General features: G+C 39.4%; 10 protein-coding genes across 14 annotated transcripts in view; 3 read left to right on the forward strand and 7 right to left on the reverse strand.

The window, feature by feature from the left end:
* Positions 1-3,288: 3,288 nt before the first annotated feature.
* Positions 3,289-5,493, reverse strand: LOC144655924 (uncharacterized). Its single transcript, XM_078516111.1, has one exon. It carries the CDS (start codon positions 5,362-5,364, stop codon positions 3,751-3,753), a length of 1,614 nt encoding a protein of 537 aa, XP_078372237.1. The 5' UTR covers positions 5,365-5,493; the 3' UTR covers positions 3,289-3,750.
* Positions 5,494-5,684: 191 nt separating this feature from the next.
* Positions 5,685-20,978, reverse strand: LOC144655925 (putative caffeoyl-CoA O-methyltransferase 2). Its single transcript, XM_078516112.1, has 6 exons — positions 20,707-20,978; positions 18,960-19,065; positions 17,185-17,309; positions 16,231-16,285; positions 6,507-6,640; positions 5,685-6,276 (listed from the first exon to the last, which is right to left on the reverse strand). The coding sequence occupies exons 1-6, from the start codon at positions 20,914-20,916 to the stop codon at positions 6,118-6,120; spliced, it is 789 nt and encodes a 262-aa protein (XP_078372238.1). The 5' UTR covers positions 20,917-20,978; the 3' UTR covers positions 5,685-6,117.
* Positions 8,531-12,748, forward strand: LOC144655926 (uncharacterized). The gene is made up of 3 exons (XM_078516113.1): positions 8,531-9,193; positions 10,806-11,150; positions 12,272-12,748. The coding sequence occupies exons 1-3, from the start codon at positions 8,864-8,866 to the stop codon at positions 12,746-12,748; spliced, it is 1,152 nt and encodes a 383-aa protein (XP_078372239.1). The 5' UTR covers positions 8,531-8,863.
* An 866-nt stretch (positions 20,979-21,844) lies between the features above and the next one.
* On the reverse strand, positions 21,845-32,117 carry LOC144657381 (putative caffeoyl-CoA O-methyltransferase 2). The gene is made up of 6 exons (XM_078517731.1): positions 31,832-32,117; positions 27,894-27,999; positions 26,107-26,231; positions 24,538-24,592; positions 23,013-23,146; positions 21,845-22,035 (listed from the first exon to the last, which is right to left on the reverse strand). The coding sequence occupies exons 1-6, from the start codon at positions 32,042-32,044 to the stop codon at positions 21,877-21,879; spliced, it is 792 nt and encodes a 263-aa protein (XP_078373857.1). The 5' UTR covers positions 32,045-32,117; the 3' UTR covers positions 21,845-21,876.
* A 3,628-nt stretch (positions 32,118-35,745) lies between these two features.
* On the reverse strand, positions 35,746-43,966 carry LOC144657383 (putative caffeoyl-CoA O-methyltransferase 2). Its single transcript, XM_078517733.1, has 6 exons — positions 43,697-43,966; positions 40,479-40,584; positions 40,002-40,126; positions 39,547-39,601; positions 37,186-37,319; positions 35,746-36,053 (listed from the first exon to the last, which is right to left on the reverse strand). The coding sequence occupies exons 1-6, from the start codon at positions 43,901-43,903 to the stop codon at positions 35,895-35,897; spliced, it is 786 nt and encodes a 261-aa protein (XP_078373859.1). The 5' UTR covers positions 43,904-43,966; the 3' UTR covers positions 35,746-35,894.
* A 3,363-nt stretch (positions 43,967-47,329) lies between these two features.
* LOC144657360 (proteasomal ATPase-associated factor 1-like) lies at positions 47,330-57,449 on the reverse strand. The gene is made up of 12 exons (XM_078517707.1): positions 56,967-57,449; positions 56,338-56,378; positions 55,333-55,448; positions 54,527-54,616; positions 53,542-53,640; positions 52,769-52,919; positions 52,381-52,425; positions 51,046-51,195; positions 50,423-50,514; positions 49,491-49,606; positions 48,718-48,803; positions 47,330-47,720 (listed from the first exon to the last, which is right to left on the reverse strand). Exons 1-12 carry the CDS (start codon positions 57,035-57,037, stop codon positions 47,524-47,526), a joined length of 1,254 nt encoding a protein of 417 aa, XP_078373833.1. The 5' UTR covers positions 57,038-57,449; the 3' UTR covers positions 47,330-47,523.
* Positions 57,450-59,851: 2,402 nt separating this feature from the next.
* On the forward strand, positions 59,852-84,796 carry LOC144657319 (rho guanine nucleotide exchange factor TIAM1-like). Of its 2 annotated transcripts, XM_078517656.1 has the most exons (31): positions 62,099-62,866; positions 63,388-63,461; positions 63,905-64,004; positions 64,374-64,451; positions 64,641-64,698; positions 65,808-65,875; positions 66,115-66,201; positions 70,015-70,458; positions 70,565-70,954; positions 72,572-72,802; positions 73,413-73,786; positions 74,431-74,702; positions 75,018-75,058; positions 75,339-75,423; positions 75,653-75,733; positions 76,091-76,183; positions 76,295-76,409; positions 76,798-76,850; positions 77,310-77,416; positions 78,056-78,202; positions 78,682-78,750; positions 78,825-78,950; positions 79,158-79,266; positions 79,839-79,933; positions 80,378-80,459; positions 80,597-80,709; positions 81,113-81,266; positions 81,680-81,744; positions 81,832-81,925; positions 82,591-82,681; positions 83,184-84,796. In XM_078517656.1, exons 1-31 carry the CDS (start codon positions 62,795-62,797, stop codon positions 83,578-83,580), a joined length of 4,365 nt encoding a protein of 1,454 aa, XP_078373782.1. In that variant the 5' UTR covers positions 62,099-62,794; the 3' UTR covers positions 83,581-84,796. The 2 variants fall into 2 exon arrangements, with proteins under 2 accessions (XP_078373783.1, XP_078373782.1); XM_078517657.1 differs by lacking the exons at positions 62,099-62,866; positions 63,388-63,461 and adding an exon at positions 59,852-60,078.
* Positions 84,797-87,811: 3,015 nt separating this feature from the next.
* LOC144657294 (calcipressin-1-like) lies at positions 87,812-93,878 on the reverse strand. The gene is made up of 3 exons (XM_078517625.1): positions 93,595-93,878; positions 89,995-90,174; positions 87,812-88,596 (listed from the first exon to the last, which is right to left on the reverse strand). The coding sequence occupies exons 1-3, from the start codon at positions 93,727-93,729 to the stop codon at positions 88,261-88,263; spliced, it is 651 nt and encodes a 216-aa protein (XP_078373751.1). The 5' UTR covers positions 93,730-93,878; the 3' UTR covers positions 87,812-88,260.
* A 3,428-nt stretch (positions 93,879-97,306) lies between these two features.
* LOC144657318 (uncharacterized) lies at positions 97,307-122,265 on the reverse strand. Its single transcript, XM_078517655.1, has 17 exons — positions 121,833-122,265; positions 118,506-118,715; positions 115,911-117,418; positions 115,224-115,461; positions 114,344-114,643; positions 113,257-113,562; positions 112,273-112,596; positions 110,866-111,107; positions 110,145-110,289; positions 108,784-109,086; positions 107,947-108,348; positions 106,892-107,058; positions 106,205-106,353; positions 105,101-105,228; positions 103,956-104,344; positions 99,035-99,229; positions 97,307-98,010 (listed from the first exon to the last, which is right to left on the reverse strand). Exons 1-17 carry the CDS (start codon positions 121,951-121,953, stop codon positions 97,369-97,371), a joined length of 5,769 nt encoding a protein of 1,922 aa, XP_078373781.1. The 5' UTR covers positions 121,954-122,265; the 3' UTR covers positions 97,307-97,368.
* Positions 122,266-122,521: 256 nt separating this feature from the next.
* LOC144657323 (DNA helicase B-like) overlaps positions 122,522-142,286 on the forward strand; it is a 42,144-nt gene continuing 22,379 nt past the window's right edge. The window contains exons 1-4 of one of the 4 annotated variants that reach the window (XR_013571503.1): positions 122,522-123,177; positions 132,080-132,624; positions 133,245-134,591; positions 135,146-136,163. Coding sequence is in view for 1 of the 4 variants with exons in the window: in XM_078517660.1 (XP_078373786.1) it covers positions 122,613-123,177; positions 132,080-132,624; positions 133,245-134,591; positions 135,146-136,045 (3,357 nt within the window). In the remaining 3 variants the exon portion in view is untranslated. Of the gene's footprint in view, positions 123,178-132,079; positions 132,625-133,244; positions 134,592-135,145; positions 137,643-142,286 lie in introns of those variants that run through there. The other 3 variants (XR_013571504.1, XR_013571505.1, XM_078517660.1) reach the window with 3 other exon arrangements.

Below are 142,286 nucleotides of genomic sequence, written 5' to 3' on the forward strand. Positions count from 1 at the left end.
TGTTCGTCTATGACTATGACTACATGAAGGTGGCAGAAGATAATTATTCGCGTAAACGAGGCTTGGTGGTGAATTTTAAGCATATGACGTAATCATGCATAAGGCCTAATGATGAAGTTGTTGGTTTAAACCGGGCTTCTCCAGGTGATATGAAAAGCTTCCTTGATTTTAATTTGGAGTTTGGCGGTGGCGGAGTCCAAGATGGTGAACTACTTCCGCAAAACATAAGTTGTTACATTCTTCTGAGGCCTGTAGATGTTTGTAAACATGAGAGCTCATATCGGAAAAAACAGATGTTTAGCTTTCGCGCGTGGAAAAATGACAAGTATTTTGACCAATATAGCTAACGTTACAGTTAGTAAACAACAATTTGTAAACAACCCCGCGAACGGAGCTCCCTTGGGATAGAGTTTGAGTATGACTTCAGTTTTTTTTATTGCAAGACACAAAAAACCAAGAAGTTACATTACATTGCATTACATTACACTACTTACACAAAAGCGCTATTTACAATACAACATGTTACATTACTCTCACTACGATACTCTACTTACAATATAGTATTTAAACTAATTACACCTATGCTTATAATAATTACACTTTTCAGTTTACACTACATTACTTAAGTTGCTTGAGTATTACTTAAATCTTAGTAAATAATAAAGATGGTAAATTTTAAGCTCGGTAATAAATAATGAAGATGAAGTATTCAACATGACACGAGCATGAGACAAAGAAAAAATCTGAGTCCCCGACGGGAATCGAACCCATGGCCTCCCAGATACCGGTTGGGCGCTCTAACCAACTGAGCTACGAGAGACTCGTAAAATGGTCCAGCTCTGTCCAGCTCACAACGAGTCTCTCGTAGCTCAGTTGGTTAGAGCGCCCAACCGCTATCTGGGAGGCCATGGGTTCGATTCCCGTCGGGGACTCAGATTTTTTCTTTGTCCCATGCTCGTGTCATGTTGAATACTTCATCTTCATAACTTAAATCTTTTTAAGTTGCATGCCAAAATTGTACTGAGCGGTTAGGCTATTTATGTTGTCTCTTCACATAACTTTTCAGTGCGCGGAGCGCCTCTAGTTCATGCAGTTAGGTTTAGGTTTTGTGGCAACAACAATGGTGGCATACGCTTTAAGACTTTTCCGGCAACCTTCGGTGACATAACGACTGAGTCAGTGGTCACTATTTCCTAAGGTAACATTGTTTTCAGTTTTCTTCAAATGTAACTGTTTGGCACAATGGCTTCAACGGGTGACGTAACACGAAACATCGATGATTTACTCAGTGCCACACAGCACCTATTTTTTTGCGCCAAGTCAGTGTTTGCGACAGCGGAGCTCCATTCCCAAGAAAATTTGGTAAAAACCATCGTGCTGTTTCTGACATATGCATCAGTGTACGCCCGCCCGTACGCCCGTACAGACTCTGGGAGAGGGGGAGGGGCCGAGTCTCAAGCTATATATGTTGCGCGGTGTCCACTGAGTTAAATGAAACGCGAGCGAAACAGAAATTTCTTCCGAAATATTCTTCGCAGTCTCCTCTTAAAGTGGTCTGTATTCCGTGAAATTGTGACAACAAAAAGGTTTACCAGGAGCAATGGGTAATGGGCTCCTGGTATTGAATATTACTTACCTTTTTTGCTTTGTTAAAAAAATCCTGACTCGAAAATCCTAACTCGAAAATCCAACTCGAAATCCTAACTCGAAATCCAACTCGAAATCCTAACTCGGGAGTTAGTCTGTCTCATTGAGCCGAGCAGATGACTTTTGCTGTAATTTCCTTTAATGTTTTGGGGTCCCAGAAATTGACGATATAGTTGATATTTCTCATGCGTTTAGAAATGTTTTTTGGATGTTCCAACTCCATGCATGCACGAATGCCTTTTTTGCTTTGTTATCCAAAAAATATACTTAGTAATTTTAGACTTTAATTTCCTGCAAAGCGTTTAGTTAAAACAGGCTCAACAAAATGAAAATCAGCAACAGAAGCTGACTGAAAGAGTGAATTTTACATAGGGTTCTGCTTCAAGTAAACTCTAACTTGCACTTTCATTGTGCTACTGAAATTTTAAGCTAAGAAAACAATTTTAAACTGTGTTAAGTAATGTAAGTAGACTTAAGTTTTCGCCAGCCCGCCCTTTATTCCTCGCGAAGCGAGGCCGAAGGCCAAGCGTAGCGGGGTGTATAATTTTGTCCCTCAAAGGGCTCAGGCGGGATGAAATCTCGTGTGGAGTTTACGGTCATATATATTTATTTATTTGTGAGCTTGGTGTGTGGCGGAAATGACGTCACACGGCCGCCGCGCGCTGGTGGCCTAATGGTAAGGCGTCGAACTTGAAATCAGATCTTCGGGACTGAGGGCGCGGGTTCGAATCCTGCTAGGGTTTTTTTTTTCCTTATTTTTTTTTGTGGGTTCGAATCCTGAGCCTTTCATTTTTATCGTTTTTCTTTTCGGATTAAAATAACACTGACTTCCACATAATACTCCCTCAACGCCTATTCAGGCTATAAACCTTTCATCGCCATCAGGGGCGCGCGGGCGGAGGGTTCGAATCCTCCTGCCGTTCGTTCTTCTTTTTTTTTAATGCCCTCAAATAAATGTCCAAAATGCGACTATCCAATAATTTGTCGATGATTTTGAAAATAGCCTGCGCTTCCCAACGCTTTATACCTCTTTACGAACCTGAAAGAGCCGCCATCTTCAAAGCGGAGTAGACCCTGGGAACGAGGGTGTCGCGGCCATGCCCGTTACTAATTTTTAACAAATATATCTTCCTGCCTACTGTGGAAAATTGAATATGTACAATGTTCAACTTCAAATAATCCACTCCTTATTTATAACACCAACACCCCCCCCCCCCCCCGCCTCCCCAACCCAGAGCTTCGCGAGGCCCTGCGAGTCACGTATTACTAGTAACTGAAGTTGTCTCTCTATTTATCTCATTTGTGCAAGCAGCAAAATGCCCAAATTTCACGGAAGATATTAACGGATTAACACTAAAAACATTAAAAACACCCAATTGAGTACTAAAACCAAATTTAGTCTTTGGCTCAAAGCATGGAAGAGTTATGGTTCATTGGCAATGAGTGTCCGACAGTACGCTCAAGTCGTAACTTGCACATGCGCCAAACCGTGAAACTTTCCCTTGAAAACATCACGTTTCAGATCCAACACTCGTCAACTTACCAGTAGAGTCCAATACAAAATATTTTACCTTTATTGTAAACTGAGAAAATAGACACGTAAACGAAGCTTACAAGAATTACAGAATAAAGTGGTGCTCACGTTTTAGTTTTTCTAGATCTCTACTTCCACTCCAGGAAAACTTAATCTAAATAAAATTTATATTTTTTTTACTACTAACAACAGTTAAGCGTAATAGACATGTAACTCACAGAACTCGCAAATTCTCGTTGTACAATGCTGTCCTTCTCGTTGAGCAATTTTATAAGTCCAGTATGATGCATCATAAAAATTCGCAAAGTATAAAACCTACACTTATGTAGGGAAGAAAAAATCCATCAGCCAAATGGAGCTTTTTGCAACTAAAAACAAAAACGCTTTGTACAAGTAAAATCAAAACGCTTCAAAATAAGAGGGAAAAAATAAAAACATGCGTCAAACAGAAACGTTGAAAAACTTATTTAATAAATGATGGAAGCAACAATGGGAACAAAGCTTTGCTAAAACGTGCATCAGTTCTTCAGTTTCTATTCTATTCCTAAGTTAATCGCATCTCAAAATGTTTAACTAAATGGCATTTGGCAGTACACTTTAGTTTTGTCGGTAAAACTTGCTTCTATAGCTATCAGAAGACTTGTGCTCGTCCAAAGAGCGATGGCCACTGAGTTTATTATCGCTACCACGATATGTCTCTTCCATCTTTTACGCCATACAGCTATTACAGGGATATTTAGGTATCTGGTTTCAATAGCGAACGAAACGCTTGTGAAAAACCACTCTATAGCCAGTGGAACTGATGTGGTGATTGCAAAAGACTGAAGCAACTCTAAGGGAGAACTGCCGCTCGTGTAAAAATACTGATACAAGTACAAGAAGCCGTTCACAGAGACGATAGCACTTGCTTCATACACCACACTCATAATGGCAATATCTGCAGCGAGTCGCTCGCGACGAGGAGTACGAAAACCTCCCCAGGGTACTAGCCTTCTCTCCCAGACCTGATTGTAAATGTGATCAATGAAAGCTATGGTACTGCGTTCTACGACTTCTGCAATGCCATGGATTACACCAATCACTGCAACCGATTCCAAACTGCTTTGATCCACTTGTAAAAGCCTTATCAACACTGCTGACCCACAGTACAGCGGAACCAACAATACGAATGAAGTTCCCGGATGGCTTATCTTCCACAACCGCTGGACACATAAACGCGAGATCCCTTTGAGCAACACTACAATAAGAGGCGCGAACACTGCGATTAACATTTTGCCAGCTTCGTCTTGCTCATTGTAAGCTGGGTAGATGAAACGAGCTACCAAAAGCGCTACGACAAATGTCAACATGCAAGGGATTATAAAAAATAAAAACAACTTGAATAGTTTCTTTCTGGGACCATCAACTAAATGCTTGGAAATGTTGTAAGCCTGTAAACAGACACACGATAGATACAAAACATTTGCGGGAATTCTTTGAGTAAGCGTCAACTTGGAGTGAGAGATTCCGAGCGCTTGAACGGCAATTCGGTAGCCTGTATCAAAACAGAAGAACGGTAGACACAACAGGAAAAGTCTAAGCCTTTGTCCCCATATTTGAAACGGCCGAAAAAAGAACAAAACGTTGAGGAAAAACCAGCAGTAAAGCATAAAGGCAAATGGAATTTCTGAAATGGTAATCATCCATTGAAGCTTGTTTGGGATAGTTTTCTTGGGCTGAACTTCACAATTAAGTTGTGTTTCATAGCTAAGGTAGTAGAAGAAAATAGAAACTATCCCAATAACGGCGGCACTGAAAACAGACATTAGGAATCCAAACAGCAATGAATTCCAAGCGGTGCGGCGAATGGACGGTCTGAGGCGCTTCCAAGCCATTGCTCTATCTTCTGGTATTTCCTGTGTCTGTTCGGACTCCTCTGTCGAGCAAGCGTTTATGAACCTGGCGTCAATATTGCTAGACGCGAGATAATCTGCTGTTGTGGCTTCTTTGTTGCTGTATTCTTGGTAAATGACTTCATCGACAGGTTGACAGTACCACTCTGTCCCTTTATCATCTAAAGGATTGTAGCCAAACAGGTCCGAAGATTGATCGGCTTCGTCAAAGTTGTAGTGTTCTGCGACACTGCGGGTGAGGTTGAAAATGACTTTTCCACAGACTTCTGTGAAAGCGGTGCTGCCAGCCATACCCAAGTAGTCAAAGTGGTTGTTTTTGAAAGACGGTTTGTAATAATTCAAGGTTGTGTCTTCTCAGTATATCTTTGTCGCGCTAGCGTGACTGAGCTTGAGTAAACTGAAAGAAAGTGGCTGATGCTGTCTCTCTATAAGCGAGGTACTAGCAATGGAAACGAAACTGTGTGAGAATGTGTCAGCTATAATCTGATTCCGCAGGGGAAAAAAACCTAAAACTTAAAACTCTCAGTTAAAGATTTAGATATTACCAAACTTCGTCAGAATGTCCATTACTTACTAAGTTTGTTTTAAAAGATTTTTGATACCCAAGTGAACAATTGACACGGAAATACTATAAAACCACCAGCAAGCTGCTGATGATATCAAGAATTTTTATGTCTTTATTCAGAATTCCACTCTTTATATATTAATGTCAGAAATGCTAATGAAACGTAATAATTTACTATAAGCTTTATATAGTGCCCATGTGTTTAAATTTCGCAGACTCAATTCTTTCCCCCACTAAAAACGTAATCGACTCCTTGCGTCAAATACTTAATTGCAGCTTAAATCCCCCTACCACCTAAAAACGGGTGGGATGGGGATATAAGAGTCGAGAACATATTATGTCCCGGAAAATCGACTGAGCCCACGGTTCTCGTTACCCAAGGCAAATTGCTAAGCAACATGACGTATCCTCATTGTGGAGTGTCAACCGTCGGAGTACTCACGCTGGATTTTGATTGGATAATTTAAAAAGAAAACCCTTTAAAGCTTCATTGCTATAGTAACCCCATCAGCGAATGGAACCAGACACATCACAACACGAGGGTCTTCGTGAACTTTCACGTTCAAGTCGTGAGGTGCTTTTAAGTCTCTATCTGCAGCTCTTTCTCCGGGATCGCAAACTCTGCCATTACACAAAACCTTTGAAAAAAGAAACATAAAAAGTGTTGAACATCGTAAACATCAACGAAACATAATATTGAGTAATTCACTTTGATTTTGAAGTCACGATTTCGGTTCTCATTCATGCCTGTTTTATTTAGGCACTTCTTTGCAACTCCCGTTTAAGTTGTAACCCTAACCTAGGAAATATTGCCTTACTGTACCCACTATAGCACCAAATTTCATCACATATTTTCGTCATTGCTTACATTATCAACCACAATCAGGCCGCCTTTACGTAGAAGGTGCAGTGATTTCTCGTAGTACTGGTCCTTAGAAGTCCTATCTGCATCAATAAAAACCAGGTCAAAGCTTCCAGCTTCACCTGCAGCTATCAGCTCATCTGAAACAAGCCAAAAAATTACTCTAGAATATCATTATAACAAGTGCTGCACAACGTCTGACAAGCACTGCAAGAGACACTGCAGAGACTCAACGAGTAAAGAAATAAGTAAACTTTGTCTAACGAGGGCAGGGGCGTACCTAGACATTTTTTAGTAGTGCGCACAAAGTCAGTGAGAGATGAAGTTTCATCCCAAGGGCCTTATGCAGATTTTTTCGAGTAAATGATTGTTTTCTTTCCTTTGCACACCCGTTTTATCAGTTAACTCCACAGCCAACTTCAGCGTTCTTAGGAACTAACAAATGCTGAAAGTGTTTCCTGACATGGTATAGCATCTCGTGAAAATAATCCACAAGCAGCTGTATGAAATTGTGAATATCGTTAGACGATACTCGAACAGATGTTTTTCAAAGCAAGCGATATGAAGCTTTTGTTTCTCATAATTCTGATCAATAATAATACAGACTTTCATCCACTTACCCAGGGCCCCCTTATTCCTTTTCCAAAGGAAAGAGGACACTGGATCCAAGCTTTTCAAAATTTTGTGACGCAGCGTGGTCGATGCATTGTGTTTATAAATGAGGGTGCATGTCAACTTCTCTAAATTTCTCTGCCTACTTTTCGTTTGCTGAAAGTGTTGTAAAGCAGAATACTGATAAAAAAAAATAAAAATTAAACAAGACTGTTAAGTGTCAGTGTATCTTGCACTGCTGTGTTAATGGAGGACACCTTAAAATCATACATTTCCAACAGAACGCAGACAGGTTAAGAATACCAACTACCTTATTCTCGCGAGTGCTTAATTTCGCGAAAAATCAAGAGCGATATTTCGCGATTTCGAGAGGAAAGTACAATTGGAGTGTATCGAATTTCGCGAATTTTATCTATTCTTCAATATGAAGCTTTGACCTCGAAACTGTAAAAAACAGCAAACAAAACAATATACACATAACAAAACATAAGATATTCAACAGTCTAAATACCTGATAGGTTCATCTACGACTGCAAGAGCGAGATTTTAAAGAACTTGGCGGCAGAGAACAGTTCGAATAGTGCGACTGATAGAGTAGGAAATAACTAATTGTCAAAATTAAACAAGAAACTCCTGAACATGAAGCTCAGACATGTTGGAATAACTATGATGAAAAACATCCATTTTCATTTTTTTTTTTTTATATTATCAGTACGATATTAAATTTCGCGATTTTAAACTTCGCGTGCCCTATATTTCGCGAGTATTAAATTTAAAATCGCGAAATTAAGTGAGAATAAGGTAGTGGGAGGCTGAAAAAGAACTTGAAATGTTGGCTTTTTACATTGCGTGATCGAGGAGTTGTACTCGGGACAAACGAGACTTAATGTAGTTAGTAGCAGGGTGGAGGGTTTGAACCATGCAGGGAACTCCAGATTATCCAGCACCTCGTCTCCAACATAAAAGGAGAAAATTATACCTTTTATCACCCAGTTAACGCCGCAATTGTTTTGAGTTCCTCCTTAGTTGCATTAAAGGTCTTTAAAAAAAAATCTATGGAAACATGAGCAAAATGTTCTTTGTTTGTTTGTTTGGTTGTTTCCCTTTTAGAATATTTTCTCACAGGATTTGTCATGGGATACAACTCATATTAACAAACATGAGCTTAAGCCAATGGATCTCATAATCTATATATTGTTACCATGGGTTCTACACCTGCTTTATCAGGGTTTCCAGTCATTGTCATCTAACTGAGAAAATAATAAGGCTCAATGCACAATCTTTTCTTTAGTGTATAATCGAATCGATAACTTAATGTTAACTAACGAAGAACTATTACTTCTATGGACGGATCTGAATGACAAAACCACAGCTTCATCACAAACAAATATGTCTCCCGGGCGTTCCAGTTAGAAGTTACAGATAAATGAGATTAACTTTGAAACTGCCACAGTTTTTCAAAAACCTTTATGAATTCCGCCACCTGGACCAGCCACCTGGCAAGGAATTCATGCTAGCTTACATTTAGAACACTTTCCATACATGGGTAATAAAATAGCAAGGCGCATTCAAAAGTACTTAAAAACCTCCTTAATGATTGTAATTTAGGTTATTTTCTGAAATTCAGTGGGATACAAACATGCAATCTGGATTGACCTATCAGGAGCAGAAAAAAACATGCTGTTAAGTCATCTGCTCGGTGGAAGGAGTCATAAATGCTGATTGCTTAGCGTGGTGCAACAGCAACAAACATGTTTGCTTTAAAGTTTCTTTTATTCTTTGTTACATTTCTGCAAGTAAAGGGAGACTGTCTCACAGAAAGCTGTGAAAAGATTTCCCTTGACGTACACCGAGATGCCGTGCAAGACTCAGAGTTTGTTGGCCATGTTTTTCACAATTATGTCACGTTAAACCCAGTTCAGTGCTACACCTGGTGTATACAGGACTGTCGATGTTTGTCGTTCAACTACAAGGAAAAGAACGAAGAAAAATACTGCGAGTTGAATGAAGGAAATCATTTTACCAACGAATCCTCTCTCAAGCATTCACCGGGATCACGTTATTACATCCTACGGAGGGAGGTAAAAAGTTAATTCTGTTCATTCTAATCTGTTAGTTCTGTTTTGTGTCCTAAAACGTCCATTTAGTTTTTCACCTGTCAGCAACCAAGGTAAATTTCGAAACCAGAACATCAATCGATGTGGCAGTAACTATTGAATTGCGCAGTATTATATGTTACTTGGTGCAAAAAACAAATTTGAGACCCGAGTGAATTTTCAAAATGGTTTTCAATATTTTGTTGCTTTGGTAAGGATCTACCAGCGTTTCTTAAGGTGGGCATCCTAGGGGTTTCAATTATTTGAAAATTAGAATAGGCCTTATCCACAATAGCCACCATTTTAGTTTTCATATTATAATACAAATTAGCCTTTATATAGCTAAGTACCTCCATGCGGCCTAAAGTTTCAGTTTTTGTGCCAAAATCACGTTCGAGAGTCATATAATAGACAACTTTAATGGAATTGTACTCTTTCTTGTTAACAACACAAGCGGTTTTTACAAAAGCGCCAAAACAAGCGATATTCAACTGATATTTGTTTTGCAAGTGTAGCCGTCACTGCAATGCCATAAAGGCCTGGCAAAACGAGGAAACATGTTTCCATTAATGTTTCTTTGATTTCCCATGTTTCCATGCCACGCGGAAACACGGAATGTTTCTGCCGTGTAGCAGAAGCAAATTTTGCTTTTTGGAAACAAAAATTGACACTGGAAACAATGCTTCCCGTGTGGCACAACTGGGAAACATTGGGGAAACATGCACACGCTGCGAGTGTTTCTGGAAACATGTTTACCCATTCGTCAGGCCTTAAGCATACAAAACATGCGAAAAAATTATCATGATGCAAAGAATTTGGTTGATTCCGTCAGAAATCACGTGGTTAAGTTGCATTACAATAGGAGAACCAGTCCTGGAGGCTAACCGTCGTGAATAACGCCTATCCATGGTTCGCAAGTGACGTCATCGCCACCATGTTGGTGGTCATTGACAAAAGATTTCTAATTAGCTTCTTTTGTTTGTTCCACCAACATGGACGCTACACCATTGACATTAGGATCTCATCGGACTAGATTAGTTAAGATTAGAAACACAACAGCTGTTGCTTGAAATTTCCTAAAAAGTTGCTCGAAATTTCTTAAAAGGTTGTTCCAAAAAATCCAAAACGTTGCTTTTTATGAAGAAAATTTCTCCAAATATATGCTAATTTGCCTTTGAAAGTAAGATTTCTGGCCATTTTCAATTAAGACGAAGGTTTGTTGAATTACAAGGCTTTCTTTAACTGAGAACAATCTTGAAGATACCGTTGACGTCATGTTTGCTGTTGAATGAGCCTAAAGTTCTACGAAACTTCCTCGGACATCGTCGGCAAACTTCGTTAATTTTTGGAAAAGTTCGAAAAATGCTCGGAAACGTTCAAATGGTCTTCTAACAGCACTCTGACAATCTTCAGAAATATCCGCTCTTCTTCTCGAAAGATTTTACCGTTTAACACCAACTTGTCGGACGCGTAATGAATGTTTTTACTTTTAACTAAATATTCTAAATAATAATTTGACTTCCTCACAAAATGTACCAAGACTTTCTTGAATCTATTCTAAAAACTCTAAAAGATTTTGCTTTTGTGTTCCAACTAGATTCACAGAAGCAAGGCGCCATGTGCTAGTGAAGTCACGTGCACCAATGGCTGCTGTGAGAACAATCCTTGTCTCAATGGAGGAACCTGCAATGAAATCTGTGAGCCCGCGAGCGTTCGGTACAACTGCTCATGTCCGGTACCGTTTGTTGGAAAACACTGCGAGATTCAGCTGAGAAGAAGTTGTCAGGACTACAAAGCAGCTGGGGTAGACAAGTCTGGATTGTATGCAGTTATCGATGACAGCAATCGAATCTTTAAAGTATTCTGTGATTTCGATTCAGAGCCCGGCTTCGCGTGGAATTTGATTCAATCATTCAGCCTTGCAAACAAGGACTTGATGAAGGTAAAAATAGCTGGTAATGACGATATTAGAGAAATGTTTAAATGAGTGAGACAGTTATCCCTTACGTAATAGCGAGGCGTTTATGATGTACATTAATCCTAGGCAGTAACTTGACTTAGTATATACCACACAAGTGAATAGTGTTTTTCGCGCGAGCTGATTGGTTAATTCGAAGGTGATTAGCAAAGTACTATTCACCTCCGAGCAGCTAAAGAGAAACAAACTGCCTTCGCGCGTCGCTTTGTTTACTGAAAGTGATGTTTTAGTCCGCTATTTATTTAACTTGTGTGGTATATACTAAAACAATTATTCACCTCAGTGTCGGTAAATATCCGCCACTATTCACCTCCACTTCGGTGAATAATTGTTAATTAGTAACTTGAATATTTTCGTCCAAGATGTGTTAGTGCTGTCAGTACTTTATTCTTAGCCTGTAACTTGTTTACTTTCGAAAACAGATCGAACCCATAAGTTAAGTGGATAAGTAAGGAGAGGGTGAAGGAGAGAGGGATGTCAGAACTCAAGCAGGGGAGCAGCGAACCTACTGAGAATTGAGAAATTGACTTTTGCCAACATCCAATGTAGAAATAAATGGCCATTCTAGTTTTACCGATGCCAACCAAACTCTAATACAAAAGCACAGCTGACCCATTTTCCTTGTGCGATTTTACGAATTTTAACAAAAACTAAGAAAGAGTATCATAGTTATGAGCGTGGCTATTTCTGATTATCCGTTACTCAAATGCAATCCTTCTTGGCTTGTTGGCACAGAAATCTCTGATGACTCTCTCTTTGTCGATAACATTTCTCTGTAAGCGCGTAGGACTTAGGGATATATAGCTGCTCTGTTAGCATGGATTGCATGTAGGTTTTGAATTTTCCCGTAGTGCTGAATGAAATCTCTGGTGTTGTAGTGGATACTGGCATGGTTTATAGGAAAATCTTTGTTTGCTCTCTTTTGAGTACAACCTTTGGGCATTTTTCTTACATGTGTTGTGAAAGACATGAATTTATTGTTCAAAATAACATCGTTGGTAAGTTGGGGATTCCCTATTGAGTTAATAACCAACGAACAATGTTGGCTTTTTAGCTTACGATTTCTATTTCTTATGCCGGTCCAGGGTGTTGTCTTTTCCGACTACGATGATTCAAGTGCGGTCAGCGGTGAGATGCCAAACTGGCAGGCGTACTTGATCCTTCCATCATACCTTGCATGGCTTGGGAACCAGTCCACCCACTGGCGAGCCACTTGCCGCTACGACACAGACGGTGTTGTGTACCGAGACTACATGCGAACTTCGCTTGCAGATTTCGACATAATGAACATCCAAGAACCGATCACAGGTGTATGCTCTGAATTCGAGTTTATAAACATCCGTGGTTATGAATGCGTCTCATGCACTGCACCACTATGGAATCGGAAAGGCATAGCATCCTTGCATACCGACAGTAGCAAAAACGTTTGTGAATTCAATGGAAACCAAGGCGATGTAGTTGACAACGAGGACAACTTTGGAGGTTATAGCACCATTAATCCTGCATTTCGTTGTTCTTCCAACCCCGATTCTACAACTCAGTTTTGGATCGGAGGACAGTAGCAACCCCGGGGCGGGGGGTACTCCCTATAATGGCCTATACGGGGAGGCTCCGCCCGAAAGGGGTACCTTTTTCATTTTTTAGGTATATAAAAGAGTAGGGATTCACAAGTTTAGGAATATGAAAGGGTAGGGATATCGGTCATTTAGGTTTTTTAAAGAACCTTTCAATAAAATATTTTGAACATACGCACATTATGGCTGTATCATTTTAATTTAGTTAACGCTACATAACTTCCTGTTTTTGGTAAATGCCATGTCTTTTAGGTATATGAAAGGGGTACCTTTTCTGTCAAAATCAGGGTAAATAAAAGGGTAAGGGGTTGGACCTCGGGGCGGAGCCTACCCGTACAAAACGTTTTTGAGTAGCCCCCCGGGAGTAGCATGGAGTTCCCGCCAATGGATAATGTTTTTCAGTGCATTTTGTCCGCGCTTTGTCCGCTATCTAACAAAACTCTGTAATTGACAGCTCTCATAAGCTGCTGCGACCACCCTTGGGAATCTTCAACTGGCACTTTCCTTTGTTATTAAGCACTCCTTAATGACCACTCAAAGATTCTGATTCGTATTACTCAACACTCTAATAAAAGCATACACTACTTGATGGCCGTTACCGTATACCGCCTAATAGTACGGGTTATTTGCTTAGATCTCAAATTAAAAGTTATACATGTATTGAAAAAGACTAAAAAGGATAAAAGGTATTTAAGTTCTAAAATCAAAACGTTTTCGACGCTAGGTCATGATTTACGGCTGCACTGTTGGTGCTACCCTCAGACTCAGGTAGAAATTTTCATGTTAAAAGTTCTGCTAAGCGACCAGCCTTCATTGTTCCAGCGTGTGGTTGCTATAGTTACGACCACTTTTTCAAATTCCCGAGGTGGCCGCTTGCGAACGCTTCGACGGCAAAAACCTGCAAGTTGATCGCAGATTATCCCAGCCCTTCTATCTAATCCCCGACTGGACTGTATCGAGAATTTTGGGCCAAAATAATGGAAATTAACGCTCCACTTAATAAACGGCGCGGAAATTAACGTTAACAAAAATTAACGCGACTTAAATTAACACGAATTTTTGAAATTCGCGTTAATTTCATGAAGCGTTAATTTCCTATAATAAGGTACTTACTTACTGACTGACTGACTGACTTTAACGTTAACAATTCGCGTTAATTTCATGAAGCGTTAATTTCCTATAATAAGGTACTTACTTACTGACTGACTGACTGACTGACTGACTGACTGACTGACTGACTTTTACGAGCTTTTAGGGGAGTTTTTTATAGAACCCTCTAAAAAGCCATTTTTCGCATGCCGGAGAATGCCAAAGAAAGTAAACGTCCGTTTATTTCTTCACTTTCATAGGCATCTTAGGTAAATATTTTCCGTAAGGTAATAATTATAACATGCACTACACTGTAATACCAGGAGCTCACGATGCTCTCAATTGTGTAAATACTGTCTCTCTGTAACACTCAATTTGTGTTCTTGGGCTACAGCTACTGGCGGCATTCTTGGTTCTATGCAACTTTCTGCTGTCATTTTCTCTACGCGCCCATTAAGATCGTCCCAAACCATCGGGTCAGAAAAACATTCAGAGAAAACATAAAACGTGTAGAAAAATTATACGACTTCACCCTTTACATAGTTCTATAATGTAAAAAAAAAAAAAAAATCTGGTAATTTCTGGTACGCAGTTGCGTACTTCACGTATAAAGGCAGGTACGCCCTTGGAGGGTAGCACTTAACAGTCATACAACTCACAAATTCATGGTCTCAGATTCTGGTTCGAATTGAAATTTGAGCCTCTCTATGGGTATTTCCGAAGAAATCGAAGACGCGAAGATCACCACGGAAAAAACGAAGATCTTAAGATTGAAGCGAAGATCTGAAATTGACTATATGTCGAAAGTCATAAACACTACAGAAAATGCGAGGATCACCACGGAATTTTAGCATTTGACCACATTTCACTGCGATTTTGACAACAGTGGTTTACAGTCACTGTCGCGAAAACCACATGATTACAAGGCTCAAACGTTCAAACCGTTTCAATCCATAAAACAAAGCTTTGCAAATCTTTGATTTTGCAAAAAAATTGCGAAGAAAACGAAAACCGTGGGTACCTATAGAGAGGCTCAAATTTAGAACTGTTGGTTTTTATGGAGGAAGAAAAACCGGAGAACCCTTAAAGAAAAAACCTCGTAGCCAAGACGAGAACCAACAACAAACTCAACCCACATATGATGTGGGCTTCGCATTGAGAGTGAGCGTAATCCATACTGAGCCATCAGAGTGAGCTTTTCTTTCCATCCCCTGCACCCCTAATCAAAGTATAGAGTTGAACTGCATTTCGCTTTTGGTAAATTTATATCCATTTAGTTTTCTTTACAGTGGGTATCCAACCCAGGGGGGTACTCCAGCTTGTAAATGACGGGGATGATCGAATGGAGGCAAAACTCAGGACCCAAAAAGATCCCTTAGTCTTCCGACATTACCCAAAAATAACCCTGGACCAAAAATAACCCCCCAAAAAATCCCTTGTCAAATTACTTCTAAATTGCCAGGAGGGGCAATAATATAACACAAAGAAAATCATAAAAAATTGAGCGCTCGTGTTTGTTTATTCATCATGCCATAAATACGCCAAGGGACTTTAGTTCGTTTTTAATACCCTTAAAAAATCCCCAATTTAAATCAAGTCACCCAAAAAAAATACTTGCCAAATTTTCCAACCCCAAAAAATCACAGAATCGAAAATTTCAAACCCAAAAAATCCTTCGATCATCCCCGTCACTTACAAGCTGGAGTACCCCCCCCCCCCTAGGGTATCCAAACAATACCAGATGTCCTAGCATAGTCAGTTACTAAACTGACAAGCTGGCATATTTAACCTAATGGTTATTTCAAGTTGCCAGTCCCTTCTTTGTTTTCAAACCTGTATTGCTTTTTGTAAGAAGAAGGGTAAATAAAGAGGTGTTGTTGTTCGTGGATGGGTGGTCTCCTAGGTATGTGCCTTGTTGTGGGCTTCACAATATGGACCCTTTGCAGCTAACGGTCACATGGTAGAAAATAACACCTTGCTGAAGGACATGCTATGCTAATGGGATAAAGTTAAGCATGATTTGTTGAAGTTTTTTTGTTTTAGATGTCCCAGTCTGTTGCTTGCCCTCCAGCAAAGTGTTAGTTTGTACCATGTGACAGTTAGCTACAAAGGACCCATTTTTTTCTTTGTAAATTCTCTTAGTATCTTCAAGTTCTTTCTTTCGTACCATTTCTTTATGATTCAAACCTCTTCTATTGTGCAAAGCACAGCAAAATAGATAATCATGAAATCAATAAAAAAATCTTATGAACTACTGAAAAGGTTTCACAGTCACAAGATTACATGTTTCATTCGGCGAGCAAAGTGGCATGAGGAATTCTTAGACTTCATAATGAAATAGGCCTCATTAGTGTTTCCTATGTAATATATAATGTTCTCACCTAAAGTTGTGATGGCAGATTGCATCCTTAAATCTATCTTTGATTCAACACCTGCCTGTCCAAAAAATGCAACTAACTTCAAATTCACAATGAATGATATGAAAGATTGTGGTGCTTGAGCACCAACACATGTACAGTATGACCCCAGGGGGGGGGGGGGGGTACTCCGGCTTGTTAATGACGGGGATGATCGAAGGATTTTTTGGGGTTTGAAATTTTCGATTCCGGGATTTTTTGGGGTTGGAAAATTTGGCAAGTATATTTTTTTGGGTATCTTGATTTAGATAAAGGGGATTTTTTTGGGTATTAAAAACGAACTCAAGTGCCTTGGTGCGGCCTTGGCATATTTATGGTATGATGAATAAACAAAACGAGCGTTCTTTGTGTTATTTTATTGCACCTCCTGGCAATTTAGGGGTAATTGACAAGGGATTTTTTTGGGGGTTATTTTTGGTTCAGGGATTTTTTTGGGTAATGTTGGAAGACTTAGGGATTTTTTGGGGTCCTGAATTTTGCCTCCATTCGATCATCCCCGTCATTTACAGCCGGAGTACCCCCCCCCCCCCCCCCGGGGAGTATGACAGGGTTTTTTTCTTCATTTGCAACCCTAAACAAGTGTTCCATCCTGAACAGTTTAAGTGAAACCAAAATCTGCAATTTACATGCCTAAGCAAGTTGGCAAGGACTACCATCCCTTCCATATGTGAGTTCCCCCTCTCCCCTTCCCAGTTATTCCATGTTCCATGTGTGATCAAGTGACCTATGAGTGGGGGGAGGTACAGAATAGGGAGGAAGGAGAAATGGCCAAAAAATTAGGGAGGAGGGAGAATGAGACCTAAACACCTGAATCTGAGATACTAATTTAAGATCTTGCAAAGATGGCCATTACCTCCCAATATGCTGACTCAAAGGTGTTTTGGAGGCAGGATTCTTCTAACAAAACACTTCACTTACTTCTTTAAAATAATGCTGGCTCTGCACCTCATTCATAAACTTGTCTGTTATGTCACATGCCACAACTTTGCCATCTGGGGGCAGTGATATGGCCATACTCAGAGTGTTATAGCCAGTATAAACACCTGAAATGAAACATGGTGGCACTAAATGAAAGCAATATTAATAAACAGAAAGAAATTATCACAAGTTATCTAGCAAATTGAGCATTTGCAAGGAAAGCCTAACCTAAATTACTTCACATGCAAAGAGCACAACAAATGTTGTAAGAATGTTATTATGATTGTGTGGCCCATTTATGACCTCTGGATTGAGCATTTGAGACAGCTGAGCCCTGGCTGGGCTTGTTGCGTTGTGTTCTCTGATGGCACTTCCAAAGTATCTGTGAATTTAATGCTGGGGCTGGGGTTGGAGGAAAAACCTGTGATGGACGAACATTCCAACCAGGGGGAGTAAAAATACACCTTCTCACTTCATGCTACCAAGACTGGGATTAGCTCCAGTGGGTTAGATTACAAGCCACTGTTCGGGTCAAGCCTAAAGCTTTAGTGTACAGGACACTTTAACCCCCAGGGGGTACTCTGGATTGTAAATGACAGGGATGATCGAATGGAGGCAAAACTCAGGACCCCAAAAAATCCCTAAGTCTTCTGACATTACCCAAAAAATTCCTGGACCAAAAATAACCCCCCATAAAAATTCGTTGTCAAATTACCCCAAAATTGCCAGGAGGGGCAATGACATAACACAAAGAACGTTCTTTTTGTTTATTCATCATATCATAAAAACACCAAGGCTGCGCCACGGCACTTTAGTTCGTTTTTAATACCCCCCAAAAATCCCCTATCTAAATCAAGTCACCCAAAAAAATACTTGCCAAATTTTCCAACCCAAAAAAATCCCAGAATCGAAAATTTCAAACCCAAAAAAATACTTTGATCATCCCCGTCATTAACAAGCCGGAGTACCCACCCTGGGCTTTAACCAAATGCAGACTTAACCTTACTTACCACTGACATTTAACAAAAATAACAGTACTTTGCAGTTAGCATACACTTACAAGTCTCAGTGAGTTTACAATTGAAATTAAAAATATAATAAAAAGATGAAAAATGAAAAAATGCACTTTAGGATCGACCTAATAAAAATTGATAAAAAATAAAAATAAAAAAACATGGTGAACTTATTAAAAATATTTCGACTTAAATATATATGTCTTTAAAAGACTGTTGTAAACACGGAGACTAAAGGCACCTTCCATACAGCTGATGGAAGTGTATTCCAAAGTCTTGGCGCATTGATCAATGGAAAAGGGCCAATTACCGTATGTAGAGGTGGGCAATTTTGATAATTTAAGCAAACTTTGCGAGGCCAAGTGTAAACAGCTAGTGTGATGGCATGTATTGATCAAGAAGGTAAAAAAAAGGTAGAGTCTGTCTCCCTGAGCCATGAGGCCCATACAGCCGGAGCTTATCCCGTTTCCGTAGCATTAAGCGACTAGGAGTATTGCTACTCCCCCCTGGATGGGATGCTAGTCCATTGCAGGGTTACCCTCCAACAGTAAATTCGCCAGTACCCATTTATACACCTGGGTGGAGAGAGGCACTGTGAGAGGAAAGTGTCTTGCTCAAGAACACAATGCAGCGCCCTGGCCAGGCCTGGAACCCGGGCCGTTTGACTCGGAGTCGAGTGCGCTAACCATTAGGCCACCGCGCCTCCCTTGATTAAGAAGACTGATCTAAAATAATAAGAATTATTATCACTACCATTCTTACCTATTTCTATAACCTTTTTGGCTTTGATCAACTGTAGCAACAGTCTCATCAGTTGAGCTTCGTCAGCACTACAAAGCATTTCATTGTCTGGATGGTTCATAGTTGCCTAAGGTCAGTATAATAAAATAGTGGCCATTAGAAACTAGCCTATTTGTTAACGATAATTATTATATATAATTATAATATAGCACATTCATGTGTATGTTCAAATGCGGTGTACACATACTGTCAATTACTACACAACACCGCAAGCTTTGTGCCCTACTCATTGTGAATAGTGTGTGATGAATTATTTTGTTCTCTCGCAAGCCAAGCCCTATAGAAAAAGCCGCCATTTTCTTAATGTGGGTGTGCTAATCATGCGTGAAATTGTGCCTAGTATGGGATTCGCAATGGTTTCAAAGTTGTCGGAATACTTGTCCCGCTAGGCGCTTGTCACAGCTTATAAGACAGATGCAATTAAAATTATGCTGGTCTTAACCAATCATATTTCAGAAATTTCTTAGCCTGAAGAATCAGAAACACAATTGTCACCAAAACAATCTTATGTTAATTGAGGTTGTGTTAATTGACGTTTTTGATCCCGCATCCCGCCATCAATTTCAAACACCCTACAACCCTTACCCGCCCACAGAAATAGGAACGCATCACCATCCCACCCAAGATAATGTCATCCCGTATCCCGCTGCAAAAATTTCTTGTATCCCGCATCCGTTCTTGATTTTTAAGTTCCACCCTGCATCCCGCCAAACGTAATTTCCCGGCCAGTTTGGACCCTCTGGATTCTGTTTGGCAATTGAGACAAGCAAAAAACAAAATCGTACAGATAGGGCCCGGACGCACTGGACTGACAAAATTTGTTTGGCTCTACCAAAAATCTCGACAAATTTTGTCTCTACCAAATTTTGAATTTGGCAATCGTGGACGCACTTGAAAACACCAAATTATTTGTTAACCACAAAGTGTCAATCATGTTAAAACCGTACACCTTCCATAACTTTCCGTTCGCTAAAAAGAGTCTTACTTTCCGGCCGATAGGAGCCGTATTTTTTCGCTTTTAGTACAATTCAATAGTCTTGACTCGCCGCGCTTTCATTTTGATCAGCAGCGGTACTTGCACTCGGGCGGTTTGAAAATTGTGCCAAACCAGGAGTACTTGCATACCGGAGGTGTGGTGGAAAGAAGATTTGCGAGCCATATGTGTATTATAGTTGTTGTATGAAGTCGATGGTCATTATAATCTTTGCCATCCTCCATGTCGAACTGTCGAGAAAAAATAAAATATTTTGGCAGAAATCTGCTTTGAAAAGCGAGATCAAAAATACTTGTTTGACGTTTTCCTATAGATTAAGACGTGTTAATTGAAAAATCTGTCAGATTTGACGCTTGACAAAAATTTGTCCTGCTCGAAGGCAGGACGACGGCGCCTTTGAAGTTTGGTAAGGCTTGACAAAATTTGGTAGATCTGAAAATCACCGGGCGCACTTGTCTCACGGAACTGGTGACAGATTTTTTCGCAAAATAAACAAAAATTTGCCCAGTGCGTCCGGGCCCATATTTACCCTTACTATTGCTGGCTTGCAACCACGTGACAAAGCGGCCATGTTGGGGGTCAAAACAATAAAATAAATTTTCGCAAAATTTGCATGATAAAGAAGTTAAATTCCCAGCGGAGGGAAACGCTTTGTTCTTGTCCCTTAGCATGGCCACCGTGACGTCAGTTGCAAGCCAGTAATTTATTTCTTACCTGTCTAAGGTTTGTGAGCGGTAAAGGCTCGCGGATTCCATATTCCATGACATACTTGGTGACAGGGCTGTGTTCAGAGTTGACTTTAAAAGGCGCATTAAACGAGCTCCTACGTTTAAAAACCCGACTTATAACAAATCCTGCTGCTGCGGATGATAGCGCAATTCCCACTGCCCCGAAAAATAACTTGTTTTCGACCAAAAAAGCCATATTTGTAATATTGCTCGATTCTCGTCTCGTGACCCCTGACTTCCGCGGCGGGGACTAAGCCGAGCAATCCTGTGAAGCGCCGTAGACCACAGGTACCCCAAGCTCTTTTAAAGCAGGTGACTGAGGGCGCGTTCGTTCTGGAATAAGAATATATTCCGGCTATTCTGCTCCCCAAAGCCAAGTATTCCGGAATATTAAGAGCAGCCAAACAAACGCTAACTTGCATTAATCCAATTATTCTTATTCCGGATTGATCCCAAATGATCGCGCCCTACAAAATATCAAAGAGCGATGCCGATCTCATGTTATTATTTTACTTTTTTTATTTTACCAGCACTTTAACCAACTCGTAAGCCCGTGTTCAGCACCTGCATTGCACATTTGCAGTGTTGGCAAACAGTGGCGATAATTAAACACGCTTTCCCTTTGTAGCCCGTGCGGAAAAAAGCTAGTCTCGGCTCAGGGATTAGGTAGCGCAAGTGAAAAGCCTTCTCGCTGGGTAAAGATATGGTTACGATCTTTGACTCCGGCCCCTAACATAAATATTTTTTTGCTCAACCAGGCCCTTCCCTACTTAACGACCACTCTTCTCCGCCTCAAGTGATCTGCGTTCGATCCTGACCGAAGGTCTTAATTTGTGTTACGCTCTTGGGCAAGGCACTCAACTTGTAGATAGGGGTACTTTAAAGGTACCATTTCCAGGTACCATTAAGCACGAGTACATAAATAGGTACTGGCAAATTGTTGAGGTAGCTGTGACGGACTGGGATTCTATTCTGGCAAGTCACGTTGCATGGTTAGCAGACAAACTCTAATAATAATAACTTTATTAATGATAGCAGTGAGGAGACCCCACTGCTAATAGGAGACACCTAACTAAGATTAACTCTATCGTAGCCCGCAATACTCATTTAATTTCCAACAAAGACTGGATACAAAACATAACTTTATTGAAATAATTTAGAGCTTCATTGCTATCGTAACACCATCTGCAAATGGAATCAGAGACATCACAACACGAGGGTCTTCATGAACTTTTACGTTCAAGTTGTGAAGTGCTCTTGTGCGTTCATCTGAAACTCTTTTTTCAGAGTCGCAAACCCTCCGACCCCACAAAACCTGCAAATAGAGAGAAATAAAGATTGGTAAATACCATGGATTCAATTGAAGTGATAAATTTTTACGCGTGTTGTGTGGCTTTACACTTCAGAAGTGTGTCGGTGATGTGTCGGTTTACGCGTTGGTAGCGCGTCGGTCAGTGATGTGTCGATCGAGGCGTCGGAAGTGTGTCGGTGATGTGTCGTTTGATGCGTCGGTAGTGTGTCGGTGATGTGTCGGTCGAGGCGTCGAAAGTGTGACGGTGATGTGTCGGTTGATGCGTCGGTAGTGTGTCGGTGTTGTGTCGGTCGAGGCGTCGAAAGTGTGTCGGTGACGTGTCAGTTGATGCGTCGGTGATGTGTCGGTCGAGACGTCGGTGATGTGTTGGTGACGTGTCAGTTGATGCGTCGGTAGTGTGTCGGTGATGTGTCGGTCGAGACGTCGGTAGTGTGTCGGTCGAGGCGTCGGTAGTGTGTCGGTTGATGCGTCGGTAGTGTGTCGGTAAAGTGTCGGTGGAGGCGTCGGTACTGTGTTGGTGAAGTGTCGGTTGATGCGTCGGCAGTGAGTCGGTGATGTGTCGGTTTACACGACGGTAGTGTGTCGGTGATGTGTCGGTTTACGCGTCGGTAGTGAGTCGGTGATGTGTCGGTTTACGCGTCAGTAGTGTGTCGGTTGATGTTTCGGTAGTGTGTGTTTGATGTGTCGGTGGACGTGTGTTTGTGATGTGTCAAGTTCGTCGGTGAAGTGTCCGCGGAGGCATGAGTGTGTAAGTACAAGTCCCAAAACAAACACAATGGACAATCACTACAAATACAACAACCTCTTGATCTAATCAGAACTAAAAAAAATAGACATAGCTGGTGCCAGGCGCGGGAAAACGAGCGTGAAAACACCGTGATTAAGTTTGGTTTTTGCATTTGAATGGTTGGGTAATCCAAAGCAATTCAGGATTACCTTCTTACTAGTGGCAATAACCAGCAGTTTATTTCATCACTTACATTGTCAATAACAATAAGCCCGCCTTTACGAAGGAGCGGTAACGATTTCTCGTAGAACTGGTCATATAAAAGCTTATCAGCATCAATAAAAACCAGGTCAAAACTCTCAGCTTCTCCTGCAGCCAACAGTTCATCTGAAATACAAACACAGCATTTTACAACACCTAGACACTGACTGAGTTTTAAATTTTATTGAGATTTTAATGATTTTCCGTATATTCTCGTTTTTAGGATGCTAGTCCATCGCAGGTAGCTCTCGGCATTTGTCAGGTTGCTCTGATGTTTCGCTGGTACTCAGGTATACACCTGGCCTCAGTTGTTCAAAGAGTGGATAACGCTACCCACCGGATAAATTGCTATCCAGTGGATAACTGTGATACAAAACCTACTTCGCTATCCACCGGATAGTGATTTATCCAGTGGATAGCTTATCCACCCTTTGAACAACTGGGGCCAGATAAATCACTATCCAGTGGATAGTCCAGTATGTTTTGTTTACACTTATCCACTGGATAGCGATTTATCCGGCTGATAGCATTAGAGCGGTTTTCACTTGAGTGTCGAAAGTAAATTGCGTTTGCTTTGGTTTTGCATTACTACGCTCAGTGATTGGTTTAAAAACCTCGCGCCACTTTCTCAGCCAATCAGAACTAAAACCAAAACCAATCGTGACTCGCTCGCGCACGTTTTCCCGCGCTTCGTGCCAGCTACATGTATTTGCTTTGAGTTTTGATTGGTTCACTGGATTGTCAGTGTCCTTTGTGATTGGCCAGAGTAATTACTTTGGTTTTGGTTTTACGACACTCATTTGAAAACTCGGCTCTATCCACCTTTTGAACAACTAGGCCCTGGGCGGCGTTGGGTAGCACTTTTTGTTCTAGAAACTGTGCTTCTTTTAACCGTAAAATTTGAACAGACTATAGCACTAAGTTTATTCACGAAAAGTAATTATACAGTGAAATGCCAATTTCTCGAACCTCTAAGGGGAAGGAATATTTGCTTGATAACGCGGGGTTATAATCATTAAAATTGCAGTGCTTGGCTGAACGAAGCAAACTAAAGAGAAACGACTTCTGGCTCGAGTTATCGTATCAGTCTTATAACAGGACCGTAGCCAGGCTTTCTGTATAGACGAGGCAAAATCTGCGATCGTCGAAAAAGCGAGAAAGTAGAGGAGTGTGGAGAATGCACCCCAGAAATTTTTGAAATCTAAAGCTTTGAAACGCTATTTACAGCATTTTCATAACGTATTTCTTTCGAAAAAAATCAATCTCGTTCAAATGGGGATTATTTTCCTAACTCAAAGCATTTTTTGTTTTTAATTTTTTGTTAAAATCTAGACGAGGCAAGAGCCTCGTCTTGCCTCTTGCTGGTTACGGCCCTTTTCACAAGTAATCGCTTGCGACTTATTCTGTGACCTGTAAATCTCAACACCGAAAGCTACCAGAGCAATGATGCGAGGCAACAGTTCATCAGGTAGTGTTACACTAAGAGTTATTAACTATTCACTTTGAATAGCTCTTACCTAAAGTGGTGATAGCAGATTGCAGCTTTAAATCGACCTTTGACTCAACACCTGCCTGAATAATAAAAACGAAACTAACTTTATAAAAACTTGTAATTCAGATGATTGCGATTAAGTAAGTAACGTAGAACTTTGCTCTTCAGTTTTGTGATCGGCCAATTTACAATACAATATGTTCCCTTAATGCAAGAGACTTTACTTCCTGTGTGTCAAGTCGGGTCCGGATAATCTGCGAGTCAGCGAGCCATGCGAGCCATTTCGGTTAGCCTAAATAGCACTTCGGATAGCCTAAACAGCACTCTGGTTAGCCTACAGTTAGCTTAGGTAGCTTTCGGTTAGCCTTTTATTGGGATTAGGGAATTATGGCTCGCATGGCTCGCGAGTCATGCGAGCCATTCAGGTTAGCCTAAATAGCACATTGGTTACCCTACATAGCACTCCGGTTAGCCTACATAGCACTCTGGTTAGCCTAAATAGCACTCTGGTTAGCCTACAGTTAGTTTAGGTAGCTTTCGGTTAGCCTTTTATTGGGATTTGGGATTTCTGGCTCGCATGGCTCGCATGCCTCGCTGGCTCGCATATCATCCTATCTCTGTCAAGTCTCACATGCAAGAGAAAAAAAACATCTACGGTACCCAGGGGCCCCAGAACGTCTACACCTCATATGTATCACGTGACTTAAAGGAGCTGTGTCACGGATTTTAGCCAAATTTATGCATAGGAATGGCCACCAAAATCAGTGAAATATAAACAATAACACAGCAAAAAACCAAAGAAGGTATGGATGGTACTTGACCTAAGTTTAGGTATAGGGGTGCCGCTGGAGGTTTGAAACCCTGACCCTGTTTAGGACAATAAAAACTTAAAATGTCTACCCTGTGTAGGACAACACCCCCTATTCTAAGACCCTATTTAGGACAAAGGACAACATCAACAATCATTTACGCTTTATTGTGATTGCGTCCCATACGCGATGTTTGAAGCATTGAAATGCAAAAACACCTATCCCACCGAATAAAATAATGTTGATTGAAGCGAAAGCAAAAACAATGTAAATACATGGACGACAGTCTTGCAGCCATACCCTGTCTAGGACAGTTTCAGGCCCTGTTTAGGACAGAGGAGCTTAATATTACATACCCTGTTCAGTTCCGGAGGAGTCAAAAACCATACCCTATCCAGCGGCACGTCCCCGTATAGGCCATATAGGGGAGTGCCCCCCCCCTGGGGGATGGCCAAAAGTTTCAAGATTGAAACGGATGGCAATATAGGTGTTTTGAAATACCGTTAGGCTGAACAGTTTTCAAACTTAATCTCGTTTGCTTGTAACATACATTATAACGCCCGGGAGACACAATTGGTTGTAATGAAGCTATGGTTTTGTCAGTTAGATCTATAAAAACATGTATAAAAGTAATTTCTTTGCAAACATTAAGTTTCATAGCGAGTATATGGCAAAACTTAAATATAAACTTAACTCTGCCGTGAAACAGTCCCTTTAATTTTGACTAATGGCTGCAGGGAGCAGCCTACCTTCACATTTGCTCTAGTTTTTTTTCATCAGTTTACCTCTTTGAAGAAACTCAGGCTCTGCACTTCTTGCATAAACTCGTCTGTTGTATCACATGCCACAACCTTGCCATCTGGGGGTAGTGTCATTGCCATACTCAGAGTGTTATAGCCAGTATAAACACCTGCAATGAAACACGTTGAAAATAGCAATTGTCATGATAGTCGTATTCCTTTTTACTCACATAAAACCAAAATGGGGGTTCTGAATGCCCAAAAACAATACGTGCAGCAAATATTTAGCCTGCGTAGAACACAACACGAGAAGCTCAGACCCAGCTAATGCAGGGTATTTCTTCACAAGTACCTCCATGCCTAGCATTCTGGGCATACGATGGCCACGGGAACTGTCAAATTCAGAAGTCAGAGACATCTTCACAACGACAAGTACAAAAAGATGGATCTACCATATTTAAAGTAAAGCACATTCATAACAACACGGAGGTATATCTTTCCTGGACACCAAATGATAAAGGAAATAAGTAAAATACTGCATACGAGCGTAGTGGCCCAACTAGGAATGGAACTATGGAAACCGATTCCGGTTTCCATAGCATGAAGCGACTAGGAGTATTTTTCCTCCTCTTGGATGGAGTGATAGTCTATTGCAAGGAAAAGAAAAGTAGAGAGGTCGAAAATAATAGTTTGGACACGATCCAGTTCATCTATCCAGGACCTATGTAATCGTGGCGTGGGAGAGGCCAGGGTCTGCTTCAGTTGAGAAAGCAATGGAGGTAATAATAACTCCTGCTTGATGATCATGATGATCTTCTCTGTAAGATCAACTAACTAATAAGGTACGTATCCCGCCTACGACAGTCGGTCGTAAGTGAGTTGTAGGTTTGATTCACACGACACAATTCGTGGCGTAGGCCTGTCGTAAGCATGTCCCAAGCATCTCGCATCCGTCAAAATTGTACCGTGTAAATCGGCCAAAACATTTCATAAGTTTAAACCATTTACTAGTAAAAAGAAGTGGTCCATTTTGTCTGTCAATAAATACGTCAACTGGCGAACGTTCAAATGTTTAGCTTAAAGACAACGATCGAGCAAGAAAGACTAGTTTGAATAAAGCATCACAAGTCATCGCAATTAATCTAGGTGAAGGGGATGACGTGCTGCCACTCGCTACTCTAGTAAATGGGAATTCGGCATCTCAGGCCTTTGAAGAGAATGTGTGAGTTGTTTAATTCTTCTCACACCGGGAAGTATGGCCTGTCGGAGACATGCAGGAATAAGCCGAGTCATAAACACTAATGTGCTCTGTTTATTGGTCTTCAGTTGGAGATTCATTGGTTGTTTGGATAGTGGCACGTGACGGGGTGTCTGACAGACGCATTTTTTAGAAGAGGGCTGCACAACACATCACAATGTTTCAATTGTCGAATCGCTTTCATGAAACCAATCCACATGCGTATCAGGTTCGGCTCTAGGGTAACTGGAATGTTATCTGGTGCTGGACTCGTTGTCGTGTTGTCCGTCAAAATCCACGGTTTTTCAATGACATGCGAACTCTGAAATTTAAACCTCACCAAATGGTTTACGCTTTTTGTTGCTGTAAATCATGTTAGCAGAAAATCCTGTTACTTGCAAACCGTTATAGCAATTTTGAAACACATATTATGGATCAAAACTTTGCCCCCATACAAATAATGAAAATAAAAGCAGCAGCAGCAGCAAAAACAGAAAAAAGAGGCGAAAAGAATCTAGAAGAAATCACAAAAACAGAAAAAGACCAGCTGATTTAGCTTCAACTGACAAGAAAACAGCCATGGTGTTTACCTTACCTATTTCTATAACCTTTTTGGCTTTCATCAACTGTAACAACAGTCTCATCAGTTGAACTTCATCAGCACTAGCAAGCATTCCAGTCCCTCGCTGATTCAGCGTTGCCTATTAAAGATTGGTAGCAAAGAGCGGTTTTCAATTCTGTTGTCAAAACCAAAATAATCACTCTAGCCAATCACAAAGAACACAGACAATCCAGTAAACCAATCAAAACTCGAAGCAAATACACGTAGCCGACACGAAGTTGGCCTGCGATCAGGCTCACGTTTCGTTTGGGATGTGTTACACGCGCGATTGGCGAAGAGCGATTCAGCGAGCGAAGCGATACCGACGGGGAGGAGACTGGTGGAGAGGCGCCAATCGCAGGCTAACACGAAGCGCGGGAAAACGTGCGCGAGCGAGTCAAGATTGGTTTTGGTTTTACTTTTGATTGGCTAAGAAAGAGGCGCGAGAGTTTTAAACCAATCACTACCTGTTAGTCATGCAAAATTAATGCATACCGTACGCGAATTACTTCAGACCGCTCAAGGGAAAATCGCTCTAGCAAGCTATCAAACAATAAATACAGTCTCATTGGCCCTGTTACCAAAAAGCCTTACTTTCCCCTCCCCCTCCCCGCGGCACAAGTCCCAAGCAATATCATAACGTGAAAATGATTCGGTTATTACCCAGGAAGAGTACTGCAACAACGAAAGGGGAAAAGGGGGGTTAAGTGACGACTAACTTTTCTTGCTAAAAAGGGGGCTGGCCTAATGAGTCTTATGCGGCCCATGGTGCAATGAGGATAGATAATGATGAATGGGCCTTTTCCCAAGATCCTTGAACATGCCTACAGGGCAAATATTTAGTTGGCCAAACTTAGGAATCACAGTCCCATTTTGTCTTGATTGTATCAGTCAATGGTTGAAATGGTGTACAAGCCCAGCTAGAACAAAGTTGTTCGAGACAGGTATTTAAGTTATTAATTCCGACCTTTTCAAGATAGGGACCTGCAGAAACCGACGGCTCACACACTTCGTTTTAGGTGTTGTAACATGTCACTGAAATTCACCCTATAGCGTAATTAATTAAAACTATAACAAAATTCTCGAACGTGATTAGTTAACAGCAGCCCGATTTGAGCACTAATAGGACAGTGTATGCGTCATGGTTGTAATTGGACAGTGTTATAGCACAGTTTACGCGACATGCCTGTGTATATTGGACAGTACGCGGCATTTTGTTGAGTAAACTGTTATGTTTTTCATCATTTCGCCGATTAAGGCTACGTTTACACGGGACCGGTCCGTAACCGTTCCGATCCGAACCGGACCTGTTTACATGGAACCATTTGGAACCGAACCAGGTGTTTACACGGGACCGTTTTGGAACCGGTCCGGAACGGATCCATAACTGGACCTGTAAAATAGCAGGTCCAGTTTTGGATCCGTCCCGGTCCGGTTCCAGAACGGTCCCGTGTAAACAGAAGGCCTATCCGGTCCGAAAATCGGACCGGATCCGTTCCGGACCGGTCCAGTGTAAACATAGCCTAAGTTTGTTACTTTGTTTCTTGAATTTTGTCATAACAGGACTTCGTGTCGTTCAATTCTGTTTGTAATCATACTCGTGATGAACAAATCGGACTCCGGCTTCGCAGTCGTCAGATTTTGTTTATCACTCGTAGGATTACAGACCGAATAGGACTCCGCTCTTCCTTACCATTATTAAGTGATCGTGCAGGAGTTTGGGATGGGGAGTTTGTTTCCACCCGCTGGATGGATGGTTAAAAGAGAAATACAGTTTCTTCACTTAATACTACTTCTAACATTAATTTACAGTAGCAATATGGATTTTCTTTAACAGGATTAATTTGCAGTATTAAAAATTACTTGAGGTAGGTCACGACACGGCAACCCACACCCGGCTGCCCTTTCTCATGCCTCTCTGAAAAACGTTCCGGGGGCCTGTTTGAGCATTATAGATCCCGTCTCAGGGGTTTCAGGGAGCAAGGGAATATGGCCATGAATAATTGGGAACACAGAAACAAAAGGAAAATAAAGCTGGAACACGGGGCCTGGGGTCACAAAAATCGACAAAATACTTTTAGGGAACAAGGTAACTCAAGGAAATTTTTGGGGGGAACAAGGGAACATGCACACCCCCTGGAATGGGCTCATTATAGCAATAAAACAAACCTTATAATAAATTTAATCTTTTATACTGAGGTTACCTCTATAACCCAGTGCCTTATAGACATTAATTATATTTCAGTATTCACACATGGTTTTAAAATTTAAACCTAAATTTTGAACCTGAATTTCTTTTACTACTGTTTATTTTGGCAAACTCACTGACCCGGTAACTGGATAAAACGTGATATCTTTAGGAGGATAACATGGAAATATGGACTTGTAGGCAATTGTCATGAGCAATACCAGCAATATGATTAAGGTCGCGGGGGATACCTACAGCATGAATAAATTCATGAAGCGAAATTTTGCTTGACCTGCATCTTTAAAAACGCTAATTTCTCAGCTGTTATGGGTGCGATTAAGCTCAAATTTTACAAAGACATATAAAGAAAAGATGAAAGATTGTGAATGTCATCTTTTATTCGGTAGATTGCATTTAACGGCGATGTTATAGCCTCGTTAGTGCTAAATTGAGAAAAACATGATTTTGTGGCAGAGTTTGCGGAACGAGTAGGAGACAGCACACTGTGATCTTGTCAAAAACTAATCAGTCAATACCTCTAGAGTGTCATAACAGAAGCGGATTATTTAATTTAAAGTTTGCCAGCAAGTTATGGCGGTTTAAGTGCGCAAATTTGAATTTAATGTCTTCTACCTCTTTCTGAAAGCGCTCTTTTAAAATTCCGCTTCTGTTGTGACACACTACAGTATTCATAGTTTACCTATCTGCAGTGACAAGTCATGAAGTTCTGTATCCGTGCTGTATTCTCTGCAACAAAATTGTCGGAAAAGTCAAAACTTTGAGATTTCCGAAGGTGTCCCGACCTAAATACGATCATTTTGTCAAGGAGAGATGTAATTATGGTAATTATATTCCACGCTTTTATGGTGAGAACAATGCGTTTTTAAAAAGGACACGATTGTTTATGCCGAATATTTTGTGATTACTCTGAGTTGCAATAATATTCAAATTTGAATGAAAATAAGTTCAAAGACTTCCTACAATCTGTATGAACGTATATCGCTAAGCGTTGTTTTAAATTGTTTAAAATATTAAAGAAACAGGGATTTTTTACAAATCACGCGCACGCACCCATATTTTTATCCAGTCATGAATGTCACGTAAAGTTGTCGATGTCAGTCGTTGTACTTCGTGCATACGCTTTAAATAAATGCATAATGATGAGCATAAGGTGTCCCCCGCGACCTTAAATAGGCCAGTTGACGAGCATAAATTATTCAAACCTTCTCTGTAAGGACTTTGATTCAGTTGGTTTATCCATCTACTTAATCTGTTATCGGTCAAAAGGCAGGGAACAGCTGGCCAGCAAAAGTGGACGTGAGGGAGGTTTTACTTTTATCCATATGTTGTTGACAAACACCAAGTCTCCTCCCGGCTTCCCAGCCGTTGTTTGGGCTTGTCACGCAACGCTCCCTCCCCTACCGTTGCGTGACGACCCAAACGCTCTGATCTGTTGTTTTGGACTTAAAAACGCCTGGCTTTAAAAAACGGACTTGCAATGAGTGCAAGTTTATGGTATTTTTTATAAATCACCGTACTGTATCGTTGGCCATCGGTCGATTATAAGAAAAAACGAAATCCAGACTCAGGATCTATCGAATGTCGTTCTGCCGCCGCATTGCTATTTATGTTCGCTATAGTATATATAAAGGGCGACGGATTATTTGGCGATACAGAAATTTTTTCATGTAGCCCGTTGTAGAAAATTCATCCATACTATAAATTTCAGGGAATAAATTCTTACCTGTCTAAGTTTTGCGAGTGGTAAGGGCTCGCGGATTCCATATTCCGTGACATAATTATTGACGGGGCTGTTGTCAGAGTGAGTTTTTGAGTGTTTAAATAGTTGATCGCTCCTACGTCCAAAGACCCTACCAACAACAAATCCTGCTGCTACAGATGATAGTGCAATCCCTACAGCTCCAAATAATAACTTGTTTTCGCCCAAAAATGACATCGCTCCGACGTTTATTTTCACTACACTCAGCGCCTATGAATTGAAATCAAGTGGCAGATCATGTGACATTCGTATCAAATTTACATTTGTAAAACAGTACTGAAACCTGCATAAAAGAACACGTGTTTTAGGGGCTCACGCTGATATTGTTCTTATATATCGGGTGTATTCTGCAATATCAGCCTGAAAATGTTCTTAAGGTGTTCTTAAAATTGTTTCTAAAAACTAAATACTACATAGACTACCAACAGATGAAAACAATGTGCAAGCACAACATTTTAATTATTTAGTGGATGGAACCAACCTTAATCATGGCAAACTGGTCACTGTACCCTAGTAGGTTATTCTAATTTTTACCGAATGATAATGAGGTTATGTTATTGGCCTCATTTGCTCACTCGAACACTCACTCACTCGATTCAATTAATTTAGCATTAAACGAGAAACGTGCTGACAGAAAGGTCCTTTAAACGCATTCAGCACATGTCAATCAGAAACAATATTCTTCAACCTCGTTCCAGGGTCTCTCTCTTTCAGGGAACTAAATGGAACTTCACAAAACAAATCGAAAGAGGATCACTTACACTTATCCTCTGGTGATAAAAGAGAATAGAATTCGCTCAACGAAGCCTCAGAGCATAGGCTATCAATTACCCATTCACGTAAGAAAACATTTAAAGACGCGTTTTAGTAAACACAACATTCATGTACGTTTTTGTTTCGCGTCACATCATCTTCGTGTCACGTCATCCGTTCTTCATCTTTTTGAGTCGTGCAGAAACGCGCATCTTTCACGCATCTTTCTTTCAAATTTTATTCGCTGCTTAAAATAACGCTATACGTGCTGGCAGAAAAGTAAACATATTCACAAAACAAATTTACTTAATGCTAAAAAGGATCAAAGGTTACACTTAAATATTTTTGTGATAAAATAGAATTTGCGCTACGAAGCCTGAGAGCACGAACCATCAATGACGCAATTCCCATGGAAAAATAAAACATTCACAGGGAAATAAAGTGAGATTGTGTTACATTATTGAACCCTTATTTGAAGAAAAAAACTATCAATGACCCATTCACGCAAGAAAACATTCGAAGGCAAATTAAGTGAGATTGTGACATTACTGATAGCACCAATGAACTACATATAGTTACGCTTAAACTGTTAAAATTATTACGCTCGCCTTGTGACGTGTTTTAGTCAACACAACATCCACGGCACGTTTTTGTTTCGCGTCACGTCACCTCGTGTCACGTCATCCGTTTTTCATCTTTTTGAGTCGAGCAGATACACGAAGTGCTCGGGCGTATCTTTTCTCTCAAGTTTTTTCCGCTGCTCAAAAATAACTATACGTGCTGACAGAAAAGTAAACATATTCACAAAACAAATTTACTTAATGCTTAAAAGGATCAAAGGTAATACACTAACCGGTAATTATTTTGGTTGTGAAAACTGAATAGCGCTACGACCCCTGAGAGCACGAGCCATCAATGACGCAACTCACGTGGAAAAATAAAGCAAAGTGAGATTGCTTTACTTTATTGGACACTTATTTAGAAAAAATGCGGAGGTCGGCACTTCATCCATCGAATTACCATGAGGTTGCTCGAAGAGCCTTTGATTATATACATATATAAAAACAATTTTCATTTTTCAAGCTGAATGTGTACTTATGTATATGGTACGGTTTGTGACCAAATTTCAGCCTGAGTGTTCTTAGTGCACTTGTTCTTTTATGCGGCTTTTTTTCTGTATTGCATGGCGCAATGAAAACTCTAGAGTGGGGAAGGGTGCTCTTTTGCCGAGGTCGGTGTTTACAACTTTGAGTAGAGCAAGCTTGTAAAACTTGATATTAAATAAGCGAACGTTTTAGCTCTTTTGTCTTTTCGTGTAATCCACCTATCAATGTTAAGCCGCTGGGGGGGGGGGGGGGGGGGAGCCGCGCATTTGAACTTAGCTGAGACTTTCTGATCAAATGCCCAACTCCAGGGCATTTGTGGATGTTCAAAAGTCACTAAACTTCAATAAAATGTTGTAAGAAAGTCCATAAAAACGGTCAAAAGTCCCCACTACGGGCAAACAATTGCTGTCAAATCCCCCTGCCTATGCCCGCTTCCATCGTTAGCGGCTTAACATTGATAGGTGCATAATGTAGGTGATTTTCACTGTCACGCCGTGAAAAAAATAAATCCAAAACTATTGAACCAAAAAAATCAATAATACAACAAGCCGTAGACAATTACTAGATAATCTACTTGTCCAAGTCCCACGTCTGTACCGTTCACCGTACTCGAGTTATCCTTAAAAAATTTCCACAAATTTAGAAAGCACAGTATGAAGAAGCCATGTTCACAAGTGACATAGCTCCCACACTATTCAAACTACTTAGCGCAGGGGCGGATCCAGGATTTCAAAAGGGGGGGGGGGGTGGATGGCAGACCATTAGGGCCTAACCCTAACCCTAAGTGGCGGCAGACGGCGAAACGTGGCGTAACAACAACCAGACATGAGCGAGAGCTAATTTTTCTTTCTTTATTTATTTTCTAATTCAAATAAAGTGACATTTCGAATTTTGAAAATACTGAAAAATGGGGGGTGGATATCCACCCTATCCACCCCCCCCCCCCCCTGTAGCGCCCATGAAGTCGAGTCGGGTAGCAGCTTTTGCAAGGTCTTATTTGAATGACTCGCTACCCTTCGAGACAACAATAGAACACTCTACAGGAACATTACCCCTAGCCCCAACGATGTATTTGAACGTGTTATTCCCGAACGGAAGGGAATCGTGTAGCACCTGTGTTTACAACAACAAAGGGTAATTTATAGACGACAATGCGAATGGGTTTTCAAAGCGACGAAAACTTAAAAGCAAAAGTACCTGAAAAGCTGTCCGCCTTTGATTGGTGCTCGTCATAAAGAAAGTGTAAAGCATAGTGTCGCTGCATCTAGCAAAGTTAATCGGCGTTGAAATCACCACAAGTCAGATTGTCCGACACTTGCGCAATTGAAATCTTTTCGCCATTGTTCCTTTGGGATATTCACAAATGACAAGTACATCAACTCTCGCGCGTAGGGGAGCAAAGCTTTCTTTATTCTTGTACGCTAAGTTTTCGTGTTTATTTATTAGAGCATTCCTTATAAAAAATTGATCAGTCTACCTCGCTATTTCACAGACCTCGTTAGCATAAAATGTAGCCTGCGAACAGACTCCCCCTCAGGCCCCGCCCTGAGCGCTTAGCCTGTCAACCACAAAAGGTTAATTGCTAACGAATACCTCAGCGCACTGCGCACTTAACACATTTGCAGTGTTGGCAAACAGTAGTGATAATTAAACACGCTTTCCCTTTCTAGACCTTGTGGAAAAAGGTTGTCTCCGCTAAGAGATTAGGTAGGGCAAAAAAGCCTTCTCGCTGAATAAAGATCAGGGCATTATGGTTAAGATCTTTGACTCCGGCCCCTAACATAAATATTTTTTTGCTCAACCCGGCCCTTCCCTACTTAAATCCTGACCGAAGGTCTTAATTTGTGTTACGCTCTTGAGCAAGACACTTAACTTGTAGATAGAGGTACTTTCACAGTACTAATTCCTTTTTCCTGCCACGAGTATATAAATACGTACTCGCAAATTGTTGAGGTAGCTGCGACGGACTGGGATCTCATTCCGGCAAGTAAAAACGTTGCATGGCTAGCAGACAAACTCTAATAATAATAACTTTATTATTAGCAGTGAGGAGACCCCACTGCTAATAGGAGACACCTAACTAAGATTAAATCTATCGTAACCCACAATACTTCTTTAAGGAATTTCCAACAAGGATTGGATACAAAACATAACTTAATTGTAATAATTTAGAGCTTCATTGCTATGTTAACACCATCTGCAAATGGAATCAGACACATCACAACACGAGGGTCTTCATGAACTTTTACGTTCAAGTTGTGAAGTGCTCTTGTTTCTTCGTCTGAAACTCTTTTTTCAGAGTCGCAAACCCTGCGACCCCACAAAGCCTGCAAATAGAGAGAAATAAAGATTGGTAAATACCATGGATTGAATTGAAGTGATAAATTTTTACGCGTGTTGTGTGGCTTTATGGATCGAAAGTGTGTCGGTTGATGCGTTGAAAGTGTGTCGGTTTACGCTTTAGAATTGTGTCGGTGATGTGTCAGTTTTCGCGTTGGTGGCGTGTCGTTCAGTGATGTGTCGGTCGATGCGTTGGTAGTGTGTCGGTGAAGTGTCGGTCGATGCGTCGGTAGTGTGTCGGTGATGTGTCGGTTGATGCGTCGGTGATGTGTCGGTTGATGCGTCGGAAGTGTGTTAGTGATGTGTTGGTCGTCGATGCGTCAGTAGTGTGTCGGTGAGGTGTCGGTCGAGGCGTCGGAAGTGTGTCGGTGACGTGTCCATTGATGCGTCGGTAGTGTCGGTGATGTGTCGGTCGATGTGTCGGTAGTATGTCGGTGACGTGTCGGTCGAGGCGTCGGAAGTGTGTCGGTGAATGTCTGTCGAGGCGTCGGTAGTGTGTCGGTGATGTGTCGGTTGATGTGTCGGTTGATGCGTCGGTAGTGTGTCGGTGAAGTGTCTGTCGAGGCGTCGGTGATGTGTCGGTTGATACGTTGGTAGTGTGTCGGTGATATGTCGGTTGATACGTCAATAGTGGGTCGGCGATGTGTTGGTTGATACGTCGGTAGTGTGTTACGCGTCGGTAGTGTGTCGGTTTACACATCGGTAGTGTGTCGGTGATGTGTCGGTTGATGCGTCGGTAGTGTGTCGGTGATGTGTCGGTTTACGCGTCAGTAGTGTGTCGGTTGATGTTTCAGTAGTGTGTGTTTTATGTGCTGGTGGATGTGTGTCCGCGAAGGCATGAGTGTGTAAGTACAAGTCCCAAAACAAACACAATGGACAATCACTACAAATACAACAACCTCTTGATCTAATCAGAACTGAAAAAAATAGACATAGCTGGTGCCAGGCGCGGGAAAACGAGCGTGAAAACACCGTGATTAAGTTTGGTTTTTGCATTTGAATGGTTGGGTAGGTACGATTTATCAAACCAAATAGAAGGTGCAGTAAAGCAAAACCCAAAGCAATTCATGATTACTTTCTTATTACTGTGAATAACCAACGGTTTGTTTCATCACTTACATTGTCGATAACAATAAGCCCGCCCTTACGAAGGAGCGGTAACGATTTTTCGTAGAACTGGTCATATAAAGTCTTTTCAGCATCGATAAAAACCAGGTCAAAACTCTCAGCTTCTCCTGCAGCCAACAGTTCATCTGAAATACAAACACAACATTTTTACAACACCTAAACACAGACTTCCTTACAGAGACCACGGAGAGGGAGGGGCTACGGGGGCTATGCCCCCCCCCCCCCCACACTTTTTTCAGTAACAAGGAAAACATTATAATGAATTAAAAAAAAAAAAAACGAAAATTCGATTCTGGACGCCAAGTTAGTGATTTTAATTTCTAAAGGACGAAAGTAACACCAAATACTGTTGCGAAAATAGACTCGCCTTCAACTTAGATACAAAGAAACAAGTAAATGCGGACAATTGTCTAAAAGCTTTCAGTTATAGTTAAAAAAATGTTAGGCTACTACAGGATCATTCCCTTTATTAAAAACTGGCTTTTTAAGGGCGAATGGACTTCTCATGACAAAAGTCCTTTTTCATCATTGGTCAGTTTCGATCCGAACCAAATGGGCTAAGTTTATAAGACAATAGTGTTTGTTTCGAACTCATGCTAAAGGTAATTCATTTTCTAACAATAAAAGTGAAATTGTCTTTTCTGTTTTCATTCGTTCTGGTAACATCTCAGTTGCGGGTACTTCAAAATAGTGAAAAACGTCTTTTTATCACAACGTTTTGCCGTTTTAAGCAATACTTTTACAAAATTTCTGTAAGCGCTTAACGTTTAAATTTTTAATTGAAATGCATTTTCTGTATCTAAGAAAAATTGAAATCCAAATTTTAATGGAGGAGCATGCTTCTTGACCCCCCCCCCCCAGCTGGCTTACGCTTCCGCGCTTGACTTTAAGCCCCCCCCCCCCCCCAAATTCTTCCTGTGTGGTCCCTGCCTTAGCATGTGTCAGGTTGCCCTAATATTTCACTGGTACTTATTTATACTCCTAGGCGGCATCAGGTCAGGTAGCTCTTCTAGTTAGTTCAAAAAACTTCGCTTCTTTTTACCGTAAAATTTGACTTGAACAGACTAAGTTTCTATTTCTCGAACCTCCTAGGGGAACGAATATTGGCTTGATATTAACTCGAGGGTAAAATCAGTAAAATGGCAGTGTTCGAATAAATGAAGCCAATTCAGGGAAAACGACTTCTGGTTCGAGTTATTGTGGGGTTTGAGAAATTAAGGGTTTTATTCACAGAGCTGTAGCCAGGCTTTCTGTATAGACAAGGCAAAATCTGCGATCGTCAAAAGTAGGAGAAACTAGAGGGATGTGGGGAATGCACCTCAAAAAATTTTGAAATCTAAAAACCCTGAAACGCTATCAACAGCATTTTCAAAACGTATTTCTTTTGAAAAAATCAACTTCGTTCAAATGGGGATTATTTTCCTAACTAAAAGCATTTTAGTAAATAATAAAGATGGTAAATTTTAAGCTCGGTAATAAATAATAAAGATAAGATCTTCTACATGACACGAGCATGGGACAAAGAAAAATTCTGAGTCCCCGACGGGAATCGAACCCATGGCCTCCCAGATACCGGTTGGGCGCTCTAACCAACTGAGCTACGAGAGACTCGTTGTGAGCTGGGCCATTTTACTAGGTTGATATGTGACACGCTGACATTGCTGATCCTAGCAGTATGCAGGACGCGTGTCACATATCAACCTAGTAAAATGGCCCAGCTCACAACGAGTCTCTCGTAGCTCAGTTGGTTAGAGCGCCCAACCGGTATCTGGGAGGCCATGGGTTCGATTCCCGTCGGGGACTCAGAATTTTTCTTTGTCCCATGCTCGTGTCATGTAGAACATCTTATCTTTATTATTTATTACCGAGCTTAAAATTTACCATCTTTATTATTTACTACAAAACTTGATGAATTCGACATTGCTGATCCTAGCAGTATGCAGGACGCGTGTCACATATCAACCTAGTAAAATGGCCCAGCTCACAACGAGTCTCTCGTAGCTCAGTTGGTTAGAGCGCCCAACCGGTATCTGGGAGGCCATGGGTTCGATTCCCGTCGGGGACTCAGAATTTTTCTTTGTCCCATGCTCGTGTCATGTAGAACATCTTATCTTTATTATTTAAAAGCATTTTGTTTTTAATTTTGGGTTAAAATCCAGATGAGGCAAGTGTCTCGCCTTGTCTCTTGCTAGTTTTAATACGGCCCTTCTCACATGCAATCGCTTGCGACTTGCTGTAATACTGCGACTGGTAAATCTCAACACCAAAAGCTACCAAAGCAATGATGCGAGGCAACAATTCATCTGGTAGTGTTCACTGAGAGTAAATACCTTCACTTTTATTAGCTCTTACCTAAAGTGGTGATAGCAGATTGCAGCTTTAAATCTATCTTTGACTCAACACCTGCCTGAATAATAAAAACGAAACTAGCCTTAAAAAAAATTGTAAATTCAGATAAAGCATTGTAATAGTGATTGCGATTGGTATGTGTAAGTTACGTAGAACTCTGCTCTTATTGTGTTCGGCCAATTTACAACAAAGTATGTGCCATTAACGCTAAGGAATTTACTTTCTTTGTGAGTCAAGTCTCACGTACAAGAAAAAAAAAAACACCTCCAGTACCCAGGGCACTGCAGAAAGTCTGCATCTCATATGTATCACGTGACTTAATTTTGACCACTCAAATAACGTGGTGGAAGAAGTCTTACCCCGTGTTGGTTTTTACTTGCAAAGAGAGCAAACCGTTCAGCTAATGGCTGCAGGGTGCAGCCTACCTTCACATTTGCTGGAGATGTGGTTCATTTTACCTCTTTGAAAAAGTTCATGCTCTGCACTTCTTGCATGAACTCGTCTGTTATGTCACATGCCACAACCTTGCCATCTGGGGGAAGTGTCATGGCCATACTTAGGGTATTGTAGCCAGTATAAGCACCTGAAACGAAACACGGTGAAAATAGCAATTTTCATGATGGTGACATTCCTTTTTTACTCTCGGAAAATCAGCATGTGGTTTTTATTTTATAGCACCACTGCAGCTGAGGAGGCCAGGCAGGCCAGGAAGACATTAGGAAAAAAAAAAAAAAAAAACCTCTCAGGGCAATCAGGGCTGGACTAGCCAGCTGCCACATGGAGTGAAAATAAAAGCAACACTACAACAACAAAAGAAACAAGAGGGAAAAAGAAGGAGCTAAAAAAAACACCATCACTAGCAACAAAAACAACAGAAATAGACCATATGCTTTGGCAAAACTGACATGTCGTTAAAAGCCATGATGTTATCTTACCTATTTCTATAACCTTTTTGGCTTTGAGCAACTGCAACAACAATCTAATCAGTTGAACTTCATCAGCACTAGCAATCATTTCATAGTCTGGATGATTCAGTGTTGCCTATTAAAGATCAGTAGCATAACATGCTATTAAACAATTAATAGTCTCCATGGCCCAGTTACCAAAATTCTTCCTTCTTCCCCTCCCCGGGTCTCAAGTCCCAAGCAATGTTATACCCTGCAAAATAATTCGGTTATTATCCATGATGGGTGCAACAACTAACGAAGTGGGGAGAAGGGGCTGAAGTGACGATAAACTTTTCTTGCTAAAAAAGGGGCGGGCCTAATGAGTCCTTTGCATCCCATGGCGCAATGAGGACGGATGATGATGAATGGGACTCTTCCAAAGATCCCTGAACATGCCTACAGGTCACATACCAATTTTCTTGATTAAACGCCAGGCCCCGAATAAACGACTGCCCTATGTGCGACACAGGCATGATGGGCAGTAAGCTTGAAGGTAGAGTGGTAAGTTAGCCTTTCAGGTATTTATTCGAGGTGTAATATGCTTTAGGTATGATGGCAATATACAGTCATGTCACAAACAATAATTAAAAACCAATTGTTTAATAAACATTTTGCTCGAGTAAACTGCACCACTTAAATAAACACCGGATCTACAGTGCCTGCTTGTTTGAAATAACGCCGGGGGCGTTTAATTGAGAAAATACGGTATTTTCATGGTCAAACTTAGGAATCATCTATATAGTCCCATTTTGTATATTATATCCGTCAATGGTTGAAATGGTGTACAAGCCTAGCCTGATTTTCAGACATCACTCTGTGCTTGCCTACTTGCCAGAAGGGACGTCTGAACACATCTGGGCCTAATGCCGTCCAGTGACGTCACTACCCGAAAACCGGGTAGTGATTTTGATTGGTTGATTTAAAAATTATTTGCATAATTATGTGAAATTATGACTGAATTTTACCGCGCGAGGATTGTAATTTGAAAACGTTTGGAAAGAGTTCGAAAGAGTTTACCTTCCCAGAAATGAATTTATTAGTCATTTACCTTGAGTTTATTACTTTATTAGTTTACCTACGGATGAAGAAAAGTAATGGAAATTGGTAGGTTTAAGTTGACGGCATTCGTCGCTTCGACATGCAGTGTTTTGCCAAATTTATACGTATTCTTGTTTTGTCAACAAAGCCGCTTGACGCTTATGTCCTGCAGCCTCGATGAACCCATGATTTCTGAACTCAGTGCCCATGGTGAAGTAGGATATTTTTGTATTGAATTCCGTTTCTTGATGCCTTTGTAACCGTCTAAATTGATTCATTTACACAAGTGTGTTGTATTTGTCCGCTGCGTAACATATTATATTTTGATCGCTAGATAAGGCAAATCAGTTCAGATTAAATCAGTTCCGTAAAAGAATATATATAGCCTGCAGTCGATTAAAATCTCATTCATTTGTCTCAAGTTTTCAATAGTTTACTTTTAAAACAATTTTATACCCTGTAATCCTTTATTGAAGCGATTTTTCTTTCACAATTTTATGGTCTCGACAGAAACTTTTCCGCATGAATTAAAACCAAAGTGCAGTGACGTCACTGGACGGGCATTAGGCCCAGATGTGTTTAGACGTCCCTTCTGGCAAGCAGGTGAGCACAGAGGGATGTCTTAAATTCAGGCTAGTACAAGCCTAGCTAGAACAAAAAATCAATGTTATTCTAGACATTAAGGTATTTAAGTTATGCTGGAGTTTGGGATGGGGCGTTAGTCCCCCACTAGAGGGGAGGCTACAAGAGAAATACAGTTTCTTCACTTTATACGACTTATAACTTTAATTTACGGTAACAATATGTGTTTTTTCCAACAGGGTTGCAGTTTTTGTGGGACAAATTACGAGAGGCAGGTCACGTCGACTCGGTCCCGGCTCCCCTTTTTCCCAATGAACCAAATTAAATAACCATGAAAACAAAAATTTCACAAATTTTAAAATTGAATCTATTAATAAGTATAAATTATACTGAGGCTTCCTCCATACTCCAATGCCTTATGGACATTAAATGTTTTATTTCAGTATTCACGCATGGTTTATTTTGGCAGACTAACTGACCCAGTTACTGGATAAAAAATGACATCTACAGGAGCATACAGTCAACTCTCTCAACGGACACCTCTATAAGATGGACACCTCCATAAGACGGACACCTGGTATTGGTCCCGTCCCTGCCGTTTTTCAGTCATTTTACTGTAACTAAACGCCCTATAAGACGGACACCTCTCTAAGACAGACAGTTGGAGCTGGTCCTGTAAGTGTCCGTTTTAGAGAGTTGACTGTAGTATGAAAATACGAGCTTGTAGGTAATTGTCACAAAGAATGCTGACAGTACGATCAGTTAATAGGTCAGTTGACAAGCAGAAATTATCCAAGCGTACTCCGTAAAGGCTTTGATTCAGTTGGATTAGCCATCTGCTAAAAAATATGTTTATCGGTTTATAAAAGGCCCCTTTGTGGTGTATGCAAGGTACAGCTGGCCAGTGGAAGTGGACGTGGGGGAGGTTTAACTTTTATCCAGCTGTTGTTAATGGCCATTAATAAGCACCAAGTCTTCTTCGCAGCTGTTGTTTGAGTTCATCACGCAATGCTCCCTCCACCACCGTTGCGTGACGACCAAAATCAAAGCTGCGAAGGAGACCGTTCAAAGGGAGAAAATTTCGTTTCTGTTTGGACGCTCGCTCTGGTATGTTGTTTTCCCCTATAAAAAGGCTGGCTTGAAAAAAGGCGGAGTTGCATGCGTGTGTATTTCTGGGGTATCAAACAGGGATTTTGAAACGGGAATTTTAATTTACTTCATTACCCGGCAAGCACGTCACGCAGACGCTTTTGTCCTCGCCACGCGTTCGTACACACGCATTTTTATTTCGCATTTGTATGATGATTTAAATCATTTTTTTTCAATAGTTGTTTATGCTGGTGTAATGAGTGCAAGTTTATGGTACTGTTTTTAAATCATCGTACTGTATCGTTGGCCATATATGAGAAAAAAACCGAGATCCGGACCCGAGATCTATCGGAATGTCGTTCTATCGCGACTGCCGTTTATGTTCGCGGTATATATTAAATGGGGAACTGTATTTATTTGGCGATACAGTTATTTTGTCATAGAGCTCGTTGTACCAAATTTAACCATACAATAAATTGACTGCAATAAGCTCTTACCTGTCTTAGTTTTGTGAGTGGTAAGGGCTCGCGGATTCCATATTCTGTGACGTACTTATTGATGAGGCTGTCTTTAAAGGTTTTCCAGTCTAAGTGTTGATCGCTCCTACGTCCAAAGACCCTACCAACAACAAATCCTGCTGCTACAGATGATAGTGCAATCCCTACAGCTCCAAATAATAACTTGTTTTCGCCCAAAAATGACATCGCTCCGACGTTTATTTTCACTACACTCAGCGCCTATGAATTGAAACTTTCTTAGAGATCATGTGACATTCCAACACATTCGTATCAATACATGGCACAATGAAAACTCCAGGGTGGGGGAGGACTTATATCCAGGGGAGAGGGGCTTGTTAGCGGAATAAAAAACTTATCGAAATGAGCTACAGCAGCGTTGATCGAAATACATTTTTCAATAATTGGTTTTGAATTAAGCTTTAAACTCATAATAAATCAACTCAGCGCCTATGGAGTCCTGCTGGGTAGCAGCTTTGGCAACAATCTTTGACAAAAGTAGGGGCAAATTATATTTTAGGATGAAATTGGTCCATATAACAATAAAAAAGGGCGTAAATTGACAATGGGTGTCAACACTTTTGTCAATGATTGAAGGTCTGACATGAATGACTCGCTACCCTTCGAGAGAACAATAGAACACTCTACAGGAACATTACCCCTAGCCCCAACGATGTAGTTAAACGTGTTATTCCCGAACGGAAGGAAATCGTGTAGCTCCTGTACTCACAACAACACAGAGTAATTTATATACGACGATGGGTTTTCAAAGCGACGAAAACTTGGAAAGCAAAAGTAATCAGTGAACGCTTTCGGCAATTCTACTTTTCAATAAAACCTTGATCTAGAAACTGCAAAATTCCACGAAAATTAACTTTTTGAATTGTGATTTACACGCAACACGAAAAAACGACACCTTTTTTGTCGATTTCACTTGTGTTTTAAAAATCCTGAAATAAGTGCCAGTTCTTTCAGATAAAGTGGACTATTTTTAGGATTTCTCTCGGGTATTGCTAAAGTCAATATTCTCAAGTAGTTGTGTTGATTCACTTATCGCGAAAAAGTCAAACCGAAAAATTTCTCGAGTTTTTTCAGCTTTTCGACGTTCTCATCAAAACGAAAAAATGTCGACGTTTTTCCGCTTTATCAATTTCGCCTTTTTGATTGACAGCTGTCAAAAAAGGCTTGAAATGAAAATGCTTAGTAAATAATAAAGATGGTAAATTTCAAGCTCGGTGATAAATAGTGAAGAAATTATTCAACATGACACGAGCGTGGGACAAAGAAAAAATCTGAGTCCCCGACGGGACTCAGATTTTTTTCTTTGTTATCTTTATTATTTACTACACATTAGATGATTTCGACATTGCTGATCCTAGCAGTATGCAGGACGCGTGTCACATATCAACCTAGTGAATGGCCTAAGCTCACAACGAGTCTCTCGTAGCTCAGTTGGTTAGAGCGCCCAACCGGTATCTGGGAGGCCATGGGTTCGATTCCCGTCGGGGACTCAAATCTTTTCTTTGTCCCACGCTCGTGTCATGTTGAATAATTTCTTCACTATGAAAATGCTTGTACGGATTGTGGGGCTTGTGCATTTTTGTGCCACTTCTTCTGTAGCTGTGAAGATGGCGAACTGCGTTAAGATTAAGATGAATGAAAAAGTGATGAGGCTTAGGTCTTCAACTTTCTGGGAAGTCTCTTCGTACTTTTGGAAATTTCTCCTTAAATAAATTGCCGTTCTTCGTATATGTTCTTTTTGCTTTAACTTGACTTCTTATTATGTCAACATTACTTTATCTTTTATACTCCATGGTGCCAAATTTAAATACAGAAAAAAAAAATGGCGGGAAAAAGAGAAAGAGGTGCAAGCGTTTCAATGCACGCCATTCTTTGACAGCTGTCCATCAAGGAGGCTAAATTGAGAAAGCGGGAAAAAGTCGACATTTTCTTGCTTTGATGTGAACAGCGAAAAGCTGAAAAAACTCGAGAAATTTCTCGTTTTGAATTTTTCGCGATAAGGGAATTCTAAAAATAACTTGAGAATATCGACTTAAGCAATATTCGAGAGAAATCCTAAAAACAGTCCACTTTATCTGAAAAAATTGGCACTTACTTCAGGTTTTCTAAACACGAACAAAATCGACAAAAAAGGTGTCGTTTTTTCCGTTTTGTGTGTAGATCACAAATCAAAAGGTTAATTTTCGTGGAGTTTTGCAGTTTCTAGATTAAGGTTTTCTTGAAAAGTAGAATTGCCGAAAGCGTTCACTGATTAAAAGTACCTGACAATTCAAGGCAGTCCCGCGAGAAAAAATTGAGGGGGGGGGGGGGGGGTGGTGGTGGAGCAACGTCTTGGAAGCTTGTGCCCGGTAGCTGAGTGGTAGAGCTAGCAGCCCTAGGGAGCCCAGGGTCAGGGGCTGAATTGCTGGCTTGCTAGGGGAGTGTGCATAGTAGAGTTTTTTTTAATAGTAATAGTAATAATAATAATAATAATAATAATAATAATAATAATAATAATAATAATAATAATAATAATAAACATTTTTATAGAGCCTATCCTGCTCTAGGCGCTTTACAAATACTGTATGTTAAAAAAAAAATAAGGAAAAAAAAAACACTAAAATCACAATATAATAAAATCGATAAAAATTCGTTAAAATTAGCTGAATAAATCTTAAAAATTTAAAATGTGCATTAAAAGTAATAAAAAGTAAAAATCGCTAAGAGTAATAAGTTTTTTGGAAAAGATAAGTTTTGAGTTTTGATTTAAAAGAACTTAAATTGTCACATGAGCGGATAAAAAGAGGTAGACTGTTCCAGAGTTCAGGCGATGAAACAGCAAAAGCTCAAGACCCATACGACTTAAGGTGGAATTTGACAGGGTTAAGGCGTGAAGAGTGTGATGATCGGAGGGTTTGTGTCATTTTCACCAGACTTTGCCAGTCACAGCACTGTCATGGTATTTTAATGGTGATTGTCTTGTGTTTGGCAGCCAGCTTCAGTCCTGTGGCAGCTTGGCTGTCACCGGGGTTTGCTAGGCACACCACCTAGCCCCCTGGTCTAACCAGGGGACCTCAGGGGGAGGGAGGAGGGAGGGTGGTTGTTGGCGAATGTCAAGCTTTTCCGTCAGCCGGCCGGGCACCTTTTGTTGAAACAAGGCAGAAATAAATAAATTACCCTTATATCGACACGGTGAGGATAAGAGCTATAAACTTGTGGGGCCGTGTATTTTTGATCGAGTTGGAACTAGTAAGGAAGTGTTGGTTTTTCGTGGAGGGAGGAAAACCGGAGAACCCGGAGAAACAGCCTCGGAGCAAGGACGAGTACCAACAACAAACTCAACCCACATATGACGCCGTGGGAGGCGAGCGCTGTTACCACTGCGCCATCCCTGCTCCCCTGATTGGTGCTCGTCATAAACAAAGTGTAAAGCATAGTGTCGCTGCATCTAGCAAAGTTAATCGGCGTTCACTCAAAAGTCCACTTAAATTCACCACAAGTCAGATCGTCCGACATTTGCGCAATTGAAATCTTTTGAGATATTAACAAATGACAAGTGCAAAAATCTAGCCTGCCAGCAGGCTTATTTTCGCAGCATCACCACTCGCGCATAAGGGAGCAAAGCTTTGTTCACTTTTGTACGCTAAGTTTTCGAGTTTATTTATGAGAGCATTCCTTATAAAAAAAAACATTGATCGGTCTGCCTCGCTATTTCACAGACCTCGTTAGCATTAAATGCGGCGCTCTAAGCGCTTTGCCCGTTAACCACAAAGGTTGATTGCTGTTGAATTCTTCAGGGAGCTGTGAACTCAACTGGACAGTTCAGACTGTTTGAACACATATTTTCTAATGGTCGCGTCCCGACAAGCAGAGTACACCGTATTAGCAGATCGACAAATGCTATAAACTGGGTCACAGTTGGGCCCAATCAACTCCCAGCTAGTGACTTCGCCTCTTCTTCCTTGACTCAACAGTTCTGCAGTCCAATAGAAACAGGAACCATCTCCTGTAAAATGGAAAGATATTGACGGAATCAATTTATACATTGTAAAGCCGAGAAAATAGCTGGTTTGCATGTAAAGTTAAGATAAATCTTTCCAATAAATCTTTTTGTAGGATACGGTGATAAGAAGTATTGCTACTCTCGAGGGGCTCCAATATGAAAGGGGCGGTGATGCTCGTCAAAAAATTTGAATTGTCTAATCTGGAGGGTCTCAATGGGGTGGTGGTACGGTTTCCATACGGTTAACAAAAGTTAAAAGTTAATTTTCATTGTTTTTAATAGTTAAAAATCAATTTCCTTATTGAAAAACGTATTTTAGGTCTTTGGACTATTTTTGGGACGATGAAGTGAACTAGTTTGGTATTTATAATCACTGAACGATTTCTACGGTTAACACATTTTACGGCTAACGGTTAAAATTTCCATTTTTTACGCCTTACGGCTAAATTTTTGGCCGTTTTACGGCTAACGGTTAACCCCATTGAGACCCTCGATCTGGGCGTGGCTCAAGCTTTTTTGAACCTAAGATACCATTTTTCACTGATCGGTCCAGACCGTATGATGGTATTTTTTATTTCTTCACGTGTAACCCTAAATGAGACCTTGACGCTTTAAAAATATTGCCGGGATTTCTGTACTGAACACCCTAAGTGAGACCAAATCCGTTATTTACACCATTAGGCGAAACGACAAGCATCCCCGTCCCTAACATGCATATGAGATTCTCCTTACAGGTTACTCTTCAGTTCTTGTCAGGTTTGCCAAATAGTCCGCTAGTACCCATGTATACTCCTACGTGGAGAGACACATTTTGAGAGTCAAGTGTCTTGCCCAAGGCCAGGCTAAACGCCCGCAGGACTCTTATGGATCCTGAGTATGCTCCTTCCCTGTTTACTGTTCAGTTACTTCTGCCACCACCTTCTGTGTAAAACTTGAGCTCTAAATACAAAATGCCGGCTCTTTGTCGATCCGGATATGCAACACAGTTTTTTCAACTCACCAGTAGAAGCTAGAAATCCGCGATTGTCAAGGGTTGATAGAGAAAGCACGGGCGAAGCTGAACGACGAAATATACCAGCAGGAAAACTAACAAAAAACAGACACACACCGCTATAAAATGTTCTGTGCTCTCTTATCTACCCAGCTACTTTAACTTACATCACTAATTTTGGACATATATGCGGGGAGGAAAAGCTATACCTTTCTTTAAGAGCTATATCTAAATATAATAAGCCCATGGGCTTGCATTCGAGGGGCGTATTTTCGGAAGTACTTTGGCGTCTGAGATTAGGGCGGGTGTTTTGTTTTTGTTTTCTTATGAGTTATGGAAAGTCTGGGAGACTAAACACAGCTGAGGAAGCACTGGGATTGTGTATTCACAGCTTTTCTCTTTCAGTCAAACATCTGATCTACTCGTAACTGGAGCGTTACCAAAGAACTATAAGAAATAGACGGGCATGAGATTAAAATTAGAATAATTAGTTTAAAAGGGTAAGTAGTAAAGCTGGACGTTTCTTGGTTTTTGTTTTTGTAAAAGTTGTTAACGCTAGCCTATTTTAAAACCGTTCCTTTGCATTGGTTTGTCCCGTAATTACTGCTCACAAAGATAGCCCAGATACCTGAACGCAATCCCCAGAACTTTAGTTTTTATTAGCCTGTTTATTGACGTGGCAGCTGGCTCAGTGAAAAGTAATATCAATGTTTACGTTTTCCTATCCCTTCCCTGTCAATGATTATCAATCGATATCCTTCATAGTCCTTTTAATAACCTACCTTGGCGACCTTACGTCTAAAATCCACAAGCATCCATCTTCCGTTCCACCCACAACTTCATGTTCCGACAAAAATGCACAGCAATTCACAGCTGACGGGCACTTGAACTGAAAAACCTAAATAGCATTGAAGCAGAAAAAAATAGTAGAATAGAAGACCTTTTTGCCTTTTTCATACACTTGTCTATAAATTTTTCCGTAGACAACGGAACGGTTTTGTAGAGAAATGTATGGAAAACTAAATACACGATTCAAGATTTTCCACCCAGGCCACGTCCCTCAGTTTTCATCAGTAAAATAACTTACCTAATATCTTTAGTTCACGATTCATTAATCATAAATAACGCAGAAATTCACTGTAATGAAAGTTATTTAACATCGATATCCCAAAAATTCCTATACCAACTCTGTTTTTGCGAAACGTTTGCCCCATTTTCAAAATGGTGCATTTTAGCGCGAAAAGTCTATCCATTTGAAAAAACTGTTGATTTTTATATTTGATTTCTCCGTTATGCAGAATTTTGCGTCCATCTCCACACCCCTTGTTTTTCGGCTTTCGATTTTAAAAAAAAATGCTTCAAGTTCCCAAACCACCTACCTGAGTTGACCGAACATAAAAAGGTCTAGTTTATGGCTCACGGGACGAATAGGCAAAGTGAAACTGCCATGGTTTGTTTGTAAAATAAACTCGAATGAAATAGTCTTTACATCTCCAAAACATTAAACAGGAAAACAAGATGAAAAGTTTAAATCGACACCATACTGGTCCGCAGGAAATTTGAAGGCCAGCTTATTGGTCAAGTTCTTGAACAAAAATGTTGCTTAGACAATAAATTTGTTAGTACACAGTAAAGCTAAAAAATATACTTCTGGACATATATTAGAGTCTTGAGAGAAATATTTTTCACAAAAGAAAATAAAAACACTGTGTACCTTATTCCTATTATATACATCAACACCATCAAGAAAGCCGTCTTCCTTTGCAAGCAGGAGTAATTTTCCTTTAGTTCCAACTTCACGCTCACCTTGGAATTTGAATACCACAAAATTAATTTAAAATCTTACCTTCTTATAATAACCGCATGGAGCAGAGGAGCCCGATTCGACCTTTGTGAATATTAAATTAAAAATGTTTGATCTATTTCGTAGCGCTTGTCGGGAAACTCTTTCAATAGCCTGTTGCGTAATCACAGTGGGTTTCCGTCCGTTCGTTGCCCGAAGCTTTCCGTGCGAGGCACGAAGTCTCTTTTCATACTGCGTAACGATCTTGTGGCGCCCACGGTCATTAAACCTATGGCTACGCCAAGCGCAACAGGATTCCCGCTGGTTAAACCGTCGCGTAAACAAAAAGATCAGATAACGTATGACAAGCGCTACGAAACAAATCGAACATTTTAATATTTACAAAGGTCGAATTTGGTTTCTCTTCTCCCTGTTTAATAACCACACAATAAGCACTTGCCACAATCTTGAAAGAAGTGGAATTGTCTTTTTAGACGAGAAAAAGAACACTGCTCAATAAGGTCTTTGAATTAATATAGCTAACACCATCTTACTAGTTTGATTGTCTGCTGCTGATATGTTCTCCATTCCTTGAAGCTCTGCCAGTGCACATGAATTTATTGGACAGTCGTTTTTGGACACAACTGCTATACACGTGGCTTCTCCACAATCCCACAAACGAGCAGTTCCATCTCTAGAACATGCTGACATAACAAAACGAGAACATGCTTAATGCTTATCTCCTGGATGTCACCGCTGTCATGTGATGTAGGGTTCAAGTGTTGATAGGTCCAATGGCCCTTATGGTCACATGGTACATGCTGGAGGGCAAGCAATGCAGTCTGGGACATTCAAAACAAAGGAAAGTCAAGCATGACTGGTTGAAGCCGCTTTGTTTTGCATGTTCCAGTGCATTGCTTGCCATCCAGCAAGGTGTTATTTTGTACCAGGGCCCATCAATATCAGTACTTAAAAATGTTAAACTTATGTTAACTTTGAAAAATGTTTCCTTTTCAAGTGACTATGAAATCAACAGTTACTAAAGTGAAAATCAAAAATGTAGTTACCAAAAACAATATGTCTACTGTGCTTTGTATATACAAACCCTGGTGGGGGTACTCCCATAAATTTCGGATAGGGGTGTGCCGCCAAGGTTCTTAAACCCTGACCCTATTTAAGGATAAAGAAAGCGAAAATTGATACCCTTTTTAAGGCCCAAAACCGAAAAATGACACCCTATTCAAGGCGAGGAGAAGCGTTCCATGACGACCCAAATAACGGCTATCTGCGCACGACAAGACACAAATCTTTATAAAATCGCTTTACTAATACCTGAACAGAAAATTCAGTTTTAAGATACCTTTTTTGGTTTAGCTGGGCGTTTATTTTAGCTTATAGAATTTAGGTACCCTATCTAAGGATCATACCGGGAACTCATTGCCAAAAGGAGCAAAAATGATACCCTATTTAAGGACCGAGAACCTCAAAAACCATACCCTATCGGGCGGCACATACCTATATAGGCCACATATGGGATCAAAAACTATACCCTATCGGGCGGCACATACCTATATAGGCCACATATGAGATTACCCCCCCCCCCCCCCCGGGATACAAACACTTTACACATTTGTGCAAAAAAAGATGCATAAGCTGGTTTACATGGCCTAATAAAGACTGAAACCAGCCTCTCCTTTCCCTTAAATTGGCAATGCTTGAGGATGCCAAGACAATAAGGGACTTATTGTAAGCCTGGATGATGCAAACACAAAATGGAGATGGAAGAACCTGAAAGTTGAGTGAGCCATTGGGGAGGGTGTACATTGCTTCATAATAACCTCCTGACCATCAGAACACGTAGGCAAGACACATACACAAAGCATACTTACACAAAACATTCCTTCCTTTATCAACTATTGCTGTATCAACAATTCCTGCAAAATATTAGAACAGTATTTAAGGTAATCAACTGACAGGCAAAAACAGGTCAGTGTAAACTCAAGCAGGTAGCAATTTCTGCAAATTGTTCATGTGCATTCTGGCCTGATGGGCCACTTAGCTCAAATGCATACTTTTTGGACATCTCTATAATGAATCCGGTGGTCCCTCATTTTTTGCATTTCTGACTTGAGTAGCTCATAATCTCAGCGTGGTAAAAAAGTTTTCGAAAAAAAATGATTTTTGCAAGAATGGCCTTAAGTACTACAAAGCAATACTTCCTTCCACTAGTAAACTGGTCTCCATATCATGGGATGCTGATAAATAGGAATGTCTTACCTCCTGTATGGCCTTTTAATGTCACAGGACAGCTTCCATCTTCAGCTGACCAGATTTTTAGTCGCAAATCAGCTCCACCACTAAGGACAACTTTCCCTGATGGGAAAAACTTACAAGTGTTTACATCTGATATGTGACCTTGAAGATCATGCTGTGAAAAACATTGTAAAGACAGCTAGTGAACCTCAAAGACCAGGATGTTACTTGAGTGTCAGTACCAGCTCAGTGTTGAGAGTTCTAACAAATTATATATTATTCCAGTGACTGTTATAGGTAATTCTCAGATTTGCTGTCTCCCACACTACCTTCTAAAGTTTATGATAAAAAAGTGATTAGAAGGCTGTCTCTAGCCTAACAGGTCAATAACTCCACTATATATCTCAAACTATCAGAAAGCACTTTTTCTGCCCTGAATCACACAATGATTTATTAGTCACTTCAGTTTTTTTCTTAATATTTATGAGTAAACTGTAAATTTGGTCCTCTTCAATGATCCTTAATGAACAAGATACTAAAAACAAACAAAACAACCAAAATTTGAAAAATAAAATAAAGATGCAAATCAAGCTGGAAATTTAGGCATAATAATATTGTCATGATAGCCAGCCGAATATGACTACAGAAAGATTATAAAACTTTGGTCTCTTCATGAGGTGTAAAATGCAAAGATCATGTTGTAGAAAGAAAATAATACTGATGATAAATTATGCTTTCATAAGTGTAAGAAAGAGATGTGAAAGCCCATAGAAACACAATTATCTATTTAGTCATACCCTTACAACACCATTACTGGTGTCCCAAACAAGGAGAGTACCATCATCTCCACTAGACACACCCAGTCCCCCTCCAGGTGATACATCTATGCAGCGAATCTGAAAGGAAGATAGATTGCCATCAAAACATTCTAAAGTATGTGATTTTATTAACTTGATGTTACAGCAGCAATGTCAGTTTACTGCTCAAGGAATAAATAAAAACGAATTACCATTATGCAAAGGCAATCACAGAACTGAAAATTTTCAGATTTGCTGCTGTCATGGCTTTTGGTTTTATTTTCATAATTGTGAAAGATGTGAAAGCCTGGATATATATATTACAGAATTCACAATTTATCAAGCTTAGGACAGAACTCATCATTAATTCAAGCTTTCTATCTATTCTTTAACACCGCTGACAACTTGTACTTTATTCATATTTTTATTACCTTATTATAGGAATATAACGAAGTAAAAGAAAAAAAGGAAAAAAAGGGGAAAAAAGCAAAAAAAAAAAAAAAAAAATAAACGCCTTTACAGTGAACCAAACAAACACATCTCTACAGTACAGAGTCTATTTTGAAAACAATGGAACCCTCAATTTCTTAAACCTCCAAGTAACTTAAACCAGAAGTCATTTTCTCTTGGGAATGGATTTGCTTCACATCAACCCTCCAAGTTTATTTTTTTTTCCTTAGTGGCCATTTGGCCACCAACTGCTCTAGTTTAGTCGCCAGTGAAAAATTTTAGTTGCTAAATTAAGCTCACGCTTTCAATCCTTCTTTTTATTTTAGTCCCAAGGTTAGCGACTTCTGTTCCAATGTAGTCCCCAGCTCCAAAATTTAAGTCCCCATGGCGACTAAAATGGTCTTAACTTGGAGGGTTGTACTTGGTCAAACACCCCAATTTTATCCTTTATTTCTCAACTCCTGATTTCTTGAATCATTTCCGTTGGAGGTTTGAAAAACCAGGATTCCAAATGAATGTAGTACCATTAACTTACACTTTTCTTGTGAAGATTTGTGAAAGCAGCTCTTGGTGAAACAAACTTTGTAGAACATCCCTCTGCTGATAATGATAGTGTGAGACCAGTCTGAAAGTGGAAGAAATAACTAAACATTCTTACAGTTAAATTTATCGCAGTTTTCAGTGATATGCAAACTCTGAAATTCAATCTTTTTGCTGCCATCAATCATCTTAAGTTACCGGACCTCTTGTGAAACAACTGGGTCAAAAGGTCACAGTCATCTGTCAGATGTGATTGGTAGATTTCGGTGATTAATTTTGTTTGTTTCTGTAATTAAATGGTTCCTTGGCTGTTGCCATAATTATGATTGACAGCAGTGAAAACTGCAATCGTTAGTTGGATTTTGAATTTCAGAGTTTGCATATCACTGAAAACGTCTGCAATAATACTGAGATGATGCTTAAATAAAAAGGATAAATTATTTGCAAAAAAATTATCACACAAATTTATTGTACAGCCTTGCTGATATAGTCCTATAGAAAACAATGCCGCAAGCTGGTATATATTTGGCTAGATGGGTTGATGTGAGCCATTCTGGAAAAAGCCATCCAGTCAAATTGCACACAAGAACAATTCATTCAGTACAATAACACGCAATTCCAATACATTCACTGAGACATGATTGTATGATAAAATACTAAATAACTAACTGAGTTTGGTTTGGCCAGTTGGGAAAATATTTGTCAGTCTGAGTCATTCTGGAAGGACCTTGTCTAATGAGCAAAAGATTTTCCCATGCACCCCTCCCACTCAGTCAGTGAGGTCATGGTCTGTTTTCTTACCTTGTCAACATTTGTTACTGAGAATCCATCAGATGCTTCAATAGTTAAGGAGTTGGGATCAACATTGTCTTCACTATCACGTGCCTTGACAAGCTCTCCATAGATTGTGGGTTGATCTAAATAATATGTCAATTAATCAGTTTACTTCCAAGCTCAGTTTATACTCTGGTAGTGGCACATATTACATATGCATATCTTAGTTTAAGTTAGTCATGTTTTTTTAATAATTGGAAACAAAGATTAAAAAAATTGATGTTTATCACTCAAAAGGGTTGTGAAAATGAGATTGGCATGGTTGGGGTTAAGGTAACGTTGTGACTTTAATAAGACTAGCAAACTTTTTATGGAATGGTAGACTGGCAGCCAAATACACAGTCCTGGATCGGTCAGCCAAAAGGGAGTGAGTCAGTGAGCTAGAGAGCAAGGGATCCGAGTGAGTTACTAAAAAAGAATGAGTGGGTAAGAGATATAGAGACAGCAAGTAAGTAAGCAAGGCAGCAAGCTAGAGCAAGTGAGTCTAATGGTAAATGGCATCCTTTTAAAGATATATTGACATTCATTCATCACATTTACTTATTATTGTTGCTATTTTGCAAACAACTTGTTACCAGACAGCACTATAACATTAAAAAGTTCACTCTATTTCTTTTATATGTACCCTGAATGATATATGATTTGTAATATGCCCCAGTCTCAAACAAGCCCCCTTCTCTATTGAGCACCCCTCATAATGGTGCAGGGTTGTCACTAACAAGTAGGCGGGGAAAATAAAAGACTAGATTGAGGACAAACTTCTTTCTGGTGTTAAGCTGGCTAGGCTTAATTAGCTTGCTAGTGGTTTTGTTTCCGGGACTAAAACTCATAAAAGATGAAAGAATTCCCCTGTCCCCGGCCCTTAGTGACAGTCCTGGTGACGTAAAATGAAACAAATCTTGGGGGATTGATAGAGCTTACAGCAATAATATTGTAAAATGGAACAGAAAAAACAAATTATTTATTACATACTGATTCGTGAGCAAGAGATCCAAGCTTTTCCACCAGGGTTTCTACACAAAGTAAAAAAAACATATTAGTTAGCTACTTAATAAGTCGTCATGAGTGAGGGGAGGGGGTGGGAACCTGGGAAAAAAGGGAGCAAGAGGGGGGGTGGGGGTGGGGGTGGGGGTATGATTCCCAAGGTGGAGGGAACCTGGAGATAATCAGGGATGTCGCTAAGGGCCGACTGCTGGCTAATTTCACCAGCTGAAAGAGAACTTAAGTCCGGCTGAAATTTTACATGAAAGCAAAGACTTGGGTAAACTTTTAGAGCTGCCAATGCCAGGAAAGCCACCTGGGCTTGTTGATGAGCTGGCTTAGTGTTTTCTTAGCTACATTCCTGGAAACTGAAAAAAAAAAAAAAAAAAAAAAAAAAAAAAAAAAAAAAAAAAAAACATTCACAACATTGCATAATAAGGAAGGCGGGGTTTTCAGACTCCTTTGAACCTCTCCATTAATTAATTAATTAATTAAATGATTAATTAACTAATTAAACAGTCAATTAACTTACTCGAATATATACAGCTGTAAAGTTTTTAAATAGCAAATCTCAGACCACAAACTTTCAGATGCTACCTCACCAAAATATTTCAACATACCTTAAGGCTTCCTTCCAATCCCACTGTATATTCAACTTGGGAATTTCAACGATGTTAATTTCTCCCTCCATCAGGGCCAAAAGCTTTTATACTGAATCAGATAAATCTCAGACAATATTCAAATGGCTCTATTTACAAATCTGCCACGGGTTTAAAATACGAGACCTTCTTGATACATTCAAAATTTAGATAAAAGCATTACTTGGAAGTTAAGTTTGCCGTGAGTATACCATAGCATCTATTTCTGAAGGAATCTCTTCAAGTCAAAGAGTTACCCGCCATTTCGTCCGCCATCTTTATTGTGGCCGTTTGGAGACTAGAAACTAGAGATCCAGTCACTTGCAACATTTCGCGGGGAAAAAGAATAGGTCCTCGTAGCGTACAGACACTCGTTGTAATATTTTGCGTTCGGTATATCTGCTTGAGCTGGGTGGACTATAAATGTTTCTGGCATTGAATACGATGACTTCTTCTTTCCTTCTTCATCTGAAGGAGGGTTGGGGGAGGGGTGGGGGGCGTAACTTCCCCTATGAGACATTCGAAAGGAAATGACTCATTGTAATACAAAATTCATTTTTTCAAATCTGCCCTCAACGAAGTAGTGTAGCACTTTTGGCGCTCGTATTTGACCGTATTTACACCTCCTTTTCCGATTCTTAGCCTGCGTTGCAGCCGAACTAAACCCCAGCATAGTCACGCGGGGCACCGGAACAAGTTTTTGGACGCTGGTTCGCCGACGGACTTAATACGCAGGCTACTGATTCTCAGAGTGGATCCACTCCTCATAATTATCCTTTAAGCCCGGGCCAAACGAGGATGGGAGTTTATGAGTGAGTTTACTCTCCTTAGAGTTTTCATCTCCCATCGACTATTTAGCCTATTAGTTTTTTCGTCGGAACTATTTAGACTATACGTTTATTTTAAGTAATTACCACATCCGCAAGTTGTGAAAGATACACCGTGCTTTGATTTTTCCGGCTTAATGCGAAGGCCAAAGGTCACAAGATCATAGCTTTGACAAATGACCAATTCACCGGATGGACCTGTGACGTTCTGTTATAGCGTGTCCAAGGTACCAAAGCTTTGTAGCGTGTCAAAATACTTTTATTAAAGAAAAACTCTTTTAGAACCAACCGTTTGACATGTTTGTGCCACAGTTTGCCTGTGCACACTGACACACACCGGACATACCGTATTTTCTCGATCAAACGCCGGACCCCGAATAAACGCCGGGTCTCCAATCTGTATTTGAAAATAAACCCCTTAGATAATAATTTAAGGTTAAATATGCTTTAAAAATAATGTCTTTATATATAGCTGTCAAAAATAATGAATAAAATATTTCTTAGAAACATAGGGCTTGAACAAACTCCTGGAATAAAAAAAAACGCTGGTTCTTTCGGGCTAAGTTTGAAATAAACGCCGGGGGCGTTAAATCGAGAAAATACGGTAACCAGGTAAGGTCACGCTAACACACGCTTTATCGTTGTTATATGTTAGTGTGAACACACCATGTCTAAAATCACAGTAGAAGCAGAATAATGGTCTGGAAACTGTGCTTTTTTGTGGCGTTGCGAGAAGTTTCCCGACGCGCAGAATAATGATACTTGTCGATGCGTTGATGTAAGTGTCGGGCACTTTTTTAAGTATTATAAAAATTAACTGATAAATCGACGCATCAATGAGCAACGTCATTCTGCCGTTGGAAAACATCTTGCAATTCAACACATGGGTTGCACAAAAGAACAGAATGGCATGGGATTAAGGTTATTATGATAACTTACGCAAGAGTGGAATTTAGGGGGGCTGCTCACGTTATTAGTTTCAGACGTTTTGCCGAAGTTTTAGTTTCACAACAGATTGCAAACTTCCCGTCGCACTTCTGTTTGAATAAATTCAGCTCTTTGATAATTCATTTGAATAATCGGCTAATGGTAATCCGTAATATTTATTTATTTCTTACTGTATAGAGAAATTTATTCAAACAGGTTAGTCTGGACCAGACAGTTTTTTTTTCAGGATCTTGTCACTGAGGCCACATATTCAAAGCTACGACTACTTTTAATATTTGTTATAAATAAATTAGCCACACAAGAGTGGTCCAGTTATCATTATAATATATCAGGCCAAAAGTTCATTTCCAAGTTGTAGTCAATTTTTCGGAACTATTGTGAACAAATAACCTTTAATGAACTCGTGTGGATTTAATCACGTTTTCCCTCGAGGATTCATTGGAATGTCATGCAAATTAGGCCGACCACCAATCACAGGCTGGAATCCTTTGTAACTACGAACACTTTGTGGAGTAACGAGGTGGCCGCATAAACCCGTACGTGCGTGCGGGTTTTGGGCAAAAGGAACTTATAAATAGACCTAAATACTTCTTTACAAAACGGAAAGGGATCGCTAACCTCAGGTAAATTGTTCACTTAAAGTTCGTTTGTTCGATAGCCGTGATTTGCCAAATTTTTCGGTTGCTAATGCGTGATACACTATTCAGGCAAAATGTACAATAACTTTGGAACTTGACTTTTGAGTGTTTAGCGATCTTATCGAATGTTATGCCTCAAAGAAAACTTAATTGAACAATTTCCAAAATTTAAGTCGTACATGCACAGATCTAGCTTTAGCGGGAAATCAGAAAGCTAATAGTAAAGGTTTGATCGATGTCTTTGGTCGTTTGATCTTGGACGCAGCAAGCTAATGAACTTGTCGAACATTTCATATGATCGATGTGATCGCCGTCAAGCAGAACCTTAGGCACAAAGAAACGATTGAAAGAAACATTCCTCTTGCATATTTAAGAGCTTGTTTCTTTTCTTTCTTTAACAGAGTGGTTGTCCGGCTTCGTTAACCCTGGCAGTGAAGTCTGACAATTTTACTAAGATCGGCCCATACGGCGTCTTTCAAATGAAGTCGGATCGCTATGCTGTTGTGACGGATCTGGTTTGACAAACGAAGACAATATTGGAAACAAAGAAAGCCATCCGTCTGGCCCCCAGCTCGGGGGCCAGATAGGCTTGTTTCCATCAGGTGCAAAAGGATTTGAGTCCCATGAAGTCAAAAAATACATCGACAACTGGAGCAAGGACGGTGGTACCCAAGTCATACGGTAAACATTTTGACAACATGACCTGCATGCTCACCAATATTTGTTTACATTAGCATGATAACTTTTGACTGAATTCGCAGCTTGTTGAAAAAGTCTGCTCAACTTTTTGACAGCTTGGGTGAGTTTATTTATTCGAATAGCTAAATCTCTTCAAGAAATTCGTTGTTTGGTCCAATTTCACGCTAGATATCGACAATATATTTTAGCATTTTAGTAACTGCCGTAGCTACATAATAGCTATATTGAAGTTGCTGAAAACAATATCACTCATCGCTTTCTTGTGCTCTTTTGTTTCAATAATTCCTTTCAGTGTTAGCCTGTTGACATGAGCCCCGTTGTTTTATTTTTGTTTCATACGAAATTAGTCTTTGGCAGCTTTAAGGAAAACATATCATGTCTGATTAAAGTATTGAGCCAGAGCTGTCATCTGTAAACTAAAATAATTTATGTAAATTAGCAGCCTATTTTAGACTATAAACCCAATACATTTATTAGTCTGAAAATAAAAACGTCAATAGTAATATTAATCTTGGTTAGGTCAGAAAGATTGAACGCTTGAATATTGAATAATATTGATTAATTTAAAAATTAAATTTGAAGCAGTTAATTTGAACTAATATTAACCTAAGTTTGAAGTTTAACCATTTTTCTCATTATAATAAATAAATTGTAAATGTTGCAGATGATTGCAAGCAAAATATAAATCAGTTTCGTTATCTTGTCTTCAAAATCCACATAAATTTGGAGAATAACAGAATAGAATAGAATTTTGTTGTTTTTTTCAGTCCATTTATATATACAATAAATGTTTTTTTTAAGTATTATGTACAGTAGAGCAGTTTTCAATTGAGTGTCGTAAAACCAAAACCAAAGTAATTACTCTGGCCAATCACAAAGGACACAGACAATCCAGTGAACCAATCAAAACTCTAAGCAAATACATGTAGCCGGCACGAAGCGCGGGAAAACGTGCGCGAGTTCGTTCGAGTGTTCACGATTGGCATTTTGGAAATTTTAGTTCTCGATCTCCATAACTTAAACAGAAAGGAGTCGTATTTCTCTACGTTTTTTCTCCCCTTCCCGATTGGCTGAGAAAGTGGCGCGAGATTTTTAAGCCAATGCACTAAGCGTTTAGCAGATGCAAATTTTACCAAAGCAAACGCAGATTAACTTTCGACTCTCTTTGTTCAAGTTTTTGAAAACCGCTCTAACATAGAGATGTATTGATATCGGAAGTGAGGTTGTAAGTTGTCACATTTCGAGGGGCCGGATTTGAATTCTGGCGCGCGTGCAGGCTCTCTCTCGGCGTGCCCCCCTCCCCCACACACCCCCCCCCCTTTCAGAATCATGGTGTTCTTGCTTTACACTTGTCTTCTCCCAAATCAGGCAATTGGAGCATAGCCACAGACATTTTCTCTTCACATTACTCTATTCTTTTGCAAATGAACCAGGTTGTGTCAACCATGGTAAAAATAAAACTTTTTGCAAAGTTAAAAAAATTCTCCAGGGCAGTTTCAGAGCTACCTTAAATTTTCGAAAATTTAATAATTAATTTTGGTTAATAATATAGTTGTAGTATTATTAACTTTTATTCTAGAGGGGGGCTGCAGGTTTATCAGTTTCAACTGTAAAGTGTTCACCCTCGTTAAATAAAGTTGTAATTATTATTAATATTTTTACTTCATCTACCTTATTGTTACTTATATTTGCGGGACTTAATTTTCACAATTTTTAAATAATCATGAAATTAAAGACTCGCAAAAAAAATATCTGTAACATTTTTTATTGTATTTTTTGTTTTTATTTAACACATTTTTTGGCCAAATTGGGATTATTAAGCCCCGCGAAATATGCCCCTTCCATTTTCACGAAATTAAAATCCTGTAAAAATAAGTAAGCATAAGGTATCTCCAAGATTATTTTTTAAAGAAATTGATATGTAGTTGTTGGGGTTTATTTATTTTTGCTTTAAAATCTTTCGAACTAGTTTAATTTTTATTTTTCATTGTCTCAAATTCATTATCCTAATCTGAAACAAAAATAAATAACAATCAAACTGGTTGAAAAATTTAAAACCAAAATTTGAACCACAACATATTCAACTGATTTCCCACTGACCTACAGCAGGCTATGGTAACACATGCTGTTTAAATTAATTACACGAAGGGAACTATCCAATCATTTATTTTAGACTACTCTGGTGTTTTTCTTTTAGCCCTATTTATTTTCCTGTATTTAGTTTCTTGTTGAACTTTATCCAAACAATTCCAACAGTGTTTTTGCAGCGTGACTGACCAATAGATTTGATAATAAAAATAATCTTTTAAAAATCCTTTGTTAATGAACAATATAATTGAAAATAATTTTAAATATTTGCTTCACCTGCCTATCTGACAGTGGGTTACTCAATGACACTAGAAGAAGAGACTTAATGTTAATCAAGCTTGGAATTTGATTAACTGACAAAAATGTTATACAATTCTGATTCCACTAAATACGGTTAAGGCAAATGAATGACAGCTAAGGATAAACAGGTTGATCAGTCACTGAAAAACTATGGTATAAATGTGTGTAATATGATTCAATAACAAGGATTTGCAGATGAAAAATATATAGAATCTAGAAACATAAATACTTAAAAGCTTAAGTATGAAAAAACTGCATGAAAAAAGAAGATCCAGTGGGCATGAAAAACCACTGAAAAACTGCTCTTAAGATGTGGCCAAAAAGAATGTGGAAACATCTTTTCCAAACAAGGCAGCAACTGCACCTGACCTCTGGGAAAGAGGTACATGTACAATGTATAAAGTATTCGAAGTTAGAAAATATATTATCACTATTATTATTATTTGCTTTTTAAATATACGTATATATGTACAAGGACATAACAATTACATACGTGAAGTAGAATAAAATAAAATAAATATTATTTATACCTCAGACTACTTTGAATTGAAAATCTGTACCGGCCCTCATGGCACCATCATTAATTTCTAGGTAATTTGCTTCCCTGTCACCCAAATGCCAAAAAACATTTTTTTCTTCATACTCATATTATAATAATTATAATAATAATCAACTTTATTTATAGAGGGTGAACACATACATTGTAACAGTAAAAAACTGAAAAACCAGTGGCCCTCAAGCATTTTAAATTTATAATTAAAATATAATTATAATTTTCAGGTTTAACTTTAAATAAAGAACTATTTACCATTTACCATCATCTTTGAACTATTTAGTTGATTAAAAAGTGGTTGGTAACTTAAGTAATCCAATGAAACAGCTAAACTGCATGTAATTTAACAGAAAATGCATTTAACCAAGGACAGCAAAGAAGAAAATGATAAATTGATGAAAAGTCTGCATTTTTATCACTGGAGGTAGGATATACATGTAAAAACTAAACTAAAGTTTACTGTAAACTGATATATTTTTATCACATTCAAAATTAGACATTTTCAGTCATGTAATAATTCCTTCTTCAACGTTATGTTTTGAATGGAATATTACTGATAAAACTCTCTAAAGCAAGTTATGTTTTGATTTAACTGTATTTAATCAAAATAACCCATCAAAAATGAATTAAATGTTATCGTGTGTTGGTGGGCATGTCTCTCAACTTGAGCAACCCCTTTAAATTTCCAGAACCTATTAATTTCCACCGGGGTCAACCATGGCTTTGAAAGTCTCTAGAATAATTGCAGGGAAACAGATGGCATTTCATTATGTGCCAGCCTGCTCATTTTAAAAATATTTCTCTTCATCACTGGTTATGTCTGTCTCATAACTGTGTGTTACTAAAGTCTAATGTGTTCTTATTCAGCTCGCTTGCAGAGGTCAATACTTTGTCTTCAGATGATGGTCCTTTGAGATGGGTCCCAGTGATAGAAAGTGTCATACCCATTGTCATTCACAAAAAGAAGGTGATTCAATGATCAAATAAAATTAATGTTCACTTGATTTTTGTTCACAAGTTAATGTTGAAACCATAGTGTAATGTACCTGTATGAAGGTTGGAGTAAATCTTTTTAGTCAGGTCGAATAGCAGCCATGAGCTCTAATTTTATTGCAAGGTCTCATGTGAATGGCTTGCTACCCTTCAAAAGACAATATAACAGCCAACAGGAACAATGCTACTAGCTATTGCCCAAAACAATATTAATAGTAACTGTACAGTAGATGACCAGTACCTCACTGTCTGCTTGACACATGAAGTAATATTGTAATGAAAAGTTAAATGATGATCACCATGGAAACTTGTGGGTTAACTTCATGGTTTTGTTATTTTATAGGTAGATACGGAAGATGTGTTTCTGGTGACAGCTTTGATGAACAATGAGACTGTCTTTAGTGCAGAAATAAACTTGAATGGGTAAATGATAATTTTGTGTGATATCTAGTATGTTTTGAAAATTGTGAAGGCGAGAATTATTCCAAGCTGTTGCAATGAAATTATTATTATTATTATTATTATTATAATATTATAATTATTATTATTTATTTATTTATTTGAACTAAGAAAACTGGAAAAAATAATGAATATTTCTTGATTTGATTCAGAAATTCGCCTTAAGAAGACATCTGAGTGTTTTGTACAGTGGAGGAATCGTAAATCAAGTAAGTTTCAGTTAATGTCATAAAAAATGTTGTGGTTATTCATCGTGGTAGAGTACAATAATAAAGTATTATTTCGTTTGTCTCACGACGTAGTCAGGTGTGATGGAGATCGCAACGTTTCGACTGCATACTGCTAGTCTTCATCAGGCGATAAGGTCGACTGGTTGTGCGTTAGCTTATAAAGCACACGGCTGCGCTGTGATTGGTTGGTTTTCAACAGCTCTGATTGGTGCATTTCGATCCTCAGTGTTCTGCATGCTGGTGTACTGTTGCTCCCTCGGCGGTCCGCAGTCGTACAGTTCTCCTGTTGTTGTGTTTTTTGATCGTGGGCATCCATGCTTCGGGAATTTCAATTCCACTGTCCCTGTTGATATTATTAGGGTGAAGTCTTATGTGAATCGCCTCTTTGACCCGGCGTGTGTACCAGTGCGAGTCACGATCAATAAACTTTACCTCATTCGAAAGCGGGTAGTGTCCGGTGTTGTTGGTATGCTCTGCAATGGCGGAAGTCTGGGTGCGTGCGAGTCGGATGTCCCGGTCGTGTTCTTTGATCCTATCTTGCATAGGTCTTCCAGTCTCGCCGATGTAAACTTTGCCACATTCACAGGGAATCCTGTAAACAACGCCATCTTGCTTAGTCAAATCAACAGCGTCTTTCGGCCGTACTAGTTGTGATCGTAGTGTAGTTTCCGACTTGAAAACAGCACGTACGCCTTGTTGTTGTAGGCAGCGGCGAAGTTGCTCGGAAAGACCTTTGACATATGGTAGAACGGCAGTAGATTTAAACTCAGCCACGGGTTCAGCACTGGTGTTCGGTTTTCAGTTGTTTGTACAACTGTACAGTAGCAGTCTGGAAATCATAATTAAAGATATGTACCAATTGAATTTAGTTATTAAATTTAATTAATATAATTGCATCTTTAATCTTTCAACAGTTTAGTAATGGTTTTAATTTAGTATTTATTTACTTACCTAGTTCTCCTGGTTACTTATTTGTTTCTTTTGTTTTTATTCACAATAAAGCAACTCACTATATTCTGTTAAGAGCATAATTTATGTAAACCTTACTTTAAAATTATGCAAACTGTTTCTTTTTTTTTATTACCCAGAGAGTCATGCATGGGGACTTAACTTTGTTTCTGAAGAAGAAGCTAAGAAGTTCTTGGATTTTTGCAGTGTATGTATCAAATACATTCAGGGCTTTCAATAATAAAAATAATTTGAAGTAGGTGCCTAGTTTGAAAGAATTTCTTAAATTGCTTCAATTTAGGGACAAAAATATATATAGCTGACTTCTCTAGCAAAGTACAGCAAAGTAGCCAGTGCTTTTCATCAGCCATCAGTGCGATTAAGTGATTAATTTTGAGCATCACCATTAAAGAACATGTGCCAACTAGTTGTTTTATTATTTAATAGGCTGGACGTTTGCGTTCAGTGTCCACGACTTCTTCTCCATCATCATCATCCAGTCACCCTCAACAAAAATCAAGTGGACAGGCCAAGGTATCTGCATTTTTTCACTCTATCAATAAATTATTTTGGCTAAAAGTTTTGTCTGTATAGCTTTTATTACCATAATTATTTACTAGATTGAATGCTGCAGTGCTTTTATAAATTTTTAGTGTTTCGGTTGTGGCACTTACCGGTATTTGGGGGCGGCCCTTGTTAAAGGGCTTCGCTTTTTAAAAAAACAATTATAACTTTGAAAAAGATAACTACAGAGAGAGGGAGGGCAATGAAATACAGTGTATAGCCACTTCAAACTAAAAAACATTGTTTCCCGGGAGAATAAGTTTCCACGGTTGGTCAATTTAGATTGTGTTTACCATACTTGTTTTTTGTTTCTAGTTTTAGCATTTCAGTCTAGTGATGCTTTATAATTTATTAACCCTTGTAAAAATTTTACCGCGATCGCGCCGCGATTCTCACATCGCGGCGCGATGGGTCAGGAATCGCGCCGCGATTTGGCTTGGATCGCGCCGCGATCGCGCCTAAATCTTTAAATTTAAAAACAATTATCTTGGGGTTTGGCATACCGACAAAACAAACACACAGGCTCTGTATCAAAACAACATCATTTATTTACAAAGCTTACAGAAAAAGACGGCCAGTTTTGCTGCCGAGCACAATTATATTTCGCAAAGCCGGAGAGCGTGATTGAGTCTTTAGTTCACAAGCAAATAAGTGAACAGTACTTCTGTAAAATGTGAACAACACATACATAACGGCAACTAACCTTTTACTCGTGCTCAAGCGAAGGAAGATGCAATGATGTGATCTACCAAACGAGCGAACTATCTCTTGGTCATGTATCTGCGAAGAAGCGCGGCGGCGGCCGAACCGTCGAAGATGCGCTTTTCCCCGAAGCTTTTTTAAATAATACAACATTTAAGTCCCAAGCATCAACAGGTACAACTTCGCATTGAATGGTCCTTACCGTCAAAATGTTTTTCTCTTTCCACTGTTCGAGTTTTGCAGTTCATTACATCTCCGCGCCGGTTTAAATGTGTCTTTCTGAAATGGGCAATACCGCTGGAAATTGTAGCCTGAAGGCTCCATTTATTCCTTTGGGTATAAGTTTCGGCAGCCACCGAAAACGTGTCGCACAACTTCGGTTTTATTCGTTTCTAAAAAGGTGAGATATTTTGGAAGAAGCCGCCCAAGTGACTTCAAAAGACGGAACAATAGCGCAATTAACCTACCTTGAGCGAACGGAGTTGTGAACGTATCCTTTTGTTCTTGACGTGTGATTAAACGTCTGATAACCACTACAGACATTTTGTAGATTGAAGTCTTTCGCACTGTATTTTAGCTTTTATCTTTATATATTAGTAAAGAGCGTGTTGAGAGCTTTAAAAAGAGATCTTGAACGAGTTGTTTTGATCGTTGGAGGCGAAATTAGTTTTGTTTCCCTCGAGCGCGGAGCGGCGGTCTCAATTTACAGAGTTAATTATGCGTAACCCTGCAGGTAGCCACATTCCGACGCGTGTTTTATGCCCAGATCACTTTGTATAAATTTAAACTCTTCCTTTTGTTGCTGAAATTTTATTCTAGCTTTCTAAGTGCACATAAAGCAATATATAAATTGAGGATTCACTTTAATTTAGTCTAACAAAGTAATAAGCTATCGTAAGTGAGTGCTTTGTTTTTGTAACCCGCCATGTTTTATGTGTCAAAGCGTTGTCGTCTGTTCACCGCTCACTGTAGTCACGCAAAAATCATGGTCGGCACGGCCGATCGCTCGACGAAATCCAACCAGATTTGAATCAAAGAAAATATTTTACACAAGGAAGAGTAAAAATTAAAGCCATAGAAAAAAAAAAAGCCACTGAAGGCCGGTTATTGACTTCGAAGTCGCGTTTTCAACACTTTCCTGGCTTTGTTTATTAGCTTACACGTGTCATGGCGTATACAAACCCGGCCGGGACAATAACATCGCTTTTCAATTATTTCCTTGAAAAAAAATATATCTCAGAAACCAAGACAAGTTAACAGTGATTAAAGAGTTCTGTTTTATTTCTAAGTGGTATTCCTTTTTAAACGATTTTTCGCTTTGGTTGCATCGAAGATATTTACGTCCACTCCCGGCACTGGCTTTAAAAAAGTTTGCGGTTTTTAAGTTAATCAATCATTCCACGAGGCATAGAAAATAAAATCAGTGAAGCAGATTCCCAGGAGATTTTATTCAGTCTGTTAACAAAAGAAATACATCTCACCTACATCAAAGACGTTGCGCTTTTCACGATCTTCGGAGGCATGCCGGCTTGTTGGCAAATAGATCGGAATGAATAAGCAATGAGTTAAAACAATAGCTTGAATATATGAATGCTTAATAACCTCAAAATTTGAGGTACACATTTAAACCGGCGCGGAGATGTAATGTTTTTTAAAAATCACAGTTCAGCTGTAAGACAGTCAACAAAGTCCATGACGAAGCGCTGTTGAAATTTTAAACAAGCTGTCGCTCGAATTAACAAAACAAATTCTAGCAGTTTTCACAGAGACGCTTTTCCCTCAAGTTAGGTCGCTTCTAAACTCTTGTTATTAACAGAAGCAGCTAAAAAAGAACACATTTTTCCAGTCCTGATTGTGAAGAGAAAACATACCAACTTTCTCGAAATAAAATTTCTTTTCTGCTTGGGATGGCGTGGCAATTGCGCGTACTATGCACCACGTGACCTAACTCAGCCAATCGTAACGCCCAGTTCACGACACCTTGCGGCAAAAGGCAGGAAAGGACTTCGATGTGTGTGGTCTACGATCGTGGTCTACGGGAAGGTAAATATAAAGCTCTAAAACAAGCTCATTCTGACAGCCTCTTCGGAGCCACAATTAAATTAAATGCCATATAGAGGATTTTTCAATGCGAAAAACGCAATTGCAGCGAATTCCTGATTGTATTTGCATTTGAAGAAAATGGCCGACAGAAATTTGTCATTGGATTGCTTAAGAGGTATTAAGGTTCCTCAAAGATAAGAAAAGAAAGAAACAAAGTGTTTGAAAAGATTAAAAAACGGACTGTTAAGAAATAAAAATTCTTATCTTTTAATTTATCTTTACTCATTATCACGCGCCGCTTTGTCGCGCCAGTTCGTCTAGACTATAAAACGAAATAAAACTTTTCTCGTGGGAATCACGTCCTCACGGCTCACCGTCACGTAATAAAATGTTTTTCGACATTTTAAATCAAACTAGTTTTATTTCTACTTTGATTAGTACTTAAAGTTTATTTCATTAATACAAGTCATGATTTGCGTTACGACCACAGCATGATTTGTGAGAGTTTCAAAGCATATTGACTTTCTCCCGGTGATCGAGAAGTGAGTTCTCGCCGGGAGCACTTCCCGAGATTTATTCCAGCCCCCCAAATCGCGGTGCGATGGTAATCAATCGCGCCGCGATCGCGACTATCACGGCAATCGCGGCGCGTTCACGCTCACTTATAATCGCGTCGTGCATGATCGCGTCGCGATTGAAACAAATCGCGGCGCGATCGCGACATTCGCGGCGCGATCGCAACTATCGCGGCAATCGCGGCGCGTTCGCGTTCATTTACAATCGCGTCACGCATGATCGCGTTGCGATGGCAACAAATCGCGGCGCGATCGCGGTAAAATTTTTACAAGGGAAGGGCTGTATTGTAAGTTGTGAATAAATGCAGGGCTTATTAGAGCCTCTTTAATATTTTTGCTCTTATATGCAGTGCTTAATTGCGGTGGCACTTAAACGTGGGCGGCTCTAATACTCCAGTACCATCAAATTATATTTTAAATGTAAGAATTATATTTATTGTTGTTTTGTTTTTTGTGCAATTAGTTAAGTGCAAGGAAGGACAGCCAAGGAAGTTCTGACCAACCAACCATCCAGATCAATGACATTGAGTTAAGCATCAACAAATCACCCATTAATGGCACTCTCTACAATAGTGTCGGTGATCACTACAATTCCAGTAGCACTCTCGTTGCCAATGAAGCACACAGTCCTATTGGCTCTCGTAGCAGTACTCCCATACCACACAAACAAAACAATGGTGATCCTGACAGTGGATTTGGCATGGAGGATGTTGGCAGTGACACACTTGAATCCCGCAATTTGTCTCATATTTCACCAATTCATGAATCTCATTCTTCACATCTGTCTGTTGCCAGTGACTCAGATTACTCAGTTAGTTCAAGAAGTAACTTATCGGATGCAGATGACACAGCAGAAATAAGCTACTTCAAGAATGTAGCTCGTGATTTGAATTCTAACAGTCCTGTGGTAAGTAACAATAAATATGAAATTATAGTCCAAATGAAATGACATTTGAAAAATCTCAACTAAGTTAATAAGCTAAATAAGTTTTTATTTCATTGTCATTTTGTAGGAGATACATGCTTCATTTCATGATGATGCAGATCTAAACAGTAGCTGTGGAACAGACTTGAAGCCACAATCTGGAATTGCTCAGTCTCGTCAAGGGGGTGCTACTCGCAAAGCGGGGTGGCTAACTGTGAAGCATGTCCTTGTTAGAGTAAAGTCAAACAAAGTTGAACTTGCATCTGACAGGAAATGGCGTAAATGCTGGGTGTCGCTAAAAAGTGGTGCTCTGAATTTTTATTTTTGTAATGAAAAGACTGTAAGTCCTCAGGACTTGGATGAACCAAGCTTTTCACTGGAAATTAATGGCTGTGTTGCTCAGGCTGTACCAGAACATGCAAAGTTAGACCATGTGTTTAGTGTCAGCTCCAGACTTGGGGAAGCCTACTTCTTTCAGGTAATTTAAAGTTCCTTAACCCTATTCAGACCGGGCTTTTTTGGACCTTCTCAGACCGGGGGGGAGGGGCTACGGAAGCCCCCCCTATGTAACTTCCAGAATAATTAAGCAATCACCATGAAACTTATAGGATGTATTGTATGTCCGAAACTCTTTCTTTTGGTATATGTCACGTGGGATGGTGACGTCACATCACGTGACAATTACATCATGATGTCAAAACAGCCGCCATCTTGGATCCGCCATCTTGGATTTCAAAATTTTCCCAAAATGCCAGAAAACTACCCAAAATCACTGCAAAGTACTCAAAATAAATGAAAATGTGCTTTAAATCCGTAAAAATGTAAAAATAATTCCATTTAAGTTGATTTTTATTAACAGAAACACGCAAAATTACAAATTTGGGAAAACATGCCTGTCAAAATTCCGTTGCTATGGTGATGTCAAGTTCATGACACATCGTCCAACCCTACCAAATTGTTGCCAGATAAATGTTAGGAAAACTCAGAAAGTTTGGCAGCGTTTGGTTAAATCTTAAAAAAGTTATAAAAGTTCAAAGTCAGCGCGGGCCTCAAAAGCCCCCCCCCCCCCCCCGGTCTGAATAGGGTTAAGAAAAGAGTAGTTTCTGATGAAAAGTTAAGTCAGATGATTTGTAATGACATCCTGGCATTAAACCCATTATTTTTCCAAATGATAAAATGTTTTCTAATTGCATCTAAACTGTTCAAAAAATTTTCACATCTCTTCATAAATCAGGTCACATTACGTGAACTATTTCATATTGTTAGTAGATGAACTCATCGTGTTCTGTCAAACAAAGGACAAGCCACACAGAGGTTAAACAATCGTATTTAAAAATTATAATTTGATCTAAAATACAAAATAAATTAAGACTAGGTTAACACTAGCTAAAAACATAAATTGGTTAATGCATACAACTAGTAGAAAACTGATAAGACAACGATAAACTATAAACAAGTCACGTTTATGTTGGCTCCCTATCACTATCATGATGGCGTAAATACAGCTGTACTGTTGAACTGAATACGGCTGTTCATTTAACTTACATCTTGTGGTGGGTAAGCAACGTAACCGTAAACTGGTTAGCAGGCTGTCTGTGAACAACTGAAGTAAAACATTAAATTACGCCACTTGAGCGAGTTCATACAGGACTATTAAATTTTAAACTAGTGCGTGCAACATTAACCACAACAGCGTGTGCGTCCAATAAGGCTTGCAACTTTTATCAGCGAAACACATATAGTTACGTTATAATTTTAGCAGGACTGCCCTGCAACTCAAACACCTCAGACACCTGGGATATATCCAACAAAGTTAGAGACACTCATGAAATTTAAATAACTTGAAAAAGCTGTGGAGACACTTGCCTGTGGCTCATGTTCACATAGTAATTTCTTGTTCTCCCAAATATCAACTCATGTTTCTATAACTTGAAAGAAACCAAAAATGTTCCTTGTTTCTAAATTATTAATGGAAATATTGAATGTTGAGTATATGATATCAATGTACCAACCCACCATGCAAGTTTGTAAACGGAGTTGCACTAGCTGTACTGTAAATATTAACATTTATTATTTGATTTCTTTGTTACTTTAGGCATCAAATCAAACTGACCTTGAGAATTGGATAACTGCAATACATTCCATGGCTGCATCAGTGCTGGCAGGTCCTGGACAGAGAGGAAAGCATGAAATGCTGCGTATCCTTACAACAGAAATCAGTAGAGTGGAGGGAAAAATATCTTCAGACTCAAAACTAAAGAAAATGGCAGAATTACAATCTACTGTTGTCACAGATTCCAAGAACAAACAGGCCTTTCTTGATCAGGTAAAGCTCACAATTTTTTCAGTGATTTTATGCTCCAGTAATTAAACTTTACTTTTTGATAGCTATTTGACCCTTGTGGAAACATGCAGACTTTAATTGAATCATGCAGTAGCATTGTTGATACATCAATCCAAGCCTCCAGTTGGCATTCAGAAAACTCAACCAAATTAGACGGAATTGTTACTGATATTGTATTAATCTTCACAGGAAACACTCTACAATAATCATGTACTTTCTCTGTCATAAAACAGTAGATGTGATATTTTGATATTAACCATTTGGTGTTTGTAGATGCCATTGTGTGGTTTGATTTTGTATAATTTTCATTTTCATTTGTGTTTACTTTTTTCGTTTGAAATACAAACCTATAATCTGTATCATTTTTGTACACTATTTCTTGAAACCCTTCCAGCAATCTTGGATGCATAACTTATTGCATTTTTGGAATGATCTTTTCTGTAGTACAGGCCATAAATTTTGCCATCTAATATTTTTATTGGTTACCAAGTTAGTCACTGTTAGTAGATAATTATATTGGATGTTTCATTTAGGCACTGAAAAATATGATGATTGTCTCTGGTGTGTACTTGACAATATATTCTATCTACAGATTTCAAAGTGGGATAAAAACTTGGAGCAGCTCAACATTGACTTGTATCGGCTACACTGCTACACAGCAGCCATTCAAGGCAGTCAGCTGCCGAACCCACAAACACTTCTAGCGTGTGTGTCTAGGAACACTAAACAGATCCTTTCAAGAATGAACATTTTCTCTGTGATGTCATTCCATGCTGTTGTTAGTGCAAGAGATCCCAGCACGGATGCGGAGGTGAAAACAAGAAATAAAGCAAAGAGATCAGCCAGTTCTGTGGGCAAGCTGAAAAGTGCATTGCTTACATCACTTAGAATTAATGATGCAGCAAGTGTCAAGTCTATTAGAGATCGTTACTCAGGAAGAGGTGCAGGAACTCCAAGATTGAAACGGTTAGTGTGGGATGAATGTCAGACAATGGGAATAATAAATTAATAATGAATTACTAAATATTCATTAAATATTAATTATTTAATTAATTATATTATAATTATTTTTAATTAATAATTATTAAATAATAATTATTGGATGAGATTGAACTTGATAGCAAGAATTATCAAGGCCGAGCTGGGTTGCATTCTGCCTAAGCCAGTGACATGTCAAAAGTATGATGTCAGGTGACGTTATTTGACATGCATTAATCTGTTGTCTTCAAAAATGCATCATACCTACCTGCGTAATTACCATTGTCTGTAGAAATGACAGAATGACACAGTGCCATCTGGAATAAGCAGAGGGCTTTTAGCCAATCAAAATTAAGATAGTTTTAGCATTATATAATGAAGTGAGATACATGTGGTAATTACAGATAGTACAAATTAATTAATTTAGGAAATTATTTATTAACTGTCAACACAAGTTCTACATTTTAGTTACCGGTATATCCAATTTTTTTTTTCTTCGAGCTTGAAATTTTGCTGTTTTGAATTTTTTAACATTAAAATGTTTATTCCTCCTCCTTTTAATTTCTTTAACTATTAAATGAATTTAAATTTTGTGTTTGTTTAACTCAGACAAACTGTTGTTTTATTTGCAGGCAGTCCAACTTAGAGGACATTGATGACATTCTAGAAGAGGAGCCAGAGGTTTCCAAAGTGGAGAGGGCTTCTTTATCATCGAGTCACTCAGACTGGAAGAGTCTTGGAAACTTTTTACGTATCAGTTTAGACAATAACCAAAGTACTGTAATACCTTTACACAATCAAATGACTATATTTGAGGTGGTGGAAAGTACTTGTAGCAAACGTCAGTTTGATCCTGCGGCATACTATCTCAAACTTGGAACAGAAGATGGTTCTGGTTCAACAGGTGAGAAATGAAAATTATTAAATTTATGAAAGAACAGGTCCAAGAAATTATTTGAACTTATTCCAAAAGTGTCCAGTAAATAACTCAAGACAGGATTCACATTTCTTTTATACAAGTAACATATGGTTGTACATTTCTTTCATTTGACAATGTATGCATGTTGTAACAAACAATTTATATGTATATGCTGATCATTTATAAGCATGACACATTTGCCCACTTATTGTGTTGCAGCTGTATTCTTAGTTCTACCGAGTTGTTATCTTATTTACTATCTGATGCCCACTGACTGATAACATTGTTGTGTTCTTGTAGAATACGTAACTCCTCCACAGGATTCTTTGCTTGAAAAACATGTAAGTACATGTAATTATTTTAGTTTTTAGCACAGAAAAGGTCAATGCCTTTCAGTCCTTGAAAAATGTTTAATTATTTTTCGATGTAGATAATTTGATTTTTATTAATTAACTTAACAGTTACATATGGTTATACACAGATATGTTATACACATGTAACCTGCAAGCTTCTTTAGGTACTTCCAGTTGTGGCATCAAATAGTTTTAATAACTATTTTTGTTGATTTTTTGTTAACACTGATTTTCCCTAACCACCCTCGTTGTGCATGTTTGTTGACAGAGCTACGACTGTTTGAAGTTGTGTGAAAAATGCATCTTCACTGTTGAACTGGAACGTTCAATGGAGATTGACAGACTTGATTTTGGTAGGTAACAATAACATCTGAATCATTTATTTTCACCATCTAAAAATTTAAGTTCTTAGTAGTGCCCCAAATAATTTTTTGTGTGAGAGCTTTTTTTTTTACTCCCGAAAAGTGTAAGTTTTCTACAGGAAAAATTATACTTGACTACATTTCTTACATGTAAAACATTTCTAGAATTCTTGTAAGTATTCATGTTTATATTGGTTGACGGCATTTGCACATTTTTAAGGTTTATCAGTGGAGAGTAAAGATGAAGGTGAAGGCATTGTGGTTAGTCATGTTGAGGAAGGAAGGCTGGCACATGTTCAAGGTATGCTAATGAGTCACAGAAGGAAATGTAAAAATGACACATACTATTGTGGTTGAGTTTTTGCTGTATTTTGCTTTTGTATTTAGTTTATTATTTGCAAGAGAGGTTTAGAAAAATCATTTGTTTCAGTAATCATTTCAGTTACCAGAGGTTGGTTGTATTCCCACATATTTTACACATGAATAACACAGTTGAGGGCATTGTAGCGATTATGCGATTCACTTTATTTTTTTATCTTAATTACCTATACTATACCTGACCATCAGCAAGTCAATTCACACTAGCCTATTGTGAGTTTATAGATAATATAAACTGTTTTTAGGACTTGAGAAAAAAATTTTAAATTTTCTTCCTCAGGTGTAAGGGCAGGAGATGAAATTCTTGAAGTAAATGAAATTGGTGTTCAAGAAGTAGAAAATGCAGTTGAAGATCTCCGAGAAGCCCTGAAGGGTAAGCTGACATTTGTTTCCTGCTATCCTTTGCATATGTTTTTTAACCAAGAAAGTATGTTTTTTTGGTGATTTTTGTTTCTTTGCTGAGTACAAGTATCATATTATTCAGATCCATCCATTACCTTATTGCTGCGGTCCTGTCGGGATGAGCCACCGGTTGTCAACAAAGTGACTTCAGATGCTATCATTTCCAGCCTTGTGGTGCAGCCTCCACCTAAAATAAGGTAATTTTTGTTAGCTGTATGAAATAAGTGTGGTTTTAAGTTAATTAATGTACAGGATTGTATCAGTTTCTTCAGCACAAGAGTAAACTGATACAATCTTAAAAATACTTTTCCCCAGATACAATTAATGTACATAAGCCTTCACTCTATCATAAGGTGCCCTTCTCCACCCAGGTGTAAATTGGGGATTGATTAATTGTTGGCAAAAACCTAGTTTATATACTGGAGTAGCCTATGATAGTTTGTCACATAACAACCCCTCTAAGAGACTTAAAATACATCCGAGCTAGTCGCTGAAAACTACGTGTGTTTATGAATGTTGATGTCTTTCTTTACTACTCAGTTGGTTAATGATGATACTCAGCTGTTGTATATCTCTTTGTTTTAGTGATACTATTGCTGAGCAAGACCTGAGCGATCTGATAGTTCCTCCTCCACTATGTGAGCTTCTCTTGACTTAGCTTTTACTTAGAACGGCTTCATGTCCAATTTTGTACATGTGTATTTGTGAGTATTTGTATTCGACAATTCAAAAATTCTATCTGCGGCGCTGAACATGGCAACCTTTTTGCTAAATAGTAAACTTGATTTTAAAAGACCATCGTTTAAATCTGGCTTCTCATAAAAGTATTTCTTACATCAAATCCTTTACCGTACCTTCAGCTTGCACTTGAGTCTGCAAATCACGTGTTTCGCCCGCTTTGAAAAGCGGTCACGTGATGCACCAAAAAAAGGCCCGAGAAATTTAGGGTTTGCGTTGTGTGACGAAAAGAGGGCAGATCGGTGACAGTCTAGTTGACCTTTCCTACGACCCTATATGTGCCAGGCGAGACGATCTTAACTTGTTATCTCAGTAGCAATGTCATAATGTTAATATACGGGTTGTAATTCTTTTTATAGTCGAAGAAGAAACAGTAGACAATGCCAGCGTTACAACGAGCCAGATAGATGACCCAAACAGTCCTTCACCTGAATCTCCCACTAAGAGTGTCGACGAACTCCTTCAGGTTATTTGCATTTGCTTTAATTTTTTTGTATTGGAACCGGGGGGGACTCCTATTTGAAATGTCGGGGATGTTCATGTCACGTTAAAAAAAAAAATAGATTAGAACCGTTCACTAAAAGAAGCCAAGAAAATAAAATGTTATAAAAAAACTCTCACAGAAAAAACTTCCTCAAGTCTCAGGTCTCTGTGGTACGCCGTTTCTGAGTTATTTGCCGAAACGTTTCACGCAACTTTATAGAGCTTTGTATTGAGATGCTATGTTGGCGTACAACTTTGGTACACCAACACGAGGTTCACTTCTGCGATGACGGCGCTTTCGCTTCGCTCGTGAGCTAGTTAGTATACATTACATGTGCATATACTAAAACACATTTTCTGAGACGGGTTAAATTGCTGAAAGCCATAAAGAAAAGACCTTTTTTTCAACCAGACAGCTTTGTCGCGGCCACTATCTTCGTGCCACGCTCGAAACGCTGTATTTTCAAAGCGAGAGACAGTACAGGACCGAAAACTTGCAAAAAGATTTCTGTAGGTCATCTTTGACCTTGTGTGGATAAAATTTCAGAGGACATCGTGATTTTGAGTTTATAATTTTACGCATCCAAGAATGGCTCGTTTTTTTCTGTTTGTATCCACACAGAGAGCGGAACAGGTGACGTTGTTCTGTAGGCAGCAGGTTGAATATTCAGATGACGAAGAACCAAGACCGAGCGTTCATCTTAGCCAGGCACAGAAACTACGAAAAGTTATCGTTGAACTGGTCGACACAGAAAAGTCTTACGTGAAGGTAAACACAAACTATGTTGCCGCGGCTTTTAACATCTGGGAAAGCTGAGTTGAATGAGGGTGCTATTCATTCATAAATAAATTTTAAAAGCTCACTTACCGTACAAAGTAGAAAGTAGTTGCTAAGAGAAAAACCGTCGCGAGAAAGAAGCAAGCAACAGTGTTTTCCCGCCAAAACGTGCGGCCAGCCGCGTCCTGCCGTCGCCCGTCAGTCCAGTTTCCCGCCAAAAATTGAAGCATTCCGCGAGCGATGGGTGTAGCCTGTGGGGCAGAGTGTAGACTGTCCACAGCCCTCTATTTTTACGTGTTTTTCGATCGATGAGAGTGACTTCGTCTGCTTTTTTTGCGTTGAAAAATCGAGAGGCTGTGGACAGTCTAGGCAGAGTGGGTGAACGCGTAGCTTTTTTTAGGGATAATTATTTTTGTAACTATTTATGATCCGTACATTCCAACTTATTGTGAAATATTTTTCATTGTTAGGATCTGAGGCTTCTTCTGAAGCGTTACCTTGATCCCATGAAGGATGAAAATTTCATGTCACAATCAGAGGTTTGTAAATGTTGATATCCTTCAAGATCCCCACTCAACTGTTAATTTACATTGCTAGTTTTTCTTTCCTGTAGGTTCAAGCTTTAGTGGCGACTGTTCATGAAATCTTAGACTTTCAAGTGAAGTTCCTCAAAGAAATCGAAAGACCAGTGGAATCTGAGACTGGGTTTGAGGAGTTTAACGCCATTGAACAGTTCCAGGTATTAAGCTGGTATTTTGTATAACCGCAAAAGCAATGAAGATTCAACAAAACAAAAGCATTAGATTATGTTGGTAGAATAACAAGTCTACTATTAACTAACTGGCCTCTTTCAGTGGAAATTAAGTAGAAATATAAATGCAGTAAAGCCTGATGAGCGCTAGTCCCTGTAAACAGCTTTAGAAAAAAATGTTTTCTTTCCTTACAGAACGTTATTTACACCATTGGTGAGACGTTTTTTAACTACACTGAACATTTCAAGCTTTACAGTGCATTTTGTTCCAGTCATTCAAGGGTTGTGGAGCTTCTTCAGTCAGGTATGCTTGAAACTATTTTGAAACTGTATTCTGCATGACAGTTAGTCTTAGCTTTGTTAACATATTAGACACTTTCGGGTCAAACCGGCTTGCATGCCAAAATAATTTTGGTGATCAAATTTGGGTAAGCGTTTTGAGATGTGCTAAAAATCATGCTGGTAGAAACGTTTACCACCTTCCCAGCTGGAAGATTTGTAGTAAGACGCGGTCAGTTTTCTAGGAAATTACGTAAAGAAATGTCCATTAAAGTCGAAAGAAGACTGTGTGTTTCGTAGCACATTTACAGTCCTCGAAGTAACCAGATATCGATAGATATTGATATTGACAGTCGTTTTGGGTAGTATAGCGCCAAAAAAGATGAACTGATTTTCATGTTGTAGATCAACTGCTTTTCTTCCATCTAAAGTCAACAGGCGAAAGTAGTTTATTCGAATTACAGTAAAAACCCGCGTATATACTTTTTTTTTTTTTTTTTTTTTTTTTTTTTTTTTTTTTTTTTAATTTTTTTTGGAAATTTTTTTTTTTTTTGTGAAAAATTTTTTTTTTTTTTCTTTCTTATTTTATTTTTGCAGGAGCAAACACCGCACTGCACGAGTTTCTTCACGCCCGCAATCCCAAGAATCAACATTCAGGAACTTTAGAATCTTATCTTATTAAACCTATACAGGTAATCAATGGCATTTTTCGTACTCATTAATGCTTTGTTCAGTTTTCCTGTCGATCTGTAGATTCACATTTCCGGCGTAATGTTAATCGCAATATTTCGGTTCAAGAAGGCCGAGGTTGAGGCAGGTTTTTGTTGTGTTGGGTTTTGGGCAAGACACTAACTCTCGAAGTGCCTCTCTAGCTCTCTTGGTCTCCAGTCAGGAGATTAAGTGAAAACCAGCGAATTATTAGGGCAACCTGACGAAAATGCTTGACTATATGCTACAACTTTACTCGTCTAAAAGGATTGGCAGTGCTCCTAACCGCTTCTACTACGGAAACGGGAAGTCTTTTGCTTTTACTGTTAATGAAGGCTGCACATGCGCATCCTCCTCCTTTAGGCCCTTCATGTGACGTCATAATGCAAGCGATCAGAACATGGAAATCTTTCTCTTTGTTTTTGCAGCGTATTTTGAGATATCCTTTACTACTGAGAACAATCCTGAAGCTCTTAGACGGCGCTAGTGAAGAACATCATTGTCTTTTAGGTAACACCACCCTTCGTATTATGCTTTAATGTATTATTTACGAGAGAACCTGTTCTCTTTTCTGCACAGTTTGGATGTAAACCACTTAGTTACCCCTTATTATTGCTTCATAAGGTTGATCTCTTTTAAATTTTCAGACGCCGTCGTCGCGATTGAAAAAGTTGCTGAGCACATTAACGAGATGCAGAGAATCACAGAACAGTTCTCGCCAGTTTTCCATCAGTTAGTGGACGAATTTGGTGGATTTGAGGTAAAATGAAAAAAGTTATAAGTGGTTTTATTTAAATGACTGCAGTAAAACCAATCCCTAGTACAAGTTCTCACAACTGACCAATCATGCGATCACAACGCGCCCAAACAATAATGAACCAATCAGAGCTCTCAGTGTAACCTTGCGACCGGTGGGAAACGCGCGCGGGAAAATCAGAAAGGCAGTGACCAGTTCCCTCGGCTATCAGGCGCGCCTCCTAGGAATCAGTGATAGCTGTATTGAAAAAATGTCCATTCACGATTGACTTTAATTTTGTACCTGATGTGTTTGTTCCAATTGGTTAGACCAACGTTGATTTGAATGCAAGTTTTAAATCATGAAAATGTCAGGCCACAGTCAAGTAATAACTAAGACGGTTCATACCACAACTTTTATCTCGCAGCTTGCCGACGTCAGTATAGATCGCCTATTGCATCACGGGAAAGCTCGTTGGCTCAATTGCCCGGATGAAGTAGTCCGAAGCGGAACGCTCAAACGGTACCCAGTCTCTCCCAGAATTGGTAAAAAGATTACTCCAGGAACTATGCACCTCTTTGGTGAGAGTAACAGCAAATAACAAAGCTAGGACCGCAATGCATACTAGAATAAGTTTCTAGACGTTTTGGGTTCTCACTGAACTATGTCAAGATAATTACAGGGACGGCGGAGCCGGGGGGGCGGGGGGCAGCCCCCCCAGAATTCTGAAAAAATAAAGACTTATTAAGAGAATGGTCTTTTAGCCCCCCCACTTCAAGTCACTAGTCAGCCCCCCCCCCCCCCAACTTGGAAAATTGCTCCGCCGTCCCTGAATTACCAATCGAAGACAACCACAAAATTAAAGTTAGGTTAGGATAAGATCTGTTATTTCGTTAGCTTGAAGGCTGGTGGTGTTTTTTAACTAAAAATAAATTGCACTGTTAGAATATTTTGGCTTTGTGTTTTTAATTCTATCTTGTATTCTCTTGTATAGCATTTGAAAAAGCCCTAATTCTTCTTTATGTGGAGCGGAAACACAAAAAGAAAGACAGAGATCGAGTGAGTTGAAGTGAATTTTTCTCGTTTTTGTTGCTTTTTTCTGCTCTGAGCGTGCACTCACAAGCTGCCTTTGTACTTTTTTTCTAGCCTACCTCGGTAAAAACTGTGGACGAAATCAAGTTTAAAACAATTATCCCTGCATCTTCGCTTGTCGTACGAGACCACTGCTGGTTAGTTGACGGTAAGTCTGATTTTTTGTTCTTGCAATGTTTGACTAATGTAGCCTACTCCTGCAATCTTTTTAGCCAGCGGGAACACATACCGGTTCGAAAGAATGCACGATAAGACAAAATGATGAGTATCGAGGAGGCTTCTAGACGTCCACAGCCCTCTATTTTTTCGTGTTTTTCGATCAATGAGCGCGCGGTGAGAATGGCGAGAGAACTGGACGCCGGCTTCGTTTGTTTTTTGCGTTGGAAAATCGAGAGGCTTTGCGTTTGCCCTTTGCGCCCGCTTCGTTTGCTTTTTTGCGTTGGAAAATCGAGAGGCTTTGCGTTTGCCCTTGCGCCCGCTTCGTTTGCTTTTTGCGTTGGAAAATCGAGAGGCTGTGGACAGTCTAGGAGGCTTCTTGGTGGAGTAGTTTTTGCGTGTCTTTAGCAAAACCAATACCTTATTAATAAATCAAAGCCAAGAAAAACACGCTGTCGATCCAGTCGAGAAATAGCTTGTCTCCTCTGGAAGAATTGACTGAGCTGCATTTTTTCGTCGGAGGTTTCTGTTCTCCTAAAACCCGCGAAAGACTCCTGGGGATAGTTGTTCAAACCGGAATGGTGCTGTTATTTTTGTTTTTATTGTTAAGTTCGTTGTTTGTGTTCTAACGCATAGTTCAACTGTTGTTTCTTTCAGCCTCTGAGACGCTTCACTCGTGGGAGCTGGTGAACATTAGTGATACAGCTGAGATAGGCAGACAAGAATGCAACTATTTGATTGCAAACAAGTGAGATTCTGTTTGGTGCCTTGTGAGTAAGGTCAAGTAAAAAATAATAATAATAAACGTTTCTCGTCCTCGCCCGCTTCATTTTTTGGGGCCGCCTCTCTTTTTTATTTGTTATTGAAAAAGTTGGAACGAACAAAAACCAACAGACGTAACTACAACTGAAAATTTTGTAAGACGTGGCTTTTGTCTGCGTTTTAATTCGAACTCAGGCTAAAATTTTAAAGCCTTGGTACGCTAGGGCCGTACTGGATAGGTCAATTATCTTGCAGGATTTATTTTGCAAGTTCGCTTGTGGAGAATTTGACGATGGAGGAAATAACAAATTAAAAACAAAAAAAGCACCCGCCCGCTCGCTTTTCTATAAAAATCCGGACGAGAAACATTTTTTTTTACTTGGCCTAATATAAAGTCATTGTTTTAATGCCACAACTTTATCACGAAGGGGACTAGTATTATAGAGTTAAACGGTGCACTAAAAGCGGTTTCATTTCATTTCTAACAGAACTGCTGAGGAAAAGAGAGAGATGGTAAAGCACATAAAAGAAACAATAAAACGAAGCATCAAAGCTGGCTCTTCCTTAGCAGTGGCATCCGCGGCCAGGTCCTCGAGCTTCCGACGAAACAATGCAGATGACAGGCTCAACTCTTCGGACCCAGGCCCCTTTTTGCGCCCCAACAGTGACCCTGCGTCCATGTACCGACGATCGTTTAGTCACAATCCCGAAGGCACCCGAAATCGGAGAACTTCGCTCGAAAGCGACGCGTCCCACAGTTCCGAGGGGAACGCGGACACTGAATCTATCAGCAGTGGAACGGTACGAGACAGAAAGATCAGTTTGAAGAAAAAGAACAAGGCGGTGTCGCCTTTAGGGATGGAAAATGGGCAGATTAACTTATAAACATGGAGACTTGTGTCTTACGTAAATGGGGTCTTACAGAGTTTTATTTTTCTAAATTTTCATAGAAACATTGTACAGTTGTACTGTAAAAAGAAAAGAATATTGTTGTAAAAAGGTTTTTATCTATTATTTATGTCGGCTTTGTCATTGTTGTCGTCCAGTGGAGTTTTCCCGTTGTTTTCAACGTTCAAACTGCACTAGTAGTTGTTGTTTTCTTATTGCACAGCTTGACTTAGCCCCTTTAATCATCTTGCGCTTGTTTCAGAAGACAGAACTTAAAGGTATACCGCGGTTATAATTATTTTTTATTTCATGTAGAGCCGTTTATTTATTCAGTCTGGGGAACAAGTGCTTTGTTTTGTTTGTTTGTTTGTTTGTTTATATTTTTTTTTACAAACACTCGGGTTCTTACTGTCCAATGAAAAAACTAGTACCAGAATCCGTCAGCATGGTGGCCATAACGGTTTGTGTTTCTAAGGAACGAGGTTCTACTTTCCAGTAGAACCGTGGGCTCGGCAAACTCTCGGGATTGGTCTTGTGTTCCCAAAAGGCACTTATTTTCCCCACTGTTTCAAGCTATTTATAGTTAGTTCGCACACGGTCTGTCCAAGTAAAAGAGATTATTTTTAACGTAGATTCTAAGTAAACCACCACTCTTTACTCCAGACTCAAACCTCAAAGTCAATTTATCTTGTTTTATCTTTGACGTGTTAATACGTTAGGTTTGAAAGTAATTTACAGGGCGCTAAAATTTATCAATAGCTTTATTGAGCAGCACTTTTATCTAATTCCCTTCTGATTTTCATTTTTTTAAATTAAAATTTCGGATCCTTTTTTATCAATTTTCACTTGGACACTGCGGGGAGTTAAAGGGTTCGACTACAGCGAATAGATTTAAGTTCATATTTTGACGAAGCAGTCTTTATAGATAGTTTGAATTTTTTACGAACAATTTTAAAACCTTTAAAAAGCATTCGATTAATTTTTACGTGAATACTGAAGAAAAAAGACAGCATGGCGTTGTACCGTTTAAAGAAATTGCGTTTTTGACGAAACCTTCATTAGTAGACGGAAATTTTTTTCTGAGGTAAACTACTCTAACCTTCATGCATTGTTCAATACCGAATCTTAATAGTTTTGAAAATATTCTTGAATACTGCTGTTATGATCAAGTACAGATTAGATGATAAATTTATACATAGTGTGTATAGGAAAACAAATGCTTTTAAATTAAATTATTTGTTCATTTTGACTGTCTGTCATTCATCTATGAAAAGAGCCCACTCGTCGCTTTCAAGTTTATTTCCGCGGGCTACTCAAAAATGTTTTGTACGGGGAAGCTCCACCCCGAGCTCTAACCCCTTACCCTTTGGACAGAAATTGTACCCCCTTCGTATACCTTTTACTGAAAAAGGTACCCCTTTCATATAACTGAAAGACATGGCATAGACTTGGCAGATATGCCCAGGATTGAGCGCTAATGAGATTCCTGTTTCTCATGACAAGCATCACAAAGTGTCCTCATTAATAAAAGTTCAGCAAAACACACCAAATTCTGTCAAACCCTAAGTAATATGGAAATGTCAAATAACACAGACAAACGTGAAGTATCGAGTGAAGTACTTATTAAAAAATACGTACGTTCAATCCTGGACATAAGTGAGACTTAGAACACGACGTTTCCTTGTCATTTTCATGTAGCGCTTAATAAATTAAAATAATACAGTCGTAAATTGCATCTGTTCGAAAAATTTAATTAAAGGCCCTTTTAAAAACCTCAATGACAAGATTTCCATACCCTTCCGTATATCTAAACTTGTGAAATCCCCACCCTTTAATATACCTGAAGCCTGAAAAAGGTACCCCTTTCGGGCGGAAGGCCAGGGTATAGGGAGTACCCCTCCCCCCCGGGGGTTTATTAAGGGATTGAAGAGATATACCAGGAGCCCAGTTGATAATTGCAAAATTTGACCAATCTGGTCGTGGCTCAATCTTTTATGAGACCTTTTTCCCTGCCTAATCAGTCTAAACCGCCAACACAGTATGATGGTGTTTTTTCATATTGTGGAACCCTAAACAAGGCCTTGATGGCTAAGAATATTGGCATTCTGTTCTGAACACGCCTAGACATTTTGACCGCATGGATGAAGACAAAAACCTCCTTTCTAGGACCCAAGAGTTCTCAAGAAATCTACGCAGAAAAAACAGATTCTGATTGGTTTATTTGCCCTTAAAGGATAACCAAAAAAAATTCAAGGGAGGGAGGCAAAGGACATTTTGTCAACACATGCTTTTCAAGGCCGGCTAAGGCCTGAACAGGTATTTTGGGGTGGTTCTGCGCGACCGGCTACGGCCGGCACAGGCACCAATGGGTTAATTACACCCCTTTAGAAGATGACTAGCCTCCCTGTTCCTTTTACATGAAAGGGCCGGAAGGGCCCACTCCAGGACCCGTAGTAGGGTTTTGCAGATTATGGTAAAATTGCCTCCCAATCCCCCTCAGCCAATCCAGGTTTGAAAGGACGAGAAGCTACAAATTTTTCATGTCTATCACTAGTTGCTACAGTATAATGTTTTACTTAATGTCCATAAATATTGAAACAAATGGCCTGGTTTTCAACGGATATTTTATTTCTGTTTTGTTTTTTGCATTGTAGCTTAATTCCATAATTACACAAATTAATTAACACCAAGGTTAGCAACAAACCTTTCACACCTTTGATCAAGCTTACTATAGTAACTTAACGTAAAAGTTTTGCACTGAAACAAAATAAGTTGTTCCTTGATATAATTTATACACATATACATGATCTCAACAACCCCCTCATGAAAGCGAGATAAGCTAAATTCAAAAGGGAACTAAGGCTGAATTATTTATAAAATCAAGAATAAGCTCCATTATCTAGCCATCATGGGCACTTTGTGGTGCTTTTTTTTGGTCCTGGAGCCCTAAACCCCTATGGCTGCCTGTCTTGTGTTGCATAGCAATTTCTTAAGATGTGCATAAGCTCAAATTCAAAAGCAATAACTGCTTGATAGCTTTCATTTAAACAGTACTGGCGTAATAAAACCACGTGGGATTTTGGGAGAACACTCGAAAAGCTTGTCCTTATAGTTCTATACATTCACAATAGTTCTAAAAGTGAGAACTACTTGAATTTGAATTAAGCTTTGACTTCTGAAGTGGCAGGGATTAAAGGAAACCAAATCCATTTAGAATTTGAATAAAAACAGCAAATGTTGCAATAAATTAAGGAAACAAACTTGAGAGAACAAAAGATTCTAATGCCAGTAAATTAGTGCTCACCAACAAATCAATTAGATAATCTGCACTTACTATATTAAATACTCTTATTTTGGTATCTTCTATTTCCTTCAATATCTGCTAAAAGTATAGGGCCTATTATTTAAACGAAGCCTAAGTTAGACATGGTTTAAGGCTAAATCGAGGTTTAGACGACGACTCCATAAACTATGGCTAACCGGAGTGTAAATTGCATTATTTGAACGCCGATGAGCCGAAATTCATGAAGACCACGTTTAGACGATGTCTAACGAGTGTAGTTATTGTTTTGACATCATGCATGCGTGCTACTCCCAAAGGAACACTATTGTCTTGCTGTTGTTTTCTTTTAATAAAAGGACTGCATACATAATGTAGTATAGAGCTGTGTGAAAATATTTTCAAGAAATTGTACTTGTGTTTTTTAAAGGAAATGAAACAAATGGAATCAAATATCTCTTTAAACCAGCTCGGAGGTTCAGGAAGCGCATACAAAATACAAATCAAGAAACAAGTTGACTGCAACGGGCTAGAATCAGTAAAAATAAACAGTTAAACGACGTTTAAACCTATTCAGGAGCAGGTCTAACTTGCCATTGTTTGTTAGTCAACGGTTAAACTTCATCTAGACGCGGGTTATGATAAACGTTGTTTAAATAATTGGATTCGCAGGCTAAATCCCGATTTAGACAATGACTTTCTTAGCCGCGGTCTAAACTTCGTTTAAATAACCGGCCCATAGAGTTTTCATTGAGTAAACCCAAAATAGCTTTGTCACTCTGAAACAAATGTACCGGTATATACAGGGTTCTCCCCACCATGTGGTTGTCATGTAGGAAGAAAATAAAAACTCCTTGACTTTTCCTAATTGGTCACTAATCAGACTGATCAACTGAAAAGAAACCAATTATTTATCCGTTAAAAAAATTGTATTAAATATTTCTAAAATATTATTCAACAAATTGTCATTAACACATGTTACAGCTAAAAAAGCTGTTATGTGGTAATGCAGCACTTCGCAATATTTCAGATACATCCTGGCAAACAATGTCTATTGCAGTGTATCTGTTATGTACTAATGGCAGATAACAAGGTCTTCTTCACAATAATATTATTTCAGCATTGTTGAATTTGTTGAATAATAACAGGTCTGATAAGGAGAACCCTGCACATAAAATTGTTTGAGAATGGGCATTATTTATAAAGTTATTTCAGAGTTTGATACAACACATAAAATCATTATGCATGTTTCAAGACAAGTAAAACAGTGTGGCCTCTGGCCATCAAAATGCTCTTGACAAGGAAGCTACGGTAATAATTATTTCAACTTCTCACATTGTAAGAAACAGAGCAAATTGAAAATTAAATATTTATGGTATTAAACTAGATGATATGTTCTATGCTTTCCTATCTGGTCTCCTAGTTTGCACTACTTCTCTTGGCAATGCTTTCAAGGGATGAAACTTGCTGCCTTCACCATCCTCCACCTCCTCCTCGCCTTCATCACACAAGTGCACTACAATGCTGGGTGCATCTTCAGCAGAGGTATGTAAATGGTAAGGCTGTGACTTGTCTAAGCTGGCTACTGCAGACAGCAGATCGTAGTTGATAACAGGGTGTGACTCGTGAGTCTGTTCCCAGCCAACGGGAGGAGACGCAGGAGGAGATATCAAGAACTGCTTTGTTAGAGGTGGAGGTTGGAGATTAGAGCTGTTGTTAAGAGAGAAACGTCTCTGCAAAGCAATGCACAGTGTTGATAAGTGGTAAGGAGTATTGTTCTTCCTTAAGACCATTAACACCAAAACATGTTTCCAGAAACATGCCGGAAACATGTTTCTAAATATTGTTTCCTTGTTTTGCCACGCTTCTATGCCGCGCAGAAACACGCAGTTTCTGTTTGTAGCAGAAGTAAACTTTTAACAGGCCAGGTGACTTTTGGTTCCCAGAGTTGTCAAGTGCTAGGTTTGAGAAATCAGGATTCCATTGATAATACTCCTGGGTAAACAGTCAGCAACCCCATAACGCTGTCCCAAAGATGCGCGAGATTTCCCAAAATATATGGCGCAAAAATATATCCCAAATATATGCTTCTGGTATTTGCCCTTTGAAGGTAAGATTTCTGACCATTTTCATGCACATTAACTGCAACAGATAATTATATCTAAATAACATTTGAAAGCCAAAATTTGTTGAATAACAAGGATTTCTTTTACTGAGAACAATCATGAAGATACCGATGATGCCATGTTTGCTGACGTGTTTTTAATGCTGAATGATCCCAACATTCTTCAGAAAACTTTGGTCTAGAAATTGCAAGAAGTTGTTTGAAGGATGAAAAGTTGCACAAAAGTTGCCAAGCATCTTTGGGACTGCCCTTACTCCCACTGGGGCTAAAATACAAACTTCTTGACCCAGTGACTAATGCATAATTGGGGTGGCTGAACACAGTTTTCCCTAAGTTACATGTATATATTGCTCTCGCGCCCAAACAATTGTGGTTGCCAACACTGCTCATAATTGGCAGTTTACAAGTGCAGCTACTGTATTTGAATTTTTTGTGTATCGCGTAAGACCGTGTTGCATTACCATGGTAACCCAGCTTATTAAAAAATCAACCAAAAAAGTTGAATTTGGCTTGATTTCAGAAAATTCAGTCATTAGATTTTTTTCTTCGTTTGTGTATAACAAACTTGGAAAAATTCTGAGATTTTAACACTGAAGTAGTAAAGTTTTGACAGAGGTAATTTTTATCTTTCACAGCTTTATGTTTTATAGTAATTTCCTAGAATTTTTTAAAATTCCTTTGTTAAATTTCAGATTTTTTGTTATCAACAGTTTTCTTGCTTTCCAAAGTACAGCCTTGCTAAAAAATTTTAAAATTCTAATGATGGGTTCGTTAGAAATCGTGCCTTTCTGGAAAGACAATAAACACCTGGTTGCAGATTTTTGATCAACTGAGCACTCACAGCATATAATTTTGTTTGCCTAAAAGCCTTGAGTGTGCGCACACGGCCTCAAATCGAGAGCTCGCAAGAAAACTGTTGTCAGCCACCTTAACTAAAATGCCATTGTGCCTCCTACTATCTGCTCGAGTGGCAATTTTTTGTTTTCATCGATATATAAATAATCACCTGAACAAGAAAGACACCAAGTTCATAGCCCAGGAAAAGCTGTCCGTGTAGATCTCTCTTGGCTTCTTTAGCGTTCCCTTCCGTGTTAAATGTAACCCTTGCTCTGTGGAATGTCTTTAAGTAGATGAAGCTTCTGTCACTTTCACTTCCATAAGGAGAGAACAACTTTTCAAATAATTTCTAAAAAGAGAAAATATCATGACATGTAAGACTACATAAAAGTATAAATTTTCAATAACAATTCAAGAAACATCCTGTGTATTTTTTTTGTTAATCACCTTGAACAGGCGGAGGGTAGCCAAGCGTGGTCATTACACGCGTGATGCACAGGAATTCGATGTTCTGTTGAAATCGAAACAATAGGAAATCCCAGAGCACAAAATTATTCAAAACTTCGACATCGCTTCAATGTTTACTCAATTTTGCTTTTAGTTTAGACAACCTTAGATATTTTCAATGAGCATGAAATTTAGGGATTGTGTGGTGTACTGATTATTTGTCACTCTGAAAAAAATTGGAAAAAATTCATCGACGGGTTTTTGAAATAATCGCTTTTTTGCGAAACTAGGCGGAAAATTTGTAAATAGAGGTTAACATTGAGCTTCACTATGATTCCTATATTTCATATATTTCGAAATCGCGCAAGTCTACTTTCTTCTAAAGGTTTGGATGTAGTATATGGGACATTTCTAAAAGGAATGGGTGCTAAATCCTCCCATTAAACATAAAAAAGAAGCAAATTTCTTTATACGAAGTCTTGACTTTATTTTACGCATAAATTATACCATCTAAAAAGAAATTCCAAGATATTTCAAAATTCCTCTTGTAGATTTTGATGAAACTCCACCGAGATGAAGGCAAACACCCAAGGTATACGTAGCGTGGAGGATCTCGAGAGAAAATGCAGTTACCGCTTAAAATTCAATTCAGAGGAAAACCCTGTGTGACGTCATTGCCACGTGATATTCACTCTGATCGCCAAAAAATTTATATCATGTTGAAGTTCAGTCTATGTGTAATGCATGTGATGTAGCAGTTTTGTCATTGAAGTCAATCTCTTTAAGTATCAGGGTTTCAAAGTTGTTAGGTATCGCTAGAAAAAAACTGGGTCGAGCCACCTTAATGCAACTTTCAAACCTCAGTTCCAAGAGGTTAAGGATGTTTTCACTCTTAAAACTGAGGTTTATTCTTGGGTTGTTTGATTCTATTTGTTCAAGTTTCCCGGGAGTTGTCTGATAATTAGTGAGTTGGACTGTGGATTGCAAGGTTGTAAGTAAAAGACACAACCAACATCATTGTATTGTGCTCTTGGGGGGGAACTTGTCTCCCAGTGTCTTTCTCTTTAAGGCATTGTTACATGGGCCAACTTAAACGAGTCAATTTTTCGCGCAACATCATACAAAATGTACCTGGCAACATACATGTTACACAGGACAATTTTCAGCGCAACATTGATTGGCAACATTTTTTTACCTGCCAACTCTTGCACCTTGGGCCATAGGCGTACGGGCACCATAGGACCTGGGGGGGCGGAGACCTTATTGCCCGAAAAAAAAAAATGGCATGGGTTGAAAGCCAAATAAAGAGGAATATGAAATGGACAACAAAACGTGCGTTGAAGTAGTTGTGTACAAATTTTGCCTGCGTTCTTAAAGAAAACGATAGTTCTTAAATTAATCTTGTGGCGTTGCCCAAAGGTGTCAATGCACTGAATCCTTTTTCTTTGGAGATATTTTTTTTTATTCACTTCCGTTCAGCAAAAATAAAAGTATTTTTTGGAGGCAATTTACATTGTTTTCCCCCACTTGAAAGCTATATACAAGCGTGTGGAACATTCACGGGTTGAAAAGTTTTGAGCTAGCCCTGAGAACTTACCATTTGAGTCAAGATCATTAGCTTCATTACATTTGTAACCGTATCGCAGCTTTGTTTGTTTCAAGGTCTTAGACTGGGTCCACTGCGCGCAAACGTTCAAGCTATAGAAAAGCTGATTGCTACTGAATCAAACTGAGGGGTCACGAAGAATTTGCGAGAAAAATCGAATATCATCATAGCAATTTGCGAGAGGAAACGAAAGCAGATAAATGAGAAATTTGGACTTTTGACCCACAAAGTTCGATATATTTTCAATACTTTTTCTGATGACATAATTTGTTTTAATTGTAATGTTGAGGTTTTTCCGCTTATCTTCTATTTTTTCTCTGGCTTGTTGCCCGAATTCTTAGCATTTTGCCCCAAAAATTTTGGCACTGGGGGGGCTGCAGCCCCCCTCGCCCCCCGCCTCGTACGCCTATGCCTTGGGCATGAGTCTCATGCCTGCAAGTTGAAAACTTCGATCTCACACCAACTCACGCTTACGAAACAATTTCTCATGCCTGGTCGAAAAAAGTGAGTTTTTACAACCATTACCGACACACTTTCCAAAAATTGTAAACTCAAACCAATGTGAGAAACGAAAACTCCATGTAAAATGAGTAAATGATGATACTTTCCCCAAAATCTTAGAGTGTTCAAGAAAAGCATAATTTGGGAACGAGGTGGTATTAGCAAAACACATCCACACACTGGGATCAGGATATATGTTTGTCTTTGAAAAACTTCGAATATCTTCAGGAGGCTTCGTACATTGTCTTATCGTCTTCGTAAATCCTGGCACTCGGGATAAAAATCTCATGCCTTTGACCCAGAAAAAGTTGGCAGGTATACATTTTGCATATCTGAACAATGCATCTATAGGCCATGTTGAACAAAATTCTGGAAAGGTGTTGCGCAAAAATTGACGGCAACCTTGTTACACGAGCCAGCTTTATTAATATTGGTCATCTTGCATTGCTAGTCAATCTGGAGTCCAGTGCCATAATCATTAGGCCACCACTTGCTGCCTTTGATGGACAAAAATGGTCTATTCTGCTCAAAATTCTGTTGGCAGAATTCATCCAAGCCTACAAACTGACAAAATGTCAAAGGGATCCAAGAAGGCTAATCTGTGATGGACCATAACCCATCACATATCAATCTTGGGCACAGACAGGCACTCTCTAATTAAACCCATAACTGAATAGGCCTTATTCGTATTCTCGGTATTGGACTGGAACTAGCGTGCAATGGAGGCTCATGCGGGTAATCTTTTCAAATGCAAATGACATGAAGCTGTTTTTAATGATATTCGCCCGCATGAGCCTCCATTGCAAGCTAGTTCCAGTCCAATACCGAGAATACGAATAAGGCCTATTATTATCCAACAACACTTTGGTAAACATTACATTTACTTGCGCTAATTTTAATAAATTAAGGCTATTCTAATCACCTCAACCAATTGTAAAATAGAGCATCTTGTCTGTATATTTCACCCACATTTATAAGAATTTAATTCCAACCATTCTTCGAAATTACATCTTAGTGATCCACAGTTAAGTTTATGTCTTTCAAAAGACGTATATTCTACGAAATACCACAGTTGTTTTGGTCGGGAAAATAAAATAAGCTAAAATGTACCGGCTTTGTTCACGAAGGATGACATCACAAAACTATTAAACAGCTTGAAAAGGTGAGCTGTAACAAAGACTAAACAAGGTACTGCTAATAGAAGTGTCGACATACCTTCGTCTTTTCATCGTCAAACACATCGTTTGGAAGATTAGTAACCGACACACTCCACGATTGCTCCTCGTCAAGATCTTCGCCATTGCTGTCTGCTGGACATGAAGTATCCATGTATTCCACGTACGGCTTCATTTTAAAGACGACCAAATCACTTTCCGTATAAAAAATCCAATGACGAAATGTTAAGTCATACGCAGTATGAGCTCATTAAATAGGTTGTCCACATCGAAAGAATTTCGCAAAGATTTTTACGCCATATATGTAGTTACTTTTGACAGACGAACGATTGAGAAACTGGTCGCGCAACGCTCGCTGGGATTGTTCAGCAGTGAGAGCTTGGACGCGATCGAACAGGAATTTTTAGCGTCAACCCGCAAGGACGATATGTGATTAAAATAGCACTCTTGATATTAATGTTGCGATGCAATGAATAAATTTATAATTGGAAGAGTCAAATTATAAAATCTTATAGAAAAAAGTCTGACGAGCATGACTAAGCTTAGCATTTCACAAGAATTCCAAAAAAAGAGTGCGTGACGTGTTACAGAGTTTCACAAGCGATTCCAAGCACCTCAACCTGGGATTGGATTAACCGCACCAAATAAGCGTAAAACAAGGCCTACTCTGGGACCCAAAATCGCCTAAAGTCGCCCAAAGTCGCTCTAAGTCGCTTTAAATCCGTTGTATATAGTTTAAATATTAATAGTAAACTATGTAAAACTAAAACTGTACTTAGGTCGGTCACCTAAAACTGCCTAAAAGGTCACCTAAAATTGCCTAAAGTCGTTCAAAATCGCCCAAAGTCGCCCAAAATCGCCTTAAATCGCCCAAAATCGCCCGTAATTTTGGACAAAATAAGCTAAAATCGCCTAAAGTCGCCTTAAGTCGCCCAAAGTTACGGCGACTTTGGGTCCCAGAGTAGGCCTAAAACACGAGTGATTGTGTAATTGTGGTTTTGTATTCTACAGGAGGGTGCTCTCCATTTTCTCCCCTCGAACAAACAAGAATCATCTTTTATTCTGAATACCGTTTTGGATATGTACATTCATAAACAAGTGGCGAAATTAATTAGAATATTAACAAAAGCACTCGGAACGCGGAAGCACTAGGGAGAAGCAGGCAGCATTGGCAAGATGGGGGGGGGGGGGGCAGTCACTCCCTAAGCACCCCCACCCCTGATCCCGCACTGCCCCAGGGCCATTTGCCTTTCCCGACCGAAATGTTTACGCAGTAGTGCGAGTTTTCACAGTTTTTCCCCTCAGTCAATCAAACGAATTGCGCAATAGCTCAAAGAATATCACAACAGCGAACCAATTAAATACCTCAAAATTACACAGTAAAAGCAGACAAGAATACAAAAACGGAACATTAAAAACAAATTCTGATTTTTATTATGTCATGTGCTTGACATGATAATTAAATTTCTAGCGCTATGTACAATTCCTTCATTACTAAAATACAATATAATTCTAGCTAACATTCCTTGAAACCTCGTCAAATTCTTCAACTTCACACAATTTGTCTGAACAGCAAATACTACCAGCCAAATTCAAAAAATGCCCAGGGAGGGAACCGTTCCCTTTCCCCTTAATCCTAACGAATTTTTTTCGGCTTCATCATATTGAATTCATTTTTTTTTTGTGTAATGCAGTGCCTTGCGTGTCGTAGCAAACTCTTTACAAAATTTTGTCACGCCACTGCGTCACGCAAACATCTGCACTGAGACGATTATGATGATCGTGATTGTTTTTTTCGTACACAATATCATTGCTGACATTCAAACCAATTATTATGTTTAAATTGTGACATCTACGGGCAGTCGAAAAGTTGGAAAATCTAAATCATGGCTTACTAATTATTGTATATCCACTGTTTTTGTTTGAATAAAATATTGTTTTGTACTGCAATACATACAACTTATTCAATGGTTTTACAGACAATACGCGTGGATATTTTGTAGATACAAGAAATGTCCGCGAGAATTATCTGTAAAACCATTAAATAAGGGATATGCTTTTCCACTACGTTTGCAGTGTCATTTAGGTACAAAATGGGTACTACGGTCTAATAGAAAAACAATACTACGTAATACGTAATGACACGTCATGTTTTGCGTGTTTTCCTGACCTTATATGGTCAAATGACGTAATGGTGGAACACTATTTGAGTGCAAATATGGGAGCGTTTTACACTGTGTACCTGTCGGTACGTTTAACAACTTTAACGTTGTTTTGGAATTGTCGTAACGTATATAATATATTCGCGTATTACGTAACATTCCAGTAACCTGACAGACCTGGGGATATTTACACTATAAAACTAATACTTAATGATACTTACATTTTTAAAACTAAGGAGTAGCTAAATTTACATCTATATCTACAACAAAGATAGAAATTTATACACTACAACTATTACTACAACTATTGTTTATTTCTACAACTATTATTTATATTTTATTCATTTTATTACTATTCGTAAAAATTCTACCATAAGAGGTTTGCATCTCCTTCAATATCAAATCTCTTTTGTCAATATTTTAGGCAACAAAAATGTCATCTGCCTCATGTTTAACTTACGAAACTACATGTACAAAGCTTCAAGTGGTAAAAAGAAATTTAACCACAATCGTAATTTGATGATTTAAACGCCAGCGTAATTAAATTTTATTAAAATGTTAAAAACATACAAAATGTATTAAAAATGAAAAAACGATGTAAAAAAATCAATGTATTGTAATGCTTGACAAACATACAAAAAACATCCTACAAAAAATCGTAACAAAATGTTCACTCTTATGACAACGTTGAGGCTGAGAGAGATCAAAATTTTAGAAATCAAAATTTTGGAAAATGCGCTTGGGAACAACATTGTCATCACCTGACAGTGACATGGACGTAATTTCTGCAATTCCACATTGTTTTATCAAACTTAAAAATAATAGAAACCTTTTAAGCCAATTCTCAGACTCGAGTCGTTAAAACACCAAGTCAGTCAGCCTCAGCCACAAAAGAGACGTTCTAAGAAGAGTGCGGTTTGTCTTATACAACTAAAAAAGCAATGCCAAGTTTTGTTAACAAACACACAACACACAAACTGGCATGGAAAAATCTTACACACACAGTATTTCTTATTACTACGATTACAAAGTAAAAGCTCGTTGAGAATCTACGCCAAAATCTGGTATTCTATGTGCCAATGAAAACGTTACGGTTTAGTTGAGACCCTGTTACGAAGCACAATTTTTTTTCGTGAAAACGTTGCTCTGCGAGTCTAGTTTCGACCATGTAATCACGGGGACGACGCTTCTATTTCTCTCGATGCCAGAGTATCTTATAAATAAACCTGCAAAGACAACATTCCTGTCAAAACCAAAATGGAAAATTTTGAAAAGTTCACCTTCTAGATCATTTCACGTGATTTTGCAAAGGATGCCCTCATTTCACAACATTTCGTGCAGCACGCCCAAGAAATGTACCAAGATGAATAACGCACATGCTAAATCATTTAGATGTTAGTTACGTTCTCGCTGCTGTTCTTGACGTGGTTTTCTCTAAACGTTACATTTCATACAACTGTCTTCAACACGCCATTTTAAAGTTTTGGGGTTACTGGTACTGGAATAGATAATATCCCTACAATGACAAATCACACAAAACCTGTCTGCCATACTACGCCTATGCAACATATTTTCCCGTAAAAAAAATTATACCGTGTAACAGGGTAAACAAAGAACAAGAAAACAAAAAACTTATTGCCTTGAAATATAGCTCACGCCTCCGTGTCTCCGAAGGTTACCTTTTCGTACGTGTCGTCGTCGTCTTGAAACTCGATCGGCTCCGGTGGCCTCTCGTGCAATTTTCGGGCAGTTCTCGGCGGTAAGCCTGGCCGACCCCCTTGCAAGGCAGGGATCGTCGCGTAGGTCGGATCCTCACTGGGATTTGCTTGATCTCTCGCGGGACTATCGCTGTAGAATGGATTATCAAAGGACGGTGGAACCTCGCTGTTTCTCAGAGAACGCCTTTCTTCATTATGTGACGTTTTCTCGTCACTTCTCTGTCGTTTAAACTTCTTTGGTTGAGATGCATTTGATGCGCGCACTTTGGCCTTTGCGCCTTTCAAGTAAGCATTCTGTTCAGCCTGGACAATTTCATCTCCCTGGGGTTCACCCGAATTTTTACCGAGGGATACCCGCATTGGAGGGGACATTTCATAACAGGGGTTTGATGCTCCCCCACGGGCACCTTCCTTAGGTTCCATGTATGGCTTCTCTCCTTTGTTGCGTGCTTTAGCAGCTGCAATGCCATCTTCTTCAGGTAAATTTACCGCCTTCATGTGCAGAGGATTGGAAAACTCTTCACGTTGACCGGCGTTATTAGTGGGACGACTATTATAAAGAGGATTCTCCGACACCTGAGGAAGAACAATGTACACAGTTAGAGCAGTTTTCACTTGAGTGTCGAAAGTGAATTGCGTTTGCTTTGGTTTTGCATTACTACGCTTAGTGATTGGCTTAAAAATCTCGCGCCACTTTCTCAGCCAATCAGGAGTAAAACCAAAACCAATCGTGACTCGCGCGCGCACGTTTTCCCGCGCTTCGTGTTGGCTACATGTATTTGCTTCGAGTTTTGATTGGTTCACTGGATTGTCTGTGTCCTTTGTGATTGGCCAGAGTAATTACTTTGGTTTTAGTTTTACGACACTCAATTGAAAACTGCTCTACAAACTATGAATACAGTAAAAACCCGCGAATAAGAACCTATTGTTTTTCAGGTTAGCCTAAAGAGGTTCTTACATAAAGGGTTATTAACACAAATTTAGGCTAATTAGGTTCTTAATTTTCGAAAAAAAAATTCAATGTTATAGAGATTTTAGTGGTATTCTGTATTTTTCTTGTATAAAATTTGCGTACTACATCGTGTCAAAATAAATCAATAATCATATCATATTTTCCCAAAAGTGAACATTTTTAATCAATTTTAGAAATAAAGAACCTGTTTCCAAATTTTAGGCTAAATAAGTTCTTACAGGTTCCTAAATGTTAGGTTCTTACTCGCGGGTTTTTACTGTATACCAAAGCAGTTTCCAATCAATGACGTGACAACACAACAACTGAGTCAGTCACATGTGGTTTGTCACGCAACGCTGCCTCCCTGAAAGAAAATTCACTACTCAAATAACGGTTGCAAGGAAAAACTCCTTTTACGCCGCAAGCACAGTTAATAATTGACGACTGAATGCAGAACAACTGAGTCATTCACATTTGGTTTGTCACGCAACACTCCTTCCCTAAAAGAAGCTTTGCGTGACCACCCAAATAACGGCCCCGAAGGAGAAGCTGTCACGCCTGGAGAACAGTTGATAATTGAAGACTGAATGTGTGACAGAATGCGTGACTTTAATACTTTTCCATGGCCTCGTATAGCACGCATCTCACCTTGATATCATTCCGTTTGATGACAGAAGTGGGATCCAAGTTGTGTCGCACTAGCCCGTCAGAGTCCTTCTTCAGTTTCTCGGCCCACTCTCTGCTCGCCGGTGGTATCGTTGCCGTTCTGTTGTCACCGTAGACTGGGTTTGAGAAATCGATGTCTTCTGCGCCGGACTGGTAACGAACTCCTCCTTGATCCTGCTGTAAAAACAAGTAATCTAGTCTTAGTTCCCAGACCCCCGTCATACTACACTACAAGTTGTATGTCGTCAAAAGTCTCCGTCTTCGTTCAAGTCAAAAATATAGTAAAACACTTCGTTCACACTACAGTTTTCATGTGCTATGAAAACAATGTAGGCCTGATATCAAAACGCGTCCTAAAAGTGGAATGAATTACGACTAATTAATATTCATGATGTGATTCACAATTATTAGAAATTGTGTTTTGAAGACTGTCCATTTTTGCCAACCCCTCTAAAAAGATAAAGCTGCCGGTGCTTCTAAAAGTACCTGCGTTTTGACAAACACCGCTCATTAGTGTGGGTGCGGCCTTAGAAATATCCGATCAGTATTTGAAATGTTAGTTTGGTTTGCTTATTTAAGAGGAGATTTGTAGAAGAATCCGACAACGTTCGGTAATGCTATGAAAAATTGTTCGCTTATCCTTTGCATGAAGGTAGTCCTTATTAAAACTAAAAACGTTATGTTGTTTTTTTCTTCAAATATTTTTATTTTTCTGAGAAAAACGAAATTTTTTGATTTGACATCTAGACTCGTCTAGACTCGATTGAGAGGGTACAAATTGGGTTGAAAATTGACCATTTTCAATCGATTCGCATGTCAAAACCATCACGCGCAGAAAAAAATAAATACAACCGGTCTATTGCATGACTCTTCCTTGTCCAAATAAGCATAGTTTCAAGAGTTTTGGTTTAATCTAATTATTTTACGGTAAACAAAACCAGACTATTCTCACGCGAAATGAAAGTCGGTCGGTCAAAAGAATCGTCATTTTCACTATGTGCCTTATCTCAGAATTCCTTGAGATAAACATATTTCAACTGTAGAAGGATGATACTTTTAAAATATTTAAAGTTTTGTCTGGGTAAATGATTAAGCACTTGTCAAAAAATTATTCAAAATCGTACAAAAACGACACAAATCACGCAAGCTTTCGAATGCGTGACCAAAAGTATTACCACCGTATTTGTTCTTTAAATCAATTTAGTCGCAACACTAGCAATACCAAGGCATAAATCATAATAAATATGTTCACCTTTGCTTGATTATGATATCCTGTCCCATGCAATACGTTTTTTCCTGTCATTTCTTCAATGGCTGCCCGTTCAGTTCGCATGCCGCTTGTCGAATCCGTCTGCGACTGGTGAATTTGAAGCAACCACCGATACGAGTTTAACCAAATAGGTATCGTCATGATTAACAAGCCCTTTTTGTGTTACTTGATTAAGCCATATTTCGGGTTATAGCCGGCAAAGCGTTTTCGATAAGCCACTTTGCAGTGCCTGTTTGCCCCGTTATTATTCCAAGTGAAGTATAAATTTGCATACTTTCGAGACAAGCGTGACAGTTTTTTATACTTAGGGGCCGGGGTGGGGTGAGGAAGGGTCTTAAATTTTTAGATGAATCAATGGTTTGAAAACGTTTGGGGATGAATTGTCACAAACTAATACCGTATTTTACATGGGTATGTAAAAGAATTTCACAACGTCAAACCTGACCCCACGGGAACAAGGATACCAGTTTTCTGGAATATGACATTTGATATTTCTCTTCCTACATCTCTATCTCCTTTAGAAGTCTTCCCTTTACTGTGATAAGCAATCTCGTGAGGAACTTTGCTTGTACTGGAACTTTTTCGCCATCCAATTCCAAGCTCGGATCGATGAAAGGGACAGATAGTAAAATCGCGTCGATCATACGAGCAAGGACTGCCAACTATCGTTTTAAAAGAACAAGAAACTTCTATGAGACATCAAGTGCAGCGAGAACATGTGGAGTTTCCAACAGTTCACCAGACAACTGAAGGAAAAAGCACTTTACGGGGACTGTGTTGTGCCGGTTGCTCCACAAATGGTTCGTGAGAAAAAAGAAATCATTCAAACATCTATAATCGAGTTTAGTAAATTAAATTAGTCTCGTCTCCTAAAAGTAAACAACGTGAATTCTCGCACACACAAGGTCAATTATTTTACTTTGTTGTTTTGGAGAATAACGAAGTACATAACTGAATTATATGGTTTTTATGGAAGGAGCAACCAGCAATTAGTAGATTATAGACTACCACCAAACCGGAAACGAGTAGCAAACGACTTTTAGAAAGTCTAACTTTAATAGATTACTGAACACTTTTTCCTGACAGCGGCTTTTTGTCAATACTTTTACGGTTTTTCTCTCTTTGATTTTGAGCGTAAGCAGAACTTATAAGTAAAGTAAATCACGTAGCAAATACGAGTTTGTGACAATTCATCCCCAAACGTTTTCAAACCATTGATTCATCTAAAAATTTAAGACCCTTCCTCACCCCACCCCGGCCCCTAAGTATAAAAAACTGTCACGCTTGTCTCGAAAGTATGCAAATTTATACTTCACTTGGAATAATAACGGGGCAAACAGGCACTGCAAAGTGGCTTATCGAAAACGCTTTGCCGGCTATAACCCGAAATATGGCTTAATCAAGTAACACAAAAAGGGCTTGTTAATCATGACGATACCTATTTGGTTAAACTCGTATCGGTGGTTGCTTCAAATTCACCAGTCGCAGACGGATTCGACAAGCGGCATGCGAACTGAACGGGCAGCCATTGAAGAAATGACAGGAAAAAACGTATTGCATGGGACAGGATATCATAATCAAGCAAAGGTGAACATATTTATTATGATTTATGCCTTGGTATTGCTAGTGTTGCGACTAAATTGATTTAAAGAACAAATACGGTGGTAATACTTTTGGTCACGCATTCGAAAGCTTGCGTGATTTGTGTCGTTTTTGTACGATTTTGAATAATTTTTTGACAAGTGCTTAATCATTTACCCAGACAAAACTTTAAATATTTTAAAAGTATCATCCTTCTACAGTTGAAATATATTTATCTCAAGGAATTCTGAGATAAGGCACATAGTGAAAATGACGATTCTTTTGACCGACCGACTTTCATTTCGCGTGAGAATAGTCTGGTTTTGTTTACCGTAAAATAATTAGATTAAACCAAAACTCTTGAAACTATGCTTATTTGGACAAGGAAGAGTCATGCAATAGACCGGTTGTATTTATTTTTTTCTGCGCGTGATGGTTTTGACATACGAATCGATTGAAAATGGTCAATTTTCAACCCAATTTGTACCCTCTCAATCGAGTCTAGACGAGTCTAGATGTCAAATCGAAAATTTCGTTTTTCTCAGAAAAATAAAACTATTTGAAGAAAAAAACAACATAACGTTTTTAGTTTTAATAAGGACTACCTTCATGCAGAAGATGAGCGAAATCCCTGTATTTTAAGAATTGCCGCAAAAAACAATTTTTGTTCGATTCTTCTACAAACTTGCTCTTAAGAGTTTCCTTTTTTCGAATCAACAAGTTTTTGGAAGTTGACTGTATAATAAAATTGAACGCTAAGAAATTTGAACGACGTTTCGACCGTTCGACGGTCATTTTCAAGTTAGGTGTTTGAATAAAATTACATGTGTAAATATAGTAAAAGCGCTAAAATATGTACATACAAACAATAGACAATAAGAATAAAAAGGCTAAAAAAGGCTAAAAATGGCTAAAAAATAACTTTGTGCGAATGACATGCATAGTTGTACAAGATATAATTAAAAACGTAAAGCAAGCGAATAAGACAACGAGAATAAGAACATTAAAATACCTAAAAATATCTAAACAAATAATTTCGCGCGGATCGAGTCACTCTGTTTGTTAAGTTTTGGTTTCAGAAGTCTAATAAAAAGCATTTCAAAAATCAAACAGTCAAGCTTGCTTTGGCACTTCCTTAAAATCTTAAAGTTCTTCTCGATGTTGTGTGGCTCCTTTCCATGTTGTTCTTTCACGTGATGTCCGATAGACGATCCTTTGTGTTCTTCGATGCGCTGGTGCAAGTGTCGACAAGAATAGCCGACGTAATCTGCATCACACAGATCACACTTATAATAATAAACAGCGCTTTGTTGGTTTACGATGGGCGGTTTCTGTTCCTTCACTTTAATTGTGTCTTTGATCTTACGGCTGGTGTAAACTGGACGGATCTCGGTGTTTATCTTTCGGCTGAGATCGCTGAGTTGCCTGCGTACTGAGTTTGCTGCTTTTTGATCCTTGTACGGCAAAACGACTCTAATAGGAACTTCTCGCTGACAAGGGACCTGCTGTTGTCCTTTTTTGTTGAAATTAATTAACGTCATTTTATGTTGTTTCCTTTTTTGTTGAAATATAAAAACAGACCAACAAGAAAATGAAAAGTGCAGGGGAGGGGGTATAATTGGGATACCATGGGCTTTCATCGGGATATCCAAACATCGAGAAGAGGGTTGAAAATACAACGCGCAGCGGAGTATTTTTGACGAAATTCGAGGTGTTTGGATAGCCGATGAAACACTGTGTCAAGTGTTTGATATATTTTCTCAATAATCAAAACAAAAACTACGGAGTAAAGTAAGAAAAAAATCGTAAAAATCTATGCTAATTACGACCGGGTATCCAAACCTCCTTCACGGTTACGATTTTCTTTGTTTTCATTTGATGAATAAGTATTATGAGTTTGAGAATGTAATACAAAGAAGTGGATGACATTCACACTGAACAAAATGTGACAGAAACAAGCTAAAGCTGAGGAGGTCATAACCACACAAAGGACAAAAGAAGATAACAGACTGCAAAAAACTACATACTGTCAAATCACATCAATCTATATACCTTAGCCACTTTGTATTTCCTCCTGTAGTAGAAGAGAGCGCCAACAAGAGCGGCAATAATGAGAATGATGACGACAACAGCAATGCCTGCCTTTCCTCCAGTCGCCAGGCCCTTGGACACCTCCTCGGTAGGAGCGCCGATGTTTTTATTTGATCCCCCTGAGCCACAGGGCAAGTTAACCAGTTTTAGTATTTCACAGTTCTCCACGCACGCGCGCTCGGTGTTGGCGAGCATTGCGCATGCCTCTGACGCGAGAAGAGGGAAGTACTGGTTGGTAGCATCCAATGCTGTGAGAATCAGCAAGCTTTGTTTTTGAGTACTCAGCTGGTTGATTCGAAGAATTTCAACGTAGAAGAAATTTGCATGTGCTCTTCGTTTTCTGGCTGTGGCTGTAAATTAAAACAATCAAGGTTACTTTTCATTAGTACACCCAATGACCTGCAAACCTCACACACGTTTAAATAGGTCTACTTTAATTAAACATGGTTACCATCCACTAAAAAAAACCTGACTTTTCACTGACCAGAAAATAATTTTCACTGACCATAAGACTAATCAAAACAGAAAGTAGCCTAGTTTCATAGAGCAGTTTTCAATTGAGTGTCGTAAATCCAAAACCAAAGTAATCAGTCTGGCCAATCACAAACGACACAGACAATCCAGTGAACCAATCAAAACTCGAAGCAAATACATGTAGCTGGCACGAAGCGTGGGAAAACGTGCGCGAGCGAGTCACGATTGGTTTTGGTTTTACTCCTGATTGGCTGAGAAAGTGGCACGAGATTTTTTAGCCAATCACTAAGCGTAGTAATGCAAAACCAAAGCAAACGCAATTTACTTTCGACACTCAAGTGAAAATGTAGTGATTTTTTTCCTTATCTACGGCAACTTACAGAAGCAGGGAATTCTCAGAAGTTTATGCCACCCGTTATTTTTTCTACTATAATTATAGAATTCCGCTGGAATCTTTTTGTGATGGTTTTGGTTAACAAAGGAATCATGAAGAGAGACGTCTAGCTTGAGTTCGATATCAATCAAAAATGATATAAGCTATTAGAGAAGCGGAACCCATGTCCTTTCGGGACTGACTAGTGCGCGGAAGTCCTGCTTAATTGATATCACTTCCTCAATGGAATTTTGCTTACATTTGTTGCCATCACTTCTTTTTGCATCCAAAATGGCTCCTATCTCTTCCTCCAGTTCAAAGGTTCTCTTTGAAGATATTCCTGTCTCGCTTACAAGAACTGGAATTTGGTATTGCTTCTCTAAACACCTGTCAGACAAAAAGAGAAAAAGATGGAAAATAATCAACAGTTGCGAAAGAAGAGAATTTTTCAGCAGGGAGGAGGCAAGCGTGGCCAGGTGGTTTAGGGCGCTGGTGTTGGTATCTGGAGGTCCCCGGTTCAAGACCAGCCCTTCCCATTAGCTGGATTTGTTCTCGGTAGTCCCGAATTCAAATCCTCGATCACGCTTTGTATATAGCTAACTGGTCTGCCTCCTGTCAGTTGGGATTTTTAACTATATACTATGTTCATTCAAAATATTTGTTTCCTCTGTTTCAGTGGCATGCCTGTAAACTAGCTATCTTGAAGCCAAATGCATGACAACTATAAACAACATTAATTTTTTTTTACAATTTACATTTTTTTACATGCTTCTAACGCGCCAAACAGAAAGCCGCTACGACAATCGAACCCATGGAAGGGAAACTGAAGCTAAACATGTATGCTGGAGTAGAGTACATGTATGGAATGGTATTTCATGTGATTAAAACGGAGAAAGAATTCTCATTAGCGACTTCCATGCAATTAAAGCAACTTTCAATTGAGTGTCGTCAGTAAAATCAATACCAAAGTAATCACTCTGGCCAATCAAAATGGACGTGGACAATCTAGTGATCCAATCAAAACTTGAAGCAAATACATGTAGCCGGCAAGAAGCGCGGGAAAACGTGTGTGAGCGAGTCATGATAGGTTTTGGTTTTACACGTACTTCTGATTAGTTGAGAAAGTGGCGCGAGTTTTTTAAACCAATCACAAAGCGTAGTAATGCAAAACCAAAGCAGACGAGAATTTTTTTTCGGCACTCAAATGAAACACGCTCTCAAAAGTGTTACTTCGGCGATTTTCTAGTTGTGTGACAGTCCGTAACGTTAGCGATTTAAAAACAAGTACATGAAGTCACAATTTTCAAGTCATGTGACAGAGCCTCATCTGACATCAAGTTTATTAAATGCAAACAAGATTTACCTGATGGGTGCTTGAATAAAGGTCACGCACAATGTTCCTGCTACACAATTGCCACAAAGAGATGGCTGCCGCTCACATAATTCCCCAGAAAACCCATCGGCACACGTGCAAGTGAAGGATGCAATTCCATCCTCACAAATACCTCCGTTCTAATTGGTTGACAACAACAATAACAAAATCAGGTAAATACAAAAGCTATTTTTGGTTACATACTTTCACGGCACACAAAATTTTGGTGTGGCATAAAGGTTACAAAGAAAACAAAAAGGTAGACTATTTATTGTATCATTAATCAAAAATCTATTTCAATCATAGGATTGGAGAAACCAGATCCTTTGATGGGTCACTGCTTATAATAAACTACAGCTTCGGTAAAAGTGACAAGGAGTACTGCTACTCCCTCTGGATGGGATTCCCGGATGCTAGTCCTGATCGTCGACTACCCACCCTACACCCCCAGGTCAGGTCTTTTCACTAAGTCGCTGTTATACATTTTAATCATACTCTGTGGTGGAGAGAGGCACTGTGAGAGTTAGCTGTCTTGCTCATAAAAGATCACAGTGAATCCAGCCAGAACTCACATCTTGATGCAAAGTACGATGTACTTGGGCCACAATTGTGCAATCATGAGCAAATGATGGCATACAGGTGTAATGCAAACATCCTATTAAGGGTCACATGACTAACCTTACACTCAACACTTTGACATTCATCTATGTCTGTTTCACAATGGTCACCAGTGTATCCCAGCATACACTGACAGCTGTAGCCGTCAATCACATCTTGACAGCTGCCACCATTCTGACATGCTGGGCAGTTATTAACGTCTGGACAGACACCACTGTTGTCACAATCTGAATATAGGAGAAGAAATAAATACCTATTATTACAAAACTTATACGAGTAAAACATAAAGTGAAATTGTCCAACTTCCCAATCAAACATCAAACAAGTATGGAGTTGTAGAAGTCCATTCCAATTCTAAGTTATTATCAGAATAGCCAGACAACTCAGGAACTCATAGCTGAGGTCTCCTTGCGACCACTCCCATAAGGGGCCAGCTCCTCTCAGCAACCACCCCCAATGAACCCCAATTTAGATTCTTAGTTAAACTTTGTAATGAATTACGCTGCCATAAGCAATCACTCAGGACTTTAAATGACTACAACCACCTTTAGCTTTCAGCTTGGAATTTACATGTATGTACTGGGCTTTTTCTTTATTTTTAAGTTCTCGTAAGCAACCATCCCTGAGAGAATGATTGCAGTCATTCAGCACTGCATAAGAAATCATTTTTACTCAACTCCCACTTAAATTTAATCCACAGGTATATTCATCATCATCATCATCATCATCATCATCATCATCATCATTTTATTTGTCACTTGAAATTAATAGGTACAAAATAACTTAATAGATAGGGCAAGGAGACCTCCAAGAAACCAAAAGGCATATGGGGGAGGCCACATCGGGTTAGCAATATGTTAGTAATTTCGCTGTGAATGTGCAGCTAGGCCAATGGAAACATATACTGTTGGATCAAAACACTGCATTTGTAGATTCTCTTTGACATGCTGGAAGTTCTTGTAGGCGATCAACCTCTCCCTTTTAGTGGGTTGTCACTTACAAAATTTCATTTCTCATAAGCAACCAGCTCCAGTTAAAACCACATTTTCCAACTCCCTGAATTGAAGTGGTCACTTGCGAGAACTTCGACAAAAAAGCACACAAACAAACTGTACCTGAAACAAGAACTTGAAGAGAATGTCCAATAAAGTGCAGAGGATGTCTGGTATCATAACAACTAAAGTGAATTTCCACACTCCCATTAGACTCCTTGAAGTCACTGTAGAGTATTGGGACCCTGGTACGAAGGAGAAAGCCATCGTCTAGTCGAAACAATGTACTGACATTCCTTTGAAGCGACGGGATGGCTTCATTGTTCTCACGATTGTCAACATGACATCGGTAATCAAAATACTTGCCGGCACTTTGAGGGTTAGGGCAGCAGTGTTGTTTAGAACAAGATAATAATGGTGATGATGAGTCGTCAATGATCAGCTGGCCCACAATGGTGCCTGATGGTTGATTTTCTTTGACAGTGTGTGGAATCAAACACATGTCGACTGGATGAGGCCTGTCATCTAAAACGAAGATAAAAAGATAACGTTATTAATAAAATAGCATTAAAGAAAGGCAATGGGTATGAAGGGCTATGTAGCTGTCACCCACCAGGTTGGTTGTGAAAAACCACTCTGCATACATTACATGTCTAGCATGCTACTTCTATCATTGAATAGCAACATAAATGGACAACAATAGAACTGAGCTATCTATAAAATGTACTTATGATTTACAAGCAAGGAGCCCTTTACATTACAGGATTTTGAGCCAGCCGTGGCTGTTCTAGTGTGACACCCTTCAAAGAACAACTTAAGAAGTCACAAACGTCTCCCTCCTTAAGGAGTGGGTGCTGGGTTTTACTAGAAGCCCTGGGTAGTGCTGCGAAGGGTCTATTGAGTGTGAAGTCGGCTATGATTATTACACTGGAGATCAGCTTGTCGGTTTAATGCACTTACCCACAATTCTGACATAGAATGACTCTCTGATTACTCCAGACACACTGCCTTTACTGATGATGGATATTGGAATCAAGGATTCTTCAGAACTTGACACTTGGAAATCCAACCCTTCCTTCTTAGTAACAACAAGTTTGTTTCCAGTTATACTAAAAGGCATCTGCGCTTGATCTACAAGCTCATACAAAAATGTTTCACCAGGATTCTGGGTAACTGTTGTCAAGGTTCCAATGACGGCGCCAATGTCAGCCGTAATGGACACTTGGCTGGGTTCAAGGAGGATTCCAGTTATCTGGTGGTGTTCTGTGATAGCAGAATGATTATGAGGTAAGTAAGGATCATTGAGGGCCATAACCCGTTTTTAACACCTGTTAGTAGAAACTCAGTCGTGTTCTACTGGAAATCCGCAAATCTGATTGGTTATCCCATTGATTTCTATTCAGCCAATAGAAAAAGTATTTTTCAATCGCGCGTGCGTTGCTCTTTAAAGGGTGAATTTTTCTTGATTTTTGGCCCAAAGTACATAAAATTGTAGGTTTTGGACTGCAATTCTTTAGAATTTCTACTAAAACAATTAGACTACTCGCCCTGGTAACGTAACAACAGCGCTGAGAACAAAGTTAAGTATCTTGTTTGTCTCATTCACACAAGTACATTAATTTTAATTTTTTAAGGGACAGTGCCCCAACCTATCCTTACTTCCATATTGTATTACCAAATGCCACCAAATATAAAAACAAATGAGATAAAAAGGTTCTACAGAGAAAAATAGAACAAGTATTTTGGGGAAGAAGAACAGAATTTTTAGGATGGAAGTGGATTACAGTTTATTAGATTTCATTTTATGACAGGATGTTAAGAAATCAAAAGTTCCATTCGACTGGTGAAACTTTAAATCTTTTAAGTCATATACCGTCGCTGATCTAAGCGGAACAGAGCCGCCGAAACGATTAGGTATCAAACATGCATTTTCGCAGAATAGTTGGACCGTCGGCAACACGCTCAAAATGCTCACCATAAACGAAACTGCACCAGAAGTGATTCAAGTGAACCTGCAAATGCATATCGACAAAGATCAGGATCAATTTGTTGAAGGAAGTCTTGATATCCAATCTTCCGCATTATGTCGAAACCGGAATGTGTTGAAGTCGGCACAAAAGTTGCAGTACGGTCTGCTAAACTCAAACGTTTGATGACCAATCATGCCACGTTTGATACCCAATTAGATCATGTTTCGGCAGCACGTGTTCACGCTTAGATGCAAGAGATGGTATTTTTCTTTTAAGATGATATTTGTTTTTAATTTGCTTTACAGTAAAACACAGTTAGTTCTATTAAAATGTCATTATATTGCTTTATACCTGAAACAACAATAGTGCAATTAAAAACTGCAGACAAGGGCTTGCTCACGGTGTACTGATATCCCTTAGAAGAGAAACTTGACACTATGATGCCATCATCCTTGACTTTCACACCTATTGTGAAGTTTTGGGGACTGGATATCACCTGAAAATTAACATGTTCTGCATCAGTGTGACACTGACAGAAGGTATCTTGCAGAAAAATATGACTTCACACTTTAAAAAGTTCCACATAGGCAAGAAATCAGTGGGTGTATATGTATGTCTTATTAGGTAGCTCTGTAAGCACACAAAGAACAGACAGCAGCTCTGATAGCAAATTTTATGGGGAAGGGGATCACAATGAAGTTCTGTTTGTTTTTGAAGTGGAGGGGGCCTTCATTTTGCTGATAAACTCTGCCCTTATTTAAAGAAATTTTCTTTTCACACATTCCCAATCATTGACTCAATTATGGTCTAGCTCTAAGAAGTCTCCTGTAGCTCAGTGGTAGTACATTGAACTGGTGTGCACAGGTTCGACTCTTGTCAGGAGAATTCAGAGTTTTTTTTGTGTACGGTAGCTTATGTCACTTAACATATTCCTTCCTTTCTTTTTAGACTGATAAACTGATGAGAGACAGGTACGTTAAAAAAGAAGAGGGCTTAATATAATACTTGATTATAATAATAAAATTATTATTATTTGTTGTAAAGAATTGACTGACATAATTTAAATACTCACCCCACTTTTAAAAAGACTGTTTCCTTTAATTGCAAAAGGCCAGGCGTTTTTCTCTGCACTCAAAGAGTACATCAGCTGTTGTTTATTCTTGACAACAACACTGTGGTTTGAAGGATTGTTGTGAATTGCATTTTCATTATCAGGATCATCACCACGTAAGGCCACAATAACTGCACCAACTGAAGTCTTCAGACCTACCAAAATGGGCTTACTGCACACACCTGATGGAATCTCATTAACATCTGATAAAGAACAATAAAGAACATCATTATAATTATGTTAACGATGTAATTTATATGTTATTTCATATACATTACATCATTTTACTCCTCTTGCGGGAAAATATGAACTCACAATTGACCTCACTCCCAATGTGTGGCTTCAATAGCTCAGTTGGTAGAGCATCGCACCGGTATCGCGGAGGTCACGGGTTCGAATCCCGAACGTTGAAGCCCTGAATTTTTTTTTTCAGGCTTCTTTATTCCAATTGCTTAAATTGGAAATTCACTGCGACGATCATATATCGCTTTCAATTATGTTAATGATGATGATGATGATGATGATGAAAAATAAATATTAAATAAATTTATTTAAGTTGGTCAAAAGAAACCTGTATTGTCAACTATAACGTTCCAATAACAAACTTTGAGTTTCATGGGAGGTGCAGTGACCGAATGGTTAGTGGGCTTGACTCCAGATTGTACAGTCTGCGTTTGAGCCCTGGGGGGGGGGGACAGGGGGGTCTAAACCTCCCGCCTCATGTACCTTTTACTCCCGCTTCCCGTACCTTCTACTCCTGCCTCCCACCCCTAGTAAAATTTCGTAGCTGTTCTTTCCTGTTTGCTCTATGGCTAATTGCGAAATATAATGAAATGTTACGAAATTTCACTCCTTTTCTCCCGGTTCCCGCCACCTTAAGAATCCCGCTTCCCGCCTTTTTGTCCCTCTCCTCCCGCTTCCTCGCCCCTTTTCTCCCGGGCTCCCGCCCCCTGTCCCCCTCCACGTTTGAGCCCTGGCCAGGTCATTGTGTTGTGTTCTTGGGCAAGATTCTTTTAAACTCCCACCGTTACTCTATCCACCCAGGAGTATAAATGTCTACTGGCAAATTGTTGGGGCAACAAGACAGAATGCAGAAGGGAGCTTATACATGGATAAGCCCATGGACACAAATTTAGGGGGCTTATTATTGGGGAATACATTATAATGACGATGAATTGTTCAACAATGAAATGAGCATGGGACAGAGACAAAATCTGAGTCCCCAACAGGAATCCAACCCACGGCCTTCAAGATACCAGTTGGGTGGTCACATTTTGTGTCTGAGATTTGGCCCCGGGGAGGCCTTTTTTTTGGGGGGGGGGAAGGGGGTGGCTTAATTATTGGAATTCTAAAGTAGCTTGTTAATACCTTTCACCACAATGGTAAACAACTCTGTCTTGAATAAACTGTCTGCCACAACATCACTGCAGTTGAGCATAACGTCCAAGCTGTGTTGAGCTTCAAAATTCAAACCATGCAATGTCTTGAGGTTTAATGCACTGTCCACAGTAAAGAACTGACTTGGTGTCCCTGTGCTGGATCTTCCATCAACAATACGATCAAATACAGTGCACCGATGTTGCTGCCCCATATCAGGGTCAGAAACAGTCACTTTACCAACCACTGCGTCAGGTTCATTTTCACGTACAGTAGTGGCACTCAACTTGATTTCTGATGGAGCCTCATTGACATCTAGAACAAAGTCATAGTACTTTCAGATAGATTTACTATTAGCGCATGATAACACTAAATAACATTAAAACTGATCCAGTTGTCAATGCAGACAAAAATTTCTTTTAAAGTATGTGGTTGAACATTCTTAAGATTATTGTTATAATTATCTCTTAGCCAAAAAAAGAAATAATTAAAATTCCAGTTTAAAATTGTATTTTCCACTTCGAGATTGTACTCTGTTTAATAAAAAACATACAATTGATCTTTCTTTTGATTACGCTTTTACTTCTAACAGTCTATACTCAGACTGAGTAAGACCCAGTTTCTACTCCCCCACTCTCCTTCATTTTATTAATCTACATTCATGGTTGCCACAGACATCAATTTTCAAAATTTCCTGACTTTTCCCTGGGAGGATAACAATAAAATTCTCTGACCAAATATGAAAATATCAGATATATTATAGTAGTGGCCTCCATTCTCCACTTAAAAAAAAAAAAACATTGCTGAGATCAAATTGCCCATAAACTAAAGTTTCTTCCAGCCATCAATAATCATTGTTATATTCCAATTTTCCCTGACTCAAATTAAAATTCCCTGACGTTTCCCTGACCTTGACTTTCAGAATTTTAATTTTCCCTGACCATTTCCTGTCAACCTGTCAATTCTTCCACTTACCAACAACTTTGATGAGAAATGACTTTGCAATGAACTTCCCATGTCCATCAGAACAATTCAACGTTATACTGAACTCCTTTGTTGACGGCAATTTATCTGATTCATAATCTGTCGCAGTTGGTCCTACAACCAGGTTTGTACCCACGACTTTGACACGCCCACCAGAACTGTCAGAAAGCCTGCAGGAGGGAAGGTCCCTGTCCTGGTCTGTGAGTACTATGGAGCTAATCAGCACTCTTTCGGCACTGTTCTCATAGAGTATTGGTGTGGGAACTAGTGTCAGATTGCTGGGTGGATCATTCACATCTGTGGATAATGTAAAATAATGATAAATAAAATATGCTCAGGGAGAGAAAGGGCACGAGTTCCCTCTTCTGTCTAAACAAGAGTGCCCGCAATACACCAACCCTCCAAGTTAAGACTTTTTGTCGCCATGGCGACTAAATTTTTGGAGCTAGCAATAATTTAAACCAAGGCGCCAGCCTGGTGAATAAAATTAGAGGAAAAAAAATCTTTTTTTAAATTTTGGGCAAAAAAATTTTGGAAAAAAAAGGAAAAAAAAAAAAAAAATAGGGGGTACACAGGGTACATTTTTAAGAGGTTCTAGCACAGCTTAGGATTGGGTATAATTGGACAAACTTACACAATACACGGTGATAGAAGTTTTGAAAAAAACAGTTGTTGGTGACAGGCATTTCAACAACATGAGTGGAAATCATCTTCAAGTCAAGTGAAAAGTTGTTGTCAGTTGATGACTTATAAGTCTGGCCCATCTAAGCTGAATGGTTAGTTTAGCCGTGATGTTATTATCTGTGTAGGACTTATGTAAAATTTGCAACATTAATTGGTCAGTTTTGATCTGTCTATTGTTAGTAAGTTAGCCAAATTAAGTTGTTCTGTTTTAGGTCCATTCATAGACAGGTTAAAAACTGCCATTTTAAAGCCGGAGACAAGATTGAAAAACATACTAGACAACCAGCCATCAGTTCTCTTGCAGTGCACGTCACAATCACTGTGCAGGATATAATGATAGTTCTTCTCACTTGTGGAACACATTGTCCTTAGATCACAGCATAATGAAACTCACCATTAACAGTTATCTTGAAAGTCTTTTCCATAAAGAGTCCTCCATCATCTGTGACCCTGACAATGACTAAGATTGTTGGATTTGTCTCATGATCCAATGGACCATTTACTAACAGTGTTTTGTTATTAGTTCCACCAATTTTGAATGGCACCCCAGCAGGACCCACAATGCTATAGGTGTGGACACCTCCAGGTTGGTCTGGATCATCTGATGAAAGGCTACCCACAGGGGTATCCAGGGGAGTGTTCTCATCAACAGTTGTGCTAGACAATGTCAGGTTTACAGGAGGCTCGTTGACATCTGAAAAATGAAAATACTGATAAATAGGCAAACAGTAGGAGGACGGGTGGATATAGAAGAAAAGAGGGAGGTAGTATGGATGGGAGGGGGAGGCAGGGAGGGAGGGTGGAAGAACAGGGAAAGAAGGAGGGAGGGAGGGAAGAAGGGAAGGGAAGGAGGAAAGGAGAAGGGGCAGGGATGAGGGAGGAACAAGGGAGTGACAGAGAGAAGGAGGGAGGCCGGGAGCCCTGGAAGAAGTTAGGGAGGTAGCCTTTTCTTCCTCGCCTTAGTCCACTCGCCATTTTTTCGCTCGCCGTTCTTTGCGCCGCTTCCCAACTAACCAAGCCTCTGAAACAGGCTAATAGGGAAGGAGAGAAGGAAGGAGGAAGTATGGTGGGAAGGAGAGTGGGAGGGAGGGAATTATGGATGGGGAGGTGGAAGGGAGGGAGGAATAATCTTTACTTGCAGTACATGGCATATCCATAGCAGGGGACTTTATCAAAAACTGTTCAGATGAAATTTAAATTTCTAAACAGACACAAGAAAGCTTAAAGTTTGCAACTTGTAACAGTTTACATTTGATAAAAAAAAAACTGTTCACCTTTCACCGATATGACAAAACCAGTTGACAGTGAAAGTGGTGGGTGCCCACTATCACTACAAATCACAGTAAAGGTTAGACTTTTTATTCGCTCATAATCAATCTGTTGAGCTCCTTTCACTTTCAACACCAGTCCTGTACTGATGGTAAAATAATTTTCATCACTGGGCTGACTGATGTCAAACAAGCATGTATGTCTTTGATGTGAAGGGGACCTGGCATTATCTGGGTCAGTGACCTGTTGACAATAAAATAAAATAAAATAAATATTAAAAACACTGTCATACACTTTCAGCTTTTGATATTGATCAATGTCTAATTTTGGCTTGATAAATCAAATACTGATGTGAAGTATTTTGGTTATGAGAACATAACAAGAAATCACACTTGCTGAAATCAAAGTGGAACCTGTGTCTATTGGATGTCAGCAGCAAAGCATCACCATAATGACTTAATTTAGTTCCTTACTGTAAAAGGGCACTTATTTCATTTTTGGTATTCAAGGTATCAAGGGTCATTATTAGAATGAGTAAAATAAAATAGTAAGAGATCTAAGTTCATTTGAGTGAATTGTGCCCTCGCATAAGTTATAATGCACGATACCAAAAAATGTCAAAACAACATTTTTCAACATGTTGCCAAAGTGCCCCTATCTACAGTTACAAAGTATTTATGTACATAACGTACCACAAATTGTCCAACAACAGTTCCAGCCACAGCATTTTCCAGCACAGAATGAGACCCTGTCAGACTGATAGCAGTTGGAGCCTCATTATCATTTATAACTTCAATGTTAAACCTCTTAAATGCGCGTGTATGAGAATCATTAGCTTGAACGTTTAATGTGTACCACGCTTTTTCCTCGTAATTTAGGGGAGATTTCACTGTGACATTTACTCTGCACTCATTATCCTGCCCATTGCCTGTACGCTTGCATCTGACGTCACCGATATTAAATTTGTTGAGTGTGACTGCATCTGATTGGCTGATGTCAAAAGACACATCGTCACCATCCTTATCTATCACTACAAGCTGCCCGACGACAGTATTGACAAGTGCCATTTCATGCACAGTGCTGCGTGTTAGTTGTAAGGAGTGTGGAACGTCGTTGAGATTCATGACATCTATTATGAAGTCTTCTGAGGTGAAATTCACTGGGTTCCCAAAGTCTGAACATTTGACAGTTATCTTGAACAATCCAGGAGCCAGACTCTGAGCAACAACAACCTTATTAACATTGATGCCAAATTTTCCATTACCATCCTTAAGTAACTCCCATTTGAAGTTTGAATGGGGATCAGTGTTTGGTGGGTCATCGCCGTCAATAGCTGTCAACTCTCCAATCACCATCCCTATAGTGGCATTCTCGTAGACAACAGTATTGGACAAGTTGACCTGCTCAGGGGGATCATTCACATTTAGAATTGTGATTGGAAATGTCTTCTCTAACCACATAGGGGGAAAGCCATTATCTGTCGTTCTGATTGTCACTGCTAATTTGCCATTGTTTAAGGAGACATTTCCATTAAGTATTGGATTATCCCACACGTTGATTAACTTGTCACCTTGAGCTGCTAAAAGTGCACTTGGCTTTTGAACTGTGTACATGAAGGTCTGTCCTGGTTGCATGTCTTGGGAACTTAGAGTTCCAATGACGGTACCAATAGCTGAGTGCTCCTTTAGGACAGAACCAATCAGATTTAAATCAAGAGGTGGGTCATTTGTCCGTCTGCAGTAATAATGACTGAGCTCATTGTCCAACACATCCCACACATTAGATGTTTTTGCTGCCTGGGTTTTCTGGCAAGTTATACTGGACATCACTGACGAAAAATCAACACTGGAATAATCCTCACCAAACTTCTTGTTTGGCTGAGCAGTGATCTTCGCAAGTGTGTAGTTCTTTGGACAGTTCAATGAGCACTGCTGATTGTAGGTCGTCCCGTGCAAACAGTTAGCGGTAACTTTGCTGCAAACAGAGGAGATGTGATCAGTGTAGGAATCTGATGGACAGGCCTTGAACAGAGAAGCAGGATCACCACAGTCATAAGCGAGACACTGATGAGAATCACTGCTTAGGTAATATCCTGTCGGGCACTGGCAATTGTATGAACCAACTGTGTTCTTGCAGATGTGGCTACAGGGACCATTTCCACCATTTGGTGCACACTCATCATTATCATTGCACTTTTTACCTAAACAAAGGAAAGAATTGGAATAAAAGTTGACAAAAAGCAACTGGTAAAGTCTGCGTCTAGACTACTATAAGTGACCCATACCACTGGAGCTTATCCTGGTTTCTGTAGCATTTATTTGCAACTAGCTGTATGGATCGGATGCTAGTTCTTCAACAAGTTACCTCCCAGCATTAATTTTCTGGTTCCCGCTTATACACCTGGGTGGAGAGAGGCACTGTGAAAGTAAAGATTCTTGTCAAAGAACACAACACAATGACCCCGGCCAGGGCTCGAACCTGGACCGCTCAATCCGGAGTCCTGCATGCTAACCATTAGGGTACCACATCTACCACAAAGTTAATAGTACTAGAAATATTTAAACATCATAGTCTTATACAGCAGGAAGCAATTTAAAAACGTAAGGAAATTTTTATGTTATAGCACTGTTTTCACTCTGTTTAAGGTATCACGGAAGGAAAATTGGCATTTTCATTCCAAGTCAAATTGTGTGCAAACCATCAATGGTAACTCCAATAATTAAAGTGTATATTTTCTGAAAGCTTATTGAATAAAGATTGCAATTTTGGATTTTGTTTTGATCATATAGACCCTAATAAGCAACATCAGCATTTCGTTTGCATTTATGATGTTGCGCAACATAAGGTTTATTTGAGAACACATTTACGTGAGGGCCTAAAATTTTATGTGGAATTTGATCTACATATATTGGTCTAAAAAACAGTGTCTCAGATTTTGCTTTCCTTGCTCCATTAATTTTTTATAAATTTTTAAACTTTAAAATGGCATTTTTAGGGCTTCTTTAGGATTAAAAATTCATAAAAAAATCAATGGAGCAAGAAAAGAAAAATCTAAGACACCGTTTTTTAGACCAATATATGTAGATAAAATTCCACATAAAAGTTTTGGCTCTCATGTAACTGTGCTCTCAAATAAACCTAAAGTTTCTGGATGGCCGGCATACCAAAACTTTGTCCGTACAAATTGTCAATCTTGACCGGACATTGTCTGTTGACCAGCTGTTATTTTTAGCCCTGCACTGCCGAAGTAACAGTCATAAAAGCTTCCTTCTAGCCCTTTGAAGTACCTGATTTAGTGTAACCTGTCTGACAAGAACACGCTCCATTTTGATTATTACAAATCTGGTCACATCCTCCATTGATTGATCCACATGATTGTGATTCGTGGAAATGATATGAGCAGCTGCCACCCCAACTTGCACCGGTAACGACAGTACGATATCTTGTGCTGATACCAATGTGACATTGCTGAGAGCAGGCACTCCATGACGACCAGGCTGAAAAAAATAACCAGTGAAATTAATTATTTTTATTTCCCTTTTGTTTTGACATGCCACCTTTACAACTTTACTGTTGTCAAACAGGATGTTATTTCTTTAGCTTTGAGTGAGTGTTATTCATCATACTGCCTGTAGTTGTTTTAATGCAAGTTCTGCACATGCGTGTGTGTATGTCATGTGTTTTGTGTTTTTCCCTAAGCTTTACAAGTGTATACAGCTAATTCAAGAAAGGTTGTTGGAAAACAGCACAAAAGTGCATGCGACAAGACCAGAAGGTAGTATGGGTAGAAGTAGAGAGCAACTGCACGTGCTGAATACTAATAAGATGGTGACATGAGATGCAAAATTGCACGTTTTCTTTCTCTTCGGTCATGTGAAAACATGGTACTTGCAGCCACGCTGAATTTTAGAAGGATTTTCAAAACTCAAAGAAATATGCAACAGTAAAAGCAAAGTTACAGAAACAGGCCTCCTGAGCCGAAAAACAAAATCTTCACGTGCAAAAATACAAACTTGTACATTACCTCTAGGCCAATATGCAAAATTCAAGTGAATACCCAGACCACCTTTCAGTCTTGTCGCGTGCAGTTTTGTGCTTTTTTCAGACAACCTTTCTCGAATTAGCTGTATATATACATGTATTTAAGTAAACTGACCTTAATTTCAGCATAACTATAATTTCATTCATTATTCTGGACACTATTGTGCCATTTTACTATATTAGGGCAAAAGAACGTGCAACATATAGCACGTTATTACACTGTAGAACAGAGCAAAAATATGGCTGGACAAACTTACGCAATACAGACCCAAACTTAGTGGAAAAATAGTGGAATAATAAATCCCTTATTCAATGGTTTAATATATATTACAAGCAGAGCTCGTATTTTTCCTCACCCCTATGGAGGTTGGAAAAATACTATGCAACTCCCAAAATATCGGCGCGTATCATATGTTAAACCATCAAATTATCTTAATCGGCGACCTGGCTCCAGACCACTCTAGCCCCTATGGTCATTTCACGGAGCCCGAGTACTCTAATATTATTAATTTATTTTTCAAAACAAAAGACAAATTTATAATTTAATTTGTAAAACCAAGCACAAAATAAAGGGTGTTGTCTTCTTTAATAAATTTTGCAGTGTTGTTGAGTGCAACAATCCAAAACTAAATGTCAGTTTTCTCAAAGCATACTTGCAACCTTTGATTCAAATTTATCAGATTTTAATTTTACAAATTTACTAATTCATGCCTAGTTCTGAATTTAGTAAACTAAGATCATTGATTACCTTATTGTAGGAATACAATCGCGAACCACACCTCCATCAGTTAGACACCACCGGAAGCGACACACTCTCCGGAAGGCGAGGACGGGAGGAACCGAGGATGGGACCCCGACAGTACTTTTCTGATAGTTTTGAGAGAGCCCAGGGGCCCCGCGTGAGTTGAAGCGAGCCGTGCGTACTGAGAGCACACCCACGACCGATGATGTACACCGGAATGAAATGCGCGAAAATGTGTTATTCCTATAATAAGGTACAAGGTTACAGCTTACGAAACTCTGAGAAGAAAAGCTGTAGGTGGAGATTTTGTGAATTGAATGGATTTCGCTTTTTAAAGAAAACATCATATATATTGTTTAGTGCTCACTGGAACATTTCAGTTTCTTTGCTGCAGTTTCCTCTTACGTGTAATTCCGTCATGTCTCGCATTGGTAAACAGCATAACAAAACATTCTGGAAACAGCTCTTAAGTTCTTAAGTGCTCTATCTTTTTCCGTTTTAAATGTCAACTCTTTTTAATGGTCTTAATTAAAGTTATATATAGCTGACGCAATTTTTAAACCTGTCAAACAAAAATATCTTTATAATTAATGTGTGCTCTATCTTTATAATTAATGTGTGCTCATTTCATGACCCTTTAAGAATGTGGAACACATGCATTAAGAATATTGAAACTGTTAATAGATGCAGACACAAGAGTACGTAAGTCTGGGACTGAACTTGGTGAATGACAGGGAAGTTTTTACACAGGAAATATTGCTGGGAAAGATTTCGATATTACTTCATACTCGATCATTTGTACGAATTTTTGTGTTTGTTTATTCTTTACAGCCGTCCATGCGAGAAGGTAAGAATAAAAGAAATTGCATGCATATAATAAGGGGCGTATGGAAATTTGTGCTATTGTTTCCAATCCAACCAAAAAGTGTTTGCTGCAATTATTACTACTGTATGTTGTGTTTATTGACATTGAGGTGAGTAATGAATCATTACATCATAGCCAAACTTACGTCAAACTCATCAAAAAATGGCACATCCAATAAGAATCAGTTATAAAACCAAACTTTAAAAAACAAATTAAAAATTTCCTTCCTCTAGATCTATTTATATGAGTTTCACTGCCAAATTTAAAATCGTCATGATGTGCCGTCACACTGGTGCTATGAAAAGGAGGAGGATCTATAACTATGCTCTCGCGCTTTGGCGGTTTAAGCCAATTTTGAGTTTTTGAGTGTCGGTTTCCGAGTACATCCGCATTTATCTGGCGGTTTACGATCAAGAAATTATGCCGGTTAAAATCTTTAGGAGAAGAAAAGCAATTTGCGGTCTAGGAAGAAGAAAAGATATAGCGGTTTGCGTTTAACGCCCCACTAAAAATATAACAGACCCTAGAAAAGCAATATTCATAAAATTGTTATTCAGCATTGGGACGATTATTGAACTTAAAACTACTGTAAACCATGAAGATTCATCTAAACAAGTCCCTATAAAATGCATGAATTATTTATTTGTAAACACATTAGTGTTTAAAAAGTTTTTGTCGAGATATCGTCACATCGATGACTATACAGAATATAAGAAGTTGTCATCGCGCGCGCCGAACTAAACTCAAGCTTGTCCCAGAAAGATATTCTGACTGATCAGACTGATAACAGCAACATTATTTTTGTTAAAAAACCATTTCATGAACTTCTGCAATATAGGCTTTAACCTTTAAAGTTTTAAAATACTCACTATTAAAATGATTGCGTTTAGAACGCAACACTTTATTCCATAACATGAAAGCTTATTAAAAGGCTTAGCCAGTTAACTTCCTCAGAGTTTAACCTACCGGATAAAACACAGTTTTGTGGTGGAGGAGGATGCCAACGTCTTCTTCTCCTTCTTCTCCATGCTTCCTCTTCCGGGAAAAGCATCAAAAGAAACAAGAAAATAAACAGCCTTGTCGTCATTTCTTTGCGTTTCTAACTCGTTTCTCCCACTCGCTTTTCGTACTGGTAGTTGTGTTGACCGCAGCGCGATTTCTCGAGTTAAAAGCTTTTCGAGAATTCCGAAGCTGAGTAAATCTTGAAGGTAACTCTCAAATTTCTGCACACATCTCCCAGCAACCAAATAACTGTCGAATTGATGATTCTTGTCGAGACTGTGCGAGACTGGTACTGTTTTAACGGGAGCGATCGAGGTCATTGACGTCAAACCATTCGTCGAACGTAGTATTAACAGTAGTCAGTCACGGCTTCTTGACACAGGAATGTGCAAAAGGAGACCTCTGGGGTGGCTACACAGTGTAGCTAAAACTATTAAAGACTACAACAATCCGGTTTTCTTACACACTAAAAAAATTAAACAATGAAAATGAAGGGTTCTTTAAAAACAAACAGTTAGGGAAGAAACGATTTAAGTGGAAAGTGATTATTTTCACTTTTCGATTACTATGTTTTATTGTCAAAACTGTTCCCCACCCTACCCTACAAGTACGTATGTTTATACCCCGGTAGTTTATTGCGCGGGAAGCTTGGCGCATCAAAATTGATCTGTCTCGCACAAATCGGCCGTGTTTCCTCGTTTTGCTGATTTTAGTTACATTTCTTCGATGTTATTCGTTTAGATCATGTCTTGCTTCACTGGATACGTTATTAGAGAGGAAAAAGACAATACCAAGCGTAAAGAAGATTCCGATTTCGAAAGCGATAGTGATGATGACTTTGAAGACGCTGATCAAGACTTCGAATTTCTTCGCAAGCCCTCACGCAAACTTCGCAATGTTGTGGAGAACATGAAACAAATGGAATTCAAAAACGGTCGCTTTGTCGCGAAACCAGGCATCAGTCGTGTACGTGGTCGATTCGATCGCCTGTTCTCTCAACCTTGGTGGATGGTTGATTTGAAAATAAACGCAGCTCAATCATCAAGGAATGAGAAGCGGGCTTCCTCGCTTCCTTCATACAGTTACCGAACGGACGCCGATGTTGGTGTGGACGTGTTGTCGTTATTCTTAATTAAAGGGTGCGAAGTTGACTCTCATCACGTTGCACTGCTGTTGGAGTTTATCAGGAGTAGCAACCTCAGGCCCACATTGAAGGACCTGATGGAAAACTTGGAGAAATTTGCTGATTCTAGCGAAGACGGCCATTGTACTGTTGCTAGACAGATACAAACGTGCCTAAGATGTTCACGTAAGTTTGGGGGAAGGATATTCTTTGTACATATGTGCGAATTTTGAACTAAACTCCCTTACTCGGAGAGGGCTGACCCCAGGGGGGGGGGGGGGTCTCCGGTCTGTAAATGACGGGGAGATCGAATGGAGGCAAAACTCAGGACCCAAAAAATCCCGACCAAAAATAACCCCCCAAAAAATCCCTTGTCAAATTACCCCTAAATTGCCAGGAGGGGCAATAATATAACACAATAAAATCATAAAAAATTGAACGCTGTTGTGTGTTTATTCATCTACCTATACGCCAAGGCCCCGTCAAGCTAGTTCGTTTTTAAACCCAAAAAATCCCCTATTTAATCAAGTCACCCAAAAAAATACTGCCAAATTCCCAACCCAAAAAAATCCCGAAAATTTCAAACCCAAAAAAATCCTTCGATCATCCCCGTCACTTACAAGCCGGAGTACCCCCTGGGGGGCGACTGCCCCCCCCCCCACCCCTGACAAAAATTAAATAAACAGGACAGGGACTTTAGGGTTGCTTTCCTCCCATTCAAAATTTTCGGAAATTTTGTCAGAAATCAAATGAAAAGATCCCTTTCCTTTCAGTTTAACCAGAATATTTGGAACCACCGGTGGTCGACTTTGACCAGTTGAACTGGTCTGACCAAAATTAAGTGTTCCATTTTGAAAAGCTGGTTAGGCCCAGGCCAAACGTCAAACTTCACATGAGACGAACCTAATGCAAATTAGTAAAAGGTATTGTTACATTTGGCCTGGGCCTTTGTTACCTTACTTCAGTTGAGTTGATTCTCACAGATGCAAGGTACTGGAGAAAGAAACGTGAAATGGAAAGGACCATTCTGCTCAGGGTGAAAGTAAGAACTGCTTCCAGAAAATGGGTGTATGGAGAACCTGAGTAGTGAATAGCAAATAGACGTGAATAGTGATAAACAGTTGAAAATAGTGACAAATGGGTCATGAGTCGAGATGATGTGGATGAAGCGGAGTAAATAAAGTTTGTGGTAGGTCGGCATTCTGATAGACTAAATAAAACTTTATCAATAAGTAATTCATATTATTATAATTTGTCTTTCATTTTCTTTATAAGTTCAATTTATGAACTATAGCGGCAAATTTTTAAACTATTCTAGTTCGTCACTGTTCGCAATTATTTACACTATTTGTACTATTTGCTATTTGTGACTATTTGCTGTTCAGACCCTCCAGAAAAACTTGTTGGCAAACTGGCAGATGGCCAACAGTCGGTCAACATGTTTATGTTCATGCGAGCAAAACTCTTGGCCAACAGTTGGCAGAAAGAAAAGTGTACTAAAGTACTCCAAATGCCTCTCTCTTTGCCAAAAGGGTACACCCAAACCCTGTTTACCATAAGCAAGGGATAACTGGTTGGTTCACAGTTTGGGCATATGATAAGCAAAAACCCCAAACAGGAATTTTATATGAGATTTGCAGAATTTACTTGGAGCACCTGGAACTGTGGGGTGCTAACCATGTAACCAAAAACCCCAGAAATTTCGGTTGGAAAGCAAATGGAACAGTAATTTTCGGAAAATCCATTCAGAAATTGTGGACTACATTTTGAGGTACCGGTACAAGTGGTCCTTTCATTCTGGTTGATATGAACTGCTGGAATATTTGGTACCATTTGTACATTTCCCCCATTTCAGTGGAAAATATAATAAACTTCGAGTTTGTGATTTGAATAATTTCCGTTTAATTCGCGATTTCGTCCCTATTTACAACATAAAACTTCGTTTGAACTCGATATCGTGTACTCGTCTTCGCTTCGCTAATGGACTGCTCAAAGTCTAATGTACAATCGATTATATTCAGGTGATCACGTGTTACATCTATACAAACAAAACAAGTTCTTGCGCAATAAAGCGTTCGTGAATGTTCTTTACACTCCCCTAGTTATATCGTGAAAGCGAATAACTAACTTATTTACACAACGTTAAGTTCTCTTCGTCTTGACTCTCCAGCAACTGCAGCGGTGCGCCTTGGCCTTGCCCCGGGGCCTTGCACCTTGATTAGCTGATTGGACTTCATTCGTTACTGTAGCTTCAGGCTGCACCTTTACTTCGATGGGCACCAAATGCTGTACGACTCTTCTTAAACGAGACGGACGACCGGAATCACTAACAGATTTCACCACAGCCGCACGAACATTGCCATCTCTTCCGGGAATAAGTTCTTCGACTTTTCCTAATTTCCAAAAAGCTCTACTCGTAGAATCGTTTTTCAGCAAGACGATGTCTCCAATGAAATACTTCGTTTGTTGCTCCCCTTAGGTCGAATTGAGATCGTTCTTTCAACTCGAGTAGGTATTCTCGACGCCACTGATTGGTCAGTTGTTGAAGAAAGTTTATGATGACGTAATTTTTTGTGAGCGATTGATTGGTACTGATTACGTCATAGTGAGCAGCGTTCGGGGTTGATGCGATCGTCGACCATAAATCAAATCGGAAGGTGTCAAAGGGTAAGAGATGGACTCTTCGTCATCGTAACGTACGTTAGGGGTGGAGAGATTCCGACTCCACTAAAACAGTTTCCAACTCGTCAAAACGGAGTGTAGACCTCCCTAGGACCTTCTTTAAGGGTTTCTTGATGCTTCTCACAAGCCGTTCCCAAAATCCTCCCCACCACGGGGCCTTTTCGACAATAAAATTCCACGTGATCTGCTTGTTCGCGAGGTATCGCCAAACTTCCTCTGCTCGCGTTATCTTTCGTATATCTTGAGACGAAGATCTGAACGTCTTCGCGTTGTCAGAAGTGATGGTGGCAGGCACTCCCTTTCGACTAGTGAACTTTCGGAAGGCAAGTAAAAACGATTCAACACTAAGTCCTCGTGTTAGTTCTAAATGTACAGCTCGGGCGGAGGCACACGGAAGAGGCACACAAGACCTTTTGCGATTCTTTACATTCTTCCTTTGAATTTTTCGTTTCGACGTACAACGGTCCGGCGAAGTCGAGCCCTATATGCGTAAAGGGCGGATCCTCTGACACTCGATTACTAGGAAGGTCGTCAGGAGGTAAGGGGCCGTATGGTGAACCTTCGTTTTGAGACAAATAACGCAACTTCGAATGAACCCTTTCACCGCTTCTCGTCCACGCAGTACCCAATAGCGTTCTCGTAATGTCGTTAAAGTGTCCCTGATACCACTGTTTTCGCAGACTCGTGTGAAGCTTGATTAGTAAACGGGTGAATTCGTCTTTGGCAGTAGAATGGGATTTCGTTTTCAGGCAACGGTGCATTTTCAGTCTCCCCTTACACTTGATAACTTTTTGTCCAAAAACAATCCAAACTCGTGACGTACGTTGTAGGGTAAACGTTCTCCCAGAAAAATGCGATTTCCTTGGAAAAGGCTGACCGTTGAACTGTAAGGATCCACAGTCGTTCGGCTTCGTTTACATCTGTTGCGTTTAATCGCATGTGTTCTCTCCGAGTATCCTCTGTTTATGATGAATTTTGAATGACTCAGCGGCCTTGATAACGAGAGCGGTAACACGAATAATTTTGTCAGGTCGTGAAATGATTAATTCGATTCTATCATCTTCTTCTCTGGATGTTGGCTGAGTTACTCACAAGTGAGTGCACAGTAGTTGACGGCGATTTGACCACTTCCTTGAGAACCAATTCACACGGATGTCTTGATCTCGGGCCAAGACGGGAAGTAAAGTCCCTTCCACCATGTTCGCACGTGCAAGGGTTTTAGCTGTCAAACCGCGCGAGGGCAAGCAGAATGACCGGGCAGTGTCGCAGACTGAAGTAGCGCGACGACGTGCCGTACTTTTCAAATTTGTTTTATCCAGAGTTCGAGTCAGTAAAAATTATTCCTCAGTGAGTCGACAGCGTGAAGAGATAAAGCGCCTAACAGTTCTAAACGCGGAATGGATTGCTTGCCAGGGTGCACTGGATTGAGCGCTAAGCACTACGACCACGAGGACCAAGACGCGGCGTAGGGTGTTGGAGGCGTCGCCGAAGGCGTGTATTGAACCTCCACAGGCGTGTAAGCAGCGGACGCAGTCTCTACAAGGATCCACCTTCCAAAAGCTTTCCAGAAGCGGTCGTCCCAATGATGTCCACGCAGTCGAAATAGAATCTCAATCTACGTGAAAGGCGTTAAGAATCCCACGGATCAAAGATTTCGCTGTGACCTTTAAAACGGACCTGTTGAGCGGAAGTGACACGCGTACGTGTGTAAATGGAAAAATCGAAGAAAAGTTCGTCGCGAAGTATCCATTTACCAGTCCCGTGAAGGACTGTCCAAAGTACCCTTAATATGTGACTGACCCGATTCTTGGCGTAATTGTATCTCTCGAGACCTTTCAGAATTTGAAATCCAGACATCACCTTAGGCGAGTTAGAGTTCCACTTTCTCAAATTGAATCCTCCGTCTGCCATAATTTTCTTCATTGTGATAAATTCTAGGTCTTCTACGTTTTCAGCTCCAGAAAGCAGATCACGACGTACAATGATTTTTCGAGAAGCGCTGCCATTTCCGGTTCACTTTGTTTGTACAAGGACAAGTGATGAGCTATTGTTGCTCCAAGTATCGAAGGTGATGGTCGTAATCCAAACAAAAGCCGGTTGAACGAAATCGTATTTTGGGTCTGTCTTGCTCTGGGTTATCAAACCACAGGAAGCGTAGCATGTTTCGGTCTTCTTCTTTAATGCCCACCATCAGAAAGGCCCTTTCGATGTCTGCAGTAAGACCCACAAGGTTGTTTCGAAATCTTGCTAGCATGTCAAATATGTGTGGAATGTAATTATCGCCGGTCTCTAAACAGTCGTTTAGTGACAGTTCCTCTTTGGACGATTTTGCTGACCCATCGTATACTATACGTACTTTAGTTGTTTCGCGATCCTTTCTGATAACTGCATGGTGTGGCGAATAATAAGCTCGACTCGTATCACTGCTTGTTTCTTCTTCGGGAATCCTTTCAACGATTCCGGCCTGTTCTTGTTCTCGAATGATCTTGTCGTAATCGCTCAGTAAAGTCGGTTCGTTCCTTAGTTTATGATGCAGGGATCGTAGTCTTGACACACACAACCATAGTTGTTTGAGGTTGGCGCGCAGTCTTCTTTTCAGGGTAATCTTGTCTCGTAATGCTGACCATTGAAGGAGATACGGTCGATACGGGTCGTCGTTCGATTTAGAGTCGCAGAACCAGTACTCTCGGACCCCAGAATTCTTCAAACTCTCAACCAATTCGTCTCTTGTCCTCCAAACACGAAGCACACCAGAAATAATCAAAAAGACAAAAATTGTCAGAAACTCAACTCGTTGCCAGTTCGCAATGAATCCCCAGTTACAAAGTTCCAGTATAAGGAACAACAAGACACAAAGAGGTACTGTCAAGTCGTCTGCAAAACGAGGCCCTCAAAGACAAGTCAGCAAAGCCGAAAACAGGTAAGCAAGAGTTTGTGATTGTGTTTGTAAATTTTTCGTCGAAGTTTATCTCATTACCCCGGACAGCGCGAAGAGAAAACCTTCGAGAGTACGCGCAGGATATCTACGATATTTTCTTTTTTCTCCTAGGCGATTTTTTAAACCAGCAAATCGAAGCCCAAAAGCTTTCTTAGAATTTGGGTATTTTTTTTTGTTTCCGTAGTTTCAGTTTTTTTTACACCTTCGCTAATCTCTCGAGCCTCGACTTTTCGGATAACTAACAACTCTAATTTCCCATACCTCTGAGCTGTTTGCGACTATCAGTAGCCGCCTAGGAGCCGTAAGAGCATAAGTTAAGGTTTTATGGAAGACTAAAAAAAAATCTTTTATTTTTTTTTGTTTGGAGGATAACTTATGTCTAAGGTTGGACGACAAAAAATAAAGAAAATCCGTCGCTACTATCCTCTTTATAATTGTTTAGCTTTGGTCGATTATTCTCTTTTTTCCTCAAGGTAGGTCACTGTAAGGGAGGCCATAATCGCCCCGGCGTAAGGGATTCACCGCACGGTTCATCTATCCCTTACCGTGGGGCCGAAGTGAACCAAAGGGGGTCGTAAGCTTTTAACCTCGTGCACGGACCAAGTAGATGTTTCAACGGCTCTCGATGGAAAAGCTATTGCTTGCTTGCGGGCGAAGAAAAAAAATGGTTAAACATATCGGGGTGCTCTGGGCGAAAATTTGGGGCAATCGGAGCTTGGGGCGAATTATGTTTCCTTCAGTCGATTGTGCCTTCGGCACTCGAGTGACTACTGAGGAATATATGAGAGGAACAGCGATAAAACCCACTGGAATCGCTTCAAAACGCCCCCAAACGGCATAGAAACACAAGATTAAAAAAAAGTATTTTCTTTCTTTTTTTCATCATCCCATACAAACCCGTAGGACAGCGAACCTAAAACCCACTGAAATGGCCATCGCCTCCAAACGGAAGAAAAAAAAGAAAGAAATATTTTTCATTTTTATCTTTTCCATAAACCTTTACGTTTTACCATTTGTTATTGACGGCTCTTTAGAGGCTATTAATATGACTGAATAAGTATGAGTACTCCAGACGCTAACCCCGTACGTTTTATCGTTATTGAAGTATCCCTAACGAGATTCCTCATTTAATTTTGTTTGCAAGATTGCAACAGTTCGATTTTTACATTTACGCGGACCCCAAAAATTTATGACTATTGTTGGAGTTAGCTCAAAAGTCTGATCGTCTCTTATGTGAAGAGGAGTCGGTGAGGTGTTGTTGTTAGGAAAGCGAGTTTTGATTTATTTGGGTCAAAGGAAATGGCGTTGCATAGGTTACGTTCAGGATATCTTTGGGAACTACCGTTCGACTAGAGAACCAGAGGTTGATTTTTCCCGTTCCAGTAATGGTCGTTCTGTTTGGCCAAAGCTTCTTTTTCTACATTTATCACTCGTGAGTACAGAATCTCTATCTCCTTACGATTTCCTCCACATTAATTTTCGATCACTTTTCGTCAGAGACTCATAACTTCAGCTTGTCAGGAATCTATCACCTTCAGTCGTTTTTTGTCGATCGGTTCCGCCCGAGCAGACCCTCCGCTTCGTACATTTTCTCATTCGTGATTTCCTCCGCGTTTCGCGCCACGCGCCAGCTTGATCTCTTTTCGTCATATTCGTTTTATCGCTAACACTACCCCACGTTGGGCGCATATATACTTGAGTGTATTTATTTCCTTTTCGCGATTTCGTCCCTTACAATATTAATGATCTTCGTCGCTTCGCTAATGGACTGCTCAAAGTTTGGGTGATCGTTCATAAAAAAAAAAAAGTCGCGCAATAAAGCGTTCGTGAATGTTCTTTACAGAAAACAATAAACCAGAAACTAAATTTTGTGCCATCTCTTTTGGTTCGTTTGCTGGCTTCGAAAAAACACTTACTTTTATTCAAACGGTCTATTCCACAAACAGTTAACACCCCTGAGCTGAGTAACTGCTCATATAGGTCATAATTGGTGAAAGGCCTGGAACTGGTAGATAAATAAATTATTTGGAAATGACATTTCCCCATCCAGATATTTAGGTCAGGAATTTTGGACTACCCTAAGGGTGCTCTGTTTATTCATCCAAAATAGTCTTACATTGTATACCAAAATTTGTCCAGGAATTTTTTCGGTAAATGGTGTAAAGCAACCCCTATTTCCAAGATGTGGGATATGATAAGGAAAGAAGGAAGAGTGGCAATCCATTTTGAGCATGGTATACAAAGTGTAATAGTAAGCCAAATGTAATACCTTTTGATGCAAAATGTAATAAACTCAGCAAACCAAAATGCAATATCTTTTGACACAAAATGTAATGAACTTAAGTAATGCAAAATGTAATACCGCAAAATTCCGGTCATAACCCCCCCCCCCCCCCCCCGGTTATAGGCCCATCATCCTGGAAACAAAAAAATACATCCTATTAGCCCCCCTGGATATGAGCCCCCCTCTACCGGACGACAGTACTAAATAGGGCTAAATGTTGCTTTATCATGCGTTTTTAACTAAAAAAACGTATTTCCATCAACACTCCCATGGTTCATTTTGAAACGTTTTTCATTCCGCTTACAAGCCCTCCCGGATATAAGCCCCTCCGCTTATAAGCCCACCGAAAACCCCTTACGAAGTTGTATAGGCCCAGGGCTTATAACCGGAATTCTACAGTAACTTAGTTTTGTAGCTCAATAAGGCATTTTACATATGAACATCTACAGCTATTTGAATAAACGTTGTTGGGTCAAAGTAAAAGCTAAAAGGCAAGACCGTATGGCGTTCTGGGTATTCACTACAAATTTGCATATAAGCTTCATTAAATGTACAAATTTGTATTTCGCACGTGGAGAATTCAAGAGTTTGTTTTTTCCTCCAGGAGGACTTTCTGTAGCTTCACTTTCGCTGTCGCTTGGTTCCGAGTTTTGAAAATTCTATTCAAATTCAGTGTGGCTAAAGCCACCTTAATTCACATGTCTGAAGAAATAGAAAACATGCAAATTCGTGTTTGTCATGTCATTATATATTTTAGTATTCAGCACGTGCAGTTGCCCTCTTCTTCTACCCATACTGCCTTTCAGTCTTGTCTTTAAGCTTTGATCTGGACAACGTTAACTGAAATAGCTATATACTTGGAAATGAGAAATGCCACCTATCAATCAAACTGTACACGTCATTGATCATGTGACCAGATTGAAAATCTACAATTAACTTTTTATTAAACAAGGCAAGGAAAACTTGATCAATTTATTAATTTTTGACAGGTACATTGTATACTGACTAGACACAAAAAAATGCTATAATTGGTTATTGACTCATTATTATCAGTAAATAACCTATAGAGACCCAGTTGTAAAAGATGAAACATCCCAGTTTGATGTGAAGCTTGCTATTTTTGCTAAGATATGCTTTAAATTGGTAACATAAATGATGATGTATCTTTTTCCTTTTCATCACAGCGACAGGTAAAGCATTCACTGTCCCAGGCTTTACAAAGTTTGCCCATCGGCTATTTCCAAACCAAGTGTGTAAAATCTTTGATGAATGCTCCCTGGAAAAACTGGAAAGTCTTAGTGAGGCCCTTCAGAGTGAGAGTTGGGTCTTTGGTTATTGGACAGTTCTCAGAAATAGATTTGGTCTCTCTGGTTGTGAAGTGAAGTTGCGATCATTTATTGACTGTAATCTTCTCCAAAAAATGCCAGTCGTTATGCAAGATGCATTGCGAATATATGATGCACTGTCCAGGATGGTGCGCAAAGATGGTCACACATATGTGTTTATGTGGCAACTTAAAGCAGAACTGACCAACAATGTTACAAAATGGGCAGAGAGTCTGGCCTATTTGAGTGAGATAAATGTTGTGAAAACTTCTGAAGATCATCTGGGTAACCATCGCCATGTGTTTTTAACACATATTCGCGGCTTTGAGAAAAAAATTGCACGAAACCTTGCAGAGATCATGCACAAAGAACCATGGGTTGGTGACATTGAAATTGATGAACAAGTAAGTATTGCATGAGTTTTTATAAGTTTATTTTACGTGCCTGCCTTAGGCAGTGCAGCCTGTTTTTGTAAAGTTAGGTGGGGGAGAATAATCTCCCGGTTTTAGGGGGGGGAGGGGGGGGGGGGGGTATATTTTTGGATAATTTTTTTTTTTTTTTTTTTAAAAAAATTTTTTTTTTTGGGAATTGGCACTAAAATGTGCAGGAATTGGCACTAAATCTGACCCTCAAGATGAAATCGCCTGATCTAAATAAAACATGTTTAAATACTTCCCAAAGTTGTGATAGTCTAACTGCTACTCAGTACTTATTAAAGTACTGGATAAAGATCCAGATATACAGTGGGATCACGATTTCTTAAATCTCCTTATAACTGAAATCCAGTTTAACACTACAGTTTACCCTCCATTTATTAACTCCTGATTTCAACCAGTTGTTTGCCTTGGAGCTTTAAGGTGCGAACTTTCGCGAATTTTCGCTCGCAAGTTCGCGGGAAATGCGAGCGAAAATTCGGGAGAACAAAGAACGAAATGCGCGCATTTTGAGTGCTTTCCTTTTTCACAATACTGTATATTGGTAACATATATATTCATTTTCTCGGTTCTTTTTTATTCTTCTTTAGGTATTTGGTGGGGATGAAGACCAGGTCCAGACCGCCAAACTCATAGCAGAGAACCCTGTGGTTGTGATGTCAGGGAGGGGTGGCTGTGGCAAGACATTTGTAGTATCAAAAGTACTATCAGAGGCACTAGAAATTAAAAAAAGAAAGGTCATGCAAGATAACCCAGTTGACGGTGATGATGCTGACAATGAGGTGACCACTTTCCCTGATCTAAACGTCCAAACCACCCATGATTCAAGTCACAAGAGTGATGAAGATGAACCTGCCGACCCACTATTATTATTAGATTCGCAGTGTGACCATGCTGCCAGTAACATTGATTCACATCCCCAGGGGAATGAAAAGCGGCCCTCTGAACATGAAGCACAGGCTCGTAAACTCAAAACCAAGCTGGAGGAAATTGATGACGAGGTGTTACTGACAGCTCCTACTGGCAAGGCTGCATCATTACTAGGAAAGCGAACTCGGCTTCCTTCGCACACTCTTCACGCAGTCATCTACAGCTTTCTCCGGTGGGAAAACGATCAGGCTGGAAAAGAAGATCAAGATGAGGAATGGAAGTTCAGCAAGGTCCGTCTATTAGTGTGTGATGAGTGTAGCCTGATCTCTGTGAGAGTGTTCTCTAAGCTGATTAGCGTTCTGAATGAAAATTCACAGCTACAGCAGGTTATTCTCCTGGGTGACATAAACCAGCTTCCTTCTATTGAGCCAGGCAATTTTCTTAATGATGTTTATCATGCTCTGATGCCGCATGGTGTTTCTGTTGCCCTAAATACTAATCACAGGGCTGACTCTGAACTTATTGTTCAAAATGCCATTAAAATCTCCATCCAGCAGAGGCCATTATTTGATGAATCGAGAGGTTTCTTCTCAGTAGAGTACCAACCAAGACGAAATGATGACGACAATGAAAGTAACAAAATCAATCATGTGATAAAAGAAGTGCTGCAAGGTAAAGAAACACCATTTGTCTTGCCAGATCCTGAAGCCTCCCAATTTGTAGCATTTCGTCGAAAAGACTGTAACATCATCAACGAACAATGTGCTCTCCACTATAATGGTCATTCCATCAGAAATGAGCGCGGTAAACCGAATTTTCAAGTTGGGGACAAGGTCTGTGTTAGGCGGAATGTGGAATGCCTTGATGAATATGAAGATAAAGGGGTCAGGTTATGCAACGGAGAGATATTCTTCATCAGGGATATCATTGAAGAGATAGACAACAGGAATAAGATGGCCCCCAAGTTCAGCTTGGATAATGGCGTGAAGATGGTGAAGATCGATTTTAGAAGCTTAAGGACTGCCAAACTGAGTCATGCCTGGGCCAGAACCATTCACACCTTCCAGGTAACTGTGCAATAACTCCTCCTTATAACCCAGTTCTTGAAATCAATGCACGGTATGTGAAATGTTATTAACTATAACAGTAATTCCATCGAGGATCAAGGATGAGCATGGTAAAATGGGCAAAATGTGGAATGCCTTAAAAAATACGAAGATAATGGGGGCAAGTTATGCAACAGAGATATATTCTTCATCAAGAGTATCCCCAGTGATGCATGCACTGATCTGGTTTTGAAAACACATACTTCTGACCAAAGGCATTCCGTGACAGTGAGATTTCTATAACCTGTCTTTGAAATGTGAAATGTTTAGCTTGCCTATTTGTTTTACTTTAAATTATTTCACTGCTATGGCAATAAACAGTTAGTTTTGGTATCACCAGTTTTGCTCTGTTTTCTTCTCGATGAAGGACCTTGAAACAAAAACCGTTGGAAGTCTTGTAGTCAAATTTGGTGGCAAAGCCTTCTAGGAGTTTTGTTTTGTGTAGTTACTTTTTCCCTTTTCCTTTTTTACTTTCTTAACTTAAAAAATCGCAATGTTTCTTTTTTACTCTTCAGGGCTCAGAAAATGACACTGTTGTCTATGTGGTTGGAAGTCCTTACTATCAGAATTGGCAGCATGTGTATACAGCGGTCACTCGAGGTGTGCGTCAGGTCATCATAATTAACAATCCCAGTTACCTGTTTCAAGCCATAAAGTCTCTTCCTGTTGAACGCCAAACAAAACTGAAAAATGACCTAACACAAGCTATGAAGAACAGAAGTCGGCCTGATGAACAAGATGATGGGTTGGAAACCAACACCCAGTTTGCCACTCAGACTGGTGGTGTTCTCAAGAATGAATTTGCTTCACAGTCCTTTGGTGTGATGGGCGCAACTCCTTTCTCTATACCAGAAGACCAAGAACTGGCTTCAGAATCCCCTGGATGTCATCTCGATGCTGCAGCAAGCTCAAATGATTTTTGCATTTCTAGAGAAAATCTGAGAAATAAAAGGCTCAAGCAAGATGAAGATGAACAGGGACGCCTAGCCGCTTCGAGTACAGATGGTGCGTCTAGCTATGGAATTAGTGCCCGACCCTACCAAGAAATGCCTGAGAACACTGTGGGAGTCAATAGTCTTCAGAGTCCAAGTCGCAAGAGACAGCATCCAGAAAGCACGGTTCTCTTGTCCCCTCCCCAAACACCTCCACGTTTCAAGCAATTCGCCTTGTCCCTTTCAGCAGTTAGCCCCTTAAACCAGTCCTCAAGAGACACCCAGCAAGCTGTTGCTTCTCGCCAACCAGCTGAAAATACACCAGCAAAGAAAGTGGTAATAATCATTGCGCAATTTGACCAACAGTGCAGAGTTTGCAAGGAGCCAATTCGCAAAGGCATAGACGAGATAACACCTGTCCGCAAGCAGGGCTGTGACAAATATTGGATTCATGTAAGATGTGCAACACGTGATCAGCGATGAACACTGTAGAAGCAAGAGGTTGTTGAACTCCGACAGTAAAAGCTCTTAGCCGAAGTGCGTGCTATTATTTTTAAATTTCTTATTCAAGGCAACAAAGTTGTTTTTTTATTTTCAAAGGGTTTTTAAAGCTTTGAACGTTTTAAGTGTTACATTGTTTTTTCCCCTAATGAGGAACGTTTTGAGACCTTTTAAGTTTCTTATTGCATGAATTCAAGCGATTAAGGTATAGTGGTTGCTTGTAAAGAACTTTCGTTTTTATTTTAACGTTCAGTTTTTTTAAGCAGTGTCTGGGATACAATTTTTTATGTCATAGAAGATGAAGTAGAATGTTGAAAATTGCTCCTTAGACCGTGGGTTGGCTACATGATTAATAGTAGATCGCTTTTGAACCTAAACTGTGGGCAACTCAGTCTGCCAGGCAGTCAAAGTTTGAAATGAAAAAAGGAAGAAAGTTTCATTTTGCAGAATATTGAAAAACAAAGTTTACCTTGTGGAGGTATCTTTCAATGGCTTTATTTTGCATGGTTACACACTTGACTGTTTCAGACTTTCCGGTTGTGGAAAAAACGCGAAAATCGCTGCTTTTATTTCGTCGCTTGCTCTCCTTTTCTCGTTTCCTACTATCTAAGAGCCAAGGCCAAGCGAGTAACTCACTTGAAAATGAAAATGAGACTGACAAATCAAACGTACCTCTTCATGCTTCTCGTTGGCAAATTGAGTCAAAACGAACAAGAACATCGCTTATTAGAATATCTTGGTATTTTGAAAAGTACTTAAGGTGCTTGCAATAACTAAAGTTACGTGACAGTCCCACAAGTCTGCTTTCTTGCACATGATGTGTACTATCTACAGAGCATGTGGGATTCACAATTTTGACTTTAAATAATTAAAACCGTTTCCCGTCGCGTTTCCCCACACATTCCAAAAACACTCTGCAAGCATTGGTGTGTATTAATATAGTAGACGATGAAGTCGTCAACGTGGTGATGATAGCTGCAAACACAGCTTTGGCAGCACAACTTGCTGAAGAAATTATCATTCTTACGGCTAAAATAGTGGAGCATGCGAACCCACTTAAGGTAATCTTCGGAGGTGTGGAGTTAGACGATATCTATGAGCAGGCAGCAGAAGTAGCAAGAGCGACGAATGAGCTAACACATGGCATCGCCCTGTTTGCCTCGTTTAAAAACGTTTACAATGACATGGCAACTCTATCAGCTAGTTTAAATAGTTTAAAGTGCAACGCGCCTTACCGCCGGTGGCCACCCAACAAACTTTTTTTACAAGTGTCATCTTGTAATATGTTACGTTTTCACTGCGTTTTGTTGAGTATCTATTTGATCGTATTTAACTTTGCAAGGAGGCGTGTTTGTCAAACAAATAATAATATTACCAGAGCACACTTGTAAAAAAGTTTGTTGGGTGGTCACGGTAAGGCGCGTCGCACTGTAAAGGTTCTTTTCGACCTAAAAGCACAGTCATTCACCAACTCTATAATCAGCATGTCAAAGGATTTTTTGAGTGTGATATGAAATGGGAAAAAAAGAGCAAAGTGTATCGCATTATTTTTATTTTCACAGTTAATGAACTACTTCAATTTTTCAAGCAGTCCTCAGAATACATCTTTTAGTAAATGCACTTCTAAGAGCTCTTCTATAATTCAGAAATGCATTGATCAAAGAAACAAAACTCGGATCAGAATGAACCCATCACGTTCTATACGAGGAAAATATTTTTATTCAGGAACTCGAGCATTATTTTTCACGTTTGGTAAGTTTAGCATTTTCTTAATATTCAGCATGATGTTTTTACAAAAGAAACTAAATACTGTAATTTTCTCAGAGTTATTTTCGTAATAACTCGGCTGCGAAAGAGGCTACAGCGCTCTAACTTTAACTAAACATATCTTCTTGCTCGTTCTCTAATCTGGGAGTTTTCTGAAATTTTTTATCCAAACCAATAATTTTTGCAACCTTGATGAAAACCACAAATACATATATAATGAGAGCAAGGGTCGTGCATGACCTTAACTGCTGCACCAACATTTGGAAAATCGAGAGAGCTTAAAAGTAGGCTCTTACCGAAAATGCTCGTAAAAAAAGCATTAAATGCTAAAAGAAGTGCTCGTTTTTTGCCGAAAAAGTGCTAAAATAATGCTATTTTTTTAAAAAAAAGTGCTCGTGGGTAACATAAAAATGCTCACTTTTTCCAATTTTTTTAAACATAGAATATTACATTTTTCAGATTTTCAGTTACATTTTTCAACAATAAAATGTAGCGATCAATGTTTGGTGTCAGAGTACGCTCTCAAGCTATCTCTGCTTTGGCTGGCTGGCTTCCATTGTTCTTCGATGACAACGTGGATGACGTCATCTTGAAACGAGTGTGATGGACTGGGGACGCTTTCCATTCGACCAAAAATTCCGGAAATTTCGGAACAAGGACGAATGGTACAGAAATTTTCTCGGAAAGTTTCCAGAAAATCCGGAAAGTGTTGACTTTCCGAAATGTGAACCATTCAACCGAAAACTCCGGAAATTCCTGAAGCAAAATCAAATGGAACTGAAAGTTCCCGGAAATTGTTTTCGAAAATTTGGGTCTACCTCGCGAGGTTGTCCTCTTTTCCGGAAATTTTGGAAAAAGCTACAATTTTACACTCAGCCTGAGTTCCTTCGGCAGAAAATTTAGCGATTTGTGCAGCTGAAAGCAGCTACATGTGTTAAGGAAGCATTCTTGAAACTCCAAATAAAAAACTTTGGTGAACTCGGTTGTTTTTCGTTGTTGTTTTGCAGGCGGCAGCAAAGAAATGTACAAATATTTATAACGCGCGTGCAGGCTACGCCATTGTTTTGCTCATTAAACTTTTTGGGTTGGCGACGTTTTCGTTGCTTTTAGTGTGCCTTTTGAAAGGTCCCTGTATTTGTAGCCACGATGTCATTCATGGCGTTTATTTTCAGTGCTCGGAATGCTCTTGTTTTGCAAAAAATATCGAGTAATATGTGCAGGAAACCGGCAACAGTGCATCATTTTAATGCACCATAGAAATTTCCATATTAGACGCACTACCTGACCATATGCAAATTTTGTTTTGCCTTCCGTGCAGTCAACCGGAAAAGTTGGAAAATGCTGTTCCATTACCCACTGGAATTTTCCGGAAACTCAAACCAGAATTTTTGGTCGAATGGAAAGCGCCCCAAGTTTCTAGAAGGCAACCACTGACGTATCAAACCTATTCCCCAGGCCTCCACGGCTCCTTTGACTAAAATGAGGGCTAATGCATCTTTGGACGCCATAAATAAAGTCAGATTGTGCTTTTTAACACAAAATTAGACAAATAGTCAGTCAAAATTCCAAAATAATGCTAGCAGTGCTTTTTGGGATAAAATGTTAAAAAAAATGCTCGCGAAGCCAAATAATGCCAAAAAAAGTGCTAGCACTTTTGGTAAGAGCCTACTTAAAAGAGGCAGAATGCACGGGCATGTGTCGGTATCCCGCGTTACCCGCGGGAAGTGAACACGGAAGATCCCGAGATTTCAGAATATTCTTGAGTCCTTTTTAAATCGGAAAGAGATGAATGAGTCTTAGTAACAGTTTGTTTACAATCGGTTTACTTTGTATGTTGAACACAACCAAAGCGCAAAAGAACGGTTTACAGAGACAATAAAAGATGATCATCAGAATTCTTTTTTAAATTGCTGTAAACCGTTAAAATAAGCACAAATCCTCTTGTAAACCGTTCAAAATCACAGTATTTATAGTCATTTAACGTTCTAGGCAGTAACTTGGCAGCACGGATTCCATTTAGAACAAACAACTGCGATTTAGTATAGGAAAACCGTCGTTTGCAATAGTTTTATATTAACCACCAGTACGAGTCATTTGATTTGACACGCTTGGGACGAAATCGCGTGACGTTATTCTATACTTTAATCCACCAAAAACATTGTTTTGTTTTTTCTTTACAAACTGAATTCGTGATATCTCATTTTATCACGCTTGACGAAATCGCGCGAGAGAACTTTCGTTCCTTTCCTTTCAAATGCGAAATTTGTTAAATTTCTTTTCGTTCTCTGCACTGAACGGTTCTCGGTTTTATTCCGAAATTTGGGTTCAATTTAATATACTCATTGTATGCTCTTTTCTTTTGTAAATCAAAAACGGTATCGGGGAAAGCGATACAAATTGTTCTAATTACAACAAGTGACGTACATGAAAATCTCATTTTATTTCATTTCATCTTAAGTTTTAGAGGCAGATTCTTCACTTAAAAAACGATCAAAACAATTTAGCATCAGCTTGCGTCTACAAACACACCTATTCTTCCTGCAAAAGCATCTAGGGCAGCCTTGAAATCATACATTTCTGCGACAGTCACTTTTAAGATTACTTAAAAAAAGTCATTTTTACCGCCCCGTCCCCCATTTCAATGTTGTGAATGAAGGATTATTTGAGCAGTATGTTGGGGAGCTCAACATTGCAGTATGTTGCAGTATATTGGGAAGCTCAATGTTGTGAAATGAAGAATTATTTGCGCAGTATGTTGGCGAGCTTAACATTGATACCGCCTTATCCCCCATTTCAATGTTGTGAAATGAAGGATTCTTTGCGCAGTATGTTGGGGAGCTCAACATTGAAATGGAGAGTGAGGAGAAAAAGAATGAATTTGGATATCGTGGAAACACTTTTAACGAGCTAGGGCTACAAAAAACACTGTAAATACAATATACATGTACTCAAGCAGTAGCTCCTGACTCAACCAATATCCAATGAAACAAAGCATTCTACGCCAACAAGACTAATATATCTATAAATTATAAGATCAAAAAACAAAATTTTAAATTCTTTTCATGATTCACCAATGCTTGAAAAGTGATGTTGTCCAAAAAAAAAACAACTTAGAATACTAATACGGCAAAAGATAAATAAATAAATTAATTATAATAAAAAATAAAAAAAAGACCAATTCCTAGAGCCGTAGGGTCGCATCTTCACGCGGGGAGAGTTTATTCGGCCCCCAAGCCATTTAGAATAAACCCTATACTGGAAGATTCGAACCCGCGACTTTGAGGTGATGAAGCTACATCAGCCGCCGGCAGCGATGCCACTTCGCCACCTCGGGAATCCGTTGGGTTGATACTAAAAAATTTGAATGTGTATACTTGGTAATAATTAACTAACTTCCGCCGGAAACTGGCTGAAATCGAGGCTAAGATTATTTCGTGGCAGTGAAACTTATTTTAAACCCGGCGAAAGGTTTTTGGACCAGGCGGTGAGTCGTTCGTCATTATCATGCGCGTTTCGATAGGGAAATATGACTTTTCTCCTTCCTGCGCACTCAGTTCAAATGGGCTAAGATTATTCCGCGGAAAACCTGGCAAACTCAAGATAACTCAAGCCTCAAGCGCTTGCGGTGACAGAAACATTTTTGGATCAAGAGGTCGGTTGTCGGTCATTATCCCGCGCGTTTGGATGGCGAAATACGCCTTGCTGCCGCCTTCGATTGAGCAACAGCAAACATCACATCGCTTCCAACAAGCTGTTTTCTTTGTCGATAGTTTTATACGGTTGAATTTCACATATTAATAACAAAAGTAACGTTTCGTCTTCGAGAAGCCTTATGTACCGAGAAGATTTATGAAAATTTAAATACACAGACTAATGAATAAGTGCCAAGCCATTTGTTAAACGTATTGTTGTAATTGTATTTGACACTTTGATCTATTGTTGACTTTGAGCACTTGTATACTCTCATTTGATATGCGATTTTGACTTGAGAACAACATTAAGCCAACGTCAAAGAGTACGTTGTCGGTTAAACATTTTGTTTTGATTATAGTTTTATAACAATAACTGGTGACTTAGATATTTCAGACAATCTCCGAGGAGAAACAGTTTTCCAATGCCAAAACCGGTGAAAAACGCTTCAAGCGAATAACGGTTAACAGAACATACTGTTCTTTCGATCTCACATAGTGTTCGAGGGTGACACGCCAATGTTTTGCCCGACGAAATTAAAAGTGATTTCGTTTCCTTAAAAGTTGGTGTAGTGGACGAGATCGAAACGCACCTGATGACTGTAATAAGAAGGGGTGTGTTCAGCTTGTATGCGCCGATCCCTGGAACGGAACAAGTGAGTTTAAATCCCTGCGGCAGATGTTTCGCTCAGCTAATCTAGTTATAACGAGCAACGACTTCGTGAACTTCAATGTTTACGTCGTTTTCACGACAGTCAAAAGCTGAG

The sequence above is a fragment of the Oculina patagonica genome, chromosome 6, assembly GCF_052425735.1.
Source record: "Oculina patagonica isolate OP01 chromosome 6, crgOcupat, whole genome shotgun sequence".
Lineage (NCBI taxonomy): Eukaryota > Metazoa > Cnidaria > Anthozoa > Scleractinia > Oculinidae > Oculina > Oculina patagonica.

What these genes read in the sequence shown, in the direction of transcription:
- LOC144657318 (XM_078517655.1), bottom strand. Translation starts at nt 121,953, where the DNA reads ATGACGACAAGGCTGTTTATTTTCTTGTTTCTTTTGATGCTTTTCCCG. An exon ending in ACAGTCTTTTTAAAAGTGGG is followed by an intron (nt 110,290 to 110,865) that starts GTGAGTATTTAA and finishes GTTAATTTTCAG; the next exon opens with GTGATATCCAGTCCCCAAAA. An exon ending in TCAAACGGAATGATATCAAG is followed by an intron (nt 98,011 to 99,034) that starts GTGAGATGCGTG and finishes GTTCTTCCTCAG; the next exon opens with GTGTCGGAGAATCCTCTTTA.
- LOC144657360 (XM_078517707.1), bottom strand. Translation starts at nt 57,037, where the DNA reads ATGGAGGGAGAAATTAACATCGTTGAAATTCCCAAGTTGAATATACAG. An exon ending in GATTGGAAGGAAGCCTTAAG is followed by an intron (nt 56,379 to 56,966) that starts GTATGTTGAAAT and finishes TACTTTGTGTAG; the next exon opens with AAACCCTGGTGGAAAAGCTT. An exon ending in GATCTCTTGCTCACGAATCA is followed by an intron (nt 55,449 to 56,337) that starts GTATGTAATAAA and finishes CATATTATTTAG; the next exon opens with ATCAACCCACAATCTATGGA.
- LOC144657381 (XM_078517731.1), bottom strand. Translation starts at nt 32,044, where the DNA reads ATGTCATTTTTGGGCGAAAACAAGTTATTATTTGGAGCTGTAGGGATT. An exon ending in CACTCGCAAAACTTAGACAG is followed by an intron (nt 28,000 to 31,831) that starts GTAAGAATTTAT and finishes AATCTTTAATAG; the next exon opens with GCAACGCTGAATCAGCGAGG. An exon ending in CAAAAAGGTTATAGAAATAG is followed by an intron (nt 26,232 to 27,893) that starts GTAAGGTAAACA and finishes GTTTCATTGCAG; the next exon opens with GTGTTTATACTGGCTATAAC.
- LOC144657383 (XM_078517733.1), bottom strand. Translation starts at nt 43,903, where the DNA reads ATGTCATTTTTGGGCGAAAACAAGTTATTATTTGGAGCTGTAGGGATT. An exon ending in GCATGAACTTTTTCAAAGAG is followed by an intron (nt 39,602 to 40,001) that starts GTAAAATGAACC and finishes TTTATTATTCAG; the next exon opens with GCAGGTGTTGAGTCAAAGAT. An exon ending in ATCTGCTATCACCACTTTAG is followed by an intron (nt 37,320 to 39,546) that starts GTAAGAGCTAAT and finishes TTTGTATTTCAG; the next exon opens with ATGAACTGTTGGCTGCAGGA.
- LOC144655926 (XM_078516113.1), top strand. Translation starts at nt 8,864, where the DNA reads ATGTTTGCTTTAAAGTTTCTTTTATTCTTTGTTACATTTCTGCAAGTA. An exon ending in ATTACATCCTACGGAGGGAG is followed by an intron (nt 9,194 to 10,805) that starts GTAAAAAGTTAA and finishes TGTTCCAACTAG; the next exon opens with ATTCACAGAAGCAAGGCGCC. An exon ending in CAAACAAGGACTTGATGAAG is followed by an intron (nt 11,151 to 12,271) that starts GTAAAAATAGCT and finishes ATGCCGGTCCAG; the next exon opens with GGTGTTGTCTTTTCCGACTA.
- LOC144655925 (XM_078516112.1), bottom strand. Translation starts at nt 20,916, where the DNA reads ATGGCTTTTTTGGTCGAAAACAAGTTATTTTTCGGGGCAGTGGGAATT. An exon ending in CGCTCACAAACCTTAGACAG is followed by an intron (nt 19,066 to 20,706) that starts GTAAGAAATAAA and finishes TACTGACCTTAG; the next exon opens with GCAACTATGAACCATCCAGA. An exon ending in GCCTGATTGTGGTTGATAAT is followed by an intron (nt 6,277 to 6,506) that starts GTAAGCAATGAC and finishes CTTTTTTCAAAG; the next exon opens with GTTTTGTGTAATGGCAGAGT.
- LOC144655924 (XM_078516111.1), bottom strand. Translation starts at nt 5,364, where the DNA reads ATGGCTGGCAGCACCGCTTTCACAGAAGTCTGTGGAAAAGTCATTTTC.
- LOC144657319 (XM_078517656.1), top strand. Translation starts at nt 62,795, where the DNA reads ATGTGGCCAAAAAGAATGTGGAAACATCTTTTCCAAACAAGGCAGCAA. An exon ending in CTGCATTTTTATCACTGGAG is followed by an intron (nt 63,462 to 63,904) that starts GTAGGATATACA and finishes GTTCTTATTCAG; the next exon opens with CTCGCTTGCAGAGGTCAATA. An exon ending in AAGGCTGGCACATGTTCAAG is followed by an intron (nt 75,734 to 76,090) that starts GTATGCTAATGA and finishes TTTCTTCCTCAG; the next exon opens with GTGTAAGGGCAGGAGATGAA.
- LOC144657294 (XM_078517625.1), bottom strand. Translation starts at nt 93,729, where the DNA reads ATGAAGCCGTACGTGGAATACATGGATACTTCATGTCCAGCAGACAGC. An exon ending in TTGACGATGAAAAGACGAAG is followed by an intron (nt 90,175 to 93,594) that starts GTATGTCGACAC and finishes TTCTCTTTTTAG; the next exon opens with AAATTATTTGAAAAGTTGTT. An exon ending in TTGGTGTCTTTCTTGTTCAG is followed by an intron (nt 88,597 to 89,994) that starts GTGATTATTTAT and finishes ATTGCTTTGCAG; the next exon opens with AGACGTTTCTCTCTTAACAA.